The sequence below is a fragment of the Martes martes genome (assembly GCF_963455335.1).
Source record: "Martes martes genome assembly, chromosome: 1".
Classification (NCBI taxonomy): Eukaryota; Metazoa; Chordata; class Mammalia; order Carnivora; family Mustelidae; genus Martes; species Martes martes.
This window is the reverse complement of record NC_137888.1, coordinates 112,934,229-113,078,407: the sequence shown is the minus strand read 5'-3', so window position 1 is coordinate 113,078,407 and position 144,179 is coordinate 112,934,229. Positions and strand designations below refer to the sequence as shown.

The 144,179-nt window shown below is 43.9% G+C and overlaps 1 protein-coding gene across 1 annotated transcript; it reads left to right on the top strand.

Moving 5' to 3' along the window:
- Positions 1-25,704: 25,704 nt before the first annotated feature.
- On the top strand, positions 25,705-136,885 carry MB21D2 (Mab-21 domain containing 2; the record flags this gene model as incomplete). Its single annotated transcript, XM_080800924.1, has 2 exons — positions 25,705-25,915; positions 133,998-136,885. 2 exons carry the CDS (start codon positions 25,705-25,707, stop codon positions 135,260-135,262), a joined length of 1,476 nt encoding a protein of 491 aa, XP_080657050.1. The 3' UTR covers positions 135,263-136,885.
- Positions 136,886-144,179: the final 7,294 nt, after the last annotated feature.

The window sequence follows — 144,179 nt, the reverse complement described above, 5'->3', positions numbered from 1 at the left end:
TTTTCTTCTGATAACAGTGACTCTATATTAATAGCTAATAGTTCTTATGTGTTCACTATTTGCCATTGCAAATGCAACTTTATATGCTTTGCTTCATTTTAGTTCACTAAACATGCCTATGAGGTGTGGACATTTCTGGTATATGCATTTTAGGTATGAGAAAATTGGGTTTAAAGAAAGTAGTACCCAGTCCAGTAGAGCACAACTAGAAAGTCATGGAATCTGGATTCAAGGTCCCAGTATCAGTTCATATTTCTCTTAATTTTATTTTTTAGAAATTTACATAAATAAAATTGAGCTTTGGGGTATACAGCTCCATGAATGTTAGCACATGTATGGATTCACATCACCACCACCATAGTCGGTATATAGAAGAGTTCCATCACTCTAAAAAAGAGTTCCCTTATAGTATGCTTTTGTAGTCATACCCTCCTCCCATGCCAACCTCTGTGCTCACTGATCTGGTCTCTGTTACTGTAGTTTCATCTTCTTGAGAATGTGATATAAGTGGAATCATGCAGTATATTATGTTTTTCAAACTGGTTTCTTTCAATCAGTGTAATGCTGATCAGCTTCATCCCTGTCCTTCCTTCCATAATGTTGTTTATTATTGCTGGGTAGTTTTTCGTTTTATGGATGTATCGCATTTGCTTGTCCATTCACCTGTTGAAAAAAGTTTGCATTATTTTCAGTTATATGAGTAGATGATGAATAAGTGACCATATATACAGCTGCTATAAACATTCATCTATAGGTTTTTTGTTTGAATGTAAGTTTTCGTTTCTTTAGAGGAAACACTGAAGACTGGGTTGTCGACTCATAAGGTAAGTGTTTAATCTTATAAGAAACCGCCCAGCTATTTTCCAAAATGGCTTTATCACTTTCCCTTCTCTCCAGCAGTGCAAGAGCACTCTAGTTGCTCCACACCCTCGTCAGCATTTGATATTGTTAGCTGTTATTGTTGTTGTGTGCTGTTGTCCTCCTTGTTGTCCTTTGAGAGAGAGAGACTGTGTGCAAGAGGGCTTGGGGGGTGGGGGGTGGAAGGGCTCAAGGGTGAGGGAGAGAGAGAATCTTCCACTGGGTGTGGAGTCCCACACAGAGATCAACCTCACGACCCTGAGATCATGACCTGACACAAAATCAAGAGTCAGACACTTTGCTGACTGAGCCATCCAGGTACCCCATTAGTTGCTGCTAAAACTTTAAAATTTTAGCCATTCTAAGAAATTCATAGTGGTATCTCCTATTGCTTTAATTTGCATTTTCCTAGTGTATTCCTTTACGTGTTTATTTGCCATTTATATTTACTCTCAAGCAAGATGTCTGTTCAAGTTTCTTGCCCATTTTTTAAATTGAGTTGCTTTCTTACAACTGAGTTTTAAGAGTTCTTTATATATTCTAAGTACAGGTCCTTTGTCAGAAATATGATTCGCAAATATTGTAATAGAGTTAGCTGCTTGTCTTTCATTATCTCCATAGTGTGCAGAGAGGTTGTGGTTTTTTAAGATTTTTATTTATTTGTCAGAAAGAGAGAGCCAAAGAGCACAAGCAGCAGGCAGAGAGAGAAGCAGGATCCCTGCTGAGCAGGGAGCCGGATATGGAACTCAATCCCAGGACCCTGGGATCGTGATCTGAGCCAAAGGCAGATGCTTAACCGACTGAGCTGTCTAGGCACCCCATGTACAAAGAGTTTAAACCAAGACATGACACCAAAGATCTATTGGGCTCTCAGACAAACACGTGGGGACAGGGAAGTAGAATGAGGCTCCCCAGCCCTCATCGCCATGGAAAAATATCCCTTGCCCACATTAAACTTTTCTGTACACAAGCCAAGTTCAGGGCTTCAGTTCTCATAATTTGTATATCACCTCTCCTCACATGGACTCAGGGGACTGAGAAGGGAGAGGAGGTCACTCTCAGTCTCTTGCTGGACTGGTGGGGAGCCCCGAGTGGCAGACAGGAGCCTGCTATGTCATAGCTCCATGAAAAGTGGACACGTGCATCTGTCTGCAGGGAGAGTGAGTTGCTTCATGACAGCTACTTCTCCATGGTTTCCAGTCTTCATAAACAGTGAATTAAAGGAAATTGACTTAACATTGCAGTATAGAGAGTGAAAGTCTTACATGAAAGGATTTTCCAACTATGAGGAGTTATAAACCCTGTGTTGTATTTCTGATCAGAGGTATGTACAGAATCTCCAAGAGACTGTGTTCATTCTGTTTATTTAGACTCCACTTTGGGTAAATAACCACCTCTGGGGAAACATAAACATAGCACCTCTTCCCCATTACAGAGTAACAATTTCCAGCTCTGTCATCCCTTTATCATCAGTGTGTATATATAATTTTTATGGAGTTATAATCCATGTAATGCTTGCTTCCTAGTGTTCTGGTTTTTGCTTAACATTATTTCACATACATTTTTCCATGGAGCAGCAGAGTCTAAATATTTACCATTTTACAGAGTTACACAGTGTTACAGTAGAATAAGAATAGCTCACACTTACATAGTAATTACTGTATGTCAGGCAAGTGCTTTACCTATTTTTACTCATTTAATGTTTCTTCCCTACAACCCTCTGAGGTGGGTACCATCTGTCTTAGTCTGGCTTCAAAAGAAAGCAGAGCCTGAAGCAGAGGGTTCCACTCACTACTTTGTTCAGGGTGCCATCCCAAGGAAGCAGGGGTGAGGGAAGAGGGAAAGGAGGAGTCGACTTGAAGCTGTGTTATCAAGCTGGTTCCCACCAAGTGTGATCAATTGCCCTAGCTCCCAAGACCATCCTCTCATGAGACCATCCTGCCAAAAACCACATCAACTCCCTTGTGAACAGTCATACAGAAGGAGTAGGGAGGAACTGCTCCATGACAATCTTTATCCACACACTCTTCTGGGCTGGCACATGGCACACCACAGCATCAGCAGGGGAGCCTCAGGATTGAGGGTTTGAGGTGAGGTACTCCATAGTTTGCCTGCACAGTTACTGGCTTGATGATCAGGACCCACATTAACCCGGTGTGGCAGCAATGGCTGGAAGAGACAAGAGATGCTATTACTGCACTGGTTTTACAGATGAGACAGAGATGAAGTACCTGCCCTAAACCACTTAGCTAGTAACTGACGGAGACACATTTGAACCCAGAAAGACAGACTCTTAACAATTACGTTAAACCAGTCCTTTGATCTGGGGACATCTGCGTTGTTTTCAGGTTTTCAATGAAATGCTTCAGAGCATAACAAAGAGATTCCTGGACAGGAATCTCTTTTTTCTTTATTACTTTCTTTCTTTTGAAAAAAAGAGAGAAACTGTGGAGACAGGCAGAGGGAGAAGGAGAGAGAGAATCTCAAGCAGGCTCCACACCCAGCACAGAGCCTGACATAAGGCTCGATCCCATGGCCCTGACATCATGACATGAACTGAAATCAGGAATCAGACACATAACCAGCTGAGCCACACAGACGCCCCTGTACAGGAATCTTTGATTCTGACATGGCTCAAAAACTTGGAAAATCATTTCTGTATGAGTTTTGACTTGCTTGTGTGTTTTTGTAAGAGCTCAGACTACATAGTCTTAGAGCTCTCATATTTTGAATAACATTATCCTAAAAATTTTTGGAACAAATATTATTTGTTTTTTTAACTTACAATTCCTTGAAATGTAAACCCAGAAATTAGACCTACTAGATCATACAGTAGGACCATTTGTATGATTTGTGGTTGAAATTAACAATTGCCTTTGAAAATAATCTTACCAATTTCATGCATTTATCAGATCTTCAATGTGTGAGTGCACCTCTCTCCTTTCCTGATCACCATTAGATAAAATAAAATTATGTATAAAGCATTTAATTTTTGGTTGTTTGATAGATATGAAGTAGTGTCACAAAATTTTTTAAAAACATTTCTTTCCTGGGGTGCCTGGGTGGCTCAGTGGGTTAAAGCCTCTGCCTCCAGCTCAGGTCATGATCCCAGAGTCCTGGGATCAAGCCCTGCATTGGGCTCTCTGCTCAGCAGAGAGCCTGCTTCCCTTCCTCTCTCTGCCTACTTGTTATCTCTGTCAAATAAATAAATAAAAAATCTTAAAAAAAATAATTAAAATATTTCTTTCCTGACTAAGTAAGTCCAACATCTTTCCAAGTGTTTTTCATGTGATTTCCTCTTGTGCTACTTTTATTTTTAGCAAGTTATCTCCCCTCTCTGGGGGATCAGCTTTATCATGCCTCAAATGAACAGGTAAGCTGAGATCTCCAAGGCGGTTTTGAGCATTGAGACAGTACCTATAGGAGTTCTACCTCAATTCTCTAAATAGGTCAGTGAGAGTTTTACATCTTTTGAGTTTCTATGCATCTAGAAACAAGTAAGCATGCTCCTTGACCAGAGACTCCAAGAAATGCCTTGGTCAATAAAATTCTCTTCTTTTTGCATGGCTCATGTTTTAGTCCTTCCCAAAAGGAGGAGAGATGAACTTAAATGACCTGGTGGGGTTTCCCCTGCAATTTGAACAGTTTGTAATATTTTGTATAATGAGAACACACGTCAAATGTCTCTCCCAAGGCAGCGGTTATCTCAACTGGGGAACACGTCTTGTTGTCTTTCAAGGCTGGAGCTTCTGAAATGTTTGACAGATTTGTTCTGAATTCAGGTGACCTACTGATTCTAAGTTTTAATCTTTTAGCAGTTGAGATTAAAATGGCCAAACTGATGAAGTCATCATTGTCATTTCTGGACATTTAAAAGAAAGACGATAGCACTCTCAGACACTAGTTAGGGAGCAGATTACCATATTTCCATCTTGGACAGGGCAAGAAACAAAACAAAAGACAAAAAAAAAAAAAAAAAAAAACCAGGGACTGAATCTTGAGGATCTCTAGCCTCCTTTTCCCAAGCATTTTTCCACATTCCAAAAAGGAGAGGCCTCCCTCTCTTCACTTTTACTCCTATAAAAATCTGTCTTTAGAACCAAACTAGGAGGCAGGAGATACGGGTTCAAGCCCCATTCTGTTCTTGACACTCCTATGGTTTTTAGTAAGTTACTCTCTTGTTGAGTCCAAGTTTCTTCATCCATTCCCATCATTACAGTCCTTTTTACTAATTCTTCACAGGCTCCTCTAACTGGGGTGCAAGATGTCTGAGTTAGTAGCTGTGCCTTGTTTATTATCTCTATGCACCCTCAAAAGCTCTTTATGGAATTCGTCATAAGAGGGAGCCCTCTCCTCGTTAGTATACTAAATTTTTATGAATCTCTTCTTGTCCCTGAGGGTGACTACTTCTATCCCCTCTTTCCAAGGTTGCCCAGGTGGATGAGCTTCCTAGAGCTGCTGTAACAAATTACTATAAATATGATGGCTTAAAACAAAGGAAATGTGTTCTCTCATGCTACTGGGGGCAAGAAGTCCAGAATCAAGGTGTCTGCAGAACCATACTCTCTGAAAACTCCAGGGAAGGATAGACCTTTGCCTCTTCCTACCTTCTGATCATTGTTGACATCACTCCAATCTCTGCCTCTATCATCACATGGGCTTTGTCCCTCTCAGTGTGTGTCTTTCCATGTCTCCAAATCTCTCTTCTCCTTATAAGAGCACAAGTCATTGGATTTGGGGCTTAACCTAATCCAGTATTACCTCATCTTAACTTGATTACATCTGAAAAGACCTTGATTCCAAATAATGTTACCTTGACCGTTGATGTTCTAAGTGGATGTCAATTTCGAAGGAACAGTATTCAATCCAGCACACCAGGACATCTCCAGCCTTATTCCTCCCATCTTTGGACCTTATCTCCTGCCCTCATCATGAACAATCCTTCCCCCTGGAGTCATGATAATCTGCCTCACTGGAGTCATGATAATCATCTTCATTGTTCTCCTTGATAATAGGCCATCCCTCCTTCCATCCATTTTCCACAAGAGCTTCCTGTCAGGTTAATCTCATAAAAAAGAACAGCTCAGTTATCTTCACTTCCCTGTTCAAAACTTTTTTTTTTTTTAATTTTTTTGACAGACAGAGATCACAAGTAGGCAGAGGCAGGCAGAGAGAGAGGGAGAAGCAGGCTCCCTGCTGAGCAGAAAGCCCGACGTGGGGCTTGATCCCAGGACCCTGAGATCATGACCTAAGCCGAAGGCAGTGGCTTAACCCACTGAGCCACCAAGGCACCTCCTGTTCAAAAACTTTCGATGGCCCTTATTACCTATAGCATAAGAACGACATTTGGACCACACTTCCTTAGGAAGACATTCACAGACTTTCACACTGACTCTAGTTCACCTCTGCAGTCCTACACTTAAGACTGTGATTGTCTTTTCCCTCTATCATCTGTCTTTTTCTCCTCCATCATCATGTCCCTTCCTCCATCAGAAAGCCATTCTCCATCACCACATGTATTATTCCCACCACTCTTGAAAAGCTACATTGTTTCCAAAGTCTACCAAGAACCCCAGCCAATGCCCTGCTGAATGGTCACTCCTGCTCCAAACTCCCAGAATATTTTGTACTTCACTTGATACTTTTCATCCTTATGTTACCTGATCATGCTATGTCTCTTTTGACCAAAACATGAGCTCTTAAGAGCAGGATGTCTCCCCTCATTCCCCCAATTTCGGGTTCTTACGGAAAGATGGTTGGTATGTTTTGAAGAAAAGAAGGAAGGAAGAAAGGATTCTGAAGTAATGATCTTTAGAAGGTGCTTTTGGAGGTATGCAAATATTTTGCATTTCATTAATAGTCACGTTTATAAAAAAGTAAAAATACCACATTTACCCCAATTTCAAATTTTCATATTTGCAAAAATAGCTCCCTTCTTTATACTAAGCAAATGTTATTCATTTGGACTTACCAAGTAAATGTACACTAATAAAATGTGTTTCTGTCTTATAAGCAAGTTCTGGGTAAGATTTACAGAATTAAAGTATATGAAAACTACTATAGCAATGGAGTCACGTATTGCCCACGGCTGACGCAGTGTTTACATTTCCTCTTAGACTCTCTTAATCCCAGGAGCCATAATGGTGGTTGAGACTTTTTTTTTTATCTCATGCGTGAGATTAAAGGAGAGGGATTCTGTAAGGCCATGAAGCCGGACAGAAAGGTAATGGACTTCGGAGTCACAAAGACTGTGACAACTCTACCATTTATTAACTGTATGATTTGGGTGATATTACTTCTCAAAACCTGTTTCCTTCTCATTAAAATAAGTCTAACTCATGCGATTGTTGAGAAGATTAAATAATATGCCTACAATTAAAGGAATAACGTAGAAGAAATGAATGGCATCTACCTCATTACAAGGGTTAGCTCTGGTGAGAGGTTGGATTTTTGACTTGCCTAGTGAATTGCGGAGGTAATTTTAACAGCAGCTGAGAACACAGATGACTAGGGCCTTAACCTCTAAATTGCCCCAAGGGAGAGCTAGCTAATGAAAAGCCACAAGAGTGAATTATCTGCTGACTACACTCTTCGGTGGACATACGAAATTACTTTTGTATAGATATCCAGCTTGCTAATTATCTTTTAAAAATCAAATGAGAGCTCTTTCTAAAGTCCTGGTAGTGACCAGGAAAATAAAGTGAAAAAGAAGCATCAACTTTTACCCAAGAATGAAGAAAAACTCATTTGGAAATAAAATAAGTACTTGAGCACAGAGTGTTCGGTACGACTCTCTGGAATAGACAAAATATTTTCTTGACCGTGGTCCCCTTCCTGTAAGATCTGGGTGAAAACTAACATCAGAAGATGACTCTGAAAAATAGAAAAACCCACTTCCTGAATTCATTTGGATCTTTAAAAGGAAAACTGTGGCTGCCTTCTCTTGCTAGTTGGGTTTCAAATCGTCTTTCTCTTCTCTCATGAGGCTGCCCTTCTCTGTTCTCTGTTCTTTTATGGTTATTGGCATGCAGGGTTATAGGAACCAAGAGTGCTATATAGGGACGCTCTGGCTTTTCTGGGAAGGGTTCCTTCTAGGTTTGGTCTGTGAGTCCTGGGCTCTCCACCCACACAACTGGCATGTTCATGGCCAGTGTCGGGGAAAAGTATTCAGGCCCTCACAGGGCTTTTGGGAATCCTGCTCCCCCATGTGTATGTTTCTGGGCCTATTTCTCAGCCTTGGATCTTTTCATCTTCTTCGCCTTAGACCTCAAATAACTTAGCCTACTGTCTCTCTTTTTCTAGATGTTACCTTCACTTCCCACTCTATCACTTGCATATGACACCAAGGCTCTAACTTAAAAAGTTTTACTACCCATTAGAATAGGGAGCAGATAGCAGCTAACAGAAACCACACGGGGAAGATGGAAAGTTTCTAGTATCTTACCAAGTAGAGCAGAGTCCAGAGCCTGTGTCCAGTTTCTACCTCTTTGCTTTCCACCCTTTACCTTCATTATTCCAGCAAAGCTTTATTCTATTTTTACACAGGGCAATTCCCCTACCACATTTATACTCACACACACTCATTCATGTACACACACACACTCATTCATACACACCAGAAGCAATGAAGACAAAACAGATATTCCAGGCTCTTAAGAGTGTATATATACCTTTTGTCTCTGAAAATTCCACACTGGGCATCTCTGCACATTGTCCAGGAGTGAGTGACACAGGGCATACTCAGTGTGGTGGAGGCGTCAAGACTAAAAAATTAGGGATCAGATTGTTTGGGAGGACTGCATTCTGCTCACTTATACCCCGATCTCTTAATATCCTGCAAGGCCCATCATGCTTTGATTTTGAATCAAGCTGGCCCCTTCCTGCTGGTTCTTAAGCTGCCTGGCTTAGTGTCTGCGAGAAGCTTGTTTGTTGCTTTTCTTCCACCCACGAACTGCCAGAGGGCCCCCAAAGCCGCAGGCTGAACATGATATACCTTTCTGTCCATAAAATCTCAAAGATAAAGAATTTAAAATCCTATCTTAATATTAAAATCAACCCATGCATTTTGTGAACAGAGAAACAGTTCTTGTGTGTGGTTGAACAATATGTGATTACCAATATTCAGCCATTTTTGGCCTAAAAACTGGCAGCTGCATATAGTTTAACCTATGTATTTTAAAAGCCACAGAAATGGTTTTATAGGGGCTTGATCCCAGACCCAGAAATAAAACCTCTGTTTCCATAGACATGAGGGATATTTTTTATTAATTATTTTGATTAACATATAATGTATTATTTGCCCCAGGTCTGTGAATCGTGAGGTTTAAACATTTCACAGTACTCACCATATCATATACCCTCCCCAATGTCCATAACCCAACCACCCTTTCCTTACCCCGTTACCCTCACTTTGTTTTGTGATACTAAGAGTCTCTTATGGTTTGTCTCCCTCCCGATCCCACCTTGTTTCATTTTTTCCTTGCCTACCCCGGAAACTCCTGCCCTGCCTCTCAAATTCCTCATATCAAAGAGATAAAAGTTTGAAAAGGAGCCCTTTGCATAGTTTAATTTATTCAATGATATTTGGAATATTCAGTCATACTGGGAATAATTGGCTTTCATTCAGAAATGGCTATCTTTCGAACTAATTAGCACTGGATTCTGAGAGCAAAGGGGAAAATGATAGGTTTCACGTTTTGAATTCTTTCCAAAGCATCAGCTCCTTCAGAGTTCTTCAGTCTCTCCCAAACCAAAATCTTCCCCCCTTTTTTTTTCTTTCACAGATCTTAATCATTTAACCTATTCAGCTTCTCTGCTTTCCCCCAATCCTTCCTAGAGCCTAATAATTGATGAAACATACAAGAATCCAGATCCTGTGCTACATGTCTCCAGGTGGCTCACTGGCTCTCTCTGCTCCCTTCTGGAAGTGAGGCAAAGGTAAGATTTTCATAGATTACTGGGGTGAGCAGCTGCGCTGGGGAAAAAGAAATGTCTTTATTAAAAGTTGATGCAGTCGACTAAAAGAAATCTAGAAGGGGCGCCTGCGTGGCTCAGCAGGTTAAAGCCTCTGCCTTCGGCTCAGGTCGTGATCCCGGGATCCTAGGGTCCTAGGATCGAGCCCTGGGATCCTAGGGTCCTAGGATCAAGCCCTGGGATCCTAGGGTCCTAGGATCGAACCCCGCGTCGGGGCCTGTCTCCCCCTCTCTCTCTGCCTGCCTCTCTGCCTACTTGTGATCTGTCTGTCAAATAAATGAATAAAATCTTTAAAAAAAGAAAAAAAGAAGAAATCTAGAAACCCTCACATAATACTGAATTCCGTTTCATTCACATTTGCATTAAATTTTTAGTCATGTGACCAAGAATCTGTAACTCCTCTCTCTCAATCTCACCACCCTCTCTCTTTCTTGTGTAAACTGCAGGTATTTAACTGCATGAGATAAGCCCTTCTAGGTCTGGCGCTCGAAGATTGTACAATTTAAGGACATGCATCCAGGTTCATAAAGCTAAGAGTAATGTACAAATACATCAGATAATCTTCACCAACAAGGGACATCAGTCTTTGGTCATGGAGCCAACACTTGTATTTTTTTCACATTCTATTACATATTTGCCCCATGTGGCTGAGGTTTGTGTCATTTTCCCAAGATTATTGATCCGTAATATCCAACAAATGCAAAAGCAAGGAAAGTGTTAGAAGTGCTAATAAGAAAAGATACATGGTAATTAGGTAAGCAAGGAAGGGTGTATTTTAAATTTTTAAGTGGCATGATTCACTAGATTGCAGGGAAATTTCTAAAGACAAAGAGCTATTCATGAAGCAGGTGCAAGGATCTGTCTATACCTCTGCAATCAGCAATAATTTTTAAGAGCAAAAGAAAGTGATTGATGAACCAGAATACCATTTGAATGGACACCAGCTTTCACAAAAGTATGTTCATTCAGGAGGAGGCCATGAGTTTGTTAAAGAATTTAAAGGTGAACCATGATAACCTTGCTGATAGGACCTGTCACAAACTATGAAGAGTTTGTGGGGGTTTAAGGATCTCAGTGAAGAGGGAGTGAGTGTAGGCACTGTAACTACTAACAGATTCCCCCACCATACTTACAGATTGTCAATATGAAATATATTGGTTATTTTTGGAAAAGATGGAGAAAAGGTATATCTTTAAGAAGAAGTGAATAATACTTGGTTTTAAAACTTTGAAGGTCACATTCACAATTCTATGTGGTGGAAATGAGGATATGGACAATAAGATGAAACCATTCTGTATTTGTTAAGGTAAAACTCTCTCATTGACGTAATATAATAAAGGTATATTTCTCACTCCCGTAAGAATTCAATGTGGGTGATGCATGGCGGGGGATGGGGTTGACAGTTTATGTGCAGGAAGCCAGTAGCATTCTGTCTCATGGCCCTGTCCTCCTTCTGGTCCCAGGAGTCTCTCCATTGTCCTAAAAGGCAGAAAAAAGTGCTGTGCAGGAAGGCGCATCCACCTCTCACCATCCCACCCAGAAGGGACACATAATCACTTCCTCCCATTGGCAAGAATTAGCCAGATAGCTCCCACTTGAGATACAGGGGAGCAGGCGCAGGAAAAACAACCCCAGGCTGGGCATCACACCCTAACAGCAACCCTACGCTAGGAAAGAGTTTTTGGCGGAGGTCACCTGTCCCGCTCGGCCACACCTGCTCATCCCAGTTACGAACAAAAGGATTTGCAATGAACTTTTCAGAACCTAACCTATTTGCATATAGAAAAATAGAGAAACTTCTGTGGTATGTACTCTAAAATAAGAACCATGACTCATAGCACTGAATGCCTTCATTTTATGAAATGAATGAATAAAAGCAATTTTTAAAGGAACAAACTATAGTTTAAAGAAAGGAGAGGTGTTCTATTTTAGATTATAAATATTTTAAAGCCAAGCTTGGGTAATGTGTTCCTGTGTGTGTGTGTCTGTGTCCAGTATCTCTTGCTTTGAAAAATTACTTCACCCTCATTCTGCAAATGTCTTACTAATTGCAGCTAAAGGAGTTGGGGGGGACTGACCAGGGTCACCTCCCTTCCTCAGGGTTACATACCAGTCCCCAGCAACCAAACATTTTCATGCCTCTGAGCATAGTGAGTTTTCAGGGATAAGCACTCCTCCTAAGCCCGACCAATCAGAGCTCACTATGATACCTTTTATCTAGAGACTCTTTTTTCTAGAGCCATCATCTCTAAAACCTATAAGCCTGAGGCTACTGACAGCTATTTTGCGACTACATGGAGAGCCCAAGAATGAAGCCAATCAGAAAGTTGATGCCATTATTTGAATGCCTGGACAATAAGACCGAAGTCCACTATTCAAACTTTCTAGTTACATATGAGGCAATAAATTTTTCCATTTATACCTTTTTTTTTTGCTTAATTTGATTTATTTCTGATAATAAAACCTTCAAAATTAAAAGGGTCCTCACTAGGACACTTGGTTTGAATTTTTCATATCTTTTCATCATGTTTACTGTTCTGTTCTGAAACCTTTAATGGGCTCATTAATTGCCCACAACGCTAAATTAAAGCTCTTCTGCTTCTCTTTCAGAACCTTTCACCAAAAGGGTGCGCCTTAGAATGCCCAAGCATTTATTTCTTACATTGACATCTGGTTTCAGTCCATTTCTATCTTAACCTGTCTCGACTTCTAAAATTTTACATATGTTAGCAAGGTTCCCGTGGAAATTATTACTGCTTTGGGGGCTGGAACCAGGTCTCACAGACAAGGGTAGTCAACATCACTATCTATACCCCTCCCCCTTGCAACAGTTCAATTGTTAGCATGGTACAGAACCCATAAAACACTCAGCAAATACTTGTTGAATTACATTTCCATGGTGATATTTCTTTGGGAAGCAGACTTTTAATTTTGAACAGTCTACATTTTTTCCTTCTGAGAAGGGAAAAACTATCTAAGTAGAAAATTTAGGAAGTGAATTTACAGCTTGAAAAAGGTGCTGAATTGACCAAAGCTTTCTTGGAGGCCAGCATTAAGGTCACTTTTTTCTTTATTTCATTTTCAACACAGTTATAGCTCAGGTAGCAATTCAGACAGGGTTTCCCAGGAAGTGATCTAAGTGGTAGTCCCTTTTAAATGTGAAATGATCTTCACAGATCAGCTATCCCAAAGCTGTTAAATATCTGTTCTTCACTACTCCTGGCGTGCCATGGTGTCTAGTATTTGTTAAATGAATAAATGATCCCCTCCTTTCCTTGGGTTCTTTCCCCCAACCCCGGACATCATTTATTCCTGATAAATATTAGGAAAACATAAAATCGAGGTATAAAATCGTGGTATAATTCCCCATACCTTTAAGTATTTTTCTAGTTTTTATTCATATTCCATTTTTTCCCATGCCCTCCATAAAAACTTTGGAGCTAAAAAAGAAGAATAACATCCATTTTTCAGAGGATGAAACTGAGGCTCAGAGAGTCTAGGAAACCTAAAGGTCATACAGCTGACAAACAAGGTGTCAGCACCACCCAGTATCCTACCTACTACATCATCATGTGCTCTGGGAGGCTTATCAGGCAGACAGACCAGGGTGGTGGTCACGACCACAGACTTGGACTGAAGCAGACGTAGGTGAAAGTTCAGGTGTGTCACTTAGTACCATGTGACCTTGGACAAGTTACATGATTCAAACCTCAGTCTCCTACTCTGAAAATAGGAATCTTCCTTCAGCCTCCCACAGAGATGGTAAGGACTGAATGACCCAGTGGCTGAGACTTGACAAGTGTTCTGAAAACACTAGCTATTAAGGATAAAGCTGTCAGGGAAATGGAGAGCTACCCAGGTACATGGAGTGATTATTGCAGGTCTGAAAGCTGGACTTCAATCTCTCTTTAAATAGACTATATTGTCTATTGAATGTATTGTGAAGGACTAGGACTATGGGAAAGGCTCCTTCTTTGGGGAACATCAAGAGACGTTGCTGGCCTCCATAATACTATTCTTGAACTATTATCCCTGGGTGAACATGCGAGGGACCCCATCCGAGGAAACTCGGACTAAGATCACCCAAGGAGCGTGATGGCAGGATTAGGATCCCAGAGTGGAGAAGCTGTATCTCTGCTAATCCTGTGCCTCTGGAGATTTCCTATTCCCGTGGACGTTTCTTGCTGAGTCACTGGTTGCACATCCCCACAGAACTTTCTCCTTTAATGATCAGCTACACCTGCAGCTTTTCCCACCCTACTTTGTGTTGCGGGCACATCCTGGAAGGAAACAGATGCCTCACCCTGCTGATAATCGCCTGTGATTATAGGCAAAAGGAGCCTGAACCATCTGGAAGTGAATTTTGAGTTCTGCTATTCTTCAAGTCCCAATCCCAGCTGAAGGAAGCTGCTTTTCTACCTGCCTCCACCTGGCTTTAGGTCCTTTTGTGAGGCTCTGACTCTGCCCTGATGATGGTCTCTAAGATTGTCTTACTCTTTTAAGGGAAACTCTGCTCTCTACCTATCCAAAGGGATGTGACCTTATCCTGTATTGAGTAAAAAACAATACACTAAACCCATTACAATAGGTTAATACTCACTCTTGGAGGAGAAATTTTATTTAACAAAGACCATTAGTTAGTTGGTGTGATTACCGTTTATCTTCCCCAAGATGCTCCAGGTCTATCTCTCCACATCTGTCCCTCTGAAATACATACAGACACCTCCCTAGACACATGCCAGGAGTCATTCACGTGCTGCGGAGGACCAAACTCTGTCCTCCCTCTGATGTGTGTTCCAACAGTCTGCGAATCAATGGTCAGCCTATCCTACAGGGTTGTTGTAAAGATTGGTGTTAAAACTAGATAGTATAGAATAAATCTAAAGGATTCTGTAAAGTTGAAGTAAAGTTATGATTCTAAGCCTTCGGACACTTTCTAGACCCCCTCACCCTTGGAAATCATAGAAGAACATGACCACAAGACAAATATTCAGCCATCACTGAGGAAATTGAACTTTGATCCTCCCTGAGGAATTCATATATCTTTGAACTTCCACTTCTTGGTGATGTCCATCTACTTAATACCTCTGATCAATAACCTCATGTCTCCCCAGTCTCCCTTTTACTAGCCTCTTTGATAGTTTTAATTAAAGTAATGTACTTTATGGAGATATGAAACCAGGCACTTGCTGATGTCACTTCCTGGTTTGGGTCTTCAAGCTTCTCTTTCATAAAGTGGAAGTAGGAGGGACAGTGGGGGAAGGAGAGGTACAATTTGCTTCTGCTCAATTCACAGTGGTATGAAACAGAATAAAGACTTGTTTGGAAAGTGTCTGAAATCCTCTAATGCCTATAATTATCTTAATTTTTTAAAATGTTACATTAGACTCAAAGCTGAGCACATTTTTTTGAGAGCCATAAAACCATCAATTTGGGGAACAAACCCATGTATGCTTAATTCAGTAGTGGAAAACATGAATTCTTTTTTTTTTTTTAATTTCTTTTCAGTGTACCAGAATTCATTGTTTATGCACCACACGAAAACATGAATTCTTATATGGGCAAAATGATGATGGAGTTGAAAGCAGGGATGGGAAAGGTCAGTAGTGGAATAAGTCACAGCCCATGTATGACTTCTAGACCAACAGCTATTCCTTAAAAAGGGAGGAAGGGGCGTGGGGCGTGAAAACAAGATGACGGAGAAAAAATTGTAATTAGTGGTGTATACAAAGCACGCAATTGTGAAATAAAAGACGTAATGAATGACTTTTACTTTCTTGTGACCCTTGTAGCTCCTATGTATACTTTCTCCATGCATACCATTTCCCTGACCCTAGTAATTTAATTATAGTACCAAAAAAATCCCCAAGAAATATCCTCAACTGAGTGGTAAAAGCAGTAGAGTTTTAATTTTATGATATATAAAGCTCTGAGCATCTTGTTTGGGGCACTGAGACTTATAGGTGCGTTGAAAGTTAGGACCCAATAAATTTCTTCCATGTATCAAGGAATAAAATGACTTCTTTTAAAGGTAGTTAAACTGAAACAACAAAGATAAAGCATAGCCTCCTTTCTCAGGCACGGTAAACCTCATTTCTGAAGAGTCAACAGTATCTAGCTTCCAAAAGAAAATGGCATTGACTTGTATGTAAAGATTTTCTGTGTGACTTTGGAGGAGGCTCTTGATCTCTCTGTTTCATCAGCAAATATTTTAATATCTTGGAATGAGTACTTGAACAAGCACTGAGTAATCACTGGCTAAATAAAAGAGGTTTTGATGAACGTTTTATATTTCCAGCCCAACTGAACCACTCAGTGTTTCTATATACATCACACATTTTCCTGACTCTACACTTTTGCTTTTGCCATTTCTTCCACTAGGAATCCACCCTCCTGTGTTTCTTGGTCTAATTTTACCCATTCCTTAAGGACAAGGTCAACTGTCTTTTGTGTTTTCAGCTTTTCTTGATTTCATTACCTGCCAGTACTGTCTCTTCTTCCAAACCCTCACAGAGAGCTCTTGTTCTCTCCTCCATTATGGATCGGTAGAGCCTCAGACTTTAACGTATTTCCTTGAGTACATGCCTTATGCCCTTCCTTTAGAAGGCAGGCACTCAGTATGATTGGTCATAGAACTTAATTTGTAATAAGCACTTACTTAATGTTTGTTGGATAGATTATGTGACGGTTAGTTCTTTGTTGTTTTTTTTTTTTTTAAGATTTTATTTATTCATTTGACAGAGAGAGAGACCACAAATAGGCAGAGAGGCAGGCAGAGAGAGAGCAGGAGGCAGCTCCCTGCTAAGCAGAGAGCCCGATGCGGGGCTCGATCCCAGGACCCTGAGATCATGACCTGAGCCGAAGGCAGAGGCTTTAACCCACTGAGCCACCCAGGTGCCCCTGATGGTTAGTATTATGTTAGTTTTATGTGTCCCTTTGGTTAGGTTATGGTACCTAGTTATTTAATTTAGTGATTGATAATACTTAGTTATTTAATACTAATCTAGTATTGCTGAGAGAGTGTTTTGTAAATGTAGTTGACACCTACGCTTGAGCTTAATGTGGGTGGGCCTTAGCCAATCAGTTGAAAGATCTTACAAACAAAACCAGAGTTTCTGGAGGAAATTCTGCCTCAAGACTGCAGTATCAACTCCTGCTTGAGTTTCCAGTATGCCAACCCACCGTACAGATTTTGGATTTGCCTGCTTTGATTTGAGGCTTGTCAACCCTCCCAATTCCATGAGATGAGCCCTTTCCTTGCGTACTTCTCTTTATATACCTATATGAGATGAGTCCTTTCCTTGAGTACTTGTCTTCATATACGTATATGTTATTGGTTCTGTTTCTCCAGAGAACATTGACTGATAGAGATAGCACGATATATCCTGTTTATCATTTAAATGAAGGGACTTACTTGACCATAAGCTCCAGTAGGACATGAAACTTTCCTCTGTTCACTGTCGTATCCCAGTGCCTAGCACAGCGCCTGACACATAATAGAAGTTCAATAAATATTTGCTGAATAAATGAAGGAATAAAAAAGACAGCCTTCTGGAAAACACCACCGCAGGCTATTGACTAGGTTTGAACTTACCTTCACATACCTTGCCTCTTGTGCTGATGTGCATGGCAGAAAAAAATCCCAGTCCTTCCGCTCTGGGTGTTCCCATAGGCAAATCACTTCCATTCCCTGAACTTTATTATCTTCTTCATCTGTATGATTAGGATTTTGACCGGTAGAATTCTCAACTCCCCCCACCCCCTTCTTTGACATTTTTCATTTTGATGCATGACTATTACATCTTCAATGTTGCATCTTTTCTTTTGTCATCCGACACACTGGAATATTATTTACTGCGTGATAGTCATTTCTTTCATTATGAATCACACTATCATCAATTACCACCTGAGCTTTATAAAGTTGCTCTTTTACAGAGTACTTAAAGACAGTTTCAGCCTCCATTTCTAGGACTGGACTCCTTCCATATCTTAGTTGTAAGGCAATAAATAGACTCCCTAAGGTCTTTACCAGAACTGTAATTCCTTGTCCACAAGTGCTTTACAAGTCAGCTATAAAGACCCTTATATTCATTTATCCTGCACCTAGGTTTCAGATCTTCAAACCATTGCTTCTAATTTTAGGGCCAGGAAATTATTTTATAGCTGTTTTGCAGCCTGTTAGAAATGCTTCCTGCAGGGCTTTCTTTGGGTACCTTTTGTTTCCTCTCATCCTGTGGGGAAAAGGATTTCTGGAGTCTGAACGTACCTGCTGGGCCCTTGCTGGGCCCTAAGAACACAGAGGTCATATGTCTATGCCCTGGGGCCAAGCTGCTGAGTAAATTTCAGCTGCGAGTCTTGCTTCAACCCCCACCAGCAGAGAATAAGAGGCTATTAGCCAAGAGGTGCCAAGGAGGGGGGTCTCAATGCACTCACAGGTTCTCCTCTCCTCATTTTAGGCTAATTCTTTTGGAGCCAAGGTCCTAAAAGCAAAAAATTCTGGAACATCCTGTCATGGAATGTCAAACTGTGCAAGGGTAGACTGCAGAAAAATAAACAAATAAACAAAATGTACCAAGAAATTGTACCCAGCACAGGATTGCATTATTTGTCTTTTCATGTCAAAGTCACATTTCCAGAATATCACGCCTGGGTGATACCATATTCTATTCATTGACACTTGAGGAAAAGGAGTTTCAGAGATGAGGAGAGGTTTTTCCACTGATCAGGGAACTAACTAATGGGCGAGAGCCAGGCTACCATCAGTCTCTTGGCTTCCGTTCCACTGATTTTATCTAAATGTATCTATTCATAATGCATATCTATATACCCTGGTTCTCCCCCAAAATTTTATGAGGCAAATCATAATAAAATGCACATACTCACATCCCCAGGGCAGTTTAAATAGACATGAATCATTAGAAATTAAATAGAGAGAGGGGGCTGTGGGGTTTTCTGTCTTTCTTCCTTTTTTATGTATTTTTTCCTTTTCTCTCCTGTTTTCCCACTAGGCTATTTAGACACACTGGAGGATTTGAGGGTTTCTTTGGCATGTGTTTATTTTCAGAAACTACTAATAGAGAAAGCATAATTTGAAAGCAAGGTCCAGGAAGTGTACTTAGGGTTGTGTGTGATAATGTTGTCGGAGCTGGAAGAGTGTCAGTGCTCCCATCAGATGCCTTTTCTCCAGATTTTGCAACTTGAAATTTAAAATGAGCTTTGGACCACAGCTCAACCCACCAGGTCTTGGATCAGGAGAAATAATTCCTTCTATTCATGTACTGCACTGGGCATGGGGGAAAAGCCAAGCTTCTCAAATAAGCTTGTTATATATTGCAGGGTTTGGATAATTTTTTTTTTTCTACAAGCTTTAGAAAACAAAACAGGCATCACTACCATTCCCTGCTCAATTTTAGGTCTGCTCAGAGAGCCGGCTTCTATCATTATAAAATAAGTGTGTAAATAAATGTGTTAAAGGCAATACCTATTTTTTCTTTCCCATAAGAGCTTCTGGAATGGGGATTTGGGTGTGGGATGTGGGTGTGATGTCTGTGGCATGTCTATACCATGGGGTGGAAAAAATAGCCTGCTAGAATTGGACAGAAACAATGAAATATGAATTCATTTTAAGAAAAAGAAAGACACAATCCTCAATCTTGGGTCCTTATGTGAAAATGGACATAAAACACTTCGTGTGAAGAGTTCAGAACTCATGGTTCTGTTGTGAGGTGGATCCTTGAAGGAAAAGCATCCTCAGGTGTTATAGTAACTGACAAAAAGACATCCAGTCATAGCTTTTCAGGGCCAAAAGACACCTCAGTGGTCAGAGTCTAAGCTCCTGACCAACTCAGGAACCTGCTGTATCGTACTCTGACAAGTGGGTAACATGGCTCCAAATACCTCCCCTGATGGGGAGTTTACAAAGTCATAAGGCAGCATATTCTGGGCAGAGTGGCTCTCATTAGAAAATGCTTCTGTATCCTAAGCTGAAGCTTGTATTTCTGTAACGACCACACATTTTCCCCTTGTTCCACCTTCTATAGACATCCAGAAAAAAAAAATTAATTTTCCCTGTGATAGCCCTTCATTTGATCATTCGCAGCAAAACAAACCAAACATCTCCAGTCTACACTGACAAGGTATTGTGCTCCCCCCTTAGCCAGTGACCCCGTACCCAAGGTATATATAAGACAGGATTGATGTGGAAGGTGTGGGGCTGGGCTTTGGGGCAAGTTTAAGAGCTAGAAGAAGATAGAACAGTGTCCAGAGATTGGTAAAAGGGACACCACAGTTTCCCCAGAACAGCTAATGAGGTTAAAGCACTTGTAAAAAGAGGATTTCTAGAGCAATTAATCAGCTGCTTTTTCTTGCCTAATGTATGAGATCAAGCAGAGTGGGTTTCCCCAAAAGAAGGGAGAATTGAAAATTTTGACTTAATTTTTAAAAATTATCCTGTCAGAAAATTTATTGAACAAATGGCCTTTGCTCAGATTTTAAGGTAGAGAGAGAGGGGAATAAAATATTTTGTTTGCCATGATGAAACTTGAATGGAGCTTTGGGATCCGACCATGGAAGGAAATGCTGGGTAAAATGTAAGGCTCTCCAAGACTGAAGAGATTGCTGGTGTTTTTCCTGAATACTCAGATGATTGGTAACAATACAGTCTGAGGTTTGACACAAAGAACCTGAGTTTAGGGCTGCAACCAGCTACCAGCTTATTCATTTCCTCTTTCATTTATCAAACATTTATTGAACATTTACTATGTGCCAGCACCAGCGATAGGCACTAGAAATGCATCTGTGATCAAAATGGACTCAGCCAGCGCATACAAGCAGTGTATATTTTTGTGGAGGAGACAGACAAGTTATCAGGAGGGGACAACAGCGTTTGACAGAACCAGAGGCAGTGAGTGGCTGTAAGGAGCCCACAGGACCTAGACTTGGAGGTGTGCAGGTAGAAGAGGTTGCGGAAAAGCCATTTGCAGGAAATGACATCTAACCAGAGAGCTGAAGGATGACAATTACTAGCTGGTGGCCTCTCAGAAATCACCGTCTCCCCATCTCCCTGAGCCTCAGTTTCTTATCTCTAAAATTGGAATGAGAATAACAGTCCTGAGTCACCTGCTTTAGTGGGAGGTTGTGAGGCTCCACAAACAGATTTTTGTGATAAGTGCTCGGTTGAACTGTAAAGTGCTCTATCATTGTAGGAAATGACAATTGTTAATAATTGTTATCAGATATTGTGTTATCTCCATTCCTAGACTCTATTTTCTTTTCGCATGTACAGATCTGGCTCCTTGGGCACAGCAGAAGCAGAGAATAAAAGGACAGATTTGGGTGCAGAGATTTATACCGCGACAGTTTCTTTTTCGCTAGAGCCCCCAGGCCCTCAGGGCTACTGGGTACGGGGATGGTGGGGGGGAAGCGGAAGGTGGAACCAGGTGCATGGGTCAGAGAGGGAGCACCTCACTTAGGGTTCACCTTGTTAGAAAGAACAGTCTGAGTCAAATGGTTATCCACGCTGTTCTGGGGACCTCACTAACATGTCTGTGGCCCAGTCTCACCAGAGATAAAATTTCCCCAGCGGGGTTGCGTGCCCCTCAACAACTTTGTGAGATGCCCAGGAGATTCAGCGCAGCTGATCCCGATACTGGGCAAAAGCAGTTCCAAATGTCAGCAATTCCTGGTTGACTGAGATTTAACTTTAAAGAGCAAGGAGTTTGTTTTGCCCAGGAGTCAGTCTCCACTTCTTGCTTTATTAATTTTGGTCAAATTTTAGGGGATTTTCCATGCCCCCTCTGGTGGCCTGGAAACATATTAAATGTTTACTAAATTCAAAGTTCATTTGAGAAATAGAAACCACACCATCTCTAATCTTTGGGCAGGTCTGCTTTCCCTTTCTGTGCCCTAGTTCTCCTATCTGCAAAACGAAGATGGTGGATGGGATTTCTCCCCAAGTCCCTCCACCGTCAACATTCCAACATTCCGCATGTCTGTGATACTTGCCTCTTTTCCTGCTGCCTACAGTTTCAAATCTAAGAAGCTTGGGCCACTTCCATGTGTTAGACTTTTAATGAAAATCCAACAGCCCTAGAAGGCCAGATCTTGTAGCCTGGGCTGCTATTTAAATCTCTGTGAGACCAGAGCAACTTTGTTTAAAATTATATTTTGTTAATCCATCATGTGGATGTGGAGCTTGCTATTTTTAATACATGCGCTGAACAGCCCAGTTATTCAGGGCTGAGAGTTTGCCACAGAACTTAAGAGCTGAATTTAAAAGCAAACAGCCCCAGAGAAGCAATAAGAATGCTGCTTTCACAAGCTAATAAAACTCCGGAGTGGGAAAGTAGAGGGGCAAGTTTTACCTCTAAGTGGGACAGCAGCGTGGCAAGGCAGTGAGTTTCTTTGCTCAGTTTGATGCTGGAGGAATGACCCTCCTTAGTGCTTGTTTAGATGGCAGACTCCATTGACCTTTCCTGGGTCATTTGTCAACACTCTGGAATGTGCACTTTTGTTATAGAACTGGGACACTCTTTAATATCTTCTCGAAATTTCTCTCTCTCTCCCTCTCTCACTTCACTTTCCCCTTTATTTCCCTTCCTTCTTTTAGGGAAGGGAACATACATGGTGGGGGAGGGGAGGCATGAAAATAGAAGCATTTAATGAAATTCAAGCAGAAATACCTATATTTATAACAACTCTTCAGTGATTGTTGGGAAACCGTAGAAAGCTTACACTGAGACATGTAACTGTAGCAAAAATTACCTAAATGCTGATTTCCCAAACTTTGAGAGATGATATTAATTTGTCATTCATTCATTTATTTATTCATTCAAACATACTAATTAAGGTCATAAGATAGGCCAGGAACTGTATTAAATGCAGTGTTTACACTTTAAACTGTATTAAATGCAGTGTTTACAGTGTTTACAAAGCTTGCCCTTGAGGAGCTCATGAGTTTACTGGGGCCCAGAGATTAAAAATTCTCCCAAGAGCCCAATTCAGGAAATTATGAATCCTGATCTTCTTTCTTATTTTGCCAATTCGACAAGAGATATTTATACCATGTTATCAGAGTTCTATAAGATCATATAAAAGGTATTCGTTTTCTCTTCAGGACATCCTCTAACCATATAGGCTCATTAAAGGTCAGTGATTCATAGAATTCTGATCTGGCTCATGTAAAGTAGAACGGACAGTGCCAAAGAACAGAGAGACCATTTATTGACTCACTCATTCAAAACACCCAAGGCCCAGGGCTAAGACTCAATCAGAGCAGTTTCTGCTAGCAACCTGTTTTCTGTGAATAGAAGTATCACAAGAAAAGAAACAAGAAAAGAGTAATGCCTTGTTTATGCTTTTGGAAATTAATGAAGAACAAGTGTCTTGACTTTTTTGCTGGGATTATTTCAAACTGTTACCATGTAGGTTGGAGGTTGTTACTTGCATGGGTGCACTAGGATCTTTCCTATCTGTGGAATGACTGTACCTCAGTCAGCTGACGCACAGATGCCTACCATTGATCATGAGAGAAACACTGACAAATGGGAGCGGATCGATCTGTGCTTGAGTTCCAATCGTTCACACAGCTTATACCATTGCCCAGGTAATGGTAATAACCCTCTCAGATGAGAAGTCAGTCAGGGCAGCGTAGCAGACATGCAAAAGCCAGCATTTATTTGGGCATGCATCCTTTTTAATATTGAGTGGGTGAGCTTGTTTCAAGGAGAAGGAAACCAAAGGAAATTAACTGGTTCTGTCAAAGTTCTTCATTCATTACTCGATTCAATAAACTTTGAGGACTTCCCCACAGGGCTAAATGCCATAGGAAACATGAAGATGGATACGATGTAGTCCTTATCCTAAAGAATCTCATAGTTTGAAACGTGCATTAACAATGGTAAAGCAAGGTCAAAATTCATCAGTGTCACCTGAAAGTTTCTGAAAGGGTGCAGTGAAGGTCCTAAGGAGGGGACTTTGCCACCAGGTTGGGAAGGCGTCGGGGAAGGCTTTGGGGTGGGGTGGGGCGGGTATGGAATTGGCTTTGATGTAAGGTTGAGAAGAGAGTAAGGAGGGGAGAGAAATTCCAAGGTAATGTCAGTGGCCAGATCTGTGTTTTGTAAACATCACTCCTGGCAACAACATGGAGAACAGGTTGGAGAAGGGAAAGAATTAAGTTTAAAACAACAGTAGTAGCAGCTAGCATTTAATTAATTATGTCAGAAATTGACCCACTTTATTTCACGTAATCATTAAACAATTTCTGAACAGGAATTACCATCTCCATTTTATGGGGAAAGGCATAGCAGAACCTGGACTAACAAAACAGTTTGTGTTCTTGGCAGTGAGAACTCATAAGAAAATGAAAAAGCTCCTATCTGAATCGGGGACTGTGGAATAGAGAAGAGATGGATTTTAGAGAATTAGGAAGATAACTGGTTTCTAAGAACCAACAGGCCTTCTAAATGTTTGCCTCAGAAACATCATAAACACTAAAAACATCTGTAAGATCCTATTCTAAAAGGACCATGACTCAGATGGAAGCTACCGGGTCAGGTATGCATAACTCCATTGCAAGAAATCCTTTATCTTATCCCTGTCCATCCACCCAGATTCTGGCACTCTGCCTGGCAGATGGTGGGTGCTCAAATGGTATTTGTTGAATGAGAGAATTCTCACCTGGACATTCAACATTCATTGTGAACCTGGGGCAATTCATTCTGTTCCCCCATACCCCTCAACCACACTTCAGTTTTTCTAAAGAGCAGGCTGTGCCTCATTAACTCATTATATGCTAAGTTGAACAAGGTGTTATCCAGGAAAATTCATTACCTAGGGCAAAGATAGGGATATTGTAGTGCTTAATGGGAGTATCTATATGGCACGTGGTGGGCACTATTTTTTTTTTAAGATTTTATTTATTTATTTGACAGACAGAGATCACAGGTAGGCAGAGAGGCAGGCAGAGAGAGGGGGAAGCAGGCTCCCTGCTGAGCAGAGAGCCTGATGCGGGGCTCTATCCCAGGACCCTGGGACCATGACCCGAGCCAAAGGCAGAGGCTTTAACCCACTGAACCACCCAGGTGCCCCTGGGCACTATTTTTGATATGCTTAATTCTATCATGTTTGGCAATCTATGCAGAAAAGGTCAGAAGATTGGTTTCATATTTCTTAAGGCAGGTTCCTTCACCATCTGAGGCACTGGTAGTTTTTGAGATGGAAATGCTCCCGGTAGAGATGCCCTCGTTCAGAACACCGCCCTTAAAATCAGGCAGAGGAAGACTCCCGTCTCCTTGAATGAGCTTGGCAAGCCCTGCCCCCAAAGGGGGTGGAGGTTGAAAAAGAATACGTCCAGAACTCGCACGTCTGCCCGAGTACAGATTGGCAAGTGGCATAGGCGCGCAGACCTCTGTCATTTATTTATTTTTCTTTCCACTGGGTGCGCTGTCCCTTTAAATGGGGACGCTGGTGCTGGCTCCGTAACAGCGGAGCCGGCAGCTTGTTGATTTCAGAGCTGGTGAATTTCACATTGTTTCCACTTCACTTTCCTCGCTCGGAGGGAGGCTCCGGTAGGCTCTTCGACCGCTGTCGCCGCGGCCAGCTAGGGCCAGGGGAGGACAGGGACCTGCAGCATCCGGGCCGGTGTGGGGCCGCAGGGAAGGGTGTCGGGGCCACACACGCACCCTCGCTGCAGTCAGCTGCTGCCGAAGCCGGGACGCCCGGAGCGCACCGAGCCGGGACCGCCCGCCTAGACGCCCGCCCACGGGCCGGGGCCGCAGCCAGGGAGCCGGCGAGGGGAGGAGGCCCGGGGGGGCGGGGTGGGGGGCGGGGGTGGGTGCTGCTGCCGCCGCGGAGCTGCTACTCGGCGCGTTTTGCATGAAGATGGCGGCTCCCACCGCCAGCAAGGCAGCCTCCCTGGGCTGTAACAACAAGCCAACGTTCCCGGAGCTGGATTTCAGGTCAGGAGCTCGGGTGGAGGAATTGAACAAACTCATCCAAGAATTCACGAAGCACGACCAGCGGGAATACGACGACCAGAGAGCGCTGGAGATTCACACAGCCAAGGATTTCATCTTTTCCATGCTGGGTAAGGAGGAAAAAGGGGGAGGTGTGTGTGTATGTGTGTGTGATGGGAAGCGGGGTAGAGAACCCATTCCCCCTTCTCGTGCTCTCTTTCCTTCTTGGTTTCCTTCCCGGAGCCGGGTGCCTGTGGTAGAACCCATCCCTGTTCCGCCTCCCCTTCTTTCTCCGCCGCAAGCCGAGCTCCCTTCTTTAGTATACTTTGCGCCGGGTCCCCTTTTACCCCCGTTCGCTGGCTCTTTTGTTAATTTCTCACCGGCCGGGGGGCTTGTAAGCAGGTGAAGTGTTCCTGGTGAAACATCTCACTGTTGGAGGGAAGCCCCTGGAAGCAGCGCGGTTCAGGTGAGACCCCGAGGCGCCTTTCGATGCAGGGGTTTGGCTTCGGAGGTTCAGACCTGCGCCTTCCGATGAGCGCCGAGTCTCAGGTCCCGTCCTGAGCTTGGGGCGCGGAGACAGTTCGGGGCTCTGGCTCCGCGCCCGAGCGACAAGTTGCTTCTCTAGTCTTGCGGCGCGGCGCTGTCTTGCCAAGCCCCCGGTGACCAAACTTGTTGGGTGTTCCCTAGTAACCCGCTCAAGTAGGCTGGGCGCCCGGAGTTCGTGCAACTTTGATTTGCAAATCGACTTCCCTTTGAAGCGCTCGGAAGCATTTCCTGTGCTTTTCCAGGGCTCTTGCTGAGCTCGGAATTTCTGATTCCCAGCTTGAAAATGACCAGCCTGAGAGCTCGGACCCCAAGAAGCGCCGGGCTCCTCCTCTTTGTGTATTGTCCATGCGCCGGCCCGGCGAGGCGCCCTGAGTTTCGAACCCCGGAGACGCCGGGGGTGGGGATAGAATAACGCCGCCACTCCCACCCCCGAGCCCGGCACCTACAGGTCCTTCAACAGATTGTCGGATGGTGTGTAAAGGGAAATAATTAAGCAGACCTGGGGCCCAAACCCTTCCGCAAGTGTCTGTCCTTGGAATGATTGCTACTGGAGTGTAGAATGAGTGTCTGCTGCTGGGAGCCTCCCTCCCACGTAGCTTGCGGCTCCACTAGTGCAACCCTGGGGGCATGCAGTACGTGGCCTGACCGTTAACGTTGCGCAGAACTGGGATTCGAGTGTAGAGCTGTCCTAACACGCGGCTCTGTACCCTCTACAAATCCACCCTCAGCCAGTTTTCCAGGTCGTAGAAAATTTTTTTGAAAAAGGGCTTTGACCCCAGAGGAAGACAGAATTTTTTGCTTTCCTGCTACAGTTTACTTGGATTACAGCCGGCTGTTGGTCGTTGCTGGTTCTGTCATTAGGCTACCTTCTTTCCTCTGGGTTTTCTTCCTCCCCGAAGCCCAAGTCCAAGTCTCGGGTTTTACAGATTGATCGTTTGGGGGCCGGTAATAGTAATGCTTTGGGAAGTTGGAAAAAGTATGTGAAAACTTGGGGCTGGATTTTACCTTTTGCTCCACACTGCCCAAGTTGTCCTAAATTCTGTATGGGGTTGAAAAGCTCTCTTTTGAGCTACTCTGCCATTCAACCGTCTGTATGAATTAAATGTTTTGTTGTTGTTGTTGTTGTTGTTTAAACAACTCCCTAACCTGGTGGGAGTGAGCTTCCGGATCTGAAAACCGGTACAGTGATTGGCAGAAGGGTGGGGATACACAGAGAAGGCTCAGGGCAGTGATTTCAGTTGCTTAATCATGGCCTTCCTCTTTGACATAAATAATGGAAGTCTGCCATTGTGTTGTTACAGCCCCCTGCGCCAGTTCTGGTGTCTTCTGCTCTAGGTGGTTTTCTAGAGAAAGGTTCTGGGTCACCATCACACAGGATAATCATGCAACAGAAAATGGGAGGGGAGGGGAGGAGGAGTAAGTCTAAATACCCAGCTCATTAGGAACTTCTGTGCTAACCCCATGGCTGAGACACTGATTGAGCCAAACCTTCACCCACATATGAAGGGTGAATTATTCCAGGGTGCTTAATGTATACCTGTGTTTGATGTCACCAGAGGCATTGTGTTGACAGGTAAACTAAATTGCCTTCTATCCCTTTTTATCCGGTTGACCTTGTGAGAGAAGGCTTTCTTGACCCCCTGGGAATTTGATATTTCCACCTGCAGGAGAGAAAATTCAGGAGAGTGTCATTTAAGCCTTTTGCCCCTCTGGACACTAGAAGGCAGATGGCAAAATGTGCTTTGCCTGTGTGTGGTGCTGCATTCATTAGTGAGTTCCCTGCCTTCCTTTAATGAGGTGCTGGCTGCTCTAGACAAGTGAAGGTTTGGCGACAGCCAGGGTCCCGGTGTGGATTTACTTTTTCTAAAGCCGATTTTCGCTTGGCTTAAAAAACAAAATCTCTTTTTGTGCACTTTGTTTCACTTGCCACAGCCTTGAGTCTTTCATGAATATGCAAATGAGGTGTCTTAATGACCCTCAGCTTGTTAAGGTGTCACTGGGGTGGCACCAGGCCCTCATTTCTGGGAGGTTTTTGGGGGGCAGGGAGGCACAACTCATCTTGGCTTTGTTCTGCCTCTGTCTGAGCTGTGTGTACCTGAGGATTGTCTGCAGCTTAAAAACATTATCCCCTCGCATGGAGTGAAATGGTAGAGGCATTTGGTGGAAGCCCCTTTAATGGAGCTGTGAGTAACGCTAACTCTGTTTTCAGGCGGCTGGGGTGGTGGGGAGCAGCTGCTTTCTCTGTATGAAATTGTTAGTCTGGACCAAAGGCCCGTTCTCAGGCCCTTTTTTGTAGGGTCTACTTTGGAGGCAACTTTGTGCAGAAGAGTATAAAGTGGTGGTAGACAGTTGTCATCACCAGTGACCTGCCAGCCCCAAGAAAGTCCATTGTTCTATCAAAGCAGGGTTCTGGATAGGCTGTGGGTCTGAGGCTGTTGGTGGTCACTGCGGTCTCTGTGATCTGTCCTGACGTTCTGTGTTTGTACAGAGATTCTGATTCCTTTGAGGCGGGTGTTGGCTGGAAACATCTAGACTCACTCTTTATTTCTCTATACCTTGGTCTTTTAGGAGACTGATTGTTGTTATTATCTAGTTAATATTTGAGAGCCCAGATTGTGTGAGAGGCTGGCAGTGCATAATAAACACCATTTATCAAAATTCAGGGAAATTGCCAGAGTTCATTAATGTTTTAATAATATTTGGTATTTGCATAATGTCTCTGCCAGCTCTTTTGTTATCTTCATTCCCTTGCGAGGTTGGAGGGAGTCTGGTTGTGTCCCCATTGAACAGATGCACAACAGGGGCTAGGCAGAAACTAGAAGCCAGGAAGGAGACAAGCAGTCACTTACCCTATAGTCCAAATGGTAGATACCATGGCATAGTTATTAGGACAGCTCTTATTTACTGATTGCCTTCTTAGTGCCAAGAACTTTGCATGGTCTTAGAAGTAGGTATTACTTTCCCATTAAACAGATGAAGATATTGAAATTTCCTGGGGTTAAGGCCCTCACAGGGTCTCAGGGCTAATAAATCGTACAGATGTTGCTCAAACTCACAATACCCTGCCTCTCGGGCATGTTCCTCCTCTCCTGCTTGAGAAACTATTAAAAATAAATGCATTACATCCAGAGGATGGGCTTTGTTTAAAAAAAAAAAAAATGCTACCTCTTCTTTCAGGATTTTGTCTGATTTCGGCAATCAGTGTTAGAGTGATCCAGGCAGCATCTGAGCTGATTTCTGGAACAACCCGAGTTCAAGTATTTTATTCCATAATAAAAGCACTTGTTTGAATTTCTGGTTGAGAAAATGGTCATTCTAATAAAATGTGGAAATCTGTGGTTCTAGTCCTAGTCTGCCGCTTTGCTAGTTGTGTGGTTCTAGTTTTTCATCTATTAAACATGGGTAGCTTTGTAAACTGCAAAGGAATGTATACGTGATTTTATTATTTATTTAAAGAAATGGGCATTATTAGAAAATCTAGTGAATTTAGGCTGGGATTACTTCTGTAGGTTGGTATCAGAAAGAACTAGGGAGTACCACTAGAGGCAGCCTAAGAGAATATGGGCTCTGGCCATGGAAGTCATGGCTAATTCTACCTCGCACTGCCGTTTGTTAACCTCCTACCATGCTCTGGCCATTGTGCTAACCACTTTGCATAAATCCATCAATGTTTGTCATTTTCTTCCAAAAATTTGTGCAGATAAGTATTCTCATGCCTCTGCATTCAACAAATACTTACTGAATGTTATACTGGTGGCCGAACAGGATGCAGGGTCCCGAGGATAGCATAGTCAGCAGAAACTTGGAGAAATTCGTATAGGCCCTTGGAGACCCTTCCCTCTTCTCCTTTGCCTACAACTTCCCTGAAAGCAGTTTGCTGGCTTCTGTGACCATTTAGGTCCATAAATACATCTTAGCCACTTCAAAATCCTAGAGTGGGGTGCTTCTGAGAGTTGCTAGACCTACCGTATTTTTAAGCACTTTCTGTGTCTTCCGAGTAGACCATTTTGAGGCCCGGCCTTTCTCGTGTTTGAATGCCATTTTTCTATTAATGAATTTATCCAGCAATATTTATTGAGGGAATTTATTCTGTCATTGCCTCGTGGGCCTCCAAGTCTTGGTAAGCCCCTTAGAGTTCTAGTCACTAATGTGCTGTATCTGAATAACGGGCAAGAACATATTTGAAGGGTACTCCAGCACTGAAAGTATTATGCATCTAGGGCAGGGAGAGCCATCTGGATATTTATTTTTGCTGCTCATTCAGTTGGTCTCAATACTTCCTTGGTGGTTCTGGGCATTGTTGACCTTCGCCCTTGACAGAAGAGTCCTAGAACTGTTGATGATTCTGGGTCTTCCCACGATGCCTTGTTCTGCTGCCCATTGGGTAATGCATTGCTCGTGATTAGACTGGGCCCCCTTTTGCTTACATAGAAACATTAGATTCTCTCTTGTCAAGCTGAGAACTTGTCATTGAATATTAGCTCTTTAGACTCTCCTGCAGCTCTTTTTTTGTTTGTTTTTAAACAATTTGGAATCTCTGATCCCCTTTCAGACCTATTGAATCTGAATTCCGGGAGCTCCCTAAACTGTCTGATCAGCACTCTGATACCCTGTCCTGTGTTAGGCCTGGTGCTGCACATTTCCCATCCAACAGAACTGCTCCTTTATGCAACGAATATGATCCCAGTTGACATGGAGCCTAGGACCAGGCTGCTGAGCCTAACGAGTAGACATGCCTCCTAGTTCTTGGAAACAGAGTCCTTCCACCTGGGACCGAGGCAGGGAGGCATGGAGACTGCACCAGAGGTTGTTATAGGTCTTTACAACATTGTATCATTTAATTGTCACCATAACCCTTGGAAAAAGAATTACAGGGCAAAATTCAGGAACTTCCCAAGTGTACCAGCCGGGAAGTTGCAGAGCTAGGACTTAACCAGGGTCAGGCTGATGAAACCATTGCTTTTGACAAAGACACTCTGCTGTCAGGAGTGGAAGGAGACCTGGATTCTGGCCCCCACTCTTTGTGTTATTTGCTGTATGACTTTGGGCAGGTCACTTAGATTCTGAGCCTCAATTTCTGAATATGTAAGTTGGGGCAAATAATTGTAGCCATCTCATGTGTTCGGGTGCATTAAGCTCTAAATCTGAAAATCTCTGTGCGGGACAAACGAAGGACATGTCTGAGTTCTAGTACCAGCTCTGTTTTGTACTGTGTGGGATGTGCGTTGCCCAGAATAAGTCTCCTAGACTCTTTGGAACTTCTTTTTGCCCATTTTCCAATTATAGAAAATACAAAGAATAAAGCAAAATCATTCCATTTGAATCACTATTAATATTTTGACATGCATTTTTTTCCCTAGACATCTGTGTTTATACACACACGTAAACCCACTCATACTTACGTGCACACAGTTTTACATCATATGGATGCATGATTTCTCTTGGTAAATTTATCGATATGCTGTCATCTCCCACGCTTTAGAAAAAGGAGTTCTAATCTAAAACAAATGTTCTCCTAGCTTCTTTCATTCATCTCTTATTCCAAAAGAAGATACTGTTCCAGAACTTAGAGCACATAATCTGATTTAATAATTGATTTAATAATCTGATTTAATAATTGTTGAACCTTGACACTGTTGATTCGTGAGGGTTTTACCCACCTTCCAGGGCCATCTCCTAGCTGCATCTTTGTATGCTCTGGACTGCTAAAGAATCTACCCACACTTCCCATTTCCTTCCTTTGCGCCGACTATTTTCTCTATGAGAATTTCTTAACCTAGGTCTATGGCAATAATAACATGGACTGTGTGAACTTGAATGGGAAAAATGACAGCTTTATTTTTATTAATCCCTAACTGAAATATAGCACTTTTCTTCCATTATAAAAGAAGGTACTAAGTCATAGGAGTATTAGCAGTACCTATCTTTTTTCCGTTTCTTTCCACCAGAAATCAGATATTTTGAGTTCACATTATAATTCTTGCTGGTATCTCAAAAAGTTGTTTATTGCTGCTGTGAAATGATGGTGTCTCTTAGACTTGCTGCGAGATTTCATGTGAAGCGGTAGTAAAGAATCACTTGTATTCTATCACGAACGTACTTTTTAAATGTATGTTTCTGCTTTAATATTGATTTGCTTTAAAGTCCTGTGTACTTTTATCATTTTCATCTAAATATACTGTTCTTTTTGCAGAAGCCCATAGTCCTCACCAGCCTGTCAAGATAAACTCTGTCACAGAGACAGTTAAGCATTTTAGCTGCTAAGCAATGACACCTTACCTCTGGTTCCTTTGCCTTTTTCAGCTCCAACTCCAAGGCCATTCGACTCATGAAGTTTTCCTGTAACTCTCCAAGGAGAAAAAAAATCTACCTTGCTTCTGTGTTCTTCTAACACCTGCCCCCCCCCTTTTATAGCCCTTAGCACATTCTTCCCTGGGCTAGGTTAAAGAATCTAAGGCTTATTTATTTTTCCAGCACTCAGTGGGGTACACAGTCGGTGCTCACAGAGTGTTAAGTTCTTTGATTCACTCTGAAAGAGACTTTCTATCTGAAGCTTCTTATTTCAGCCTCAATTTCAGGAGTGAGCACTTTCTGACATTGTCTCTAAGAATTTTCCTTTCTGGAAAGCCATGCTAAATGGTCTTTTCTGGAGTCAAGAAAATTTTGATCCAGTCTTTTTATTTGGTAGTTTTTTCTCCATTCCAAGAATAATAACCTTAAGACTTATCATAGGGCTATTTAAGAAATGTGTCAACTGATTGCTGTAACTTTTTTTTTTTTTAAGATTTTATTTATTTGACAGAGAGAGAGAGAGATCACAAGTAGGCAGAGAGGCAGGCAGAGAGAGAGAGGGAGAAGCAGGCCTCCTGCTGAGCAGAGACACCCCCCCCCCCCGCCCCGATGAGGGGGTTCAGTCCCAGGACCCTGAGATCATGACCTGAGCGGAAAGCAGAGCCTTAACCCACTGAGCCACCCAGATTGCTGTAGCTTTTTGACCAACAACAGCAGACAGTGAGTTGTGGGAATGTCCCCTTTCCTGTAGATCCTGACTTTTCTTCCATAGCCAGTGGGGGTCCTTGTGGAACTCCTGCATGGAAGTTCCACATTTGGGGCTTTGTGAAATGCAGAGAGGGCATAAGTCATCTTTCCCATGAAGGCTTTTCATAGGCTTGTCAGGAAGCTTCCAAGTTTCCAGATGCCTACTCTGAAATCTGAATTCCAACAATACTTTACTATAGACCACTGTTCCTTGCCATCAGTAATAATGTTAGCTTTGTGCAGTGCTTTATGGATTATAATCATGTTCGCATTTGATGTGGAATGGTATTCTCTGGACAGGCCTTTCGGAAGTAGTGTAGGAACTATTAACCTCCATTCACAGGTGGGGGTGCTTGAGGCTCTGCGATGAGTTGGAGGTTGTGGAACAAGACTCAACCCAGATCTCCAGTGTCTTCTGCTACTGCGCGTGGTCTGCAAAGAGCCAGTGGGCTTTTCCACTGTTAGACATCTTCCATGCGTTGCCGAGCTGAATCTGGATTCCCAGACAAGGGCAAGGGTAGCAGTTTTCATTTCCCTCTGGGCTTTTCTGCTCCCCCCGTGGGCGGAGGATAGCTAGTGAGTGATGCTGGCTGAGATCGGGATGGGTAAGTACTTGCCCCATAGGTCTGCATTCTCCAGGTCTGATTGTTAGGCCTTGCCCAGCTGTTCTTAGGGTCTGTGATGGTGTTCACAATGGACCTGGGTGACGATTTGCCGCTGTGTGATCTCTTTAAGGACATTCGTAATTATGCTGTTATGTGAGGCCCTGTCTCTCGGAAAGAGGTACTTGGTTTTTTTGTCCACTTATGTGTCTTTTCATAAGTGCCCTCTGCACAAGATAAAGGGACAGATAACTAGGTACAGTGCTGCTATGAAAAAAGCTAGCATGGGGAGCTGTTGTTCAATTTATTTATTTTTCGTATTTTTCCCTCAGTGCAAGAAGACATGATTAGTATTGGTGAGTTGAGTCAGTAATGGGAGGTGGTATAAGTTTTGTTTTCGTTTCTGGTTCTCCCAACTAGCGTTTGTATAGCTACAATGTGTGTAGAATCGTATAAGCATCCATTCATGAGTTCATTCAACACAGTTGGGAGTGACTACTGTGTGCTCGTGTTCATTACTGCACTGTGTAAGTGCACAGAGTGCTGAATGAGAGAAGCAAGGTCACGGCCTCCACAGGACTCAGGTTCTCTGGGGGATTTCATAAGATTTCAGTATGCAAATAAGCAGGGACGTGCACTATTGAAGAAGCGCAGAAAGTTATGCTAGAGAGTGTGACTGGGTAGGCCGGAGTGAAGCAGAGACATTTGAAATGGGAAGATGAGAAGGAGCCAACCATCTGAAGCAAAGACTAAGTAAATTAGGAGTATTCTAGGTAGACAGAACATATACAGAGACCCTTAGGTGGGGGTAAATTTGCTGCTTAAATGATAGCAAGTCTGACTTGGCCCCTCCAAGGAGGAGTGGTCTGTGTGCAGATTCGGCTTGAGGTGGAGGGAATGGGCTGCCTACTTTGGACTATGGGGAACTCCCGCAGGTAGAGGTTTTCCAGGTGGAGCCACCCTTGGCTAGGTACTTGCTCACAGTGTTCAGGGATTAGGGGGAGGAGGACAATGTAGAAAGGCTGGATTACAGGTCTTCAAAAGGCCCTTTGTAGTCTTGTGATTCTCTGATTTCACCCTTGATAGCCCCAGGCTGGAAACAGTGAGTCCTATCTTAGATGATTTATGGGTCAAACGGCAGTTTTCATGGGATCCTAATAAGGCTTTACTTGTATCTCGTCCTGCATAGTCTACAAAATACTTCCAGATGCCTAATCTCATTTTGACTGCTCACAACAACCCTCTGAAGTAGGTGTTGTTTCTGCCTCTCATAGAGGAAGAAACCCAAGGTCCAAAGAAATTAAGTAACTCACAGTCACTGCAGGGTTGAGGTGGGATCCAACTCCAGCCCTCTGAGGCTCACCCAGGATTCTCTGTATTATGCTAATTCTAAGCACCTTCTCCCCTGCCCCCACCCCACTGCGTCCCAGGGTGTTGGAGGCAGTAGGATTTCTGGTTGGGAAAGAGGCTCCCACGGTCAGGAGGAGGAACCCAGCCAATAGACTGCAAGTCTGCACGTGCCTGGTCCCAATATTCAACATGTAAGCACTTTCTAGGCTGCTTCAAGATCACCCTTTTAGCAGCCACAGCTGTTCTTAATAGCAGCTGCTTGTGTGGATTGTGTTGTGATTAATAAAGGAAACTCAACAGTTTGTTCTTTCAACTGTGCCCTTGGTGTGCGCAGCCCCGCTCCCAGACGGGCTCTGTTTGGGATTCGGAACAACGCAGTCCTGCTTGTGCACCTTGCGGAAGGACCCCTCGCCCTGCTGTCAGAAGGGGCGGTCCCTCGAGATTAGGGCTGGTGAGCCGAAAGCCCACCAGGGACCGGGCAGTAAGGACAGGGAGTGCGGTGGGCCACTCGAGCAATGCCAGCTGGTCCTTGGTGTCCGAATCAGGGATGCCGTGGAGTGGGCGGTGCACTGGGGGATGCCATCACTCTCCCATCTTGTCTAAAGGGGGGGTGTTGTGCCTGGGAGCCCACCAGCCGTTCCTCACTGCTGTGCTTTATGGTGTACCAGCCTCCTGCTTCTTAAAGCAGACAGCCTGCCCCTTTCCCAGAGCTTCTCCTTCAGGAGGTCTGGGGTCCAGCCTGAGAATTTGCATTCCTGTTGAGTTTCCAGGGGATGCCCCGCTGCTGCTGGTCCAGAGCCCACACTCTTGAAGAACCACGGCTTAGGAGGCAGGGCTGATCTGACTTTATAAGTTTTAAGAGGCCCAGTAGATCTGGATTTTACACGAATTCATTACATGAATGTTTGATTTTTGAATATTACTAAAATATTAAAGGAATATCATATGGCTTAAAACTGGAGGTCATGTAGTATACTGAGGCTGCCGGTGTATCACCTCTGATCTGAATACTTTCAGAGAAATCCTTGTGCTGTCTGTTCTGGCAACGGAGGCCCAGGAAGGGACAGTAAGTAGTTCATCAAATAGTATACAGTTAGCTCGGGGTCAGAATCACCACTAGAACATGGGTGTTCTGTACACTAGCCAAATGTATGTGTGTGTATGTGTTAGTCCTAGCATCCTGTATATGCTAATATACCAAATAAATTTTCCCTTCGAATGGAAAACTGTCTGCATAACTTTGAAAATCATCACACTGAAATTAATTTTTTTTACCATGCTCCAGGCATAGTTCTAAATACTTCATACTTTACATATGTTGACTAAGTTAGTCCTAACCACACTCCTGTGAAGAAAGGTCATCTTCCTATTCTTATTTTCTGATGAGCATTCCAAAGCACAGAGAGGTTAGACAGTTACCCAGTGTCCCAGAGTTACTGGTAGAATGGGGATTTGAACCCTGGAGATCTAGTTTCAGGCAGAAAGCAGCAAATAATGATAAACTTTCTTTTGTATCTCATTAAACAAATGAACAAAAAACCCCTTCCTCCTGCAAAATGGAAATCACTGATGGAATATTAGTTTTAATTAATGCTGCTAGAAAACTTGGAAATTACCTGGCCCGAGTTCCTCCCTCCTCCATTTTTCAGAAGTGGAAACGAGGCCCAGAAAGGAGAGGGGACTTAAACATCGCGAATGCTGATTTTACTTTTGGGCAGAGTGGAGGTTAGGTAAGTGTCCAGCAAGTAATTGCTTCCTGAGAAAGGTGCTTGCCCCTGAGCACGGTCACTCGGTAGCCTCTGGTCCCCGGAAGGAAGGGTCCATCTGGGTTTGAAGGGAGGGCGAGTCACTGAAGAGGGGCTGTGCTTCAAGGTAGGGAACATTCCCTTGCATCATTTGCAGTTCTCTTAATTGCTATTAGAGGAAGGACGTTAAGTAAAGAACCTCATGGTCTGTTGTGTTTGCCTTTGTCTTTTGACAGTTCCTTGTCTCTTCCTGTCTGGTTTCTTTCCCGTGGAGTGTGTCCTTTTCTCACACCTGTGCTATTTCCACGGCTTTGAGCATTGTGATGAACGTTGTCCTCTCTGAACAGTCTGTATGTGTAGTAAGGGAGGGGCTGGCTCGGTGGACCCAGGACTCTAGGCCAGCCTGTGGTTGGGACGAGGGGAGGCTCCAGGGGCTAGGATGCCTTCTTGGGACCTAAAAGAGAACCACCACCACCGTTGCTCCCCACTGCTGGACTGAGGGCTCAGAGCCTTAGGAGGATTTAGAGAGTTGTAATAGGATTCAAAGAATTATAGAGGAGTTAAGCCAGTGGGGATCTTCCTCAGATCAATTCACCCACCCCAGCATTTTGCCGGTGGGGAAATTTAACCCTATGGTGGACAGTGACTTGCTCAAGGTCAGAGTAATGGTGGTGGGAAATATGCTCCCCGCTGTTGGCCAGCGATTGTTCCAAGTGCTTTAAAATCATTAACCCATTGAATCCTCACAGCGATCTTGTGATGAGGGAACCGTTACCATCCCTAGTTTCCTGATAAGGAAACTTGAGCAGTTAAGTCACTTGCTCAAGCTGGCAGTAGGGGCACCATTCCAAGCCAGGAGTTCTGCCTCTTCCACGCCTTGCACCTCTCCAGAAGTCAAGGAGCATTACTTTCCCAGGCTGTTTGTTGATGGCTGGCATAGAAGCATGGGGAGGCTGGAAGGAAGGGAAGACTGGGCAGGGTGGTGAAGATCGTGATCACGCTACCCTGCAGACTGGTGGCTCATACCGTTCTCTGGGTTCCTGGTCCAGAGTCTCGTCATTCCGCCATTTAGCCTTCCTTGGCAGCACTCATACTTGTGGTTTGTATTTATTGAAAGTCCTTTGTATCAAATCTCATCTTATCCCCAGTCTCCTCATTTTGAAAGAAGGAAGGTGTGTCCCAGCTAAGTGATTGACGTAAAGCTGTATAAAGGTCAACTGGGCCCTTGATATTCAGTAAATTAGGGCAGTTTTGTGAAGGCTTTTTCCTCTCTCTCTCCTGATTCCACCCCCCTCCCCGGTGGGTTTCGTTCCAGATTTAGAACATTTAATTAGGACATAGTTAATGTAGTCTATCGTTGTGGGGAGAATAGGGAGCAGATCTTTTTTTCGGCGAAAGGCAGATGCCATATGTGCTTTCGACAAAGTTACTTTGAAATAAAAATTTATACGTTGAATTTGGTTTTATGTGAACCAAAGCATCTGCCTCTTTAGTGTTGGGCTGTTCTTAAAAAGCGAGTAATTATTAATTAAGGTAAATAATAGCCCTGTCCAGTTCCCCTGCTCTGTCAGGGCAGATGTTTGTACATTGACTTGTCTTCAGCATCATGCTACAAAGCCAGTCATCGGGATGAAGCAACTTCTTGAGATCCTAGTGCTCATGCAGTTGGAATCCTCAGGGCAGCCTCATTCCCAGCCCACGGACTCATGGTTTTCCCACAACGAAGAATTGGTAGGAATGGAAGCATCCTGGTTTGGTGAACCCATCTGCACAATGCAGCAGCTCTTGGGAGAGGATTTTATCATCCCTAATTCTTGGGGAAGAGAGAACGGATGGTAAACGATTTTTCTCAGTATTTTTGTCATTCAAGACCAACCGACCCCTGTTCCTGTCTCCTGGATCCCATTCTCGCTGTGGACCGCCTCAGCTCTCCGCCCTAGAGATGATCCCCGCCCCCTTCGACTACAGTTTCTCCTTCTGAGACATCCTTGTGTGTGCTGTTTTTTCAGCGGAGATCTTGGAAGACCTCTACAACAAGTTCTCCGTGAGGCAGTAGAACTACCACGCGGAACAAACCTTCACATTGTTGACACGAGTTTTAGGACGAGATGGACGATGAAAAAAAACTATACAATTATGACCAAAGTCCGGAGGGATGAACCCAGACAAAGCAGAACCTGTTGCTGTGATTTGTCGTTCCCTCTCCAGTTTGGTGCGGTTGGCCATGCTCTCCTGAGCTCTCTTTCTGTGGCGTCTGTGGCAACATATTCTTCCTTGTGTTTGCCTTTTTCTCAGTTTTCCAGGTGAAGGACAGACTTGAATTCTTTTGTCCAGCCCTTGGTGACTGTTTCTGTCTCTTCTCCCTTTGCTGTCCCTGAGCTGTCTCTCGGTGCTATTTTTTTGTCAGCCCAGAACTCTTCACTGCCTCTTTGACAGTTCCACTTGGGTGACCCCAAGGTGCCACAAATTGAGTGTTCAAAGTGAATTTATGCTCCAGAGCAGCTCCTCCTCAGTCAGCCACACCACTATTCACCCAAGTGCCCACGACAGGAACTTGGCAGTCATCCTGAGCTCCCTGGCTCGTCCTCCTGTCCCAGAGCGGACAAGAAACGGAGGCCTGTCAATTCTGCCTCCTTCTTTAAGACCCCACTTCCTTCTCTCCATTCCCCTCATCGTCACCCTAGTGGGGGCCACTACCATCTGTTTCCTGGATTACTGCAGTAATCTGCTCACTGGGTTTTCTGTTTCCAGTCTTGCATCTTTTTAATCCATTGGCCATGCTGAGTCATCTTTTAAATATGCCAAAATCCCTCAGGGGCAGCCTATCATTCTTCACATGAAGTTCATAGTCCTGTTTCACAAGGCCTTTGGAGACCCCGCCGCTCCCATCTCTGGCTTCATCCCCTTCCAGTTCTACCATTTATCTCCTGTATACCCACTGTGAGGTGGGCCCTGTATGAGGCACTGACAACTGTTCTCTCTTGAAGTCCCAAACACTCTTGAGTGTGACAGGAAGGCCTCAGTGCCCTGTCTCCCGCGGCCTCTTTGGCCTCATCTCCTCAGATGTCCTCACTGACTTGGTTTCAATCACATTGGCCTTTCAGTTCTTGGGAAATGCCACATTGCCACCCACGGAGGCCCTTTGCTGGAATGCCCCACCCCTCCCACCACATGCCCACACAGGCTCACTGACTTCTGTTACCCGGAAGATCTCAGCACCATCAAATCATCTCTTCCTAGGGAGGCCTTTCAGGCCATCCCCGAATAAGCCAAATTCTCTTAAGCAGGCATTCTGCCTTCACAGGTGTCTTAGTTGCACTGGTCAGCTATGAATTTGTAATTATTCGTGACAGATGTCTGACTTTTCCCACTGCCATAAAAGCTTGATGATCGTTCCTGGGGTATCTGGTTTTGTTCCTCTTTTTTTGTTTGCCTGGAATGTGATTGTTCGAGGCATATTTGGGAGGGGCTCAGTAAGTATTGGTGGTGGTGTTTGTTCTTTTGCTTTCGTTCTGCAGTTAGGGGGGCATACAGTGCATGAGGAGTTCGTGACGGCCCCAAAGGTAGTGAGTTTTGAGAATATACCTTGGTGTGGTTAGGGGGCTTGTCTTCCTTCCTCCCCTTGTCTCCCACCTCTCTGCAGCATGTAGGCATGGAATTAAAAAAATGTGGACTTTAGAAATTACATAGTCTGGTCATTTCCAACCTTTTGTAAACATAAGGGTCTTTTTTTCTTTCCAGTGAAAAACATTACAAAGCTTTAAATGGTAGTGGTTATAGTTTTCCTGTCAGTTTGTTGGAGAAAAATGAGTAGTTATGGAAAGCTACAATGGATCTAGTTAACTATGCAAATTACCGTGAATTTTTTTGTAATCGTATCAACGTGTGTTTGAAAAATAGTAGTGTGTAGTAGGCATTAGAGCGAATGCTTGGTGGACACATGGATTTGTAGCACCCATAACTCCATGCTTCTGTGATCTCTCAGAACTAGCATCCGGTCTGGCTCCTTATTTTACATTTGCATCAGATTTAGAACTGGTTACCTTTGCGAGCTCAGTTTTTCAATGCACGTGTTTTTTGTTTTTTTGTTTTTTTTAGATTTTATTTATATATTTGACAGAGAGATGGAGAGCACAAGTAAGCAGAGCAGCAGGCAGAGGGAGAGAGAGAAGCAGGCTCTCTGCTGAGCAGGGAGCCCGATTTGGGGCTTGATCCCAGGACCCTGGAATCATGACCTGAGCCGAAGGCAGAGGCTTAACCAACTGAGCCACCCAGGCGCCCCTCTGCACATGTATTTAATTGGACTTAGTGTTTCTACAAATTTAGAGCAAACATTTAAAAAGCTGGGAGATTTTTCACAAAATCAGATTTCCAGCTTGAAAACTTAGAGGGCCTGGGCCCTATTTCCTATATGGCCTTTGTCACCAGGTACTGAGCAGTAAGTGCCTCCTTAGAAGTGCCACGCTTTCTTCTGTTTGTCATGGTGCTCTCTTCTCTCTACTGCTGTATATCAAGTGACCAGGAGGATGGGACCTAGAAACTTTGGACTTCAGCCCGAGGTGAAGAAGGCCTCCTGACCATCTCCATAGAGGCTTGTGATCAGGAAGAACCCTGGGCCTGGAGTTAGCAAACCTGGGTCCTTGTCCCGCTGCTGTTACTGACTAGCTTGCTGACCTTGAATAAGATAGGCGATCTCTCCAAGCCTCAGTCTGGTCGTCTGCAACCAACTTAATACCACCTGGACCCCGCAGAGTTGTGTGGTCTCTTGGTACAATGGGACATGTTTGCTGTTAACTCTCCCCATTTTCTCTTTCCTTGTGTCTGTCTCTCATGGAGGGATCTATCCTTTATTGTTGTACCTTGATGTTCGTTTTAGGAATACTAGAAGGGAGCTGTGGGTTCTCCCCTGCTTTCTCTCTCCAACCATTTTTTACCCCTGTCCTGTCTGGAGCAGCTCCGCTCCTTTCATCCCATGTCCTCTGCTCCTGCAGGGAAGGGAGGGGGTCCCATAGCCATAAGCAAGCTGCAGCAGTGACACACAAGACACCTCCGAGTTGAACTCCAAATAGCAAAGAATTAAATCATTGCATTATTGCCTGTTGAGATACTCTGTAATCAGCCAACTGTGGCATTGCTAACACCTGTAAAGCCCTAACAGGATACCAGGCTGGCATGGAGGATTTAGTTTTCAGTGACATTGTCCTTGTAGGCAAGATCTGTGGTTCTGTGGTAAATTGTACGGTTTGAGGGGTGCCTGCGTGGCTCAGTGGGTTAAAGCCTCTGCCTTCAGCTCAGGTCATGATCCCAGGGTCCTGGGATCGAGCCCCACATCGGGTTCTCTGCTCGGCAGATAGCCTGCGTCCCTCTCTCTCTCTGCCTGCCTCTCTGCCTGCTTGTGATCTCTGTCTGCCAAATACATAAATAAAATCTTTAAAAAAAAAAAAAAATTGTACGGTTTGAAAGGAAAATACTGGTGCTTTTGTCCTTCTGGATCTTCAAGGGACGGTAGGCCTCAATGCCACAGAAGAGGAAAGAAATAGGAGTGTCAGCCTCTGGGATTGCATGAAACAGGGTGACATGGGGGAAAGAAAAAATGTTGTCTTGGGAGTTGGGCAAACCTGAGTCTGTTACAGGATAGCTGTGTGACCTTGGGCAGACTATCCTTTCTGAGCCTGTTTCTTTGTTAATCAAACAGGGATAAAAGAACATGTTTCATCTTTTAATTTTATGCAGGCCTGCGCTGGAGATATTGCAGGTTCAGTTCTAGACTATTGTAATAAGGGGAGTATTACAGTAAAGCAAGTTAAATGAATTTTTTGGTTTCCCGCTGCATATAAAATTGTGTTGACACAATACTACAGTCGAAGTGTTTTAAACATTATGTCTAAAAAGTGCACACGCCTTAGTTAGAAAATACCTCATTGCTAAAAAATTATGCATCATCCAAGCTTTCAGCGAGTGGAAGTAACTGATCACACGTCATGGTAACAAAGATAGTGATGAGGAAAAAGTTTGAAATACGGCAAGAATTACCAAAATGGGACACAGACACAAAGTGAGCAGATGCTGTTGGAAACATGGCGCCCATGGGGTTGTCACAAACCTTCAACTTGTTATAAAACAAACAAACAAACCACAGTATGTGCGAAGTGCAATAAAGCACAATAGAATGTGTACCTGTACATGAAACTGTCCTTCTCATCCATTTTTTCCACTGAAAATCCTTCCCCCCCCCTCCTTTAAATAGGATTAGCGGGTCAGCCTGTAAACAGAGAAGTAACATAAATTTGTCTGAATAGAGATCTAGTGTGATTCTTTGTGCAAACGTTTGGGTTCTGCATTCTCTTGCCTAGGTAGAATGGAACTCCTAATGATTTTTTAAAGATTTGTAAATAAACCAGGGTAGATTTTCCAGGAAACCAAAAGAAATTTTTTCTTCCTTTAATAATTTCCCAGACATTCTTTTTTATTTTAAATATTCTTTTTTCCCCCAGCTTACTTTGTTTATTTATTTATTTGACAGAGAGAGAGAGGGAGAGAGAGAGAAAGAGAGATCACAAGTAGGCAGAGTGGTAGGCGAAGGCAGAGGGGGAAGCAGGCTCCCCACCATTCAGAGAGCCTCATGCGGGGCTAGATCCCAGGATCCTGGGATCATGACCTGAGCCAAAGGCAGATACTTAACTGGCTGAGCCACCCAGGAGCTCATTTTCCAGACGTTTCAGGAAAGGGTAGGATTGGCCAAACAGGATGCTCATTCCAGCCACTCTGTAAAGCCAGTGCACGGGGTCTTTGGGAAGGGAACTGAGGGCCCCCTCCCCCACCAATGCCACAGTGATGGGCTGCCTGGATTAAAGTAATTGAAATAAAGTGGAGATTTTAAATTCAAGATCCATAACGATTTTCACCCTGAAGAGAGGGAGAGGGACATATGTAGGGGAGACGTAACATGGAGATGAGTGGGATACATGCTCAGAGGTGCGGGAGAATGTAGCACGCACACTCAGAAGTCTGCATAGGAGTTTACGATTACACTAATACATCTGAGAATTTAGGGTGGTGCTAGAGGCTGGGTGCCTGCTAGTGAAATGAAGGAGGTGGGCCCTGCACCCGAAGTTAGGGTATTAAGAAGAGACTTCTGCTCCTCCAGGCTTCTTGAGAAGTGGGGGCCATGCAGAGGTCCTAGCAGATCCCACACTCACCTACCCACCACCCAGCCTCCAGGACTTGGTGACTGGTTTATTTTGTGAAGAGTGTTGGTGAACTTGGAGTTGATGATGAGTTGGATACCAGAAAGGATCCTGAAGAGACTGAGAAGAGCTTCCGGATGTTCTCTGAGATGTCAAAGAGGAGATTTCTTACCAGTATTCTTTCTTATTAATCTTACCTTTTTGTCTTATAATTGGGTGAGAAAAAGCTGGAAGGAAGTCTTTCCCTTGAGGAAGAGCTGTCCTGCGAAGTCGTCCTACCCCTCATCAAAATGCTCCCTCCTGGGCAGGGGAGGGAGGGATGGGGTGTTGGGTGGGCAGAGAAGATGGCCTCTTAAGGAATGGAGGGGCAGAGCTTCATCTCTGATTTCAGGAATAGAAGCTTTCAGGGATGGGAGCAGAAACTCTAGTAACTTCCTCAGAAAAGAAATGAGACTGAACATTATAGGTCATGGGCAACACGTTTGCAAGGTTCTGGTGGCTTTTAAATGTTCTTGGGTGTGTTGCTTCTTTACCTGTTTGTGTTTCAGCTGTTACGAGTGGTAGAGATCTCTGAGGTAAGAGATGCACTTGTCATCAGCGGGAGCCAGGTGGAGGGCTGGGCCTAAAGCTGGGGAGACCAGGCTCTACTCAAAAACCAGCTGGGATAGAAGAGCCGAGTGGGACCCTGAGGATGGGACAGCCTAGGCTGCCTCACAAGACTAGAAATTGCTAAGGATGCTTCCCAGGTATTTTAGGAGATGGGGGGTTGTCCTGTGATACCACAGGCATTTGAGACTTTGCTTACCTGCTTACTGTGTTATCTTTAGAAAGTCCCTGCCCATCTCCAGCGCTCACTTTCTCATCAATAAATGAGGAAATTGGGTTGCCTGAGTCTATGATTTTAGGATTCCGGAAGTGGAACCATCTTTCTCATTGAGACCAAAAACTTGCATCAGATAGCTATACTTTTGAGATTCCTGGGCTTAACGTGGAGGTTTGTTGGGGTAGTTGGTTTGGGGGTACTTATTTCTCCAGGGGATGTATGGAGAGTAGTTTCTGTTCTCATTGGAGGAAGTCATGGCGTCAAGTCCCAGGACTTAACGGGGAAGCCTGGATCCCCTCCTGTGGCCCCCTGAAGGGTGACTCCCTGAACTCTAGAGCAGTGTGGCCCCTGGTAGGGCTTGGTGACCTGGCCCCTGATGCTATTAGTGTTACAAAAGCTCGAGGCTGCGGGCTCGGTGCACTGAGTGCCGCGTGGAAGGCACAGAGAGGACAGTTTACACTGAAGGTGACAACCAGATGTCTTTGTGCAAATTAAGTAGGACACCAAATACAGACTTCATCTTTATCTTCTTTAAATACTTTCTGCTCATTTGCCAAGGTTCCAAGTAACACCATTTCAGAGATTCAGAGGTGTCTAACACAGTTCCCCCCCTCTGTACATAATTCTATGCCCATTGTGTGACTCCGTTAGAAACATTAGGGTAATTATAGAGCTACTTTCTGCTTTTCATTTGCTATAATACTAGCCCTCAGTCTGCCTGTACTGGCCATATTAATAAGTAACGACTGAAAATTAAAAAGAATTCAGCAGACTCCTAATTTAAGATTTTTCCAAGCCTTTCTCCCTCGTATTTACGTGCTACTCACTACAGGTGGGGAGGATGATCCATGGGGGTGTGCGCTTTGGGCTAGGAGTTCACAGACCCAGTTTCTGAGTGGGGGGGACACAAACTCGCAGTGGACGTGAGGGCCACAGAGCCTGTTGGGTGTGAGAGCACCTTGGAAGCTGATGACGGGTGGACAAATGCCAAGCGGTGGGGGACGCTCTTTAGCACAGTTCCTCAAGTGTGAGCAACAAGGGGGCTGCCACTTTGTCCTGGGCTTCTGGGCAGTCTTCCATGTGTGTTTTGTGAATTGAAATTTTATACTTAATATTCGGGCTAATAGTTGTTATATTGGCTGGATACATCCTCACATACACAGTACCTGTAACCCCAAAACTCTGAGGTAAGTGGGGTTTTTTTTTTTAAACAGCCCATCGTGGAGTTCAGGGGCAGATGGGTTATGTCACAGGCCTAAAATCAGATTCAACTGCTCGAAAAAACTTTGCTAAACTTTTGGACGGTGTTCACAGCCTTTGGAGCTTTTCTTTTCTCATTTGTCACATTGTCACATTTGACCTTGGAAGGGCTTCCATCGCCTCTGTAACAATAATAACAGCTGAGGTTTATTGCATTATTACGTGCCTCAGCCAGCACATCTTACAGATGAGGAAAGTGAGGCCCAGGGACATGAAGAGCTTGCCGGAGGTCACACAGCTAGCGTGGCCGGCCCAGCTGAGCCATTTCTGTACTTCTGGGAATAAAAGCATGCCTACAAGCCTTGACTGGATCATTGGTACCAGGCCCTGTGTTGAGTAATGCCCATTCAGAATCTGATCTGGTGGTCCGCTCCCCACGGAGGAGACCCTGGGCTGTGTTCTGCCGGTGGGAAACTCCTCTCATCCTTGCTCACCTCACCACCCGTTGGCAACATCTCCCTTTTACTTTGCTTTTCCTGACCTGGAAATGTCACCTCTTCACGAGGCATCTCCTCCTCATCCACACGGTACATGTCATCCGTCTGCAGTCTGAATTTGGTTTGTAGACCTCTCACACGTGGCCCTGATTGTCTTAAATACAAATACGAAATTTAGTTACATCTAAAAATTCAGGTGACTATGGAGGGGCGCCTGGGTGGCTCAGTGGGTCAAGGCTTCTGCCTTCGGCTCAGGTCGTGGTCTCAGGGGCCTGGGATCGAGCCCCGAGTCGGGCTGCTTAGCGGGGAGCCTGCTTCCCTCTCTGCCTGCTTGTGATCTCCTTCTGTCAAATAAATAAAATCTTTAAAAAGGAAAAAAAAAGAGCGAAGTTAACAAAAAAATAAATAAATAAATAAAATAAAAATTCAGGTGACTATGGAAAAAAAAATTAGGGGCACCTGGGTGACTCAGTGGGTTAAGCCCCTGCCTTCGGCTCAGGTCATGATCTCAGGGTCCTGGGATCTAGTCCCGCATTGGGCTCTCTGCTCAGCGGGGAGACTGCTTCCCTCCCCCACCCCCACCCCCGCCTGCCTCTCTGCCTACTTGTGATCTGTCTCTGTCAAACAAATAAATAAAATCTTTAAAAAAAAAAAACAAAACTGTGGCAGTATGGGATTTTCTTATCTACCTGCCAACATCAGAAAACTCCCTCTAGCCTGGAAAGGGACTCCACTTTTTCCTCCCTATCTCCTTTCTCCGCCCCCCATGTAACTGTGGTACCTAGGAGTGTATACTTTACATAAGATAGGAAAGCAAATAAAGTTGGGCCTAGAGAAGAAAATAGGAAGTGTATGCTGAATCGAATTAAAAAGTTGGTGGCTTAAGAAATAGTCTTAGTTTGGTAAGAGAATATTTGCTCTTTGCGAGCTGACTTGCTTTCATGATACTTTTTGGGCAGATGGGCATATTAGGCTTAATCTATTATTTAAGGAAGGAGAGCCTCTATCCCTCTGCTTGAAGGTTTATGACTCATCAAAAGCTAAAAGATGTACTTAGACCTACTTTTGATAAAATTACTTTTATTGGACTAGTCAGCATTTGGGAATATGAGGAAACTATTTTCTTTAAAACAAATCGCAGACTTGATGAGTTAAATGAGATAATGTATGGGAAAGTGGTTTGTATGTTATTGAATATTCAGCCAATAAGTTATTGGAGATGTTTGGGAGCCTTAGCATCATTTCAGGCTTATGACAGACATTTAAATCTTTGCTCTCCACCACTCTGTACCTTGCTTGACAAACCACTTACCCTCTCTGAGCCTTTTTTGTAGGTATATTAAAAAAAAAAAAAAAAAAAACCAAGTAGCTTATGTTATCTCCCAGTACCCAGGACAGTGCCTGGCATAGAGAAGGTGCTCAATATTTATGCTGGATAAATGATTAAATAAAGAAGTAGATAGGGGGATTTTTGCGACCTTACTGAGCTAATGCACATAAAACATCAAGCAGAGAGGCAGCATATGTTAGCGTGCAGTTTTCAGTTTAGACTGTTTTCTAAACCTTTCTCCTGGACATGGGTTAGGGGACGATCTTTGTTCTTGGATGAAAGGGACAGAGGGCTGGCAGGTGTGTGGCACGCAGGTGACGGGAAGCCACGGAGCCCTAAGCTGTGTGTGGGACGCTGGATGGACAGAAGCAGACTCATACAAATGGCGAGCTGCTCTGCTCTGATCGCTGGCCTTTCTCATCCGGATCTTGCTACAGGCAGACAATTAGGCAGGGGCAGTGTGAGTTCAGACGCATGGAATTCTGGACCGAGAGATTAAACTACTAGAAATAACAGGTCAGATCTAGAAGGGCCCTTGGCAGTCCATCAGGCTCATCACTTCCTTGTTCCTAATGCTATGTAGAGATGTAAGGGCAAAGAACGAGGACCCTGGAGTTGCTCAGTCCTCGGTCTGAATCCCTGGGTTGCCTTTTCCCATCCGACTGTCGGCGGGAGTCTTAACTTCCTTGACCCTCATCACCTTACCTACTTATTGGAGGTAAAACGGTCCACTGAAATCATCTGAGCAGGGGGCTTCCAGAGGAGCTTAAGACAAGTGAGAAGATGGTGTGTTCGTATGCCCAGTAAGTCTCTAGTTTCGTCTTTTGCTCAGTGGTGGTCCTGTTGTTTGAGATAAGGTGTTAAGAATTGACGAAAATTATCTCTAAAAATGCAAGAACTTTGAGCACGTTTCCCCCACTCAAGACAATCTTTGCGTTTTTATTAATATTTTAAAATCCCCATTCTTTCTTCTCTCTCTCCACTGCTCTGCCTAGATGTGATATTTAGAGACTTCTGAGAGGTATGTGCATCCTGTATCAGTAACCGCCCGCCAGGGCTATGAGGGTGGCCATTAGGACTTCATGCCATAGCCTCACACCATATATCATTTTTGCTGAAATCCACTTGTTCCAAAGGTTTTTACAAGATGGCACAATCACTTGGCTTCACAGCTTTCCAAATGTGCGAGTTTGTGCCCTTGCAGTCAGGAAGAGGCATGATATGCCAACTGTTAACTTTATAGGTAAGGTGTGTTGTTTTTAACTATTGCCTACAAAACACACTGCGTCAGACTTTTTCAATACCCAGAAAACCATCATGCAGGAGGCTCAGGTTTACCTTTTGTCATGCTGGGCCAGCAGGCATTAAAAGCTAAGCCTGCCACCCTCTAAAACCCAGGCTTTCTTTAAAGGACAAGTATAAGCTCTTTGTTTATCTAGTGTCTTGAATTTTCAAGGTTCTCTCGAATCAGGATTCCTCAAAGTCTCGAGAGTTGAAAACACTAGGAAAATTCTCCATTCTTTTATTTCTGATGGGAATTTCCCTTGGCGAGTGTGATCTGTGAAAATAAAGTACACAGTGATGAGGCTTTGTGCTTGTGTGCACATAACTGTACCGTTAACCAAGCTGCCTTTGTGTGTTTGATCGTCCTACATCTCCTGTGATGGAGGCAGGAACATTCTTTAGTTACTTATTCCAAGGAGTTGTTTTTCCAGAAGCACCAAACATGTCAAGAAAAGGTTGCTCTTGTTTTTGTTGTGTTCTGGGAAGAAAGAAAAGTGAAAAGAACCGTTTTCCTGACTAGCTGTAGTTTCAGAAATCCCATTAGACATTTCTTGTATCTTAAAATCCACTCTTCACAGAAAAGACATTTCTGAAGTCACACTTCAGATTATTTGGGTTTCTTACTGGCCGAGCAGCATTTTTATTATTTTATGAAACTGAGTGATGACTCTCTGACTGTGGGTGATTAGGATCCAATGTCTTTTTAGAGGAGGTTTTTAGACTGGATTTAATCTTACAAATGGTAGAGTGATTTCTTGTGTGGGGGATAACTTTTACCATAATGTTTTACTGTTACGTTGTTCATTTTATTTTTTAGATTTTTATTTATTCATTAGAGAGCGAGAACGAGCTGGAAGAGGGGCAGATGGAGAGGTTGAAGCAGGCTCCCTGCTGAGTGTGGAGCCCGAGGTGGGGCTCGAGCCAAGGACCCTGGGATCATGACCTGAGCTGAAGGCAGGTGGTTAACCCACTGAGCCACCCAGGTGCCCCTGACACATTGTACATTTTGCAAAGAATCCACAAAATACTTTTCAAGTTCTGGTAGTCTGGGTGCCTAGTTTTTGTTTCTCTCTTCATTTTGGGGGTGACAGTTTTGGCTAACTCTTGAGCCACCCTGGAACAAGGCTCCAGAAACTGTTTTTTGGTGTGTTTTTCTTACCATCCTGTGATCCACTGTAGGGCTAGATGGGGCCTGGCCTGGCAGGGATCTTGTAGTTTCTCTGCAGGCTGCAGTCTCAAGGAGATGTTTCTAGGACCACAAACTCTGAAAAAGAATAACACTTGTGGGGCGCCTGGGTGGCTCAGTGGGCTAAAGCCTCTGCCTTCGGCTCGGGTCATGATCCCAGGGTCCTGGGATCGAGCCCCACATCGGGCTCTCTGCTGCATAGCAGGGATCCTGCTTCCTCCTCTCTCTCTGCCTGCCTCTCTGCCTACTTGTGATCTCTGTCTGTCAAATAAATAAATAAAATCTTTAAAAAAAAAAAAAAAAAAAAAAAAAAAAGAATAACACTTGTTAGGTAAAAATTAGGTATTAAGTGTGAAGTGAGAGATTCAGAGCCAAGAAACCTCTTGGAATAGCCAGTTCATTGAATTTTCTTCTCCAGGGAGCTTCAGCAGTCTGGGCCTCTGCATTCCAGCCATTCCAAGCTACTCACTGGTTTCTATTCTTACATGATTCTGTGGCTTCTTCCCTGGCTTCATTTGTATTTCTCTTTCGTGGATTCTAAGCACCAGTATTTTAAGGACCAGCCTGAAAGCCATCTTAGAGAAGACCTCCTTAATTCTTTTTTTTTTTTTTTTAAGATTTTATTTATTTGACAGAGAAATTGTGTGAGAGGGAGCACAAGCCAAAGGAGCAGCAGGCAGAGGGAGAGGAAGCAGGCACCCATGGAGCAAGGAGCCCTATGTGGCGCTCGATCCCAAGACCCTGGGATCGTGACCTGAGCCGAAGGCAGGCGCTTAACCGACTGAGCCACGCAGGTGCCCCTCACCTTAATCCTTTTGTGCAGGATTCTGCCAACTCTGAACGGAATTAGTGTGTGCGTGTGTGTTTGCGTGTGTTGAGCAGATCCATAAACTGTATTTTAATTATTCTGCTGTCGATTTTTCCACTGGGTTTGTGATAGGCGGGACCATGTGGGTTTTTCCCCTTCCCTTCTCTGTAGCTGGTCCCTGTCCTGCCTGTGCAAACACGGAGGGAGGGGGCGTGGTCTGAGCTGTTCCTCTAGACTTTGGAGAGATTGGACCCGGAGTTCACAGGACAGAGGGCTAAGTGCCTTCTCCTTTATATCACTCCTTGCTGAGAGAAGCAAGAATTAACACTTTAGGAAACATATTTGCAAAGAGGGGAGGGATTTAGAAGCTTTTATAATTAGATTTCAAAAGACAATGAGTGAAGACAAAGCATTTTAAGTGACATAATTCATATAAACTGCTTAGTGCTTGCCTCGCACTTAGCAAGCTCTCAACAAATGGGAACCCTACGATCCTATGGGAATGGCTTAATCATGTATCATACCAGCTAAAGGAGGGAATCCTCAATTATAATCCCTGCCCTCTGGGCATGCCTAGTCTAACAGATAATAGAGCAGTCTTTGAGGACAGACTTTGGTCACGTTCGCTGAGGACCATAAAACATTAGAGGAACTAACAGTATTTTGTGGACAAGATTTTTTATGAGTAGAAATTTTTTTGTTGTTGTTCTTCAGAGATTTGATGGTTGTTTAGGAATGTTCATGCTTAAATGAATTTTATTTCTTTATCAGATGGAATTTACTAGAGTTTCCAAGGTACTATTTTGCTCTCTTAACCTTCTTACAGTTTGTTAATGATTCTCAAGTCTTGCCTTGGCTTCTGAACTTTGACATCTAGACATGGTTGGGGTTTTTGGTTTTGTTTTTTTTTAAAGATTTTATTTATTTATTTGACAGAGATCACAAGTAGGCAGAGAGGCAGGCAGAGAGAGAGGAGGAAGCAGACTCCTCACCGAGCAGAGAGCCCGATGTGGGGCTCGATCCCAACTTTAGCAGAAGGCAGAGGCTTTAACCCACTGAGCCACCCGGTGCCGCATTTTATTTTGTTTTGTTTTGGTTTAGTCATTACTTGAAGATTCAGGAACAAATCTATCAGGGCAGTAATCTTTCATTGTTACTTAATGAGCTTACAGGTCCAGGACTGGCGGTGAAGAAAACCTACCTGATTGCTTGGATTCTTCTGTTTTTATATACTGTCCTCTGTTTTGGTGGTTACCACCGAGTGAACAGCGATGCCTGGTCCTGGGGTGCAGAAGGGTGGGAAGACCTCTCTCCAGAACATGGCAGTGTTGGTGCCCTTCTCAACCCCAGAGAAGCAATGTCAAGAACGCTTAGCTGGCTTCTCCCCTTGCAAAGGCTTGCTTGCTGCTGGGACGTCCACCATTGCCTTGCTCCTCAATATGTGACCCATGGACCTGAGGCAGCACCTAGGGCTTGTGAGAAATGCAGCATTTCAGCCCCCACCCTGCAGCTGAACAGAACACGCATTTTTAACAAGGTCCCAAGGCAAATGATACGCACATTCAAGTTTGAGAAGCACATTCAAGTTTGAGAAGCACCGTTCATAGAGACAATGGCAGATGAAGCAGGTCTCAGAACTGTTAGCCTTTGAAACAAATGCTGCTTTTTCTTTCTGCTTAAAATAACTTGTTAATGAAATGAAATACGTTTTGGTTCGGGTAAACCTTCATTTAAGACTTTTTATTTTATTTTGGAGAACCTCAAATACACAGAAGTAGGGAGACTAGTAGAATGAACCCCCATTTACCTGTCACCTACCTTTAATGGCTATCAACCCAACTCATTTTCTCAACTTCACCCCACCCCAGATTATTTGAAAGCAAATCACAGCCATATAATTTATCCACAAATACTTCTTTTTCCCTTTTTAAAATTTGTGGTATAATATACATAACATAAAACTTAACCATCTTAACATTTTGAAGTGCAAGTTCAATGGTGTTAAGTACATTCACATTTTTGTGCAACCAAGCTGGAGAACTCTTTTCATCATGCAGAACTGAAACTCTATGAACATTAAATATCTTTTTCCTTCCTAACATAACCACAGTACCATCACACCTGAAAAAAAGTTACATTAATTTCTTAACAGCATCCAGTCCCCAATCAGTGTTCCAAGTCCCCACATTATAGTTTAGCCTAAAGAATTCAAGGCATTCAAGGCACCTGGGTGGCTCAGTGGGTTAAGCCTCTGCTTTCTGCTCAGGTCATGATCTCAGAGTCTTGGGATGGAGCCATGCCTTGGGCTCTCTATTCAGCAGGGAGCCTGCTTCCCCGCCACCCGCCTCTCTGCCTACTTGTGATATCTGTCAAATAAATAAATAAAATCTTAAAAAAAGAAAAAGAATCAAGGCATTTGGTTGCGCATCTTCTCTCTGTAAAGCTGGTGGCCTTGTTTGTTCAGTGAAGAATCTAGAGACAGTGGTGGGAGTGGACCTTGTTCTTTCCCACCTAGTAGCCAGGATTTTGTCTGAAGCTTTTGTAATTTCCAATACTCAGAAATCGAGAGTTTTTCAGGTTAAAAGAGCATGGACTTTTGATTAAGAAGAGCAAAGTCTGTGTCACTTATTGCTTCTTAGAACTGGGCAAAATATTTACTCTTTCAGGATTTTCAAGTCACAAGATTTCTATGAAAATTGAATTAAATTGCAATACCGTATAGCCATTAGAATGAATGAACTAGAGTCATATTACCCGTGTGGATAATTCTCAAAAACAGTTTAGAAAAGCAGGTTGCAGAATGATTTGTACAGCCTGACACCATTTATTTAGTGTTAAACAAAAACCAATACTATAAATTGTTTGTGATTACACACATGCAGTAAAGCATAAAAACATGCCTCAGAATGACAGCTGCACATTTCAGGATAGCAATCCCCTCCCTCAATGAACGGGAGAGTAGCATAGAATAACTGTATCTGTAGATTTTTTTTATTATCCAAAAATCTGAAGGAAGTATGGTGAAATGTCCAGATTTGCAAAAGCTGCCTGATGGGTATCTGTGGCATTATTTCTGTTACGTATGTTTGGATATACTGCAAAAGAAAGACATTTTAAAAACTGGCCAGTTTATGTGCAAATATTTTGTAGACTCAGGAACTCAAAGATGTTATTACGTAGGTCTTATTTATATTCTCAGCTCATCACAAAAATTTGAAGCTGAAAAAAAAATTTGATGCTGGGTACAAAAATTATAAAAATGATTTAACTGGTGGGGCTCCTGGTGGTGTTAAAGATGTCCAAAAAAGGGGAGCCTGGGTGACTCAGTGGGTTAAAGCCTCTTTCTTCGGCTTAGGTCATGATCCCAGGGTCCTGGGATCAAGTCCCACATCCGGCTCTCTGCTCAGTGGGGAGCGTGCTTCCCTTTCTCTCTTTCTGCCTGCCTCTCTGCCTACTTGTGATCTCTGTCAAATAAATAAATAAAATCTTTAGAAAAAAAAAAAGATGTCAAAAAAAATTAAGAAGAGCCACTTGTGAAGAGTGTGGGGTCGTTCAGAATTTCAGCCCTTCTTCTGTGCCCTGCCCATTTCATCTATGTGGATTCTGGTGAAGGACAGAAGCGTTGTAACAGTGGACCAGAGCCATTGTTTATTTTATTGGAATGTAGAGCTCTGCTGCTTCCAAGGAAGGTTCAAGGTGGCAGAGTACCAGCTCCCCTGTGGCTGGGTAGCCACGAAAGCATCTTGTGGCCACAGAGTGTGCTCTTTGCCCTCAGTTCCCTTTGCTGCTGTCCCATCTGTAGACAGCACGACTTCAAGTCCCGGGAGTCCTCTGAGTCCTGGGAGTCCTGGGGTGGTTTCAAAGAGCTGTGAGAAAGGGGCTTCTTGGAGGACTGTGGGTTTTGAATCACCTTTTCCTTACATCCGGGTTTTCCTGCTGTGCGGATGGAGCCCACTGATCAGTGGTCTCATCATAATAATCCTGCCTAGAGGGTATGATAAAGGGCACACATTTGATGTTTATTCATGAGTGTAGACCGGAAACCATTCATCGGGGATGCTCTTTCTGGCCATGGGGAAGATTTGGGCTTTTAAACCAAAGTAGATGTGCTGGGGGTGGGGAGCAGACATGTTAATTAAGCCCCATTGACAAGAATGATGGAATATGTCATGCCAAGAGCTTCAGTAATGTGCTACTTATTCACGTTGTCTAGCATCAAGATCCCTTAGTTGTGGTTGTTTTATTGTTCATCATTAAATGGAGCCTACAACTGTAGTCACATCTGGTACCTGAAGACAGCCCGGAGGTCTGCCTCTAGTCTAATGTAACCCTTGCTACTGTGATTTTATTTCCCTCACAGACCGATTTTTGTCCCTTTAATCATATTTATTGCTCTTATCTCAACTCTCAAATATCTCTAATCTCCCAGAAACATATATAATTATCTTTTAAGGGTCTGAATCGTGCCAGATGTAGCAGAAGAATGGCTTCCTGGCTCTCGGACAACACTAAATCATTTTGTATCAGGTCTTCCCGCTTAGAGTGGGAGCAACATTCTGTCCTTTTCTCGCCAGGATTCATGCATTTGTCCTCTCCTTCAGGTGTTTATCAGATGCTTCTTGAGCGTCTCTTCTGTGTAGGGAGCTCTGGTGGATGCTGTCAGGGAGACGGAGTCCCAGGAAGGGGGAAATGGACACCTAGATCTGCGCGCTAAGAGAGATTTCTTGAAGCAACCTCTGAATTTTTGTTTGACTGTGGTAAGGATGGAGCAGTTGCTGGGCTTGAAACACACCTGTGTACCTCTGTTAGCCTGGTCCTCCTTGCACTGTGGTCCTTCGCTTCCATTTTCAGTTGCAGATAGTTAATAGGGAGTGAAGGTGAGTGCAAAATTGCGGAATGATTGTGTCTGAAAGGTGGAGACGTCGGGGGGATGACTGATTTAAAGTACAAACTAGCAACTACAGAAATGCAGTGCAATTCCACGTTAACATCATTGTATGTATACAGGATGGACACTGACTTTGAAAGGTAAGGGGTTGTCTCGTTGGATATACCTGATATGTTCCTATATCAAGGACTTTGGGCTTGGCTTTTCCTGTGTGTGAAACCGTGTCCCTGTGAATCGAAGTGGTGTTGAGTCACGGCTAGCCCCTTTGCTATGACAGACACAACCCAGCCAACTGACCAAGCCTGAGAAATTACTAGAACTGATTTTTTTTTTTTTTTTTTTTTTTAAAGCAAATGGAACTTTCCTATCTGGGTGTCCTTTAAGGACATGCCTCTAATGGAGAATGGAGGTATCTGGAATGGAAGTGAATTTAACTCTTCCTAGTCTGGGAACTATTTAAAGATCATATACCCTTGTAGCTGGAGCTGGTGTTCAGAGAGAAGTGACTTTTCCTAGAATTACAGTCGCGTCCTGGGGACTGAGATTTCAGTCTGCGACTCTCCCCGCTGGACTATAGGAGAGATACACTTACTAAGCAGTGTTTTAAGGTAACTTCGAATGGTTTCCTTTCCCCCCTTCTTTTATGGAATGGTTGAAAATTTACCTCACTGACAATAAATACCAAACGTAGCTGTGAACCCGAACTAGAGGCCGTCTCTCTCATTTTCCGCACTTTGGTATCTCTTTATATGTATATCCTCTACTGCTCTTTCCAACCTAAAATATAAATGTTTATGTACATGTTTTGCTTCCATGCTAGGCTAGAAACTAGATCGTTTCTTCTGTATTTCTCTTGTCAATGTATAATTTTTGTTAGGGTTGTAAACATGACTCCCATACAAATGTAAATGAGTACATGTCAAAGAAATACTTGACTCATGAATGAGGGAACCAACAGGAAGTTAAAGCTGGTTCAAAGAGCCTTTGAGGAACTGTGTTGTTGGAGGCACTGACGACTATTGAAGTGAGATTGCTAGGTTAGATCTGAAACTGGTTAATACCCTACAGGGCAATAAAACAATAACATTTGCGGCTCTCGTTTCCACCTATCAGAAGTCATATGGCTCTGTAGTGGGGAAAAAAATTTGCAAGTTCACCTGTAACTTCACAAAGTCTGAACCCATATTGATTAAAAAGCAAATCAAACACAGGTGCAACTCCTAGAGAATAAAATAATCCTTGAGTGCACCCGGCAGATAATACTCTAGTACAGGATTCAACATACATCCCGCCTTCCTTTTGCCTTATTTCCAGGCATTGCATCATGTTTTCTCACATCTTCATTGTGGTTGCCCTTAGCCAAGGAGTGTGTGGATTCCTTCATTTCTTCTTTTGTTTAATAATTACTGAATGTCCGTTTTGTGCCAGGGAGTACGTAGCCACTGAGATATCTGTAACTGAATGAGTCAGATGACCCTTGCTCTCCTGGAGCTCAGAGGCTGTTCCATTCACATCCTATAAGGGAGGCAGGGAGTTCTTTCCAGGAATCAGTTTTATTGTGGGGGATGCAGTGGAAATCATCTTTTTTTGGTTCCCCATCGCTTTTGGGTTTCAGTGCTTACAAGGCTAGTTTAAAATGCCAGTATCACCAAGAATGACAACCAGAGCCAGGACTTTTTGGGGTAAGAGCGGACAAATATCCATGCCACCTCTTTTTGTTTGTGTGGCATTTATACCTTTCTAGTGATAAAATTTTTGCCTTCTGATGTGAAGGGCTCCCCTGTGGCCTGTCCCGCCACTTCTCTCCAGAGACCTCCCTCTTTTTGCCTCCACAGGTACAGATGTGCTTCTAACTGGTTAGACCAGTTTGTGACATAAATTTAAGCAACTTCTGGAGCAGCAAGGACGTGACTGCTTTTCCCCAGAAGGGTTTAGGTAACCGATGGCTCAAATTTCATGGCTGTCAGTACAGTTTTCTTACAGCATGCATATATATATATATATATATGCATTTATTTAGGATATTTGGGGTGTTTGCCAGTTTAATCTAATTCTTCCTTTCAAAAAATAGTGGGGGCGGGTGTGGCTGACTTTTGTCTTAGAACCATAGAAGATGGAGTTGCAAGGAGCCTCAGAGAGCTTTCTGGCTTGCCCCTTTCCCAGCTAACACCGGGAAATAAAAAACAGAGAAGCCGGATATTAATTAACCTTTGTTCTCGTGATGAGTCACAGCTAGATCTGAAGCTTTTGTTTAGTTTTGGGTTCCTTCTTTTATAGTGGTGGTTCCCATCTGCATTTTTTGGTAGCATTTAAGTCTTCCAGAAAGAATGTGTTTCTTTTGAGTTTGGGTCTTTGTATTGGTTTACAAAGATAGATGCTAGATGCTTGCTGTTGTTTGTTTGTTGTTGTTTTTTTTAAGATTTTATTTATTTATTTGAGAGAGAGAAGGTGGGGGCAGAGGGAGAGGGAGAGAAACTCAAACTCTGTGCTAAGCTTGGAGCCGGAAAGGAGGCTCTGTTTCACAACCCTGAGATCATGATCTGAGCCAAAACCAAGATCCGGATGCCTAACTAACCGAGGCACGCAGGCACCCTGATGCGAGATGCTTGTTAAAGAAAATTCAATTAATACTTCAAGATATCAGGAAGAAAGCAAAAATCCTCCAAAATCATGGCCTCCAGCAATAATTTTACTGAACATCTTTGGGAACTTCCTTCCATGCAGTCCTTTCAGTATTTATATCTATATTTATATTTGCCTTTAGATATAGATGTGTATCTCTTTTTCTAATCTTCAGTAAATGGGAAGAGCATCATTTTCTTGCAGGTGTTTCTTCTTTAACTTGAAAGATGATACTCAACTTATTTTAAGTACACACGGAAGTATTTTCCTCTTGGATTGTATGTTACTCGTATTAATGCATCTCTAGGAATGGAACTTACACATTTACTGTTGTTACTTAATCATAAATGTAAGGATAGGTTATGTCTTCGGAAGCAGCGGGTGGGCTAGCTGTCGAGATGCACCACGCAGTTTCCCTTGGAGGGAAGGGCTTGTTGACAGCTGGGGGGAGGGCAGCATGCAGACAGCCTGTGCTAGCTGTCAGCTCCGCGGGAGTCCCCTTTGGCTGTGGCTGCACAGAGCTGCTCGCCCTAGGCCAGGCGCTCCCTGGGGCATCTGCATCTGGTGACGTCTGGTGACATCTGGCACTACGGGATATGAAGGCTCCCTGGATACCAAAAGGCCCCGCTGAGAAGCTGAAGCCGTCTGGTTGCTTTCCTGTTCCACCTCTGCCTCTGCCCAGTCTCCTTCCTCTTCCTCCCTTTGCAAGGGTTGATCCTTAATAAATACCTTGAACTCCAAACTTCATCTTACCTTCTGCTTCTGGAGAACTCAGCCTGGGGCACTGGGTCTTTTTTTTTTTTTTTTTTTAAGATTTTATTCATTCATTTGAGAGAGAGAGAACACAAGCAGGGGGAGAGGCATAGGGAGGAGAAGCCGACTCCCTGCTGAGCTGGGAGCCAGATGTGGGACTCTATCCCAGGACCTAGAGATCATGACCTGAGCCAAAGGCAGACATACAACCATCTGAGCCATGCAGGCACCCCTGCTGCTGGGATGTCCTCCTGGGAGCTGGTGGAATCCTGGGGCGCTCAGGATGTCCGGATCCATCCATCCCTCCTCTCAGTGAGCTCACAGTCTCCTTCGCTGCCCCTCATCAGAGGTGTGGGGTTGGAAGAATTTGGCCTAAGGCAGGGGCTAAAGCTGACAGCTCTGTGGTTTTAAGGAAAGTTCTAAAGACTTTCTTGCTAATGGTATTTGTACAATAAAAATCTGTTTTAGTTGTTTATGATATTAAACAGTTGAAGATTTATCTGCTTGGGAGAAATTTCTCTGGAACCACTGAAAGTTCCTGCCTAAGAGTTGATGAAGATTTTTTCCCCTCCAGTAGCTACCCCCTTCTTTGGCCTTCCCCACTTCAGACCTGCTGCAGGATGAATGGTGTCCTCTCCAGAAGATCCCTGTTTGCACAACCTCTCCGATCATGCTTTTATTTCCAGCAGATCTTATAGTCTCACTAATCAGCTGGAAAGAAATACGTTGATGGAAGGTGCAGGAAGCAGAGTGCCTTTTTGAGGCCTAAGGAGGTTTGTTCCAGTTACGTACAGCCTGTGCTCAAAATGCTGAGTCACCTTGGTTAGTGCTCAGAGCTGTGATGGATGGACCCTGCCTCTCTCTCTCCTCAAGGTCCCTGTGGAGACCTTTGATTCAAGGCTATTTGTGCTGGTGGAATCTGGCCCAAGGAGAGCCATGTGTACTCGGAGGCCTCTCACAATCTCCCATCTCTGAGAGAGTCATGGTTGCTCTCCCCTAATCTCCAAGACTGAGTGTATTTTGCCTTTAACCTCTAGCCTTAGCCCGACCTGCTATGTGCATTTCAGAATCCGTGTATATTTTAAGGAGATAAGAAGGCCTGCAGAAGGTTTGGCCATTGCTTCTTTAGCACCTTTTCCTGTCTTTTTCTGGGGTGGGGGAATGGAGGTGATCCTTTAGAATTTTGCTGACACCAGGGGTCCTGCTCTTTTTCAGCACCACGTGCCCCCGCACCACCCCGCCCCATGATCAGCACGTACGTTAGCCGGGACTGTAGGAGGAATTGGGACTCTTGCAGTAAGGTCTGCAAGTCATAGTTCATATGAATGCAGAAATTCAAAAGCCTCGCTTGATTTAATGGATGCTTTTTAAAGCTATAAAAAAAGTTAGTTTTTCATGAAAGGGCAAACTAGACCAGAAGACGCTGCTGAATAAATCTTTATTCTATAGATGGTAATAAGTAAAGACCTGATATCAAAGAACTTAAGCTTTTTATTTCTTGTCCAATTTTCTCTGTGGGGGGAAAAGGTCTATAAAACCACTCATCTGTGTCCACCTTTTTAATAACTTAGTCATGCTTTTGAATTTGCCTGGGGGAAGAGAACTCATAAGTAGATAATACACCATGGAGTCAACAAAGCCATTTAAAGTCATTTCGTTCACTTTTCATTTTGGGTGCTGGGAGGTGGGAAGAAGGGGAGGTACAGCTTAAAGGCAAAATTTTGTTAGGGATAGTGGCTATCTATCTCGTGTCTTCTTCCTCCCCTCATGTTCTCTCCCAGTGGTTTGGTTTTTTTTTTTCCCCCTCCTTTTCCAACAATAGGTTTGCATGAAAGGAAGGTTGTGATTTACTTAGGAACCCCAAATTCCCAACAGGTGGTATCTTTGGCCCTTCTAAGTTTTGACAATAAAATACTCATCCAAATTTAGACATGGAAGCTTCTGGAGAGAAAGACATGCAAAACATGCATCTGACTGGAAAACCTGCCTGTGAACTTACCAGACCCTCAGCCCCTTCCTCTGAGTAGCCGGTATCACTCAGTGGTTACTTATTCTTGTTAATAAAGCTGTATTGGGGGGCGCCTAGGTGGCTCAGGCAGTTGTGTCTGCCTTCACGATTCCAGAGTCTTGGGATCGAGTCCCGCATCAGTCTCCCTGCTCGGTGGGGAGCGTGCTTCTCCGTATCCTCCCTGATCCTGTTTTCTCTCGCTGTCTCTGTCTCTTTCTCTCCCAAATAAATAAATAAAATATTTAAAAAATATATATGCATTGGTTAGGAGTTTGAACAAGATTCCTTGAGCAGACATTTGAGTACAGATGAATGTTATAAAATATATATGTACAATATGGACCTACAGATAAACAGTGTATGTTTGAGTCATTACGGTGAACAGGATAGACCATGGGACGATGTCTGTGAAGCCCTGTGGGAGGTCAGCGAGATTAACTCCTCCTTGAGCGGCTCTGACATGAGTGGCCAGGGAAGCTTCATGGATGAGTTTATATTTGAAATGGGCAGAGCTTAGAGTAGAGAAGTGGGAATGGTGTGAATTAAGTTTCGGATATTGGGAAAGTGCATGCATGACCTCTTTGGTGGAGGTAACCGGTCTGAAACGGTTCTCAGTACTCAGGATGATGGTCCTATTTTTTTCAATTATGATGCACGTTGTTATGGGTGCTCTTTTAAAGATGAGCTTGGAATCATGTGGAATGATTTGAAAGTAATACAGTTTAAATACAAAATAATAGATATGGTAATCTCTGGAATTCATTCCATCTCCTTAGTTAGAAAACTAAGAAGATACAGGCGTGCAGCTAAGGTGTTAGTGGAATCCCCGGGTCGTGTCTAGCACACATCTTGTGCAGTACATGGCGCTGGGCTTGCTTACAGAAGAAAAATTGATGGGTTTTCATCCCTCCCTTCCTCCTTCTTCCTCCTTGCTTCTCTCTCTCTCTCTCTCTCTCTTTCTCTTTCCTACATTCATCCACAAACGTATATTAATGATCGTGGGCAGAGATTGTTCTAGATCCCAGAAATAAATGCCAAGGAAACCACTGCCCCCAGGTTTCCCTCGGAAAACAGACTGTTACAGTTCTGAATAGGAAGTATCAGGTGCTATGACAACACGTACAGGAGAAGCACCTACCCCGGGTTGGTGCCCTAAGAGAGCTTCTGGAGACAGCTGGAGCCTGAAGGGCCAGTGGGAAGAAGCAGGCCAAGGAGGAAGAAAGAAGGGGAAAGGAAGAACATTTTAACTAGAGGGCAAATTCTTCAAAAGCCACTGAGCCCAAGGAAAACTCGGCCCTCCCAGGAGCCACAAGTAGTTCAGTGTGAGTGATGGTGGGAGCGAATGGAGGAAGTGGCCAGAAGCAAGGCTTCAGGGTAAATAGAGGCTAAAGAATGAAGAGCCTTGTGCACCTGCCTTACTGTAGAACATTATCCTCAGGAGAACGCAGTTGCTATTGATGGGCTTTAAGCAGGGAAATGGAAGGCACTTCCAGAAGAGCCCTGTCGCACAGGGCTGGGCAGGGGCCCGACAGACTAAAGGAAGGCAGATAGGTAGGAATGTGTTGCAGTAGTCCAGGAGTGAGCTGATGGGAGCTCGGACTGGAGTGGGAGCAGCAGTTATGGAGAAAACAGGGCATGTTTTCCAGAATGATTAGAAGGTACACTTGTTCACGTGAGTGTTGTCGATGTGGGCGGTAAAGAAGGGGCAGAAATCCAAGATGATGGCTCGGTTGCTGTCTTGGGCACAAGACCGTATCCTGGAGCATTCACAGAAGAGTGCAGAAAGCAAAAGGAAACGGCTCACCACCGGTCCCATTGAGGTGGCCGTCCCTGGAAAACATCCAGGGATGATACGGACGTTCCATCTTTGCTGTCGGCTGGCCTGGCCCTGGTGGTGGTCGGTGCAGCGTGTCAGAACTATAGTCTTACTCATGAGGAAAGTAGAGCCCAGAGAGGTGGTGCAGCCTGCTTAGGGTCACACAGCTGCTTACAGGTTAACCCAGGTCTAACAGCTGAGTCTCCACATTTGCCTAGGTGTGTTTCCATTCCTGTTGTTGGCTCAGTAGCCTGTGGAAAACATGTAGAGATATATTTATGTAATCATGTTGTCCCTTGCTTGAGAAGAACTGCTGATAGTAAAAATGTGGGCCATAAATCCACGTGGGGACTGTGCCCCATTTGCATCTCATTTGGTTCCATCTGCCCTGTCTTAACACAATTATGGCAACTTTGTTAGGCAACTAGTTGCTTAATACAGTGGAAAGTCTTAATTACTCTTTAATAGCTATGTACAGAGGGAAAGTCGACCTTAATGTTTAATCATTTGGTTGTCTCTTGAAAAAGTTTATTTTGGTATTCCATTTGTGTACTCATAAAATATATAAATGCATATTTGCTCCATTTCCATTTTCATTCCAGATTTCAGTGGCACAAAAATATTTTCTTTTCGAAGTATTATTGCTATATAAACATGGCAAATTTAATGAAAAATTAAAAATTAAAAATCCACCCACAGTCTTTTCATAACAACAACAACAAAATTCAAGCTTTATGTTCTTCCACTATCTCTCCACATCCATATGGTAATTCTAATTTACATTCATTTTTCTAACTGTTTTCTCCCACCAAATATTTTGCCGTATTGTTTGCTCGTTTGTTCGTTCATTCATCCATTTGGCAAACATCTAAGTGTCTTCTAGATGCATGGTATTAAGGGTTATAGTAGTCTGTCCTTACAAAGCTAACATTTGGAAAATAGAGGAACGGTTGGGTGGGTAATATATTCATAGGTAACAGGTAAGACCTAACAGGAAAAAATTGCAATTGATTTAATAATCATGTTAATCAAATAAACACGTTTTTATGTTGTAGATGTAATAGAACTACTTTTCTTGTTTTTTATCATTGTTTTTATCGTTGTATCAGTCAGGGTCTCTGGAGGAAATGGGTGACGCACCCAAGTTAGGGTAAATGGAGGAGGATTCCATATAGGGACATTGACACCAGGATGGGGCAGTGTGCCACAGTGCTAGGGACTTTAAACCCGTGTTCACCTAAAGGGCCAGAGGAGGAGGCATTTTGAAAGTAAACATTTTACAAGTACCTTCAGTGTGTTAGGTAGGTGCTGTGCTCAGTGCTGACCAGAAGGACAGTGATGTACTGGCGGGGGGTCTTCTGCCTCCAGAGAGTGAAGAGCAGGACAGGCAGAGGTGGGCTCACAGGAAGATGCAGGAAGGAGACCATGTGGTTTCTCCAGCTTTGAAACTGGCTAAATGGAGGGGGTGGGAGGAAGGGCAGGTGGGAAGACTGGGTTGAGCTCAGTTGAGCTCTTAGCCAAAGCTTTTCTGTTTGCGGCTCTGGGTGGGTTCTCGTTGGGGAGGGGAATGAACAGGGAGGGCTTAGTTATATATGGACCGGGAGGCCTCTTCCCCTTCACCGTGGTGTCATACAAATATCAGCACTCTCTTGTGTGTTGTGACACAATGACAGTTGGGAAGTATCAAGTACTATCTTTGGGTTATCAAGTACTGTCATTCTAGAAATTCTCCCTGTACTGTTTAAAGCTATACACTAGAGCACTGGTGACATTACTCAACTTAAATGTAATCATAACGGTAGTAGTTGTGTGTACAGTGGCCTTCCCATTGTCCACGTTGGAGGCTGATGGAGCCGAGGGAAGGGTTTCATTTTGGAGAGTGTCCGGGTTGAAGCACGTGATAAGCACTTCCCTCCCTGATGGAGGTATACGACAAGGAGCAGGGGGGCATGCTTACGAGGGTTGTGTGTCTTCTAAACTTGTGAATTTTGCATTGGGTGCTTTGCTAAGCATCACCAATTTGGGGAACTGTTGGCTTTGGGGAGCTAATGAGTCAGTTATGCTGAACCTCCTAAGGGAAAAGGGAGTAACGGTCAGAATCCAGTAGCATCTTTAGGGCTGTAACTCTGTGTGTGTGTGTGTTTTCTGTGTCTCTGAATGAAACCTTGGCTGTGGCTCCTGTTTTCAAAGACACAGTGTAGGGTCTTTACTGCTGTTAAGTTATTGATTATCCATTGTCTTGTTCTATTTTGCTCTCCCGATGGAGGCAGAGAAGCTTGTCCAGAGATGAGCGTAGGGGGAACCTGGAAACTGATTCTGCTCCTTAATTTCAGCCATCCCTTACCCATAATTCTTTCTCAGTATTGAAATGTTCAGCCATAAAGTCAAAGCTTTGCCGCTTTTGATCCTGGGGCCCCCTGGGCTCCCCTTGACCTTGGGTTATCTTTTGGTTTGTTTGTCTGTCTCTCTTTACCTCATATTGTAAAGTACCTCAGATCCTTTTTGGAAACAGGTGGGACTTTACTCAGTTATTGGCTAATACATGAGTAAATTGTGTTCCTTTGTCTAAGTCTAAACAGTCAGGAAGCTAGGCAAGAATTATTTCCAGGGGCGCCTGAGTGGCTCAGTGGATTAAGCCTTTGCCTTCGGCTCAGGTCACGATCTCGGGGTCCTGGGATCGAGCCCCACATCGGGCTCTCTGCTCAGCGGGGAGCCTGCTTCCCCCTGTCTCTCTGACTACTTGTGATCTCTGTCTGTCTGTCTGTCTGTCTCTCTCTCTCTCTGCACCAAATAAATAAATAAAATCTTTAAAAAAATAAATAAATAAATAAAAGAATTATTTCCATACCTCAGTTTTATGAGAGACAAACTTGGATCATGAGTATTTAAAAAAAAAAAAAAGTGAAATGTCTAGGAAATGATTAAGTCAGCTCTACCTTAATCTGTCACAGTGTTGGATTATTTTTCTTTATACTTCAGCATCCTGTACTATCTCTGTTCAGTACCCAAAGGTATTTCTAGTTATTGAAGTAGAGGGTCTCCTTAATTGTTCTCCCCACCGACACTTTTGTCCCTATCCTGTCACTCCTGTTTGAAGCTTTCCTGTGGCTCCCATTATCATCAGATTGAAAGTCATCCCGTCCACACTGTCCGCTCTCTTCACTCTGGGTTTCCTTTGAGGTCCTTTGGCCTGACTCACTCACTCTGGACTTGAGACCTTGGAACGTACTTTCTCTGGCTTCTCCCCTTCGTATTCTTCAGCCCATAGGTGAGGCTGGCTAGGTTTGTTCATCATACTCCCATCTGTACCTGTACTTACTATCCCTTATAAAGCATCAGTCCTCCTTTATAGAAGATAGTCCCCACGAGGACAGATGCTGCATCGTTCTCGTTTACTGCCAGGTCCCCTGCTTTCTGCTCGGTGCCTGGCAAACAGTGCACACTCAAGAAAGATTTGTTGAAAAAAATGAAATGAGTCCTTGACAGTAGTCAAGTTTTGTTGACATTAGTAAGTTGTATTTGGCAAGTACTATCAACTTGTAGATAACTATCATTTTTAACCAATTATGGCCTTCCTTTTCCAATAAGCTTAGATATCTTCAATCTGCACATAATGGCAACTTTTCATGCCAGGTGACGGTTGGCACAGAGCGGGCGGGCAGAAGGTGGATTGTGTGTGCAAGTGATTGGCTCGGCCCCTGGCTTCATGAACATGCTCACGGTCCGTGGGAAGTGAAGCTTTACAATACAAAACGTTCACTTGCAAACTGTCTCCTTGGATGGCTTCATCATAACCTCTGAACATGGCAGAGCACACGTCTTTATCCTCACCTTACAGCTAAGAGACCTTCCTAGCAACACCCAAGCTGGGTGTGGTTGAGCAGTTGTACTGGGCATTGGGTCTGAGGATGGAGCTGACGTCGGGCCACATTGACTGGAAGGAGAGCAGTACAGGATTCCAGTGGCCGCCGGAGACCATTCTCAGCTCAGATGTATATTTGCCTTAAACAAAGCATGTGATGAGTGGTTATCTGTTACAGCACGGGTTTGCGTATTTAAGTACCAGGGTCGCGTCACCGAAATGCCCAGATGATCTGGTGGGCTTCCCCGCCGTGCTCAAGATGCTTTAAATGTTCTGGTTTATTTACCCGTTTTACAGATGAGAAGGTGAGAGTCAGAGGGTGTCATTAAGCAGGAAGACTCAGCTGGGGACGGGAGTCGGGATTCAGGCCCGGATTTCCTGGTTTGCGTCAGGGAGGTTCTCTCCGTGCACTGAGCGCGAGGGGCAGCCTTGAATGCGTGGCTTAGGGATCACCGTGTCTGAGCCGTCCTGGACCAAGATTGTCGCTATTTGGTTGTGTAATTTATTCCATGATGATGATGATTAGCTTTCTTCAGCGAGCCATTCTGATAAATTGCAGGCCCTTGCTGCAGTCAAGCATCATCCATCCAAGTACGATTGCTGTACAATTTATTTTCCTCTGGGAATTGCTCCACATGCCTCCGATATAATGTGAAGGCTGCAGCCGCCTCGCTGCCTGCTGCTCAGTTCCCCTCCCTAGTTCAGCCGATTGTCGAGCGCACTGGTGGCTGCCCAGAGAGCAGGGGTCTTCTCCATTATTCATGATGTTAGTGTCGGGTTGCCGGCTTTGGCCTGGGCAGACTGGAACGGGCTCGTTGACGGCAGCGGGTGCAGCTGCTTCCTGCGGAACTGGCGCAAGCTGAGGTCAAGGGCTGCCGGGGATACGGGCTTTGCAGAGCAGAGGTCTCACCAGGGTAATTGGCAGTCTTCGCTCTCCCGTGGCACAGCCGGAAACTCAACTGCGGTTCGAGCGTGGCTAAGGTCCGCCAGGACTGTGTGATTCTTGATGGTGCTGGAGCTTCGTTCGAGTGATGGGGGAGACAGGATGGTTAGAGCCTCAGACCCCAGCCAGAGCCAGCTTTTTAGATTCTGGACTGTTCCATTCCCCATGTCTGTCTGTCTCCACCACCCAATCCCGCCACATTATTCCTCCTCCTCCTCCTCTTATTTCATTACTAAATACAGTATATTTATTTTAGCAACTAGTCTGTGGCCTACTGAATCCTTTAGTGTTTTATTTGATGGACATCTTTTTGGTTAGTAGCCTGGTCCCCAAACTTTTACTGACCCCATTTCACGCTGTGCTTTCCATGGTGGTTCCCTTAGCTAGCCACTATTGCCAATCTGCTCGGCTGCCTCAATCCTTCACCACTCTATTGTGGCCACTGCCACAGCACGGAAAAGCTGCGGCTACCGAATCCTAGGGACATTAGGATCTTTCCTTCCCTGGAAATAGCTCAGTCCCATCTTTTCATTTTAAAAACCAGAGAAATGGAGCCCTGATGTGTTTAAAAATTTTGCCTGTGGGTCCTCCCATCATCAGTCTTCCTTACTGACTTCTTTCTTTGCCACTGATGACTGGCGTGGTATGGCAGACAGCAAGGGCCAGTGATAGCTCTGTCTCTGTTAGCTGGTAGTTCAGCATTGCAGCAGCAAAGTGGGGTCAGAAAACACAACAGGGGGCGCCTGGGTGGCCCAGCAGGTTAAAGCCTCTGCCTTCGGCTCTGGTCATGATCCCGGGGTCCTGGGATCAAGCCCCGCATCGGGCTCTCTGCTCAGCAGGGAGCCTGCTTCCTCCTCTCTCTGCCTGTCTCTCTGCCTACTTGTGATCTCTGTCAAATTAAATAAATAAAAATCTTTAAAAAAAAAAAAAAAAGAAAACACAACAGACTTGCTTCAGCAGAATATGCATTTTTGGTGACCTGTGTCATTGAAAAGTCCAGGACAGCTGGCTACATGAGAAGAGTCAAATGTTGCCCCGGGTCCAAATCAGGCCTTGTGTCTTTCCTTGTTGTGGCTGTTTCCCATTGCATTGACTCCGTTTTCTTTTTCCACCTGCCTTTTATCTATTTGAAGCCCAGGGCGTAAGTGCAGGAGATGGGGTAGGCAAAGCTCTGCCTCTTCTCCAGCCTTCTTGGCACCCAGTCCTACTGGCCTCTGAATTTGGCTGTCATAGGGAGTACAGAGGAAGAAGTGGAGGCCACTGAGATGCATGAAGGTCACAGAGTTGTTGGAGCTGGGAGGGCTTTTCAGGTCCCTGTCTCAGTTACTGATTGCTGCATAACAACCACCCCCCAAACCTAGTAGCTTAAAACAACAACTTACTATATTTGATGAATCTGTGAATCAGGAATTCAGGCAGGGCATCCAGAAGATGACTTATAATTGCTCTCTGGTTTCTGTACCTCAGCTGGGAGCTGGCCAGACATTTCTCTCCCTTGCTTCTTCTAGTCTCCCCCACACCCCCAGGCTTCCTATGTGACTAGTGTGGCCTTCCTCACAGCAGGACAGCCTCAGGGTAAGTCAGACATTTGGCATGGACAATCAGGGATCCGAGAGAGAATGCTCCAAGAGACAGGAAGGGGAAGCTGCTAGCTTCTTAAGGCCTGGGCCAGAAGATCTATGAAGCATCACTTCCGTGATATTCGGTTGACCTGGCAGTTGGAGAGCCCACCTAGATTCCTGGGGAAGAGGACCTCTTCTAGTCCCAGATGGAATTACCTGAAGCCCCCAGAGAAGCTGTGATTGACCTAATTTTTCAGAGCCCTCCTCTCAGAAATAAAATGAAAACCAACAACAACTGAGGAAAAAGTCCATACCCTCTCCAGCCAGAACACCCGCACTCACCATCTTTTGCCACCTTTTTTTGTGCTGTCTCTGTGGGCCTGGGTATCTAGCTTCTCCTCTGCAAGTAAGACACTCCCAGCAGGCTGCTTGTCTGAGCGGCCTCTTCTCTCCTCATCCAGTGCTCCTCCTGCTCCCTAGTGTGATTTCTGCATGAAATCATTTGTTTCAAAACTTAATCATGTCAATGTGGTCTGACTTTATTGTCTCCCTCCAGCCTGTGGCTGTGCCCCATGTGGTGTGTGTACATAAACTCTGGGAGATGAGAGGGAAGGGGATACAACACTAGTCTAGAACGTGGTTGTGTATGGGGGTTTCAGCAGTTTCTCAGGAAACCAATGAACTCCCCTCTTCTAAGGATGGGTGATTTCTTCCATTTTGGAGAAATCTTGTACCTGGTGTGAGGACGTACTGTTCTTTATAGCCTTATGTTTCGTGTGATCACCCAGAATACCTCCAAAGCAGGCGCTGTCTTCATGGAAATAGAAGATAATTACGTTAGTTTAGAATTTATTTACAATCTGGGACACCTGGCAAAGATTCTGGTTGTGAATCCCATGTGATGTGTGTGTGTACATATGCATGCACCCCTGCACTCAGAGATACCCCGTGTCCTTAACTTTGTAGATAGTTTTCTAGTTTTCAATGACACAAAGAAATCCCCCAAACACATATTGCGCTCAGGGGTAGATTATTTGAATGTAAGCAACCCTGATTGTTTCCTTGCATTCATTTCCTTAATCAGCTATAATCAGAAGATGCAATCTACTGGATGTTCTTTTTGTTTTTCATTTCTTTTTTTAAGATTTTATTTATTTATTAGACAGAAATCACAAGTAGGCAGAGAGGCAGTCAGAGAGAGGGGGAAGCACGGTCCCTGCTGAGCAGAGAGCCCGATACGGGGCTCGATTCCAGGACCCTGGGATCATGACCTGAGCCGAAGGCAGAGGCTTAGTCCACTGAGCCACCCAGGAACCCCTTTTTTGTTTTTTAATCCTCACAAAGGGAAGGGACTGGGCCAACTGTGTTTTCGGTTCTTCGGGAAAAGTGTGGCTCCTGCTTATACTTGTACTTGATAGTTTCAATCCATATTTAAAGTTTGCAGTTGCATTCTCCACCTGAGCATTGGGAGAAGTTCTGAGCCCTGGAGATAAACAGTTAGCTTCATAGAATGATACTTAGGGAAAGTTCATGGGGCACAAGGGTCTCTCGCTCAGTTCTTAGTTTCTGATTAACTGATTTCATTGTCACCCTTGGTGTCAGCCACTCCTAGGCCCTTACATTTTTAAAGGGGCCATATCTAGTGTTACACTGGACAGAGAGGTCATATACTGGATGGTGGGCGGGGTCAGGAGGAGTTAGAGGACTCTAGGCCAGGTCTGCTCCCTGGGTGCCATCCCAGCTGCATACATCCCACAGCTTCGCTCCCTGTGTCACCCCTCAGCTCATTTCTTAAGACCCCAGATTCCAAGCTGTGGGTGTTTTGAGCCTGTGCAGGAAATGCCTCCTCTTGTAGGAAAGTAGGATTTGCTCTCTTTGCCCTTCCAGTGAACTCTTTGTTCATGTCTTCAAGTAATTGCCACTTACTCCCTCTGACTCCCTTTCTCCATATAGAACAGAATCCCAGAAGCCTGTTACACGCTACATAAGAAGAGTACACAAGACCTCGAAGGCAGTGGTGTCCTAAAGTCGGGGAACTGAGATCTAATCTGGGTCAGCCTCTGACTTGCAGTTCACGTAACCCTGGGCCACCCCCTGGCCCCACCCACGCTGCCAGCTCCCTCGGCTGCTGTAGGAATAAAACCTAGTGACATACGAGAGTGCTCTGGAAGGGGGGAAGCACTATATGCAAGAGGTTATATAATTATGTTCTGAGAACGCTCCCAGCTGTCAAGTATGACACACTGACATCCTCTCCTGGTCCTCCACTGTTGGGAAGCAGCTGTCAGCTTCATTTCTGCCGCTCCCTTCTCCATATGCCAGAGCGAGGAGAAGTGAATGGATTAAAACTCTGTTGGGGTGGGGGGACCATCTGATGTGTCTTCTGTCTAGCTTTTCATCAGTGAGTATTTTAAGTTTTGATATTCCCACTGAAGCTGTAAGGGGGAGTATAGATCCAGTGTTGGGGAAGGCATGGCGGGGTCAAACAGGAAAATGACATGGTGCTCTGGATATCCGTGTAGGACCTGAAGAGGACCCTTCAAAACCGGAGCTGGAGTTGTCCTACCACCCATGACGTTTCCCAGACTAGTTTGTGTGCCATTGGAGATGCTTCTTCGTAGATCTTGAGTTTCATTCCGTGTCCTTCCTCATACCCTACATCTACCCGTATCTGGGGCTTAGGTCAAGGCCCTTGAACATGGGTTGTCATGTCCGGCAAGTGCTTCCATCTTGGTCACCAGAATACAAACTTTAAAGATCCAGTGCAGCTATAACCTTTGCAGAAAGCGTTCCCTGATTCCCACTGTCACAGATGACCATTATGTCTTTTCCTTACCTCTCTGTAAATGCCTCGGTTACAGCACCCATCACTGATGTGAAGACATCTGCCAGGTTATGGTGGAAAGTGGACAGTGAGCTTTTTGAAGGCAGGAATCATGTCACCTGTCCCTGTCCTCAAGGCTTAGCAGAATTTTTGCCACATATTAAGGATTCAGCAGATTTTTAATAAGTACGTGAGTGAATTGAAAAGAAAAATAGCAAAATTGGTTTCTTAACATTCTTTCTGATTCAAGAATTAATGTTAGTGCCCCATCCAAATTCCGACTTGGAAGGCAACTCTCCTAAGACTGGGACAGAACACATTGGATGGCTGAAAACAGACTTCCTCCCTCACAGCTCTGGAAGGCCAAAAGTCTGACACCAAGTTGCTGGCAGGGCTGTGCTCCCTCTGAAGGCTCCAAAGAGGCCTTCCTTGCCTCTTCCAAGCTGCTGGTGCTCGCCTGTGAACCTTGGCCTTCACTGTCTTCTAGCTGCATTACTTCTGTGTCTGCCTCTGTCTTAACACATCTGCCTCCCCTCCGTGCATGCCTGTGTCCACATCTCCCTCTTCTTTAAAGGATGCCAGGCACTGGATTTAGGGCCCACCCTAATTCAGGAAGACGTCCACTTGAATACATCTGCAAAAACCCTATTTCCACATAAGGTCATGTTCACAGGTGAGGGGATTGGGGAGTCAGGACTGAGCAATTCAACCACAACAGCACTTGGAGCTTCTATCACAGAATCTTGACTCCTTAGCTCCCCGGCCTCCCCTCCCAGCGACTGTCTGGCTTCTGCTTCAACATCTGGGGAGTTACTTCCTTCAGGGGCAGATTTTCTGTATAGAGGTGGCAGTGTTCGGGGAGTTTTTCCTCTAATGGGGCCCAACTCTACCTGCCTGCCATCCCCATCACTCTGCAGTTGGGGTGAATATGGCATATACTCTTACTTCCTGGAGGGGGAGGAAAGGGCACTTTCAGCTCTTGGAGATGGTGCTCTTGCCCTCCAAGGGTTTCCCTCTTGAAATTCTCCGTTTCTGTCACTCTTCATCCAGGTTGTAGTTTTATTACCAAGCTTCCTGTTTGTCAGGTGGCGGTGAAACTAGATGAGAATCTTCCAGGTGTGACACGAGCCCAGATCAAAGCCAACACATCTGCTTCCAGGGAATCCACCTCTGTTCATGTAGCTTCAGGCACACTGTCTTGGCAGCCAACATGACCCTTGAAACATCGACTTTTGGTCGTACGTGATGCTGCTAAGCCCTGTTCCTCCCATTTCACATCTCGAGTCCACGAGTAGGACCTGGCCTTTGAGGAATTTTGCTTTTCTCTGCTGCACTTGGCCTATTGTGCTGGCCCTTAGCCCCCAGCCTTTTAAAACAGCTATATCACAGAGTTGTCAGGGCACATGGGATGATGATGGATCACACTGCAGGAGGGTACAGGGAGGGACCGTCACTGGAAATGGGTCTGTGTTAGAGGCCACCGTGCCGCTTCTCCATCCCCAGGCAGCTGACCAGCACAGAACCTAGTTATGATTTGGCACTAACTGTAAAAAAGGGATCAGGATTTCCACCTGTCACTCTAGGCTCCTTCATACCATTGGATGGGGTCGGGGGGGGGTTCTCCTCTGGTACTTGGGTACCAGTTGGATACAAGTAGACTCTGGTGGTCCTGACCCTTTCTCTTGGAATGAATTTGCATTTACATTGAGTGAATTAGAATAAATGAATACCATAGATGGTCAAAACCAGAAAGGACTTGGCACTGTTCACCCAAAGGCACTATAGGGTCTGGATTAAGTACATGAGCCTGGATCAGGCAGATTTGCACTCCCGGTTTATTTGTGATTTTGGAAAATATGACTTTGTAAAAATAGGATTAATAATAGTATCCACTGAGAGGGATGTTATAATTAAATGAGATAATAGGATCCAAATAATTTTCGCTAAGCTGCTGTCAGTAAGGGAAACTGAGGCCCAAAGAAGTCAAATGATTTCTCTAAGGTCGCTCAGTGTATGCCACCGCAAACCAGGCTCTTCGGTCTAAACCTCTCCAGCACTTCAGAAATCATCCGTCTGCCTATCTGCTTTTGTTCGGAGAATAAAGAAAGGGAAATGAAATTGGTTCTTAATGCCTCCCTCAACCAGAACGTGGATGGAGTTCCTCTGTAGCCTCTTCGGGTGTATTTCAGATGTGTCTGGATTACCAGCGGACGACAGATGCCCTCTGGGACAGGGACAGAAGTGAAGAAGTTGCCCCAGACCTGGGTAATGTCACCCACTTCTGCTGGCCGGCCCTGGCAGCAATCTGTGCATGCCCAGCAACTACCAGCATCCTGAGGCCATGTTCTCTCTGTTTTCCATATGCAGTGTGGACTGTATTTTCTTTCAGTTTCCCGTGAATTGGTGCATTGTGCCAGATTTCCTAAATTACCACAATCAGTATTCTACTGCCTTGATTTTTTATGCATGCTAATAGCTTTTCTCCTTTTGAAATGTACTTGTTTCCCAGATCAGTTTTTGCAACATTAAAATAAATGAATGAATGAATGAATGAATGAATGAATGAAAAAAAGAAAAGGCCCTCTCTATATCATCATGAATTTCTGCCTGGAATTTTGTGGTGTGAATCTAGATGGGGGTACAGAAACCATTGCTCTGCAGGGCTGGAGAGACCCTGGATGACCCAGACTGAGTGAAGAGGGAGGTGGGGTTTGGGCTCAGAAAACCACTTGTCCTTGTGCACAATGGCTTGAAGGCCTGTGCTGTCTTTGCTGGCTTTCAGGAGTCCTGGCCCCTCTCTCCCATCAGCTGGATTGCTAAACTCTTTACAGGGCTTTGTGCTTTGGGAGCCACCAGAGTAGCCTCCTGAGTTGGGTGATAGCCTTCTGCCCTTATTCATACAGGATTATCTGTATACATTTTACCGGAGGCATGGGGCTTCAGTCTTCATAATCTCTGCTTTAGTTTTCTTTGTACATCTTGCATTTCAGACAGAGGAACCCCTCACTGGTCTTACACTCTTCCCTCTGCCTATGATGTCTGCTCTGGCCCCTCACTTCCCATCAGTGTCTCGTTTTTTCTGAATACCATCCATCACTTAAAAATGAGATCAGTGTTGGGGCACCTGGGTGACTCAGTGGGTTAAAGCCTCTGCCTTTGGCTCAGGTCATGATCTTAGGGTCCTGGGATCGAGCCCCGCATCGGGCTCTCTGCTCAGCAGGGAGCCTGCTTCTCCCTCCCCCTCTGCCTGCCTCTCTGCCTGCCTCTATGTCTACTTGTAATCTCTCTCTCTCTCTTTCAAATAAATAAATTAAAAATCTTGGAAAAAAAAATGAGATCAGTGTTGTCTGCTTCATAAAGCTGCCTCTGATTTCTGTTTTTTTCATTGATATTTTCATTGCTTTCAGTAAACATTTTATTAAATATCTCATAAGTGCTGTGCTCTGTGCTATGGCTGCAGCACTGAAGAAACAGAAAAAGATCACTGTCTGTGGCCTTCCCATTCTATTTCAGAAGAAAGAGATAGAGAATATGTGTATACACGATGTCAGATGGCAAAGTGGGGATGGGGAGGTCATCTGGAGTGGCATGGTCCAGGAGCGAGACCGTCCTGCCAAGGCCGTATTTGAATCGGGATCTGAAGCTCAAAGTACTGTCTTCCTCCTCTGACTGTCCTCCCTCTGCCTTCCTCGGATGTGGATGGGACTGTGTTGGAAGCTGTGCACACACTTGCCAGTGCTGCCTGGCATTTTGTCTTTGGTGCTTCTGAAGTGATTTTGGAACCTTTATTGCTGACTTGGCTTATTACGCTGCCATTCCAAGTGAACTGGAAGCAGGACGTAGTCTATTGTGTCCTATTGTTCAAGGAGGCGCCAGGGAATCCCTCTGGGTCCGTGGTCTTTAGTGATGGTGCTGTTGCTCTGTAAGCCCAGCACACAAGAGCCCCTTCCAAAGGCTTCATTTTCTCAACCTTAAAATAAGGCAGTTGAGTATCTGACCCCTCGGCACGCTCCCAGTTCTGAGGTCCCTCCACTTGATACTGTGAAATTCTAGTTCAGGTCGCATGGTGTGCAGGATGCTTGGCTGACGATGCCAGCTCACGGACTGCCCCACTGCCTGTGGTGCGGTCTGTGCCCTGTAGGGAGCACCTCCTGCATCCTAGGAGAGCATCCTCTCCAGCGGGATCGGGAGCACCCGCGTGACAAGCCTGGGAACATAGCTTGTCCCCTTTATAATGCAGAGTGGTGGGCTCTGTGTTCAGGGTTAGTTAATTAATAGCTCCATGCATCTCTCTGTCCATTATTTATTGAGTGTCTGGAGGGGCCAGTCAGCCCGGTGATAGATACTGGAAATACCTTGCCCATGAGTCCCCTAGAAGTTCATAACATGTCAGATGAATAATAGCATTTGTAATGCACTTTGTTCTTTTCCTGGTGCTTTCACTTCTGCTATCCTGCTAATCCTCAAACACCCCTGTGATTGAGGCAGAACTTATGAAGTTATCTTTTGGGCCCTTTAAATTATAAGAATGCAAATATATGACTTGGCAAAGAGAGACCACACACAAGAGCAATCAGTTTCAATTGTGCCAGTGGCCTGGAGTCTGGAGTCCGACCATGAGACAGTGTCCTTAGGGGCAGGAGGTGGGGATGGAGACATAGGCTCGTTCGTTCCTTTGGTCTCGGGTCCCATGAGGCTTTTATGGTATAGCTATGAAATCATGTGGTCCCTACTTTTGGGGTGATTTTAGGGATTTCCAGAGCTGCTTTTAACATACGTGATTTTTGCCTTACCCATTGATTTGGGAACCGGGTTCGGAACCGGGTTCCTGGTGTAAAAATTCCCGCTTTTTCCCACATCACAGATGAGGAAATGGTCTTGGAGGGAGGAGTGTTCCTCCTGTCTCTGCATAGGAGGCAGAGTGAGAATTAAGCATATGCCTTCCTCACCTGCAACCAGGGCTTCTTCCTCGTGAGCCTCATTTTTGTCATTCCACGGGGTTCACATAACTGTGGACTGGTGATGCCTCCAGGGAGAGGAGCTTGTCCAGGAGCTGGCAGGACGTTCATGTTGGACGGATAATAAGAGAGTGGTTTCCTTTGAGTCTTGGGCGGCTCTGGACTGCCTTGGGCTACTTCTGGCTGGGGTTGGGGATGCCTGTTTGGAAATCTATAGCTGCTTCTCCTCTGGCAACTAATGAATTCTGACTGACTTTGAATGCTCCCCCGACCCAGCCGCAGTTCTTTAAAGCCCGTCTTCCACATGGAATTGGCAGGTGCATTTAATTGTTCGGGAGCCAGATAAAAATGCTTTGTTCTTTGTTCCTGCATTATGCCATTTCAGAATATCTCTGCTGCCACAAATTGCTGAGGCTGTTCAATTTGGGCCTTAAATTGGCTCTCTCTGAGCAGATCTTTCAATTTATATTCCAAGGCCTGTTCTTTTTGATTACGCATTCAGGGTATCCGTTAGGTTTCTTAATCTATTTATTCATATTTATTTTTGCTTTTCTCTTCCCCTTTTAAATCTCCTCTACGGTGAAAAACATGAGTTGTGGGAAATGCAGGTATTTCTTTTTCTTGTCTGGCCACCGACGCTTATGATTCTTAATAATTTTTTTTTAGCTTAGTATTTTTCTTTATGCCTTAGGATGGGGTTCATGATGATGATAACAATGATTATCATGATTAAAGTGTTTCCTTTTTAAGTCTGTTCCTGCACTTAGATCTCGAGGAGGCTGCAGGTTATCAGGGAACAAGAGAGACGCCCAGGAAACCGTGTTCCAAAGTTCATAAAACATGCCAAGTGCAACTCCAGGCGCTGGGGTAGAGCTGTGGGAGAGAGAATCTGGGTCTCTGTGCTCACGGTGCCGAGAGTCTGGATTCCTCTGTATTTCCTCATTTTTCCTGCGGGGGAGGCATCGTGAATCTCATTCACCTGTGAGGAACTGAGACTCACAGTGCTGACAGCAGCTGTCTGAGCTCACGCAGAAAGAATTGAGGGTGGCTTTCAGCCCCAAGTGTGGAGGCCCTGGTGCTAGTGGTAGAGCCTGTGCTCAAGGAGGATATTGGTATTCCAACTTGACCTCTAATCGGGTGCAGTGGGGCCAGCCCTTCCCAAGTGTAGTTGGAGTCTCTCCTCATTTCCTCTCGTCTGAGTGCTGGAAACATTACAGTATGTAGACCCCCGGTGCTCCCTTTTTCTTGCTTTACGACTTCTCTGATCTTCCAGTGTCTATGCATGAAATGGAAGGGCTTGGAGAAGAAGGAGGGAGGGAGGATGGAGAGACTAATATTCAAGGGAATGGGTTCTGGCATCGACAGACCTAGTCCCGACACAGACACATGTAGAAAATATTTAGCATGGTGCATAATAAATATTTGCAGGCTTTATTTTTCTATCGTGGTTACAGTTTGAGGTGAACTGAAATTTGGTTGAGTGTCAAATGATAAAAATCACATGGCTTTAAATGCTAGCTTAGTGTGAAAAACTAGCTGTTATGGAAGTGCCCCGTAAAGAAAGGAAGGCTGACTTCCAACAAGGTCATCGTGGACTGGAGGGGCTGTGGGAAGGCATAGGGCCATGGACTGTAGTGGCCTGAATGGGAAGAAGAGCTTGGAGGGCTGACACGGCCGGTGGGATGACTGGGCTTAAAGTCCAGGCTAAGGAACTGAGGCCTCGTTCACTCGTTCATTCATTCTTTCATTTATGATGTTGGGGTATGCGGAGGTTGGAGCAGAGTCAGTATGCTAAACTGCGTCAAAGGCGATTAAAACAGTCTCAGTGGGAGAGAGATGATGAGGGCGGGACTCACGGGCAGTGATGATGGGGAAGAAAAGTAGCTGAGAGAAATCAAAGGTGGTAAGATGGTTTAAAAGCACTTTGAAGGGTCTGGATTTCTGGGTGGTCATCAAAGTAGCAATAGGCAAACCCAGGCTAATGTGGAAATGTAGTGAAGAGTGCTACAGGCAGAGAATCAGGGGCGTGGTGATTAAAGTGACCCGGCAAAGACTGTGCAGAGGGCCTGTGGTGGGGACCGAGTTCTGAAGATTCTAAGACTCGGTTTGAGCATTTTCTGGACAACTGGGCTTCACCTGCTTCTTTAGCTGTCTCCTGAATTATGTCAGCCACAGTGGTGCATTTTCTTTTGTTCCAATTATTTTAAATTTTCTATGTTTACAGCCTTTGGATTCTAGGAAATGACAAAAGATTTTTTTTTTCCCTCTCCATCAGAAAATGAAGAGACCGTATCCTCTTCTTATTTGAAGTGATCCTTTACTTCCTCTTCTGTTTTTCCCTTCATTAAAAATTTCTAAGAAAACAACCTTAGGACATCTCTGTGGAACAGGTTGCAAGGACGGTTCAGCTGAGTGCTAGAAAACACTTAAGAACTCTTTACTGCCTGCTTGCTCAGGCAAAGAAACCGTTGCTTTGAAATATGGGCCTGTTTCCTATGGTGTTCCGTCTCCTTATGAGCGTCCTTTCTAGTTCATTTATTTTTGTAGCCATTACACAGATTAAAAAGAGGCCGTAAATCCTGCTGCATGTTGGAAACCGGTGCTGTGCGGCCCGATCGCCATCTCTGGTCAGGTGCTCAGACGGAAGGGTGCGACAGGCTCCCCTTCCCCTCTCTCTCCTCCTGAACTGGTCTGTCCAAGTTCTGCTGTTTGATCATTTCCCCTGTTGGCAGAACCTGCCTCTGACCCTCAGCCACAGTGAATGAGTGTGTGCTTGTGTGCTGGCCCTACTCCAGATGCCTGGGGGACAAAACTTTGCCTAAGTTGGCCAATCATTCCTCGCAGCTGCTTGGTTGTTCTAATCTTTGTTGATATTTCCTAGAAAATTTTGGCTCCACATTTGTCATTGGTTACTTAGTTTCTCTGACATTTAGCTTGTCTTTCTGTTGGGGACTGTCGGGGATTCAGTGATGAGACTAAGATACAGTCCTGGAAATAGCTCTGGAGGAGAAAGAAGAGGAATGATATGGTTTTTTCTTAAAGTGTTGTGGTTCAGGGCGCCTGGGTGGCTCAGGGATTGAAACCTCTGCCTTCAGCTCAGGTCATGATCTCAGGGTCCTGGGATCGAGCCCCGCTTCAGGCTCTCTGTTCGGCGGGGAGCCTGCTTCCTCCTCTCTCTCTGCCTGCCTCTCTGCCTACTTGTGATCTCTGTCTGTCAAATAAATAAATTTTTTTAAAAAAGTGTTGTGATTTTAGGGGCACCTGGGTGGCTCAGTGGGTTGGGCCTCTGCCTTCAGCTCAGGTCATGATCCCGGGGTCCTGGGATCGAGCCCCACATCGGGCTCTCTGCTCAGCGGGGAGCCGGCTTCCCCCTTTCTCTGCCTCCCTTGTCAAATAAATAAATAAAATCTTAAAAAAAAAAAAAGTGTTGTGGTTTTAGTATGCTTACAAAATTGTGCAGGGATCACCACGATCTAACTGCAGAACACTTCCATCACCTCAGGAGCAAAGCCCATACCCACTAGCAGTCGCTTTCCCTCCCTCCTTCCCGACATCCACTGGCATTCACTAATCTACTTCCTGAATCTAGGGTTTTGCTTATTCCAGACATTCCACATAAACGGAATTATGTCATACATGGCCTTTCGTGTCTGGCTTCTTTCACTTAACGTAATGGTTTCAAAGTTCAACCATGGTGTAGGCCGTAGTAATGCTTCATTACTTTTTGTAGCCAAATAATATTCCATTGTGTGGATAATCACATTTTTTATGAGAGTAATATCTTGAGTAGTATCTTTGAATGTTTTCTATCCTCATTGTTCCATGAGCTTTATTTTTTAATTTTTTTTTTTAGATATTTTTTAAGGATTTTATTTATTTGAGAGAGAGACAGAGAGAGCCCAAGCAGAGGGAGGAGCAGAGGGAGAGAGAGAAACAGACTCTCCACTGATCAGGGAGCCCGTTGTGGGACTCGATCCCAGGACCCTGAGATCACAACCTGAGCCAAAGGCAGATGCTTAACGGACTGAGCCACTGGGGGCCCCCAAGCTGTATCTTTTTAAATTCATGTATCTTCCCATCAAACCTACTTGGTAACCATGATTATAATCACCATGTTATACCAAAGGAAGCAGGCAGAGATAGGCCACACAGCCAGTACTTGGCCCCGTAGGCTTGATGTGACTACAGTCATGCGTTCTTACCCAGCACACAATCTATGCCCCTTCCCCACCACCTTACAAATTAGAGAACATAAGAAATATTTAAAAATGATTATGAACATGGGAGAAAGTTACGCAGGGCTCTGCTGTGAGGGTGAGTAGCTCAGAGTTGGGGGTGGCCTGTGGTGTGAGGTGGTGATGTAATGTGGGTTTTGCTCAGAACCATTCCTGCACGCCCTTTGGATTATGGCACACAGTGGATTGAGGCCTGCAAAAGTGTTTAGGGCACATGGGGGTGGGGTGGAGCTCTCATTCACTGCCAGGTTTGGTCCCACTGACATAGGCGGTGGGTGGGGCTGAGCCCGAGGCCAGAAGTTTTCAGACAGTCTGTGCACCTGGGTGGGGCTGGGCAGGCAGGAACTCAAGAGCAAGCAGCTCTTTTTTGCTGGAATGTAGAGGAGGACATGCAGGGCAAAGGGTCACATGCAGCTTATCATCTGTGTGACTCGTGTGGGAATGAAGGAGAGAGAACCATGGGTGGGTACCAGAGAGCCTGGAACATGCGGTTAAAGAGTCCGTGCAGTGAGGGGCCTTGAGGGGCGTGGAAACCTGCAGCAGTGCCATACTGGCTTCTTGAGCAGTGTCTGTCTTACCCAAGTCCATCCAGATTTCTGGTACTCTGCTGGAGCTTCTGTCCAGCACCTGGCTGGGGGACACTATCCATGTCCCTTCCGATGACATTATAGAGTGCACATCTGGGAGATGGGAACCTCCAGACCTAGTCTTTGCTTTAGTGGAGCCCTTCCATGTTGTCCTGTGATAGAATACTTCTGTCCCTGGCAATTCAGTTATTCATTCAACAAATATTGGAGGCCCTACTGTCTGCCCAGATACATTCAAGGCCCTTGAGACACACATTGAACAAAATGGATAAGGACTCCTTCTCTCTTGGAACTCAGACATTCTGTGGGGGGAGGCAGACTATAACAATTGACATGATAACACATTGTCATTTTGTTTTTATTTAATACATTAAGTGTTCTTAAACGAAGAGTAAAGGGGATGGGAGGAGGTCTCAGTGTTAAATAGAATAAGAGGGCGATGTTGAAACAAAAACTTGCAGATGGTTAAAGATGAGCAGTGGGAACATCAGAGGACGTCTTCCACCCAGGGGAGAATTGGAAGATGTTCACAGAATGGTGGGGAGGTGAGTACAGCAAGTGTGAGTGTGGATGGAAAGAAGTAGGGGCAAAGTTTATCAGCCCTCTGCCCCTGGGAGGACTCCGGCTTTCCCTCTGAACGAAAAATAGCATTTCAGGACTGAACGGAGGAGTGACACATTGGCACACAAGCTTTAAAATCACCCCCCTGGCTGCAGCAGTGAGAATCTTATAATGGTATTGAATCTGTGATATGCTAAGTGCACTTCTTTGAGTAGACAGATTAACTACTCAAAAAAATTAAAAATCATGCCTGTGGTGGGTACAGAGCCTGGGGAATTCTGGAGTCCTCTGTTAGACCTTCAGGGGCCTTCCAAATACATTTCTTTTCATGCCTGTCATCAGACAGAGCCTCCAGGCGGGAAGTGCCTACTTTCTCACGCAGAAGTTTGCCACACCTTGGTCATGGTGTATGTGCTTTCCTGCTGCTGGCTGTCTATGAGTGGTCTCTGGATTTTATTTGCTATAGTAAGACTCAGCAATAAGTACTAAATCATTTATATACATTAAGCATATACTTTAAGAAATACAGATATAGCCTGGGTGGCTCAGTCGTTAAGTGTCTGCCTTCTGCTCAGGTCATGATCCCAGGACCCTAGGATCCCAGCCCTGCTCTGGGCTCCCTCCTGCTTCCTCTAACCCTCCCCGTTCTCGTGCTTTCTCTCTCTCTCTCAAATAAATAAATAAAATCTTTTTTAAAAAAAGAAATACAGATATATGCATATAGCACGTAGCCCCTGGAAACTGATGTATTAAATAGCTATAGGTTGATTTATTCCATTTCACAAGGTTTTCTCCAGATTAGAAATATGCATGCAAAAGTGTACTTTTAGTCTGCAGAATACTAGGTCTTTTACGCAATCCCCATTTACTCCATTGGGAGTAGGAAATAGATCAGACAGTAGTCACATTATCTCCTCCATGAATGGACACCCTCTTAGAGAATAAATGTAAAAAAGTACTGATGTCATTTATTTGTCTGGCTTCATGTGGGGCCTTCTCAGGGCCAGAATTTTTCAAAGATGACTCCAGTATTTGAAATTCATGTTACATTTGTTGTACTGCTTTCTCCCCTCCCCATTAGAGATTTGTGGGATAGCTCCTTGGCAAAATGTCAATGCAAATGTTTGTAGAGGTGGGCGAATGAATTAAAAAGCAGAGTAGGCATTTAACTGGCAGACTGAAGGGAAAATGTCAGTTTCTGTGGGTTAAGCAGGATCTTTGCAGCATATTTAGCACTTGACTTCTTCCAAATTTGTCTACATGAAATAACCTCTCTGTTTTCACACAGGAAATATTTGAATAACTTTGAAATATGTGTGTAATGCTGGGTATGTGACCAGATGGAAGAGCATTTCTTGGCCGATAAGTGTAAACAAGCTGCCACTAATGTTACAGCTGTAGATATAAATACACTTTGGTTGGTCATATTTTATTTTTGAGAGTGTTCAGGACTTGGAAGCAAAGCCCAAATGGAGTTTCTATTTGAATTTTGTTGACGGAGCTTTCATTTGTGTCCATTTCACCTGCCCTTATTGGCTGGAATGTATTATCCCAACGTCAAATGAATACAGGTGTTTACATTTTCCAGAGTGTGTCCAAATTATCATTTTCATCGCTGGTTCCCTGGGGCAAGTGCTCTGCAAACAGCTTTCAGATATTGTAGTTAAAGAAAATTGTCGGCTGAGTGGGTAGGTTACTGAGTTTGCAGAGAGTATGGGCAACTGGTCTGCTGTGTTGAATTGGGAGATGCTGGTCCTGCAAGAACTTTGATTGTGGGGTGTTATGGGGAATAATGGTATTACAACCTATCACCATTGTTACAACCTAAAAACGAAGGAAGGTAAAATCACTGCTCTGCATCAGGAATGGTCCTGTCACATACTGTCTTCCTTAATTCATCTCTTAGGTGGATTGATCGTATTCCTAATTTATAATGAGGAAAATTAGTCTTTGAGAGACACTAGTCCCAAGATCCCTAGAAAGTCAGTGACAGGGCCAGGATTTGGGCCTAGTTCTAATCTACTCAAAAGCCCGTGTTCTTTTTACTGTCTTGGTTATCTCCAGGGAAGCAGCAAGGTCATGTTTGTTAAGCACACCCCAAAAGATTTTGTCTGATAGATCTTATGTTTCTTTTTTTTTTTTTTAAGATTTTATTTATTTATTTGTCAGAGAGAGAGAGAGAGAGAGCAAGCACAGGCAGAGTGGCAGGCAGAGGCAGAGGGAGAAGCAGGCTCCCTGCTGAGCAAGGAGCCTGATGTGAGATCATGACCCGAGCCAAAGGCAGCCTCTTAACCAACTGAGCCACCCAGGCATCCCAGATCTTATGTTTCTTAATCTCTAGATAGTTAATGAAGAACCCATGACTTTACCTGATTATGACTTTATTTTCAACGCTTAATCAGCTAAACAATGTTGGTGTTCAGAGACCCATCATCTAGATCTTGTTCTGAGAAATAATTGTGTGATTATCTTGGGGACAAATAAATCCTTAGGTTTCTTCCAGCTCTGTGACCCCAAGACCATGAAGGCTCCTTCTAGGGTATTTCTAGAGTGTCTGCCTCAATGTGGTGGTAAGTCTTCTCCAACTGAGCTGTAATTGTTACCTCCAAATAAAAGGGTTCAGGGAACCCTGAAACCAGATCACCTGGGGGCTCATAAATTAATTGGCATTTAATAAAAATGTTTGCAAGAATCAGGGTGCCCATGCACACACTTGCCTATGCTTGTACCGCACTCTTGCATCTTGACACAGGTATGATGGAAAAGCAACACTAGTTAAGTCCGGAATAAGACTCAGACTAAAAGGTCGTGATATGTGGAGCAGGAATGATAGGTGGTCCCTGGCTTTGTTATTTTAGGGAGCTCTTTCCAGCAGTGTCTCAGTGCAACTTGGTCACGTGATGGCTGTTTCTCTGATTTTAAAGGAAATTGCCTGGCCTTCTGGTTCAGGGTATTTCTGGTGTGTTTCTAGTAGAAAGAGATTTATCTGTCTGGGGTCCCGAATCTCAGAGTTCCATCAGAGGTAATGCTGTGGGTGGATGGGAGGGGGATCAGTGGTGTGGATTTATGTGTGTGCACGTGAGTACATTGGTGTGGTTTGTCATATGGCAGGGTTGGGGCAGGGGAGAAGGAGCAGCGTACCAGGTAATTAGATATAAAAATAAAATGGAAGGGACACCTGAGTGGCTCAGTCAGTTAAGCATCTGCCTTCAGCTCGGGTCGTGATCTCAGGGTCCTGGAATCGAGTCCCGCATCTGGTACCTTGCTCGGCAGGGAGCCTGCTTCTCCCTTTGCCTGCTCTGCCTGTTCTGCCTGCAGCATTCCGAGCTTCTGCTCTCTCTCTGACAAATAAATAAATAAAATATTAAAAAAATAAAATGGAACAAAAGAAAAGCCAAAACAGCCTACGTTATAGGATTATGGTGAAAATTTACTGAAATAATACATATGAAGTGCTCTCAGTCTGGCATCCAGTAAGTACTCAATAGATACTGTTTTTTAGGTTTTTGCTATTGCTTCCATTACTGTTATTATATGTTTATCAAATGTGCATGGGAGAAAGACTTCTGAATTACTAAGATATGCTGTTTTATAACTTGATAGAGTTAGATGATGATTGCTGTGATTATGGTATAAGCCAGACAGTTGAAGGGTGTATCCAATGAGGTCTTTATAATGATTTGGCTGAAGGCATTATTTTAGACAATAAAGCAAATGTGGACTCTTGGGTGCCACTTGTTCGACGTCTGTGGTGGAGAGGGCAAAGTGAGTAACCAGGGCGAAATTTGAACCTTCCCGAGAGGCCTTTGTGGCGGGCAGGGGGAATGGCAAAGGTGACCAACCTGGCAGGGTTGAAAAACACTAACATGCTGAGATGTGAATTATGGGCTGAGGAGGCCAAGACTTTCCTCACCTTTGTGACCCTTCTGTCTTGTGATGGAAACTTATGACTGGAGTGTAGCGGAGGATATCCGCCACATCAGGGGATGGAGAGGAAGTGTGCCCTAAATGGCAGTCGTGGTCATAGACACAAGATGGTCTCCACCACAAGGATCCCCAGTGACTTGGTGATGAGAGCCTTTCCGGAGGGCAAGGCCACTTGCCTGAGTTAGGAGTGGTACATTGTTCTTCCTGTGGCTCCTAACTGATGAAAGTAGTTGGAGTCTCTTTTTCCCTGGCTCTTAATTACAAAAGGAGAAAACCTTACTCAGGAAATTAGGTCGTCCTGCCATCCTCTCACACTCTTTAGGCTTCTTCATCACTTACTCTGCAACTTTTGAGCTTCCCAAGGAAGTGGAACAATGAATACATGTGTTTCTTTTAATTTTGAATCCGATTTACTTAGCAGCCAAGTCTGCAGTGAGTGGAGGATCACACTCGTTCAGGAGGCTGTTAATCACCAACTGTACACGTTCCAAGTGGGAACTGATGGGCCAGAGCTCTGGTCATGTTGACGTTCCTTTGGAGGAAATAAGAAGAGAGGCTGCCAGCCGCCTGGTTGAGAGACGGGAGGCTTAGAAGTGGACTTTCTCCCGAAGATTAAAGAGAGGAGGCTCTTTGCTTCTTCAGGTTTCTCTTTTTCAAGCAAAATGTGTGCATAAATGGTGTCCTTGTGAAGGAGCAGGCTGGAATCAGGCCGTGGGAGTTAATGCGAGGAGGGGGTCGTGTTGAGGGGAAGGGTATCGAAGCATCTCTCCTTCTGGAGTTCCCAACCTGTTGGAGTTTGGGAGCCCTGTCATGGGGATGTCTGAAGCCTCCACCTAGTTTCTCTCAGTGGGTTTTGTTGGCTCCATTTGCCAGCGGAGAGAACGGACAGGAGAGACCCGCTTGTAAACAGCAGTGCGTGGTGCCATTTTGTTGACCTCCCTCCCCTGTGTTTTTGGATTGCATTTGAAGCTTTGGTGTCACGGTAGCTATGTGGCATCACCTGCTAATTCACCTGTCAGTCAGTGAGAGGAAAGGAAAGGGGAAGGTGAGGAGGGCTGCAGAGAGAATAATTGTCTAAACTGATTCCCTCCTGAAAGGTTGAAAGTGGTATAAAAACTAACTTGAACATCGATGGCCATTGTGCCTCCAGTCCCCATCACTGCAGAGGCAAGGACACGGAAAATGAGAGGGCCTGGCTCCACTGTTGTGTCTCCTCGGGCTGGCTGGGTCGGGGAGGGACCCCTTCAGATGGTTTGGGTGTGAGTTTCTGGCCAAGGGAGGCTGAACTAGAAGGATAGGATTGAACAGATATCAAACCCTGGACCCTAAGAGCATATTTCATAATCAGCAGATGAAGTAAGCATGGTATGAAAGGAGCCAGGAGAACAGAGCTCTGGTCCCAGTCTGGCAGTCTGGATTCCGTCTGCACATGGGGAGCAAGTTCCAGAAGTCTCCTTATCTGCTGTGCTTGGAGGCGGGCCTGGGCCGAGGTTGCTTAAAAGCCTGGGCTGAGGACTGTGTAGGCACCTCTCTCTCTCCTGTCATCTTCTTGACAGGTGGACAAGGAAGGTGGTATTTATTTCTCATTTGCTGATGGGGAAACCAAGGCTCAGGGAAGGAAAATAACCTGCATTTTACGGAGCTGGGAAGTGGCAGGCCCAGGGTGGGACAACAGGTGTGACATTTCAGTGCCCAGAGCACTTTCTTCCCTCACCAGCTCTAGTTTGTATGTACGGACAGACACACTTCCTTTGGCAGATTCCAATGTTACCCAAATAGAGATATGTTTATAGTTCTGTCAATTTAACAAATCAATTTTCCTGAGCAAATGTCCCTGCTTCGATTGCTTTTGAACTGAAAAGGACACATCTCTGTTGTGCGCACACAGTGCGGTGTTGCAGAGCTGGTCCCTGAGCTGGGATGACAGTCCTGCTTTGTCACAGTGGGCTGAGAGGCACGGGTTCCTTGCTCCGGGCTCTCGGCACCTTCCCTCCCTGGGAAGCTGATCAGCATTCTTCTCCAACAGGCCAGAGTCAGAAAGGAGCTTGCTTTCAGTATTTTGTCTTTTGTAGTGCCCCTGAAAGGACTGGCTAAGTGGCAGACAGCCCTCTAGCAAGCTACAGGTGTGGCCGGTCGAGCCACATTTTGGCCATGGCTGAATCACGTTACTCACGCAATAAAGCATCTGTGTCCCACCCCCGCCATTGTCTGTGAGGTAAGCCTCAAACTTCTCTTGGAATTCCAAGCCTCTGCGGCGAGGCTGGAGCCTCCCTGGTCTCCCCGGGATCTCCGTCTCAGGCCAACAGAGAGCCAGCCTTCCAGGCTTGCTGAGTGGCCTTTGCCACTGCCCCCTGTCAGGACACTCGCTGCCCTTTGGATGTCACCTGCTCCACTAAGTCTGCTTCACCTTCCACCTCGATGGTCAGCCTTTGGTTAGTCTGCTGTAATGATTTGCTGTCTCTACTGGGCTGCCCCAGTCCCTGCTGCCCTCAGCTCACATACAGATCCCTGTCCCACAGGACCTTGCAGACTGCTGGGTGTGTCGTTAGGTGCTCAGCGTTTGTTGACTTGAAGGACTCAGGTTTTGTTTCTGCATGGGATCAATAAATCTCAGAGCACAGTGCATTCATTGGAGACTCTTTGGAACAATCTTCCTTCGTCTTCTTGCTCCTTTCCACCACAGGATTGAGTGAAACAGAGTATGGGGCTGGGAGTTAGAGAAACCAGGATGCTAGTTCTTTTTTTTTTTTTTTTTTTTAAGATTTCATTTATCTATTTATTTATCTGAGAGAGGAAGAGAGAGCATAAGCAGGGGGAGTGGCAGAGGGAAAGGGAGAAGCAGGTTCCCTGCTGAGCAGGGAGCCCAACATGGGGCTCTATCCGAGGACCCTGAGATCATGACCTGAGCTGAAGGCAGACCCTTAACCTACTGAGCCACCCAGGTGCTCCCAGGATGCTAGTTCTGATCTACTCACCAGCCTTTATGACCTGAGCCAGGGCAACCTCAGTTTCCCCAGCTGGGAGTTGAGTATGAGCCCAGTGACCCTCTATGCACGCTGGGGACTGTTAGAGATCAGAGACTGGACTCTGGGCCCTAGTCTTGTGCATCTGGGTATGCTTTTTCCACCCCGATGGCTTCCTTGCCTCTAGTCCTATAAGATTCTGTGTGCCTTAGAGCAGGGCCCTTTTGTCTGTTTCACTAGAATGGTCCTAATTGCACATCCAACATGAGCAGCAGCTTCAAAAGCCTCCAACCAGTTGGAAAGCATCCACTTCCCTGAGACCCCAGAGATCCCACAATCTAAAAGTCCTTTGAATCTGCATTGGCATCTTGCTGATTTTTCTCCTGTTACATAGGATGATCGGACAAGATGGATAATACCAATATTGTTTCTCAGTTCCTCCTTGGACCTGCCACTGTTGTGAAGGATTGTTTTTGAATTTCCTGTGTATCACTCCCACAGTGGGTCCTCTTTTATTAGTATTTGACTTTAATCTATTAAAGATAACAGCGTAATTTGGAGTCAGTTCTTGAGGTTGAGATGATTTAAGAGAAAACAAATCTTACCCATTTACTCTAATTCTGTGTCTATAATGTCTGCGATATTTATGGCATTAATTTTGTAGGCAATGTATTGTATAGCGAAACAGCATGTTATATACAGGAATGGTGGTGCTTTGAAGTATGTGTCCCGTGGTAGCTTTGTCCTCAGGCGTGTAACTAAATATGAACACAGATTCAGTGACCGAGTGAGTATTCACAAACCTCAGGCTCTGGCAAAGTGGGAGGCCAGTGTGGACATGCTAGACCATGTTCACGACGTACCTCTCGTTCATCTCTTCTCTCCGTTCTTACGTCAGCCGTACTCCGGGGCTGCTCTTTAGTTCTTCCTCTGGGTCATTACAGAAGGATTCCGTTTGACTCTCTGGTTGCACATAGCTAATCCATCTTGTACGTGCCCACCAGTCAGATCTCCCAGTCCTGGTTACTGCCTACTCATCCCCTCACTCAAGGATCCTCTCTTGCTCCCCATTATCTGAGTGAGAAGACGACCCTTGGGCCTGGTGTCCAAGGTCCCCTCCATGTTACCTGATGACCTTGTCTGATACCTCCCTGCCCCTCTGTCTGATTCACTCACGTGAATGACAGGTGGCAGCCTGTTGCCACCACCCACCTCTCACAAACTCATCCTCCCTTCAACGCCTACTTCTGGGACGGAGAACTCCCAGCCTTCAGGGATTTGTTCCTCTTCCAAACCTTGTAGCTCTTGTTTGGCCTAATGTACAGGTTACTTACTGCTGTGTAACAGATGACGCCACAATTTAAAACAACAAATGGTCGTGTTAGGTCAAGAATCCGGAAGTGGCTTAGGTGTATGGTTGTACCTCAGGATTTCTTGGGAGCGTGTAGTCGGACTGTCAGTCAGAACTGCAGCATTCTGAAGTTGTGGCTGGCATGGAGGATCCACTTCTAGGCTCACTCAAGGGGCTCTTGTCAGGAGACCTCAGTCCTTCTCCACTTGGTCCTTACCGTAGGGGTGCTCAATGACACGGCAACTGGCTTATCCAAAGCAAGCAATGAGAGAGAGAGACAGAGAAACAGACAGACGAAGATGGAAGCTGTAATGCCTTTTATAACCTCATCTTGGAAGGAAAAACCATCACTTCTGTGGGGCACACTGACCAACTGTGGAAGATGACCCCTCGAAAAGGGGACTAGCAGAGGGCGAGGTCATTGGGGGCCACCCTGGAGGTTGACGACTGCACCTGCCTTGGCTTTCTGTATGTATATATTGCCTTTCCAGCTAGCCTGGGGACTGTTAGAGATCAGAGACTGGACTCATTCACTGTTGTTGCTTCCATACTTCCAAGTGCTTTTTCGTGGAGATACTTATTTTATCTTCATGATAACCTGTTGGGCTTTTTAAAAACTAATTTGTTAAAACATGTGCAGGAAACTAAGGCCCAGAGGGATTAATGTAAGTCAATCAGCTACTATGTGACAGTTTGTGAATTCACTCCTAGGTCTTCCTGATCTAAAACTTACGTTTTTTGCATTTTACAAATAATTTACTGATTTCGACTTCTGTAAAATATTGGCTACAACCTGCTTCCTGCCTATCAGCTTTGGTGATAATTAAAAGGAACAACTTGGTGGCACCCAGTGATGCAGGGAAGTATTTCTTCTATAAAGCAGTTCCAAGACAGGAAGAGTTTCTAAGACGTTGTCCTAATCAACTGAAACCTCATCTTCTGTGCTTTCATTTATTCAGCAACTATTTAATCACAGCCCCTGGTTTATCTGACTGTTGTACTGAGCAGGGAAGCTTAAGAGGCCCATATGAGTGCCATGTTTCAAGAGGTTTTTCACACTTGCTCCTGGCTCGGGGCGGGGCAGGAGGGGGTGCTAGGGGCGGGAAGGGGGTGGGGACAGGTCTCATCCGGTATCTTCCACCGCAAGACATTGCCTTTCACAAAACCTTACTCATCTGCTTCAAACAGAATGAGAACAGACTCTAGGTTCTCTAGGTTTGGTGGGCTGGAGCCATAATTTAAGCTGGAATATCTCCTGATAAATTGTCCTAGATACTGTGACTCCGTTCACAGGGAGGTGGGTGCGATGGGGGGGGGGGGAAACAGGAAGGAAAGAAAAGAAAAAAGCGAAAAAGGAAGAGGAAAGTCCTTGCTGTACCCTCGAACACAAAGTTCTGGTGGTTGAATTAAAGGAGCTTTGATTTTCTTTTTCATTTTGAACAAAACTCTGGCCCCCAGAGTTGACTTTCAAAGTGTGGAATGAGTACAAGTGTTTCTAATTTCAGTCATTCTTCCTTTATTCTCTGCAGAAAGGGGAACATGGCAGGTGGTTTTCGAAAACTTGAACCCTTCAGAGTTTTTGTGTTCCCTCTCATGATCATCTTTTAAGTCCCTAGGGGGCATTTAGACTTATTCTGGTAATGCTCCTTTGGATTTTTGACTTACTGGCTAAAGGTACTTTTATTTTTTTTCCTATAATGTTCTTGATTTAGGTATGTCCTCCACTCCTTAGGCCTAGAAAAGTTTTCAGTATTGTTTTTCAAGCTCTTTTCTTATCTCTGCATAGGTATGCTTTCCTTTTTTTATTCCCCTCCCACCCCCATCACGGCCATGGGGTGGTTTAAATATTACATGTCTCACCACACTGAGTTTTCCCAAAACTGTGGAATTTCTTCGATCTCTTTAAAGAGTCTGAAAACACAGGGGAGGAGGAGGGGATGAGAAAGGGATTTGAAGAAGAATTGGGAATGAGCTTTCTCAGGTACTTTCGTATTCCTAGGTGGTTATAAGTGGTTTTCCAGGGAGACTGACATTTTCTTGAGCGGAGTACTCAGGAGTCAAATTCTTTTCTCAGGAGCTCTGAGAAAGTTCCCGTTCTGATGACAGTAGAGTTCTGTGTCACTATTTTGTTTTCAGGTCTGCCGGGATCTCTATCTATATGCAAATAATACTTAAATATTTATGTGGAGACATACCCTCAAGTGCCAAGTATTTCTAGAAACGTCCGAATGTGTTTGCAGTTCCTTCTCACTCTCACCCCTGACATAAATGGGCATTTCAGTATTCAGGGGAGCAACTATAAATCCTTGAGAGAAGTTACCTGGTCAGGTAGCTTTGGTCAGTTGAGGTACATTTTATGGGGCCTACACAGACACAATTCCTAGGAACGCCACAGGTAAGACTTGCCCACCAGAAAGAAAACACAGTTTGGAGTAGCAAGATGAGTGTCCCTTTTGGTAAGATTTCCTTAGCACCCAAAGGGCTGCTTTGCCCCTAGAAGGAAGAGTACGTGAATCCAGAGAGTAGACACAACAGGAATGAAGATGACCTGGTATGTTGGTCTCAGTACCTTCTAATATGTATACCTTCATGTATAATAAACATGCCAGCAGGCATTGTTATGTGTATGCAAGCACTTAGCTGTTTGTCCCGCACTGTCATGGGTCTTACCTTCGTTGGCTTCACAGAATCCCTGCCCCCAGCTCCACTCCCTCACCACCATGAAGCACTAAGTCCTGTTCGTTTTGTAAAGAGAGACGCTAGTAGTAGCTCAGCAGCTAAATGATGTACCTAGCTCCAGCTGGGGAAGTAGAATTTCAAACCCAAGCCTTTTTTATTCCCCAAGAACCCAAGCCTTTTTGACTTCTCATTTAGTACACTTACCTGTCTCTGTCCCTAAGCTAACTGTGCATTCACTAGCTTGACTTCATACACGGAGAGTAATGTTTTCCGTTCTATTACTGCTGCTTTCTTCCACCTCTGCTCCCATATTTCATGAGGTCAAGACCAGAGATCCTTTTGTATTTCTAGCTTCTGTTCAATGCTCAGAATATGACAGACATTGGAAATCATGGTGGTTTAAACTATGTCCACAAATTCTTTGACTGTCCCTTCAAAAGATGGAGCCTGTTCTCCTGGGATGTGGGTTGGACTTAGCGACCCATTTCTAACAAGGAGAAAAAAAGTGAAAATGGCCATGCGTATCTTCAGAGATTAGATCATAAAAGGCACTGTGGCTTCCTCCTGCTCTTTCTGCTGGACCGCTTACTCTGAGAGAAGTTAGCTGCCTTGTCACAAGGACACATAGGAAGTCCTATGTAGAGTCCCATGTGGTGATAAACTGAGGCCCCTGGTCAACAACTTGGAAATGGATTACTTAGCCCCAATTAGGCCTTCAGTTAATTACTTAATGACAGCCTCACAGAGGACCCTAAGTTAGAAATAGCCAGCCCTACTATGCCCAAAGTCCTACTGTACAGACACTGAAAGATAAGGAAAGCATGGTTTAAGTTTTGGGTGTTCTGTTATGTAATCGTGCACAAACTAATATGGAAACTAATGGACATTCACCCCAAGAGCTCCAGGCTCATGATGTTTCTGGTCGTTAATGTTAGTGACTCAGTGATACAAACTGTGATTTATACACACCAGCTAGTCCTCTGTTGTTTTCTTTTAACTTTGAAAAAGTGCACAGCAGTTTCGAGGGTTTCCCAAATTTTATAATCACCTGGGGATCATTTAAAAGCCCACAACCTAACTCAATGAAATAGAACATCCTAAGGATGGGGTTTGGAATTTATGTTTTGTTTTGTTTTATTTTTTAAATGGAGATGATTCAGATGCAGACAGCCTCCCCTTGTCCAAGGGGTATTGTTTGAGAACCACTGGACTGGAATGCTTTTCTCCGTATTTTAGTCCTGATCATCAAGGTTTGTTATGGATAATTGCGTCGAGTTCTCTTGCAGGGCCTTATCTTAGAGTCTTCCGCCGGTAGGGGAGCGTGTCTCCGAATGAAGAATCATTGTCAGATCTGCAGGTTGATCCCCACCCCCCGGCCGAAGCTCCGTCTTATGCTTGGCATGGAGCCCACGTCAGACCAGGGTTGGGGAATGGCCTGTCCAGTCACTCCATGGGACCAAGAGTGAGAACAGAGACAGGTCCCAGGGTAAATGTTGAATCTAATGCCTGAGATTAGTCTCAAAATCAGGAGTGTGTATGTTTGAGCATCTCCTCATGTATACGGACTTCAGACCTTTCCTTCGAGAAAGGAAGGAGCGCAGAGGAGACCTGGTCGCTATGGTGAGCACTCTCTGGGGCGAAACTTGTTGGCCTTCTGAAATGAAGGAAGAAGTCCTAATCCCATTGTCTGGTCACTAGATGCCAACAGAGTTGTGGCACAAACAGGGCATATTCTGAAGGTATGTTTTTTCTTCAGTGAAATATTCTAATCCTAATATAAAATCAGTTGTTCATCCAATGTGGATGCTCCTGGGTCCAGGAGCCCTAGGGGAGCATAGGGCTCTGCCTTGTGATGTACAGGCCTTTGCCACAATGGTGGAGATGAAGCTGGGCCTGGATTCTGCACCTGCGTATTCCTACGGATGACAGCTGAGGAGAAATGATGCAGAGAACATCTAGTGTACGAAAATGTGAATTTTGGCTGAGATCCTAAATATGACTCCAATCCTCAAAAAACAAACAAACAAAAGAGACAAATAAAATTAGTTCTTCAAACATTATTACTGTGCCCTGGGTGTCGTTTCTGTGATGTATACCGTCTGGATGTGTATGCCAAGTGTCAATATTTGTTGTCTCATCTGCATTTTTCAAAGGGAGAGTGTACCTATTTCCCCTGTGAGCTCTGGTCGAAAATCCCTCCTGGCACTCAGTGTGTGGCTTTGGAAAAGTCCTTTCCTGCTCTACATCTCAAGTCTTTTCATTGAAGAAGGGAGAGATGTAGACAGATGATCCAAGTTCTCATCTGAACAGGTGAATCAGTTCAGCATCATCGCAGTTGACTAGGGCAGCTCTTATAAGATATCGCAGGCTGGGTGGCTTAAACAACAGATTTATTTTCTCTCGTTCCTCGAGGCTGGAAATCCAAGATCAAGGTGTCAGCAGGTTTAACTGAGACCTCGCTCCCTGTCTTGCAGATGGCTTTCTTCTCTCTGTATCCTCACTTGGCTTTTCCTCCGCGTACGTGGGTTCTCTATGTCTTGTCATGTGTTGAATTTCCTTCTCTTACAAGAACACCAGTCAGATCGGTTTGGGGCCTACCCTAGTGGCCTCATTTTAACTTAATTTCTTTAAAGGCTCCATCTTTAAATACAGTCACAGTTGGAGTCCCTGGGGAGTGAGAGCTTCAAAATAATGAGTTGGGAGGGGCACAGTTCAGCCCATAACAAGCATCCAGATTACCTTCACAGTTACTAGAGAAGTGCTGGCTGGGGGTAGGTGGGGCCCCCTTTGGTATCTATAGCAGAGGTAGGACAGACAGAGAAAACCCCCTTAAGATATCTGGTCCTTTCCCGGCTTTTCCAGAAGCAAGTTCTGAGATTATCTCTGTATGTCAGAAGAGTCAAAGTCACAGAATGCTATCAGTAAAAAGGATCTTCAAGTAATGCCCCTATTTAACATTAGAGGAGGTGGAGGGGTAGAGAGGGATTGTACTATGTTTATAATTAGGTCTCTTGATTTATAATCCAATTACTTCTGCTGGAAGACAAATCAGAGTACGTAACCATAGTTTCTGTCCTCAGTGGTGCTTCCCTCCAGTACCTCTGAGACACCCCAAATTAGGAGTGGTATGACATTTTTCCAAGCTCCAAGGAGGAGAGGATATAATGGTACTTCACAGGGATGTGCTAAGAACATTCCAAAAATAGTGACATTCTGTAATCAAAAGCTTTTTGTCCAGGAGAGGGCTTTTTTCAACACTTTCTTCTTGGTCTCCTGAGCGGGGCAGGTCTCTCACCATGAGATCTAGGATCAAGGGTGGTAAATCTGTAAAATGGCAGAGTCTTGTTATATTTAAACCGGTGAAGAAGAGCGAGAAACAAGTAACAGAAGTGATCCACCGAATTTTTTAGCTTAATTTTGGGGTCAGGACTGGGAACAATTTCTGACATCAAATACTTTTAGAATCCAGCAGACTGTTGAAATGTTTTAAGAAATTACATCAAATTGTTATTATTTCTTTCTGGAATCCATAAGTGGCTTGGGAATCAGAGATGTGACCTGGCACCTTCTCTGGGTTAAGTGGGATAAAATTTGCAAATACCATTTTATACTTTTAGGATTTTTTTTCTTTTTTAAAGATCATGGGTAAATCAAATAAGAATAATCCTGTCAAGTATCTGTATCTGTGATAGAAACCAATCATTTACCTAATTGAACAGACATTTCCATTTGTTCTGTGAAAGAAATTCTGTGAGCCTCCCATTGGCAGTCCCCATTTGTCTTACTCCCATGATAAAATAATATATCCTTGTTAACCTACTGAGAGAAAGGCTGCCAGCTTTTCCCAGAGTCTGAAACAGGGACAACTGTGTTTAAGCACTGGCCACCTATTATTTATAAAGTGAATCATCTGAATGCAAAAATAGAGATATCTTTTAGTATTGTACAAGAATGATTTGCCACTTTTAATGTATGTCTGCTGTTTATGAGACACAATATTTGCACCACAGACCCACTCCCTGTTTTCAGAGGGTTCCAAAAATATTTATTCATTCAACGAATACTTAGAGATGCTTCCTGTGCAGGGCACTATTGACAGAGCAGCCAACAGCTGCCACAGAGACCTGCTCCTGCTCTCAGGGAGTTTTTATTTTAGGGAGGCCTTCGTAAGATAATTTCACTTTTTGAAAGTAAAACTGCAAGTTAGGCTAAATTTCCCGAAAGAAAGGAACGTGATTCTAGGACCTCCAGGAGCAGGTGTCCAAGGGGCCTGCCCCAGGCTGGAAGGCTTCCCTGGGAACTCACTGTAGGGTGAGAAATGGTGGGTAAGGGGGAGGCTCAGCTGGGACGCCTGAGTGGCAAGGGTCACACAGGGCAGGACGACGAATGGGAATCCACAAGTAGGGAAGGAAAGGAACGAATTTGGATTTTTGTGTGACTTCGGGGAAAAATCACTTTACTTCTTTGGGCCGCATGTCCTTATTTGCATCAATTAGAGAATCTGAGGGACCTCAGAATCCCTAAACTAGATTGTCTTATTTACACAAATTGCCCAAGTGCCTACTGTGTACCAGATAATCTGATTGGTCCTGACATGCAAAGTGAAGTTAACTGGAATCAGGGACCTGAAGCGGCTCGACCCAGCCACAGAGACAGATGAGGCAGCCGATTGTGGTGCTGTGTTGTGAGTGTCATGGGAAGACACGTGACAGCGGGATTAGCCCTGGTGGGAGAATGGCAACCTGGTAAAAAGACCTTTCCCCAGAAAGCAGGACGATGTCAGCCTTGGCAGCCAGCACGGTATGAAACAATCCATGAAGGCTGGAAACAGTCACTGGGACCTTACTCAGTAACATTACTCTGTACTCTAAAGTATTTATAATGTAGGCCTGTCCTTTTGGGATTCTGCATGCACCCCAATTTCCAAGGGTGGCTATGGAAATCCTTGCCCCTAATCTCCTTGCTGCGGGAGGCTGGGGAAGAGGAAACAGTTCTCGGGCTCTGGCTTGGTTGCCCATCTGTCAGAAAATGCCCTTTACACAGCGGGGTTCTAGCCACTTAATTATTGTTCGTGGGATATTTCGAAGTTCAGGTCAAGGATAAATTTCTGTTGCAGAACTGAAGGCACACAAGTAAGATGTTTAAAAATGAAGTGCAAGGGGTGTTTTGTTTTGTTTCAAAGGGGGTTTTGGGGGGTCTTGTTTCATTTTGTCTTTGTAGGGAAGGATCTTACTGGCTTTTCTGTGCTTCCCTAGTTGGGTCAGATTGTCAGAATATTCTGTTATCCACCAGAGAAAGACAAGAAGAGCTTTTTTAGAGATGCTCTAAAATTATTTGGTTTATTCTCTTAAGTATTTGGCTTGAACAGGAAATAGAGTCTCTTTGCCAAGACACAGTTAGCGTTCCTGCGGTGGTGTTGGAAACTGGGTTGTGGTCGCTTAGTCTAAATGTGATGAGGAACAGAACAAAACTAACAGGATCAGTTGTAAAATGTGTTCCCTTTCCTACTGTCCAAAAGGTCTTGAAGGTCTTGAAAGAAAAAAGACCTGAGTATATACATCACCATTAAAACACAGGACAAAGCTGAAACCTCACAAGAAGTTTTTGTCTAACAGCAACTGGACTTTTGTTTGCCTTTTTTTTTTTTTTTGGACCAAGGTATAGAACTATTGTTAATATTGTTCTTGTTTGGGGTCATGAATTTTAGGTGAAAGATCCCTGGAAGTCTAAGCAAAAAAGGGGGAAAGGGTTGCCTAGCAACTTACATTGACTGATAAAAAAGAAAGCAGGTCAGCCTGTCAGGAGATCTGTGCTTTAATATATGTATTACACCGATTTTTATACTGTAAACATTGAAGCATAGAAGTTTCCATAGCTTCCATAAGTTTTCCAGCCAATGGCAAACTCTCCTTGGTGAGACAGCTCTTTTACGTGGACCTTCGGTAAAATCTTATACTTTGTTGAAGGTATTTCTTATATGGGGACATAGCTAAGGCAGTCCAGGTTTGCAGTTTTCTATTATGATTTGATACAAGAAGAAAATAACAGTAACTGGACGGATATCACCCTGTTTCCACTGGGGTTTGAAAATCTGTGTGTTCATAAGAACAGCCTGGGGCCCTTGTTAAAATATGGATTCTATGCTCCTCCAGATTTGCTGAATCAAAGTGTCTTGCTAAGGACTCGGGTGTGTATTTAACAAATGCACCAGGTGATTTCTTATATTCAAGCAAATTTAGGGAGCATGGCCACAAATGGTTTTCCTTGACTTTTTCCTTCTCGGGTGGGCTTTGTAACAGTCATTTTGAGCATCAACGGTGATAAGAGCCTGAGGCAAGAGAGGGGTCGAAGCCCAGCAGAGCCTGTTTAATTAGCTGGTCTGGAACCTTAATGTCACTCCCCTTCTTCGAGCTACGATGCTTTGGGAAGCTGCCTGTCGGCCCCTCCAGGAGCCTCGTCATCTGTAACACCCTAGATCCTGAGAATATCTTCCTGTGGTAGGCAAAACAAGTATACTGTATTTCATCCATTTTACGTCTCTAAAATCCATATGCGTTTTAGAAATGATGATGTAGGAATTTGGTGGCACTTTTTTTTTGGTCTTAGGGATATAAAATATATAAAATAACAGTGCATCTTTCTAGTCAAAGGTGTCAAAGGTCTGATAAACTGTAGTTGCTCCTTTTCCAGAGGAGGTACCTGAGGCACCAAGAAGGTAATGTGACCTTGGAGATCCACCACATCCCAGCTGGGGGAGCCCAGGTGCAGACCCAGCACTCTGTCCTTTCATGGTTGTTAATGGTCAAGTAACCAGCTGGGATGTACATTCATCTGCCAGCTTGACTGGGGCCGCAGGGTTCCACATACAGGTGAACTCACTCACGTGGCCAGTTGGTGCCAGTATGGGAGGGGGGCCTCAGTTCATCTCTATGAGTTCTTTAGAGTGCCCACAATGTAGTGACCAGCTTCCCCCAGAGCAGATGATCCAAGGGCCCAAGGTGAGAAAATGTTAAGTGCCTTTTATGATCCCACTTCCCAAGTTGCGTGTTGTTGACACTTACACGTTCAGGTTGCCACACGGACCTGACTCTGTTTGAGGGGTCTGCACAAGGGCACAGATATCAGAAAGTGAGGCTCACTGGGGACTGGCTGTTGCCTTCACACCACACTCCTTTTCCAATATCATGCTGTCCTGATCAGCTTGGCCCTCTCGTATTCTTAGGTCAGGTTCTCAAGTGGAATGAATGAAAACTCTATGGGATTTATGTCCCATTCTGGCACTTCAGAAATTTTAATGTGCCTACAAATTCCCTGGGCCTCTTGCTAAAACACAGACTCTGATCCAGTAGGTTTAAAGGCAGCCTGAGAGTCTGCATTCTGACCAGCTCCCCTATAACCTTGCTTCTGGCTCTCCTCCTTTCATTTTGTCTGAGAGGCAGATGGTTTAGTTAATAGGGGAACCAGCCTGTTTCACTATATTGGTGGAGGGAAGGAGAGGTACGAAACCGATGTGAGCCCCTGCATTATTAGGTAGACAGCTCACTGCAGCTGTGAGCTTCTTCCCTGTGAAGGTCAGGTTTCAGACAGCAACAGCTGGGTGCTCAAAATGGTGAAGTAATTAGCTTGCGGGGGGTTGGGGTGGGATGGAACATAAACAGTGCTTGAAATGAAACGTGTCAATGCATTATTCAGAGCTCAGATGCCCGTCGGTGGCTTCCTCATCCTCCTTTCTCACCTCTCCCTTCTCCCTCTTATGCACACACGTGAGCACTCAGGAAACCTCTAGACCCACAATGTATTTCCCTGAATAAACTGAAAATCAGAGCTGAAATCCCCTAAGTGCTCCCACTTTAAGCTGCTTTGCTGTGATCTGGAATGCTGGTCCTGGCACTCTGCCTTTCTTCTTGCCCAAGGCAAACCTTTTGCCCGGTGTCTTTCTACACTTCGGTTAAGAGGAGCTTATTAGACTGTAAGCTCCAAGGGAGGAGCTGTGTCTTTTTTTTTGCTCATCTCTATGTCATACCACGCACATATGCATACATTATAAGTGAACACGGGGTGAATAGACCATACTAACATGTAAGGGGGACCTTGAAACTTGCGTTGGAACACGGGACCTCCATCTTCACATATCTAGTGGTCTCTGGGGTCCTTGGGAAGGGGATCAAGTGTATCACCTACCACTCCCCCATCAGCCATGCCAGTCTATAACTGTAGAAGCTGAAAATTGCTGTTCCTGCGTACTTACTATGCTCCAAGCATGTATACCATTAATCCTCCAGCGACCTGAGAGGAAGGTAATGATCACGCCCAGTTTGCAAAGAGGAAACCAAGCCTGTGAGGTTTCTTTATACAGCTAGCAGGTGGTAGTTGTGAAGTCTGTCTCCAAATTATGGTGATTTCAACCTAGGGCTGTTACTTGGTGCCCACCATCGCAGAGTAAGATGTCCAGAGGAGACAACAGAATGGCAGGCTATCAAAGCCGGAAGGGCTGTCAACACTGAGTTTGTGTACTTAGTCTGCACCTGCCCTTGGTGCTGTGGGGGGTACTGAGAATTCACACACGAATGGGATGTGGGTAGACATCGCAGTCATTAGCTGAGGCTGCCCATGAAATACCAACCAGACCATACGTGGCTGGTGGGAATGCCACATGGTACAACTACTTTGGGAGACAGCATGACACTTTGTAAGAAAGTTAAACACATTCACTTAACAAATGGGACAGCTACCACACTCCTGTTTCTGTGAGAGAAATGGAAGGTATGTCCACAAAAAAGACCTGTACACAGATGTTTGCAACACTTTTGTTCATAGTAGCAAAAACAGAAACAACCCAAGTGTGTGTCATCTGTTGAGTGGATGAACAAAGCCTCATATCCATGCAATGGATGGCAATAAGAAGGAGCAAGCTATTGATCTGATGGATTCAGTGATACAGATGAATCTTAAAAGTGTCACACTAAGTGAGAGAAGCCAGCCATGAAAGGCTACATGCCTTGTCATTTATGTACGGGTTAGGAAATGGCAAAACTGTAGGGACAGAAGTCAGGTCAGAAACTCCTGGGACCCGGGAAGAGAATCGACTGCAAATGGGCATGAGGAAATGGGGGTCGGAGGGAGAGTGATGGAAATTTTCTGTGTCTTAATTGTGGCTGTAGTTACAAAACTGTAAACCTTTGTCAAACTCATCAAGCTGTATCAAGGGGATAAATTTTATTGCCTATAAGTTATACTTCCATAAACGCGGTATCAACCAGTCCACACCTGCCATTTTCCAGATGGGAACACTTGGCCCAGATGAGGAAATGACTTGCTAAGTAGACGTGCTTTGGGCATACAGGTTTCTGGTTTCTCACCCCAGCCCTCAGGCTGAAGTGAGCTGGAACCTTGGCCTCCTGTCATAGACCACAGCATGTTCAAGAGAGATCGGGAGTGCTAATCCCCAGCGCTCAGTGCAGCACCGAGGGTGACTTTTAAAAACTCACCCTCTACTGTGAGGCTCATCGGGCTGTTGGCCTGCAGTTTGGCTGGAGGGCTCCTAATTAGAAAAAAAAAAAAAAGTAAATTGCATTTAGCCAGAATCCAAGAATATATAACTCCAATAATAAACCTCTGTGTACATATTCCATTCCACTTTTTTGGAAAAGGGGGAAAGTGGCAAAACAGGATGTTAATGTATTTGGAATCATGCCTTGTAGGACATCACCACCCAATCAGTCCAGAAAGAACAAAATATCCTGGAGATTTACACCAACATCTTGTTGCAGAAAGCAGGTGCACTTTGGAGTGAAGCCAGTCCTGATTTTAGTTCCTAAATCTTTTCCTTTCTAACGTCGTGTCCTTGGGTAGCCACTTAACTTCTCTGCCTGCAGGATAGTGACCATAATTCCTACTTCACAGGGTTTTTACGATGTGTAAATCAGAGATTGGGAAATAGAATTCCAGGCCTGGGTGTGATAGACTTCTCTAGTACATTCATCACTGGGCCATGTGCTTTACATAAATTATCTGAACCCTTAACAGCCACGATCCCCATTGTGGAGATGATCAGCCGACGGTAGATAATCTGCCAGCAATTATACCACCTGGCCAGAACCACTGGGCTGTGTGCAGATTGCACTGAGTGATGGCGGGTCTGAGTTGAGCCCTGTTTATAAAATAACTGGGTCGGGAGATTGGGAAGAGTGAAATTCTGCTTCTTAGTTTGAAAGAAAGTATTGTTGTTGTTGTTCTTGTTGTTGTTGTTAGAAAGCGTTGTCGTCGTCGTTATTATTATTTCCTTTTTAAGAAAGAATAGGAAAACAAGGCCAAAATGAGGGCCCTGAGTGTCAAACTCCCACTTGAAGAGAAGGTGTCCTCCCTGGTCTCATCTTCACTTGGCCTCCTCTCTTTGTCCAGGAAAAATACCCCAGCAACCCAGGAGACCTTATGCTAGTTAGGGCCCAGCTCAAACCAGAGAGCCAAGGAGACTTTCCATCTGCCCCTCCGCAGGGTGACCCTCTGCGGACATTCTCAGGACTCGCAAACCCTGCCTGCCTTCTGAGAGTCAGAGGCTGGCTCAAGACTAACTGAATAGGGTTGATTTTATTAAACTTGTTTGTTTTTCTTCTTTGATAGCTGGGGTAATATACCAAGTAAGCTTTCCATCTTCATTTAGAAATATTTCTCAGTCTGTCACACAGCAAGTATCAGCATAGATTTACAAAACATCAACTAGTTTTAATCACCTAAGACAACTAGCAAAATACCAACTGGCAAACTTACCAAAGACTATAGAATTGGATGTTGAGATTCCTCCGTTATGTGCTTCATGTGCCTGGACTCGGTTGTCCTCTTTTAACTATTGTCTTCCAGTGTGACGTGGCCAGTTAGACATACGCATCCTAGTACATCCTGTCAAGAATGGTGTACCGTTTTCATGTCATGGATATTATACACAATGGGCATCATTTGAGCTGAAAGTAACCATACAAGGTTCCAACAGATAGAGAATATGATCAATGTTAAATCTGTACGTGGGGTGAAAAGCACAAGATATTTGAGGTACCATAGATTTCTCTATTCCCCAGGAGAGAATTGTCTTCTTAAAAGGTTAGGAGCCTGAGGACCAGAAAAGCTATTATCAAGGCTGGTGGTCAAAGTGGGAGACTCTGAAGACAGAATCCCAACACCAGCCCAGAGTTGTTTCCACTAGCCCACACCACATCCCCTTTGTGTTGGTTATTTAATAAATTCATTTCACAACCCGTAGAGCACAGTAGGAAACAATGCAATTACTGAACCATAGGAACACAGCTGCCAACATCTTGTTGATTCAGAATTGTCCAAACACTTCCATGTGGGGGCGGGATTGATGCAATTTGCTGGTTCAACAGTTGACATTGATAAATTGGAGTTTCATTTCCTCAGCCTTCTGTTGGAGGTGCTAATGAGCATTGAAAGGACGGAGAAACACAGGAGGGAGACAAGGGAGAATCTTGCCTGATCTACATACTAAGTAATTGAGCCTGCGTGATGGAGAGTTGACACCGCTTGGTAGTAGGTGGACTCGCTGAAGGCACTAATAAAGGCCAAATAAAATTAGCACCATGAATATTTTTTTAATTATTTAAGTTCTACTTGCAGATTGTGTGGGCTGGTCTCCTCATTCATTAGAGAGAATGTTTGCTTTTCCTAATATTCTTTTGCATGTTTCCTGAAATATTCTTTTCTCTTTCATGGGGCACACTGCCAAGATTCCTTGGCTTCTGGAAAATGAGGGGGTTGGACCAGATGATCTCTGAGGTCCCTTCCACGCTCCATTTTTTTACTTCCTTGGCAAGAGAATCTGCCCGAAATGAATTGCATTCCTCTACACACACATTTATCCAGGCCTCTGTTTTCCCATTCATTTTCTTCTTCATTCAAAAAGCATTCGGGATGCTTACGATGTGCCAGTTACAGTGCGAGGAACTGGTAAAGTGGGAAGGGGGCCAGGCCACCACTAGGCCCCTTCTCGCAGGAGTTTATATTGTAATGGGGAGACAGATAAGTAAGTAGAGCAGGTCAGGGACATCCTGGGGTTGCACACAGCAGTATCCAAGCACACAGGAGGGTCCCTAAGCTGGACATCTTCGTGGAAAGCTGTTCGGAGCGTGTAATATCTTAAGCTGCCCCTTGAAATAAGGTGAAGGTTGGGAGGAAGAAATGTTTGGATGGACTTTCTTCTGAGTCCCTCCCAGGACTTTGTGAGCATCTTTTCTGTATGTGGCTTCTAGAAGGGGATTTTGAGAATGTCCTAAAACACCGGCAAGGCATGATGTGGAAACACAAAGTAGGGAGAAAAAGGAATGATTTTTTGGAGCAGAGACGGCAAAAGTTAACAAAATGCTGATGCTTTTAAAAGGTTAAAAATTATAAGTGACAGTCTTAAAAATATTTATTTCATAGTTCCCTCCTTAAAGGTAGTCTGTGTACTACAATTAAGTTCAATCACATCTTTACAAACTTCAACTATTTTAGTCCAATTGTTAGAGCTGAAAATCCTTTATATGTTGTTTCTTCTCATTTTATACACAAGGCAATTAATGCACAGAAAAGTTCATTGTTTCTTTTTCCCAGAATTCAGATAGTTTAATAGCAGAAGTAGCTCTAGAAATCACCCCACATAACCAGACCACCTTCTTTTGTCATAGGTTAACTCAAGATATTATCTTGTCTAGAAAGTTTTCTCCCATACACTATTCTTTCCCACTTGGCTAACAAACTCCAACTGTAAACCTTCCCTCATAGTTTTTGCCAAATTATTTGAAGTCTTATTACACCTCCTGACATTCTTTAGTAATTTATTTTTTCATCTTTAATCCAACAGATCTCCACTGGACTTTTATACCGAGGGCCTTAGGTACTGGGGTACATTGTTCTTGCACTGGGCAAGCTTGTGGTCTGAGGACAGGTGGATGACATGGTTTCGTAGGATGAACTCTTAAGTTCTTCCTTTGGGATTCAAGTCCCTCAGTGATCTTACCTATTCTTACTGTCCAGGATTCTCTTGATGAAGCTGGGTGTTTTGCCAACATAAAACATTGCTACTTTTACTCCCAGAGTTCCCACAGAAACAAATTCCTACTAAATATATGTCAGCAGAGAGAGGAGGTACGGTGATTTTTGTCTTTTTTGCACCAAAGATCATCATGTCTGTGGGATACCCTTCTAGTAGAAATGTTTGTTATTATTTCCATTATTTTTATATTTTCTCATCCTTTTACTCTATTAATTTATTCAAAACCAGAAATCAATTTGAATAAAATAGGTTGGCATGAGTCCTGGACTTTCCAAACTAACCTTTTACATATATGAATTTGTATATCTTGAAGTCCAAGCCAGCCATGAATAATCTTTTTCCTTCTCTTCATCTCTGAGTCAGAAGAGTAGATTTATCTTGGAGAAATGCATTTTGTTAAGCTGTGAGTAGATGCAGCTAGGCGTTCTCCAGCTGCAAGTCATTTGAGATTATCAGACATTTATTTACTCAGTGTTTTTAAAGCCAATTGGATCTATTTTTTTATGGCATTAATTAATATTAGAGCTGTTCTAACCAGAATTTCTTTGCAGGTAATATTGATTTTCTTTATTTTAAATGTGCTTGGTTAAGGCCACCTATAAATAAACCAGAGCTCAGAATATTCAGTGTGAAAATAATATGCATAAAAATGCAGATTTAACTTTGAACGACTACTAGTTTATAAATGTGTCAAAAATCTATCATATTATATTATCATATTCTATCATCTCTGTTTAGTAGAAAGTATAGACGTCGAACGTCAGCTGATTGTTGGCATTAGTATGTTGTCCAGGCTGTCATGAAAGGATTTATATTTGTACAGTTACAGCCCATTTCACCACTTCTGTATGGTGGTGCCTGACTCTTAAACCAGGACAGCAGAGCACAGGTTGAAGAATTCGGAAACCTTCATCTAGATACTCACTAGCTTTGTGAGTTTCCTTTACTCGCCATGCCTGTTGGGCATTCAGTTTTCATGGATGCCGGATGAAGTGGTTAGACTAGAAGTTCTCAGGACCCATGCACTTTGGAGACGGATGAATGTGAGTGGTAGAGCATTTCCGTCATGCACACAGAGAAGGAAAAGCCCTGGACAATGACTGGGAGAGTCACCAGCTCAGTAAGAGTGGCCAGGCTCTTTCAGCTGGCTTGGAGCTCCACATCCCTTTGGACGTCATGCTGTCCTCACGGCCACCCTGGGAACACCTCCCTGGGGTGGCCCTTTACTGTTTACAAAGCCTGGTCATTTGCATTTGCTCCTGTGTCTGTTAGGATAACTTCTAGTGGGTATTTGAAAGTGTGAGAGTAGGGGCGCCTGAGTGGCTCAGCGGGTTAAATCCTCTGCCTTCGGCTCAGGTCATGATCCCAGGGTCCTGGGATCGAGCCCCACATCGGGCTCTCTGCTCAGCAGGGAGCCTGCTTCCTCCCCTCTCTCTGCCTGCCTCTCTGTCTACTTGTGATTTCTGTCAAATAAATTAAAAAAAAAAAAATCTTTAAAAAAAAAGAAAGTGTGAGAGTAGTGAAGTCACTTGGCAAAGGCCCATTTTGATAGTCCCACCATGCAATCAAAATTAGGGTCCTGTATACTTATTCCATTGAGTCTTATTTTGGGGAGAAACCAGTGATTAAAGTGAAGCAGTAGAAGGCACTCTCCAGGGTTCTTCCTTTTCTCACCTACATTTAGAAACAACTTCTACTGAGAATGAAGAATTTAGGGGCACCCAGGTGGCTCAGTAGATTAAGGATCTGCCTTTGGCTCAGGTCATGATCTGGGAGTTCCAGGATTGAGCCCTGCATCAGGCTCCCTGCTCAGTGGGGAGTCTGCTTCTCCCTCTGCCCTTCAACCCGCCCGTGCTCGCTCGCTCTCTCTCAATCTCGCTCTTGCTTTCAAATAAATAAATAAATAAATAAATAAAATCTTAAAAAAAAAAAAAAAAAGAATGAAGAATTTAAGCAGATTCTCCACTCCCTATTTTCCTTTGGATTAATACCATCAAGCTTGTTTGGGGCATGTGTAATTAGCATCTTTTGGCTTACTACTAGTGATGTCTCTTGGTAGCCTCACATTTAACAATATGATAGGTATGTATTCATTTGTTTAGAATCAAATTACGTATTTTATTGTTTTTCAAGATTTTATTTATTTGAGAGAGAAAGAGAGTGGGAGAGAAAGAATGAGCAGACAGCAAAGGAAGAGGGAGAAGCAGATGCCCTGCTGAGTAGGGAGCCTGATGTGGGGCTCGATCCCAGGATGCTAGGATCATGACCTGAGCTAAAAGCAGACACCTAACTGACTGAGCCATCCACGCATCCCTCAAATTATGTATTTTATATAAAAAATCCCAAGTAGCGCCTAGGTGCATGAGTGCCATGTTAACTCCATTTGCAGCCAGACTATAATTCTAGTCTGACCAGCTTGTGTTTGAGGAGCTGGAGTCCATTCTGCAGGGAGGGAGAGGGAAAGAAGGGAGCAGTTTGGAAATTGACAAGAGTCATCTCCCAGGCACCCGCAGTTGCAGCCTCTCTCTCTTAACTTCTGTCCTCCATGCCTCCCAGCACTCTGATGTCCCACCATGGTACGTTGTTAGTCGACAGATGGCTCTGTCCCCTCTGAAACAGAACTCCCATTTGGACAGGGCATGGTCTCCATGGCAGTGAGAAGGTCGTACTCTGATTGAACATGTTTATACTTAGGAGTACAGGGTAATTTGAGCCTTAACTCCCAAGAAGCATTATTCCGTTGTCTTTTTGTAATTGTGAAAATGAACCTAACTGGTAGAATTTCCAGCAAGAGGAGAGGGAAAAGACAGAAAATTTTGGCCTGGAAGTCTGTCTCCTGGTTCAATTTTCCTTGTCTGCCCCTAGCTTTTCCAGTTTCTTTCATTTCTGGACCCTCTAGTGTTTGAAAGCTTGGGTTATTCAGCCCTCTTCCAGGCAGTGGTAGAGGGTGTGTTATGAGGATGAGCTGGAGGAATGGAGAAGGCAGATGGGGACAGTCGTTACCACTTACCCCTGTGACGTCTATAAGTCAGTTTTGTCTTTTAAGTCCCGTACCTGAGTTCAAGGATCAGATCCACAGACTATGAAACTTTGGGCCATTATTTAACGTCAGAGCGTCCATTTCTTCACACTAGCCGGGGACGTTACAAAAATTAATACAGAAACAACCTTTGGCCCGAAGAAGATGCTCAGTAAATGGGTTATGTTATTAGGAGGCCCCGGGTGGTTAGAGGCCTGAGCAACACCTGGAAGGAAGCCCCCATCAGAGATTTCAGATAAGTGATTTGTTATTTCAGATGTTGCTATTTGAAGGGTGCCTAATGTCAGAGACCCCTCTGATTGTTTTAAACCGATTTCGGGGAACAGAAAACGGGTGGTGAAGCCGTGTGTCATGCAGGTAGCCTAGAGGTAGTACCTCCAGATGTGTGCAGATGAGGCCAGCTAGACTGCTCCTGAGAGAGGCGGCTGAGAAGCCCCGGGCAGGATGCTGGAGGAGGGCTCTCGCCTAGCCTGAGCAGCCCCTGGGACCACACGCTTGCTTCGGCAGGCCTTCATCGCCTCTCTGAGGCGAGAATCAACACCAAAGAGAAGGTGCCAGATCATTCATTGCCCAGAGTCTGTCTGTAAATGTGGCACCTGCTGTTTTCTCTCTGATTGCTCTAAAGAGACTTCCGCACATGTCTTTTCCCTGCAACACCCTCACCTCTAGACTTCGAAAGGACTTTGGAATGGTCTGAAATTACTTCTTGTGTTGTTCAGAGTTGTTATTTCCGGCAAATTAAAGATGTACTCTGTTCCATTCTGCGTGTAAGTTATATCAGCACTCAGTATGTCTTCGTTTCCTTTTTGTTTCCATGTGTTCCCCAGTACGCATGAGTTGGAGAGAAATCATCTGTCTGGAGGGTCTGTGTTTGCCTCTTTGCAGACCCAGGAGCCGTGTGCTTACCACCTGCTCGCTCTGCCTTGCTACAGACTCACTGTTCCTACAGCTCTGCTTTCCCTCCACTTGGGCACACAGCACCCTTTCTCTGTCTGGGCTCCCAAGAGTCCAAAAAAGCAGTGAAGACCATCTGGTCTGACCACCTCACTTGGTCGTGCAGGCGTGGGCTGGAAAGTAGAGAGGACCCCTGATGCGCCTCCGGAGCGTCAGGTGTCCGGGTTCACACTCGGAATTCTTTGGGGATCCCCGGCTTCTCTGACCCCCCCCCAATTGCTGTGAGGCTGGAGGATCCGTTCTGCATGCTGCCTGTGCTTCTCCAAGCCCCTGACCTGCCTTACAGGGTCTGCAAAGGGGTGGGTAGAAATAGTCAAATGAGCGAGTAAAGTTGGCAAAAAGTGAAGTCTTTTTAGACAGCTTTAGAATGATTAGAGCAGGGAATTGGGAGGCCCCCCCCCCCCAAACAGCGTTCTGTATAGAGTAGATCTTTTGTAAGCACTGATTTATTTTTCTGCTGAAGGCCAGCCTCAGGCAGAATTGGGGACTAGCCAGCTGGATGTGATGCAGGGGTTTTCAAACCTTCTTTCCCTCTCTGTTAAAGCTGCAGTACTCTTACTTCAAATAGAGGCCAGCAGAGGAAGCCTGATATGTAAAACAGATAGAAGATGGTTGAAGAGGGGCCGGGAGGCCCAGGTTCTGCCCTTGGGGTACAAGGGGCTTCCTTACCCTTCTCACCTACTCTAGCCTCCAGTCCTTTAGGACTCCACGGGAGGCCTGCTCCGCATCCCCACCCCTGCTCAGTTTGGAAGCTACCATTGCCGTGAACTGCCAGTGAACTTTGCAAGTCAGGCAACCCTGTGTTGGTCACTGTTGGCAAATCCTTTAACCACAGAGCCTGATTTTTCTTTTCTTGTAAATTGAGTTATAAAGCTTCAGACTGAAGGACTTTTTTCATGTAAATATTGAGATAACAAATAATCAACTTGGTTCTTAGCAGATACACTGTACTGTAAGTGTGGATTCCCACCTCTCTTTTTATCTTTTTTGTTTGTTTTCCTTCCCATTGTCTATGCCGCTTTCCCTTCCATGTCCCCTCCTCCTTCAGAAGCCCAGAGGCCTCTGGCACCAGCACTCTGCCAGACACGCTCAGCTCTCCAGGAAAACTGAGTCACTTGTACTGTAGTGGCTGCTTGGGACAGCTTTGTCGTCCCCAAGAGCTTTTCCTTTGGCATTTCTGGATTCTAGCAGAACAGCTCCATTCCTGCCTCTCTGAGTTTTCGTTCCTTGAGAGCTGGCCTAGTAACTGACATGCAAAGGAATTGTATTGAGGGACTTGGTAATGGTTCCTTATTTACAAACAGCAGTCTGACTTCTGTCCATGGTTGAGTACTAGTCTAGACATTTATATAGCAGTGCAGTTACAGAATAAGGAGGATTCCTTAAAATCCTCGCGTGCTGCCAAATTGCCTTCCAAGAGTGACAGGGCTTGTGTGCCGATCACTCGAGACCTATTTGACTTTGTAACCAAGGTGTTCAGAAGAGCAACAGCAATACTGAAAAATAAATATCACTCCAGTATAGGACTTTATCTTGAAAAAAAAAAGGTTGAAGGCTTGACAAAGAGCATTTTAGAAAAAAAAAAAAAAAAGAATAAATTTGTTGAATTTTGGAGACAAAGATAGAATGCCCTTAAAATCATGGATAATAATAATCAAAAGAAAAGCATTTCCATGACAGATCACACTCCAGTCTGAGTGAAGGGGAATGTGAGCATCATTTTCTCTGCAGGATGGCTGCATTCTGCTGTGTTCGAGCATGTTTTGTTTAGTGGCTATTCCTTGGTTGTACAAAATATTAACATTCTTGGAAAATGGTGTATGAACCTAACACTACTTTCATTGTGCGGACATAATGCCAGTGCTGTACAAGCTAGTTCATGTTACAGTGATGCATTCTGTATCCAGACAGACTGTTCAAGGGCTCGGTAGCCTCACCCCTGGGCAGTGAGCTCAGGGACAGAGGTGATGAGTAAGGCTCCATAGCCCTGTCCTCAAGATCTACCTCATGATCTTGTGTGAGACAGGGAGATGAATGAACTCAGAGAGCTGTAATACCCGTCATACCATAAATCTTGTGAAATTTCCTATCAGGTGAATCAAAGGCTCTGGAAAGAGAGGAGAGAATATGTCTGGGGGTGGGGGGCAAGGAGGCAAAAGCTTGTGGGAGTAGAATTGGCAGGATTTCACCAGGTGAAGACAGAGGGCAAAAAGAAGAGAATGAGCAGAGGCTTGGGAGCCAGGAAGCATAGGACATATTTGGGGGACTGGTATTGTTTGGGGATTTCACTTCGGCGCTGGAGCTGGTGAGGAACATAAGGAAACAGTAGGACAAGGTTGAAATAGAGGTTGGCCTCTGAATGTCGGAGGCCTTGAGAGGGATGGGAGCACCATCAAAGAATTTTGAGCAGGTATGAATGATGGACTTAGAGCTCTCCTGTCAGAAGGTCCTTTTGGCAGGTTATGCTGGGTGTAGGATCCCATTAAGAGGTATTACAGTAGTCCCTGTGAGAGATGTGAGGGCCTGAGCTGCACAGTGACAATGGATGCTGACCCACGGTGGCAGTGGGACATACGGGGAGGGCATGATACAAGACATCTTACAGCAGAATCTCAAGCGTTGATCTACTGAGTGGATGGATGGTCTAGGGCTTTAGTACCTCTCCAGTGATGATGTTTACTATATCATAATGATAACTAGTGTGGAGCCTAATTCTGCGATGTTGGAGAGCTCGTGCTGAGAGCTGGCAGGGGCTGGGGTGCACCTGGGTTCTGTGACGGGTTAATACTGAAGTGTGGGCAAAGCGTGTGTTTTGGGTTACCACTGGGCGATCTATGCCAGCTCTGGGAGGGGCCATGATGTTCCCTATTTTGAGACCTGCCCGGAGCCCCAGTCCCTGCTCATGTTCTGGCCACAGAACCACACATTTTTAAATTTTGTAAGACCTTAGAAATCATCTTTAAATCCCTTGCTGTATGGAACACTAGGGCCCAGAAAGGTCAAGTGTGTATCCAGAGTAGGTCAGAGGCTAACCCTGGAATAGAACCTAGGACTGTCACTCACTAATTTTTAGAAAACCTCTGAAGTAATGGCTGTGTGTTAGCATTTTCCAGAGAAACGGAACCGATAGAAGATAAGAGGAGATTTATTATGAGCAATTGGCTCATACATTCATGAAGGCTGAAAAGCCCCACTACCTGTTGCCTACAAGCTGGAGGCCTAGGAAAGATGGTGGTGTGATTTGGCAATTTGCTCTGAAGGCCTGAGAATGAGGGGGAGTCTATGATGTAAATCCTAGTTTGAGGATGGGAAAAGATGAGAGCTTGAGCAGTGGGGCAGAAAAAGGGGCAAATTCCTCTTTCCTCCACTTTTTTTTTTTTTTTTTTTTTGGTCTTTACCCGCCCACACTGGAAAAGGCAATCTACTTAGCCCAGTTCAAATGCTAATCTCATCTAGAAACACCCTCAGGGGCACACACACACAAACACTCAACCAGAAATCTGGGCATTCCCTGATGATCTCTGGTTGACACAAAAGCGGATTTGCTACCCTGTGCTTTTTGGAATTGTTGATCATGGTACTTTGTTCTTACAGAGTATTTTCTAACTTTTCAAAGTTTTAATTTACCTGTTTCTTTTCTGACCTTCATTTGACCTCAGTGGTAAACAAGCATTGTTCCTTTCACAGGTGAGCAAATGAAGGCATGACAGCAAATGACCTTCCCCATTCCATGGGGAATTAATTAATGGAAGATCCACAACTAGAGCCTAGGTTTCTTACCATGCATCCCTTCTCTTTCCCACAGTTGGATTATAAATTCTGTGGCTGTGCTAAACCACTGGTTCTCAAAGTGTGGTCCTGGACCAACAGCTTCAGAATCACTTGGGAGCTTCCTCGAAAAGCAAATTCTTGAACCCTGCACCAGAGCAATGAAGTAGGAACCCTGGGGGCCAAGGTCCAGAAATCTATGTCTTAATAATTTCTCCAGATGATTCTCCATGGTAGTCAGAAAACCACTATGGTGGGCACCTGGTGGCTCAGTGGGTTAAGCCTCTGCGTTTGGCTCAGGTCCTGATCTCAGAATCCTGGGATTGAGCCCCACATCTGGCTCCCTGCTCAGGGGGAAGCCTGCTTCTCCCTCTCCCCCTGCCTGCCGCTCCCCCTGCTTGTTCTCTCTCTCTCTCTCCCTCTCTCTGCATGTGTGTCTAATAAATAATTTAAAAGAAAAAAGAAAGAAAGAAAACCACCGTGGTAACAAGACAGAATATATTTGGCATCTGTGATTTCACTACCTTCTGCTTGTATATCAAAGTCAGCAGAGAACAGGAGGGATGGTATTAAGTTAAAACTGACCATAAAAATTAGTACATCTGTCTTTTTCTCTTCCATTTCCTACCCACCCCACCCCCCAGTCCCTTCCTCTGTCATCCTATCAACCAAGAACACTGTGGTAACTTTTCATTTAAAGTGTCTTCTGTTCCTTACAAAGCTGCCAGAGTTTGTCATGAGCTTTCATTCATTCAACCCGCATTACTTGACACTTACAAAGCACGGGGAAACTAAAATCAAAAGAAAAGAACAAGGAGGGAGGGAGATTGTTGAATAGATAAATACTGTTACATTTCTTTTAAAAAAGTCACATGCTCAGTTAAGACCAGTGTTCTTTACTGACTTAGAGAAGTGTGAAGCAGATGCTATTTTAAAGAGAACATTCCAGGGGTACCTGGTGCCTCAGTGGGCTAAAGCCTCTGCCTTCCGCTCAGGCTCAGGTCATGATCTCAGGGTCCTGGGATGGAGCCCCACAATCCGGCTCCCTGCTCAGCAGGGAGCCTGCTTCCTCCTCTCTCTCTGCCTACTTGTGATCTGTCTGTCAAATAAATAAATAAAATCTTTAAAAAAAAAGAAAATTCCATTTTCTCAACATCTGCAAATTTCTGGAAAATGTATTGAAATCTTTTTGAAACTTTTTCTCCACCAAGCCTTATAATAGTCTTGTGAAAGAGGTGGTAGTATCCTCATTTAAAAAAAAAAAAAAAAGGTGAAGAAACTAAAGTTTCAGAAAGTCAAATAACTTCCCCGAATGTCACATAACTAATAAATCATGAAGGAAGTGTTCACATTCAAGCTTTTCTGTATCCTAAATTCATAAGTTCCCTGTCACATCATTCACATTATCTCTTAGGCATCTTTCTTTTCTGTGTGCCTTTTTCATCCCAAAGCTAAGGAATTTTGTCAGTGAATGTGTGACATCCCACCACTTGAACAGGCTTGCTGCAAACAGCATGTGGGCATTTCGGATTCATCACTTGACTAGTACTGTTCTGAAACCCAAATCCATTTTATGACTCACTTTGAAAGCATCTCAGTAAAATCAAGTGTGAATTAAAAATTATTTCCAATCTATCCAATCTTCAGGCCTTTTTCTTTTTATTTTTTTCATTGGAATCAGTCCAACTGTTCAAAAAAAAAAAAAAAAAAAGTGAAAGAAACTTAGGAATGCCCGACCTCTAGTGGAAACACTGCAAACTTCCTGTGGTTTTGCTGGAGGGCTTCTCCAGACTACCTCCTCCCCATGTTTAAAATGGAATTCTGGAATTTCTGACCTGAAAGCTGCTCTCATGATAAGACTTGCGTTTGTGCACACAGATCATTTTTGTCACTACCTTAAAAATGGGGTTTCTGTATCTCAAATTCACACTATACTTGGCTTTGAGTCTTTTAATGACCTTTCTCAAGCACACACCATCTCTTAAAAAGAATTCTTCTTATTTAGTCTTTTCCCCACTTATCTATAAATCCTAATCCGACTGGATTTTTTGGAAGGGCCACTGTATGAATATGAGTGTCTGTATTGAATCCATTGTGTCTCAGTTTGCCTTCGGGACAGTCGATAGCTTTGGAAACTGTACACTTCTATTCAAACTGTGTAATCTTTGGTTTCGGGAACTGAGCTGTAATTGTGCCCATCACCACAGGTCTTACTGCTTGGCTGCCAAGTCGGCCCCACAGCTGATACTCACTGACCCACATATGTACTCCCAAGTGAGGAGAGGCATGTGCCAAGAGCCCTCAAGGATTCTCGGTTGATTACACAATTGCTTTGTCCAAGTTTAAGATTAAAGTAGAGGACCAAAATCAGCCACTATCTCATGGGTGGAGAGAGAGAGAGGATGTGAAAAAAGAAACTGGAAGAAATCTAGCCCAAAAAGCCCAGATCTTTTTCATTCAAAGCAAAATGAACAAGTGGGAGATTGCAGGTGTTAATGAATCCCCCAGACATGAGGAATGAGAGATGTCCACTGTTTCCTGAATCTCAAATACTGTCATGTTTCCAAAAGTTTCATCAAAGTTGTGTCTTTCTTGATTTGGAGAACAGGTAACCTCAGCTCTTAAGGATTTTAGAGAATTACTGGGACAACAAACCCCCTCCTCTGCCTTGACAGTTTTGTCTTTCCTGAATCCATGCAATTAAACCGTTTGCTTTGAAATTGAGGGACGGAGCAGACAGTCTCAATTTTTTAAAAGCATTTCAATATTGCTCGCTTAAAACACATATGTATCCTTGGAGATTATGTATCAGTCCCGAGTGGGTTCTGGGGACCCATATTTTCCACAAACTCCTGGTTAGAGATCTACTTGTGGAGTGGAGAGAGCCCTGGATTGAGGATAAGGACTTGAGATTCATTCCTAGCACCTGTGGCAGGTGTCATGCTGTGTCACTTTGGCCTTTTGGGCTTCGGCAACCTGCTCTATCCCATGACAGTATATAACCTTGAAAGTCCATTCTGGTTCTAGTCATCGGTGATCCATTCATACAGCTAAAACTTTGTCTCCAGGAGTCCAAGAGTTACTGAAATGGCAACCAATTCAAACAATAATCTTTAACACTACAAAGTTAAAAAAAAAAACAAAATCCTCTTATTTCTCCCTTAATAGCCACCCTGTTAGTTCACAATGGCTAGAATATTGAATCGCCCTTTTCAGCCCCACACCACTGACTCTTGCTCCATTTTTTGATTGTTGGATAACAAGTAGAAGTAGGAGAAAAAAGCTATCTCCCCAAATATCACTTTCCCACTTCATCATTAAGAGATTCACTTTTTGACTTTCTCTTTGACTTTCCCTTCTTTATTGTGTGGGCACTGATTTAAAAACACTGAAACAATTTGACCCTCTTTCAAATTATCTACTCATGCTTTTAAACTGCAAATTTCAACCTCCGCACAAGGCTTTGACTGGTTGTTTTTTAAGTCTGGCTTCTTTTGATGTGAACGTTTTCAAGCTCAAACAATAAAGTATGTCTTTACCCAGATACTGAAAGTAATTATCAGGTAGACAATTGTGGCTCTGAAGTAGATTCTGCTCCTTATGAGTCTGTCACACTGTCAGTACTTTTATTCTGTGTCTGTTTTGCTTGGAAATATTCTTCCTTAAATTACAGGTATGGGTGTAGTTATACTAATCCAGACTTTGGTGTGGAACATTCTGGTTTTATATAACGGGAAAACTTTTAAGACTTATTAACGGAGTTATTTTTTCAAATAGCAGATTTTTAGGATGTTGCTACTTTGTTGCTTGGAAACTTGATTGAGGGTATTAATATTTGAAATAAGATTTATTTAAATGAAGATAAAGGCAATGTAGGCAAGGGGTCATCACTATTAATGTATTAGGCATTACAGCAACAAGCCATATGGAAAATCGATTAATAACTATTGACTTGGCACTTAAAGATTAGTTATCTCCTAAGAATGATCTAAGTTTATTTTGCTGGTAGATAAAGAAAGAGGGCATGTTATCAATAACCCAGCCAGTATAGGCATAACCAAGACCTCTAGGCTTATGGTATGTAGACAGCCCCTAACAGAGCAGGCTTTACATTTTGAAACCTCTCTTGACCTTCCTGCCCAACCTGCAGCAAACCAATTAGTAACCTGGTAAGGAATCCAAATGACACTACTTCCCTTTCTTTAAGATTATTGAGGGTGGTGAGACGAGCTTTTCATCTAATTTAGGCCAGAGAACCATGGAGATATTTTGTGCAATTATATTTACCGGTCACTTAGCCGCCAAGAGCCTCAGTTCCCATGTCTGCGCAATGAGAACTCGAATGCTTTTCCCAGAATGATTGCTGGGAAAAAAAATGAGAAAAAGACGGGCCATTCTCTGGAAGTTGCAAAACGTACATGCGTAAGGTACACATAGTGTAAATCAGTATTTGTTTTGATTTTATCAATTGAAGGCGGGTTCAAAAATCAGTTTCCTTTTTATTAATAACCTGTTCTTAAACCTTTTAGTGTACTTACTTATTTGTAGAATAAGCGTATAATACCATTTTCAGAAAGAGGAGGGCCTTAACCTCATAACATCAAGGACTATTTCCTCTACCTTCTCTGTACCCCTTATTCCTGCCGCCTGAAACTGTATTCAGTGGAGCTGTGCTTTGCAAGCCTGTACCTTGCAGCAAGGTCTTCAGTATACTTTGCGAGAGTCAGTTGTCCATCACGTTGCCTGCTGAGACAAAGCATCTTTTTACTCTTGGCTGAACCTAGATGGAGCCTGTGAGCTCTTGAATTACCAACAGATTTTCTCCGGGAAACCAAAAGGCAAAGGTACGAGTCCCTGGGTGGTATCTTGAATTAAGCTCCCCCCCTCTCCCCGGTAGGTTGCTTGTAATACAGTCTTATCAAATCTTCCCCCCTTGCTAAAGCCTGTTTTTGAATTTTTGGAGGATGGGTCCCAGCGGGCTATGCTTGGTAGATGAATAGGGTATGGGCGCCATCTCCTGGCAGTTATTAGAAATTGCTTGGTAAGACAATCCATTTATTTATGGAGTTTTTTCTTGCTCATCAAAAGAAAAATCCACTATTCTCATTTTTTAAAAAGCAGTCATTAGACTTTGATCTTAGAGCACACTGTAATTACACAGTAGCTTTTCTTCTAATCTCTGGCTATGATTGTTGGCTAAAAACTGGTGCTTTGGAAAATGTCCTCGACTTAAATTATTCTTGGAGAATGAGAGATGCCTTTGTGTAAATACAACATAGTGAGTTTATTTATGGCCAGCTCATTAACAGGGTCCTAGCTTCCCCCTTCCATCTCTTCTGCGGATGTGATAAAGGATTCCTTTGCTTGCAGATAGAGTGGCTCCGGAGTCTTTCATTGTGTCTAGAAATGACAATGTCAAATTGACTCTATCAGTCTAAGCATAACACCCTGGCAGTTTTCATCCTGGAAGATTCTTATAAACTCCGTCTTTAGTCTCTACCATCTCTTCATTCATTCAAGTGGCATCTGTTGAATTTCTGTTGTGTTAGCTTAGGAAATACACAGGTCTTCAGGTGGAGGGATGCCAACAGGCCAACAAATAATTGATAAATGGTCCAAGCCCTGCACTAAAGAAAGCGTGGAGAAAGGTCATTGAACGGAGAGACTCAGTATGTCATTTGCAATTTTTTCCATACAACTTAGAGGAACAGAGGCAGAATAATCCCAGGTGGAGGCTGAAAGAGAAGGTTATTTTGGTTTGTGAATTTGGTTTGACCTTTTCCATATGAATAAGGCTGATGCACTTGAACAAAGCTCCATTCTGAAGATTGGTTCCTGCAGTAAACTGGGAAGCCAGGCTTTTCCCCCTCAAACCTTACTCCCCATTATTTTCTTTGTAGTTTGAGGAAAAAAGGCCTATTTCAAAGTAACATATAAATTTTCATCTCTCCAGAGGTTTCCAGAATTAGAAGAGGTTTTAGTATTTCCTTTGGGAAATGAGAATTGGAGTATCAACAGAGCAGTAAATGAATAGGCAGGGTACGAACTGCAAATGCAGTAGAAAACAGGCTTGTCGAGTGAAGAAAGGTGATGAACTCTGAGAGTTATGCTCAGATGCAATTTTATAAGCCACGTATCCTAGACCTATACCTTGATTGTGGGAAAGAACAAGGAATTATCATTGGCTTATGCTTCTGTTCTTATGGACACATCTGACGTGTTATGATTTCACCCAGAATTATCAGAGATGAGCCTGTCTAGCACTGCTGCACACGCACGCACGCACGCACGCACGCACACTCGCACGCACACACACACAACTCCAGAAACAAGAACTGCCTCAGTATAGTACGGAGAAGCACAGGCAAGGGAATAGAGCCTTTGTAACAGAGCAGAGAGAAAAGCCAATAAAGTGTTTGTTATTGAGCTAATGAGCAGATTGATCTTGTGAGACTCTCTGAGAAGTTGTATAGAACCCATTTTAGAGTTGTCCCAGCAGGTATGGGGAAGCTGGGACATTTATTTACTCATGGATTCCTGGCGTCCAGTGGGTGAGGACGGCCACCAGGGGGGTGTCCATCCTTGTGCGTTAAGTCCCAGGTACTTCCTGGTCATGCCAGAGTTGATCTGGCGCTCAGGCAAAGGAGAAGACTGCCTGGCCTGGAGGAGGGAAGCTGCCAGCTTGCAGGAAACTGCCTCCCACAGATGAGAGAGCGGGGCAGGGTGTCGGCAGTGTCTGCTGCCCGCGTGCGCATGAGCATGCATGCCACACACTCGTATATTCAGACGTTTCAGAAGAGAGGTAAAATGAAGTGAAGTCAGTAAAAGTAAGGAATTTTTATTAATTTTATTTAGATAGGAAAACGGGTGGTTGCAGTTTTAAAAAGGTCTTTGGGGCACCTGGGTGGCTCAGTGGGTTAAAAGCCTCTGCCTTCAGCTCAGGTCGTGATCCCAGGGTCCTGGGATCGAGCCCCACATTGGGCTCTCTGCTCCGAGGGGAGCCTGCTTCCTCCCCTCTCTCTGCCTGCCTCTGCCTACTTGTGATCTCTGTCAAATAAATAAAATCTTCCAAAATTTAAAAAAAAAAAAAAAAGGTCTTTGGCAGTTAGTCCTGAAGTGTTTATGGGTGAAATGGTATGGGACTTACTTTAAAATATGACAGGGAAGGGGCGCCTGGGTGGCTCAGTGGGTTAAAAGCCTCTGCCTTCAGCTCCGGTCATGCTCTCAGGGTCCTGGGATCGAGCCTCACATCGGGCTCTCTGCTCAGCAGGGACCCTGCTTCCCTCTCTGCCTGCCTCTCTGCCTACTTGTGATCTCTCTCTGTCAAATAAATAAAATCTTAAGAAAAAAAAAATATGACAGGGAAAAAAAAAGTGGGCATAAGTGGAACAGTGATGGCAACCATAATTGTTGAAGCTGGGTGTTGGCAAATGATGATTTTAAAATCCTTTAGAGGGGCCTTCTTTATATACATTGGGATCATTTTGAGGTAACGTAGCAACTCTAAGTATGCAGTATAGACCACAACCCTAAAGTCCAGTTTTAAGCCACAGTGTTGTATTTTCTTTTTCTTTTTTTTTTTTTTTTTAAGATTTCTTTATTTATTTGACAGAGAGAGAGGGATCACAAGTAGGCAGAGAGGCAGGTGGGGGCGGGAGGGGTGGGGAAGCAGGATCCCTGCTGAGCAGAGAGCCCAATGCTGCGGGGCTTGATTCCAGGACCCTGGATCATGACCTGAGCTGAAGGCAGAGGCTTAACCCACTGAGCCGCCCAGGCGCCCCCAGTGTTGTATTTTCTTAGGCTGCTGGGTCACAAGCAAGATATCATTTAGGCTCAGGGATACCAGAGGGTTTGTGGTGTTTGTTTTTTTGGTAGGGGAGGGGGCTGTGTTTAGAGAAGGCACAGAATTCCTCATGTTTCTTTCCCCCTGGCTCTCAGTGTGTCTGAGCTTAGTTTTACACAGAGAAGAGGGGTGACTCCTATAGATACTGTGTCAGAGGAGAAAGATTTTCCTACTTCAGAACTCAGAGCTTATGGCTTTGTGGTTGTGATTTCCTTTGGTCATGACGCTCTCAGCGACTATCAATCGGGCTCCCCAACCTAGTCATAGAAATTTAGGGGATTTGACTTTAAAATGAAGGCTTCCTGTTAGATTAAAATATGTAGGTTGGACTATGCATCTAAATAGGTTGAAATGTTCTCAGAGTTTGTCCTGGGGTCCTCAAAGAATGCCATGGATGTTGTTGTGATGAAAACACTTGTGGGATACTCTCTGAAGATGGTCTAAGAGTTAAAGTGTGCAACACATACACGTGCGTGCACATGTAGCTAGGTGTCACAGCACTGGATAGCTTTTTTGTTTTTTTTTTAGTCACTTTTAATCATGCCTTTCCTATGATCCATGACCCACTTTGCTCATATAACTCATTCCTCAGGGATGGCTAAAATCAGCTATTCATCTGCTTTGGAAATCATTTCATTCCAAAATAGAATCCATTTTATTTTTAGATAGAGAAATAAGCTTCCACTATTTCCTGTAGTGTCGTACATGGCAATTTTAAAGGCTTGAAAATATTAAATTGTTTGTTCTCTTAGAAGAGCACTCTTAGTGGTGGAAAGGAGCATAGGATAATGAAAAGAATATGGAATCAACTTGAATTTGGATCCCAGCTGGATTGTCATGACCACGAACAACTTATTTGACTGTTATTTATCCTCATTTTCTTGTCTGTAAAATGGGGCCAATATTATGTACTTGAAGATGCCAAGAGCATTGGATGAGATAACAGATAAAACATTCTGCCTAGAGGCCGCTGGGTGGCTTAGTGGGTTAAAGCCTCTGCCTTCGGCTCAGGTCATGATCTCAGGGTCCTGAGATCGAGCCCTGCATTAGGGTCTCTGCTCAGCAGGGAACCTGCTTCCTCCTCTCTCTCTGCCTGCCTCTCTGCCTACTTGTGATCTGTCTGTCAAATAAATAAATAAAATCTATGCATCGTAGAGCTGATTCTCAGAGAGCCGTGCTTTGAAAATGTGCTCTATAAAGTCAGTCCTTCCATTGCCCGTATGTGTTATTGCTAGTACTGTGCTCTCCCCTTTTAACACTGGCAGAGGTCAGAGGATGTGATCACAGCTGGGCTACAGGTTAAAAACAGATGAATAAACTCGGCATCGAGCATGATATACACCTTGGATTTGTTCCAGCCACTGTTTCTGGGACCCCCGTGGCATGGCCACAGGTGGCTTCAGGACTCTGTCATTGTCTGTCCTTAGTAGTAGCTTCCTCACATGTTTGTATTTTTGGTCTCTTGCTCCTCCCCCCAATATTCTGATTGATCATCCGTTGGGACAGGAAATGCCCACTTTCCACTGGCAGCATTGTGAGAAAACTCTAAGACGGGTCTTTCACTGACATATGAGACAGAATATTTCTTTCTCTTTGTCTTCTGCTTCCTGCAATCCCACAGGTAAAGTCCATTTCTTTACCAGGGCAACTCATCAAATATTTGAAGGCAGATCCCGTGGCCTTCTCGAATGTTCTATTCTTCAGGCTTAATGATATGCCCTCCTCTTCCTCTTCTGTGTTTTGGCTAGGACCTTTATTTGTTTCCTTAAGTGTTACCATCTCAGCTTATAATTATATGTTCATTAGTGTATGATTATTTGATCAGTGTGAGAGCTGTTCACACGGCTTATCAAATATTTCTGGCTCCCTACCTTCCCAGCCAGAGGTAGAATTGCACTTTCTCCCCTAAGGTGAGTGAGACCATGTGACTAGTTTGGGCCAGTGATTTATGAATGAAAATGATACCGGTGTCATTTTTAGGCCGGAAATGAAAATTACCTGCTGAAAAGAGATTCTCCAGGGCTTGCTTTCTCTGCTCTAGAGTAACCGTGATGTTCTAGATAAGGCTTCCTCTATCCACATGGGTCCTGGATTAAGAAAAGAAGAGCCCCCCAGCCAACACCTGATGGTCACAAAGCCTGAATGAAAGAAGACTTTATTGCTTTCTGCCACTGAGGCTTTAACTTTGTTACTCAACATTAACTACCTCTCTCCTGACTGATACAGTTATATCAGGCTTTCTCGCTCCATGAAAAGCATTATGCAGTGAAGGCTGTGTGTTTCTCTTCACCAGCTAGCATAGCTCTGGCTCAGAAGAGACACTAAGACTGTGTTCTGCATGCATGAATAAATTAAACCTGAGTTTTGAATCCCATTGCCATCGTTTCTGCCAGTTCCTGAACTTGGCTTACTTCATCATTTCTCTTCTAAAATGTAGACAGCACTCTCCTCCAATCCAACCCAGCTTTCCAGTTTCAGAGAAATTCAGTGGTTTTCATAGCATAGACGTCCTCAGAGGGAAAAGGAGTGCAAACCACCCCCATCTGGGATCACAGGCAGAGGCTAGGGGGCTACAGCTGACTTGATTCTGAACGTCATCTCAAGCTTATTGCTTCTTTTACAGTTCAGGAGAAAGGTGATATGGTCATCATTGAGGCGTCTCCGTGTCCGTAGATAGCCATTTAATACCATATTGGCATTACACTTGCTTTCTACTGGCTGTTGTCTTTCTCTCCAAGGATGAGCCTTCTAAAGTGAAGACTCCTTGTAAATTGACAATACGTAGTTTTCAGGCCCCGTTGCAGCTGTGGGAAGCTGGCAGGTGGGACTAGTAAGATGTCCCTTTGGGTTTTGCCATTAAGTTCTGATTGGCAGAAACCATGAGTTTTTAAACTACCTTAAGAACTAGAAGAAAAAAAGGCAAGACTTAGGAGATAGGGAAAATATATTGATAATGTGTGTTGTATGGGGGGGGGTGTGTGCGCGTGCGTGTGTGTGCATGTGCTTAGAACCCTCTCTTTATTGGCTGCCAAGTAGGTATCAGAGCACGTGCTGAGTAATTTAGTGTGCAATTTCTTGTCTTATCCCTGTGACCACCCCACTAAAATTCGTTGTCATTCCCCAACTTCATTCCCCAGCGGAGTCCCAGAGTGGGTTAATTATGTTGGTCATGGGTGGATCAGACTTGAATCCAGGCCTAACTCATGCTCATTATGTTCAAAATAGCTTAGTAGACTTTGACAAATCTCACCAAGTTTTAGAACTTTAATTTTTTAAAAAGAAAATAATGAAAAATTAAGCTTTTTTTTCACTCTGACTTTTGAATTATTACTAAGTGATCTTATAGATATGTGCTGACAGTATTTCATATTATATTGTGTGGCAAATTCTGTGATCTCCAAGATAATGGTTATTGGGGCACTGGAGTCGATGGAAACCATTGGTACACTCAACAAGCAGTTGCCTTCTGATCCCAAGATCTGTGTTAGTCACTGCGGATGGATGAGCGACTGTGACAGTATCTTCCATTTGCTGAGCTCCTGTGCCAATTAGTGTGTCGAACGCTTTCTATTGTTACCCTATTCAGGAGGGAAAACAACCTATGAGCAGGGCCCACTATTCAATATGCGTAGAAAGTGTTAATGTAAGAATTCAGATCGAGGCCCTCCATGGGGGCCTGTAGGTTATTTATTCTGCAGGGCACTCCTTCAGAAGGAACAAGAAAGGGCCGGAATCCACCTGCCCTTTACTTGCCAAACTGCGGGCCATGCCACACGATGGCACTCATCAGAGGAAGCCTCTGTAGGCTAGCAGCAGCCTGAGTGCAGCTAGGGGAGAGAATACTCTGTTTGTTTCACTTCCTCTAACATGTTTTGTACACCTTGCCTGTGCTAGAGGCTGTAAACAGGTTTAGTTAACTCTTCAGAATGAGTCTGTGGAATAAGGTGTTGTTTGCTCTTCCAGTTTTATAGGTGGTGGAGAAAGGGAGGAACATGTGGGGGAAATGAGCGAAGTAGCTACCATGTGCTTCGGCATTTCATACCAACTCCAAGTGGGCGGTTTTATGGTTTGTTTGTTCGTTTGTTTTAAATATATTATGAATTGGAAGCTCAAAGGTTAAATAACTTATCTGCCTTACTTTACGACAAGGCCAGATTTAAACCCAAGCCTGTATTACTCCAATGCTCTTGCACGCATATCTGGATAGAAACAAGGAAGGAGCAAGCAAGAGAAACCATCTTTTGAAGAGTCATCTTTTGAATCAGACCTGTGACTATATGTATTTGGTCGATAGATCATTACCAGGGGTACCTGGGTGACTCATTTAGTTAAGTGGCTGCCTTTGGCTCAGGCTCAGGTCATGATCTCAGCCTCCTGGAAATGAAGCCCCGCATCAGGCTCCCTGCTCAGCGGGGAGTCTGCCTTTTCCTCTCCCTCTGCCCCTTACCCCTGTTTGTGTGCTCTCTCTCCCTCTCTGTCAAATAAATAGATATTAAAAAAAAAAAAAGTGGGTCATTACCATACATGAGTTAATCAGTTTTCTAAAAGATTTAGATAATGTTACATGCAGTTGTCTCAGAAATTATGCTAAATAAAATGGGCTCTTTGCCTTAAGATTATTGCTGAAACTATTAATATTAATGATCACTCAGCAGGTTATTGAAAAAGCTGAGAACTTTGTCGGAGTCTTCCTTCTCTATTTCCTGTGTCTTACAGTCAATTTATTTTAGAATACTAATAGCTTCTTGCAAGACAGATAAGGTCTGTTCTCCTTATGATAACTGTGGATGCTCAGACCTGTGCTGCTGCTTGTCCAAGGTCACTCCACAGCTTTGACCAATGAAAGCACAAAGATGACACTTTGCCTTGAGACCCCCTGCTGGTTCCCTTTCAGACCGTTCTACATTTATGCCAAGTTCGGTTGTTGTCTTTTTTTTTTTTTTTTAAGATTTTTATTTATTTATTTGACAGAGAGACACAGCGAGCCAGGGAACACAAGCAGGGGGAGTGGGAGAGGGAGAAGCAGGCTTCCCGCCAAGCAGGGAGCCCGATGCGGGGCTCGATCCCAGGACCCTGGGATCATGACCTGAGCCAAAGGCAGACGCCCAACGACTGAGCCACCCAGGCGCCCCTCAGTTGTTGTCTTAAGGAAAGCAGTAGGTATATGCCATTCTGACCTTCGCAACGATTGTAGGAATAAGACAATGGTGTTAATCTCTCACGAGGGCAGTGTGACCATGAATGAGTTAGTTCTCCTTTCTGAACCTCAGATTTTTCATCTGCAAGGTATATATGATTGTCTGGGGAAAATACTAAAATCTTCCCCAAATAGGGGTCATTAAAAAATCCCATTGATTTGGTGCCTTTCTTAGAAGGTGGCCATGCCTCCTTCTCAGGATGTCAATAAGCTTGACAAAAATATTTATTTCTTTGAAGTATAAATTGATTTTTATAGGAAGGTTTTATATTATTTATTAACAACCAATAGACTGTTCCCCAAGGAAATGTATCAGAATCACAGAAGCACTTTGTCAGCATCGTTCCACCCCGTTCCCTTCCTACTATTGAGTCACCGCTATAGTAAGGCACTGTCATTAGTGTGCCACATGAGTTTGGGTGGAAAAGATAACATTTTTTAATGAAAAGAATATTGTCAAGATACTTCGGTCTTTTTTAATCTACATAAAAATCTTTGATGTACATAGTCAAAGATACAGAGACAAGATTTATCTAATTCTGTAGCCTTAATAATGAGACATAAACATTTTAGCTCTTTGACCTATCTCCGCACCCCCAACATAGGTGACAGCTTTGTTTTGTTTTGTGTTTTTACGGAATCTGCACAAGTACCAATTTCCTGTGTCTACTTAATATTTATTAAATTACCTCCCCCACATACCTCCTGGAGAGAAGCTGTGAGTCTGGAAACCATACCTGATTCATGTGTGCTTAACAATCTGGCATTATGGGCTTGAGTGATGGCAGCTTGTAATTTGAATTTGGTTGGATGTGATAAAGTTTTGTTCACTAGAACATAAGGGTGTCAGGACCAGAGTTCCATTTTTCACTTGATATTCTAAAGATAATCAGCAAAGGACTAAGTGGATGACTTGGAAGTCGTTCCTTAAACTTGACACCACAATGTAAACAGAACCCAAGTCCCTCTGTCCCCTGCACCAGGGGAGGGACAATCACTGAGCCATGGAGTGTGCAGCTAGGAATGGGTCTCTTCAAGAGGCAGCCAGATGAGGAGGTTGGGGGGCAAGCCTTAAATCCACCTCTCCAGGGAGGAGGGGAGATGGGGGAGAGTCCAGGATTTTTTTTTTTTTTAAGATTTTATTTATTTAATCGACAGAGAGATCACAAGTAGGCAGAGAGGCAGGCAGAGAGAGAGGGGGAAGCAGGCTCCCCACTGAGCAGAAAGCTGGATGCGGGGCTCAATCCCAGGACCCGAGCTGAAGACAGAGGCTTAGCCCCCTGAGCCACTTCAGGCACCAGGATTTCTAAAGACAAGTGGAGAAGGCGCTGGGTAAAGGGGAGAGGAGCTAGGGTGACTCAAGAGGGGACAGAGGAAGTTACTGAGCAGGGGAGTATTAACTTCTTTTCTTTGCACTGAAAGAGGAGGCCAGGGGTCCTGACTGGTCTGGTTGGCTTTTTGATGAAATCTTGAGTCTCTGCAAAACAATGAAACTAACACTTGGTTATCACGGTATCAGGCAAGAATATTAGGCTACAGAAACATGGTGGCAGACAGCATTCCTGAGAATAAGCAGATTTGGGTAAAAGAGTTGCCGCCTGGCTTAGATGCCCGGTTAACTCTTTAGTTACCGGTTCCACCAGTAATATTAAGGTCTTCTTAAGTAGAAACTACTAAATAAAGCAAAATCAAAGAATCCATTACAGGAAGGGAGACTGGGAGGCAGTTTTGTGTTTTTAAGAGCAAACATATGCCCTTGCTTCCATGAAGAAGAAGAGACCCACCAGGGGAAGAAGCCATTTCTCGGGCTAACAAGGTCATTGTTATGTGTGATTCTTCCTTTTGTTCTCACTCACGGTTTTGGATAAATTGCTAATCGCTAAATAGCCAGTCACTTGATCTCACCCTCCTGTAATTACACAGAAATCCTTGGATCTGTTCTGAAAAGGCACTTGTTGGAACTGGTGCCTGTGTTCGGAGTATATGGTTGAATTTTTTTCTCTCCTCTGCCTTTTTCCCTCCAGCCCGTGGCTGTGTTTTAGTTGCGTGGCAACCCATCTGCCATGATAGCTGATGTCAGCTCATTTTCATTTAAACTTAGCCCAGAAAAGTTTTTCAAGAAGGGCATTTGAGTAGAATGCTGGGCAGGCTCTGGTGTGTGTTACCAAATCGTTGGTGAAACTGCAGACTAATGGGCTTTGGCGGCCTAAATGTAAATGTGGGTGTCACAGGGGATTAGCTTCCAGAAATACGTGGCCTTGGGGACTTTCTTTCTAACTTTTAGGAGCTTAGCAAAGAGCCTCAGTAATATTTTCTTTGCTCCGAAACTTCTTTCTGTCCTTTAAAGGAAGGAGTAAGAGTCCAAAATTAACCGAACTCCTGATAATGGAATTTAGCCACATACTTTCATGACTCCCGAAAGCAGGGACGACATTTTAACTAGGTGCAAAAGCCACATCTGGGAGGAAAAAGAATATTTTATTACCAGCAGGAGTGTTCTAGTGTATAGGCTAACGAGTGAAAAACATGTTAAAACTTTTTTAATCCAGTAGAGGGCAGAAGGGAGTTTTAGCTTTTCTTACGACTATTCAAACCAAAATTGACAGTCCAAGGCAAAATTCAGCAGCATGTTTGTAAATAAATTCTACCCAGCCTGTTAATGCACAACTTATTCTGGTTGTCTAGACAAGTTCTTGCTAGTATGCTCAGAACCAGTTTGATCCTGTCTAGGACAAAAAAGAATGTACAGAGTTTTGAATCATGGATACCTAAGAGGGAACAGTGGTTTGGTATCCAAATTATAATACCACTTCTAATTTATTCAGCTCTTACTTACTAATCATAACACATTTCAACATGGTTCCTATGTGTATTTATGGCACCAAGTGCTAGAATTTAAAAATATTTGAATGAATGATGAATAAATTATTTCATTATCAAACGTTTATCTTTGAAAGTAACTACCTGCCTGTGAACTTATAACATAGTGGAAATGATTTTCCCAACCAACCCTGGATTCTGAGAAACAAATCTTATCTGTTCATGGCTATAGCTAAAACTCGGATGGTCAGATTTGTTACATCGTAAAGATGAGGTGAATACTGAAACATGACAGTTGAGAAATGAATCTTGGTTTTGGTGTTTACCATAACTTTCAATCCTTGGTTACTAAATTTGGTTTTTGAAAACCTTTTAAAAGGAAGACAAATTTTCCATGCTGACTTACAGCGAAGGCTGTTTTTGCTGGGTTAGAATATAGTGTCTTAGATTGCGTTCCTCAAGAAGCAGCCCTTCGAATGGAGTTAGGATATTTATTTATTTATTTTAGAAGATTTATTTATTTATTTGAGAGAGAGAGAGAATGCGCCCCCCCGCCCCATGCATGAGTTGGGGGGTGGGGCAGGCAGAGAGAGAAGGAAAGAGAATCTCAGACTCCGGGCTCCAACCTACAACCCATGAGATCGTGACCTGAGCCGAAATCAAGAGTTGGGCACTCAACTGACTGAGCCACCCAAGTGCCCTAGGATATTTATCATGAAGCCCCTCTAGGATCAGCCACTGTGGTAGAAAGTAGGGACCCAAAGCAGGATCAGGCAGAGGGAGAAGTCTAGTTTCTTTACAGGCCACAACCCCCCTGGGAACTCTGGATTTGAATAATTCTTTAGAGTATCCTAAATCAGGGCATTCTCACATTGATGTTGTACCCCCTACCATCACCCCAGACACAGGACATCACTTTGGTTGAGCTGGCTCTTTGCAGCTAGTCCTTAAGGGATTACGCTGACAGATTCCCAGCAGCTGAGACAGGAAGTCCTTTACTGGAAAGGGATCTGGGTGGCACAGCACATGGTGTGTGAGAAACAGCCTCAAAAGTCCAGTACGCTGGATTCTCTATCTGACTAGTTGTGGATTCTCTCTCTCTCTCTTTTTTTTTTTTTAAGATTTTATTTATTTATTTGACAGAGAGAGAGAGATCACAAGTAGGCAGAGAGGCAGAAACAGAGAGGGAAGCAGGCTCCCTGCTGAGCAGAGAGCCCCATGCGGGACTCAAGCCCAGGACCCTAAGACCATGACCTGAGCCGAAGGCAGAGGCTTAACCCATTGAGCCACCCAGGCACCCTAATTGTGGATTCTTTAAAGTTGGATAACTTTTTGATTGCTTTAAGACAAAAGTGATAACTTGCTGTATGTCTGTCTATCTATATGTAAGGAAATGGTACTAAGTATGAGTTTTTCATGGTTCATATGGTTTGGAAAACAGGCTTTGAAAGAATGAAAAGAGCATTTTTATTTCTTTTTTTTTTTGAGCATTTTTATTTCATTTGAGTATTAAATTCTGAAATAAAATGGTAGCACAAACACACATACAAGGCTTATTGATTTGCACTGGAGTTGTCCTATGAATAATAAACTATGTTGATTAAAAGTAATTTCAGTGAATAAGGGAATTTTAGTTTGTGATAGTTCTTTGTAATCTTTGGAGAAAAGATTAAATTAAGTCACAGAGAGAGCTGGCAGGGAGGGGACATTTGTACATCAACGGATCAGTCATTTACATTTAGTCTAATTATTTCAGCTCTTCATGGGGAAGTCCCATTAATTCCATCCGTTTCTTCCTTTGCCATCCAGTCACAGCTCTGGCTGTATGATACTGGTTGCAGAGCCCAATGCATGCCTAATACAGATTTGAGACATGGTCCGCACTCTTAGAGAGCTCACATTAACATCCAAAAATTACATTTTTTATGTCACCACCAGTCTTACCAGAAAACTATACCATTTGGGAAGATATTAAGCTCCTGGTGCAAGAGATGAGTTTTCTTAAAATTCAGCTTTTTTTTTTTTTTTTGAAATCTCCAGTTTTGTTTTGTTTTTCCCCCCATTGGCAATAAATATTTTAGTTGTTTTTGCAAAGAGAGGCTAACTTTGTTCATTTTTTAATGAAAATGTCTACCAGATACCCAAGTCTGGATGCCCATAGTTGATCGGTTGTTCTTTAAAGTAAAAATGGTCTTCCATGAACAGAGCCGCTAACTTAGCCCATAGCTCCAACACAGGCACTTTTCTTGAAGACAGCTCTTGTATTTCAGTATGAGGCAGAAGTGCTCTATGGTCACTTGCCATTTTGTTGCACATAACATTAGAAAGGTAGCTCTAGAGTTGGGATTTAAGAAAAATTAACCCATTTTTCTTTTCCATGAGGGATTTTTCTCCAGTGCAGCTGAACTTTTTTTTTTTTTTTTTTTAATGCTGGTACATGTCAGCAGTAAAGAGTCCAGTGATTGCCATTGTGGTTTGGTGCCACTGTCTTCACAAATGCCTAGCACTGTGACCCGCCATTTGCTTTTGTCCCATCAAGAGTCAGTTCAAGTGTCAAGACAGTAAACAAGGCAAATAATGTGTTAGCATTATTATGGGGAGAGTTGTGACCTCACTACCCCCTCGCAGTGTCTCACATTCAGTGTCCATAGCCCACACTGAGAATCCCTGGGATAGAGGAGGGTTTAAGCAGGAAGAACCTAGGGGTGGGAGGCTGCATGGGCGAGAGATAGAAGAGCCTGGCTTTATATGATGGCAGCAGAGATGGAGAACAGGGAAGGAATGAGAAATGCCACAGGGGTTATACAGATAAAATCTGGCAGTAGAAGCCAACAAAGACTCAAAGCTTACTGAGGTGTTCAGCCTGAGTGACCTAATGGATGGCAATGCCACTAACCAAGGTGATGACTGGGGGAAGAAGAGCCCCAGTTTATGATTGAAAAAGATACTGCTGGGGCACCTGGGTGGCTCAGTGCATTAAAGCCTCTGCCTTCGGCTCGGGTCGTCATCTCAGGGTCCTGGGATCAAGCCCCGCGTTGGGCTCTCTACTCAGCAGGGAGCCTGCTCCCCCTCCTCTCTCTCTGCCTACTTGTGGTCTCTGTCTGTCAAATAAATAATTAAAATCTTTAAAAAAAATAAAAATTTTTTAAAAAATAAAAAAAAAATAAAAAAGATATTGCTCTTGCCACAAGAGGAAAATGAATGGTAATTCTCCCACTTGGTAAAGGACACATTCTGTCACTGATGAGCAAGAACAAAGTATGCTGCTGGCTGGGCCCATACAACAGGCCAAGATCTGATTTTGTACTTCTAACAAACAGTGGGTCTTAGAAACTCAGCGTGTTCTGTGCTAATGCAAAGGACTCTGGTGTCTGTGTTTCCTTTAATAGTGTTTTCTTTTTCTGTTTCTAGGAATGGTGCAAAAGTTGGACCAAAAACTTCCAGTGGCCAATGAGTACCTGTTGCTCTCTGGGGGAGTCCGGGAAGGCGTGGTGGACCTGGACTTAGATGAGCTTAACGTGTATGCCCGAGGGACAGACTATGATATGGACTTCACTCTTCTGGTGCCAGCCCTTAAGCTACATGACCGTAATCAGCCTGTGACACTCGATATGCGCCACTCAGCCCTGTGCCACTCTTGGCTGAGCCTCCGGCTCTTTGATGAGGGGACAATCAGTAAGTGGAAAGACTGCTGCACCATCGTGGATCATATCAATGGTGCCACCAATTACTTCTTCTCCCCAACCAAAGTGGCCGACTGGTTCTATGACTCCATCAGCATTGTCCTGTCAGAGATCCAGAAGAAACCCCAGCGAGGGATGCCCAAGGTGGAGAAGGTAGAAAAGAATGGGACCATCATCTCCATCATCCTGGGCGTGGGGAGCAGTCGCATGTTGTATGATATTGTCCCCGTGGTATCTTTCAAAGGCTGGCCCGCGGTGGCCCAGAGCTGGCTCATGGAGAACCACTTTTGGGATGGGAAGATCACCGAGGAAGAGGTCATCAGTGGGTTTTACTTGGTGCCTGCTTGCTCCTACAAGGGCAAGAAGGACAATGAGTGGCGGCTGTCCTTCGCCAGGAGCGAGGTACAGCTGAAGAAATGCATCTCTGGTAGCCTCATGCAGGCTTACCAGGCCTGCAAAGCCATCATCATTAAACTCCTGTCCCGGCCCAAGGCTATCAGCCCCTATCACCTGCGGAGCATGATGCTCTGGGCCTGTGACAGACTTCCTGCCAACTACTTGGCCCAAGAAGACTATGCAGCCCACTTTTTGCTGGGCCTCATTGATGACCTACAACACTGTCTGGTCAACAAGATGTGCCCCAATTATTTCATCCCTCAGTGCAACATGCTGGAGCACCTGTCGGAGGAGACCGTCATGCTCCACGCGCGGAAGCTCTCCTCCGTGCGCTCAGACCCGGCCGAGCACCTGCGCACTGCCATCGAGCACGTCAAGGCGGCCAACCGGCTGACACTGGAGCTGCAGAGGCGGGGGAGCACCACCAGCATCCCCTCCCCGCAGTCCGACGGAGGGGACCCCAACCAGCCCGATGACCGTTTGGCCAAAAAACTGCAGCAGCTGGTGACTGAGAACCCGGGGAAGTCCATCTCTGTCTTTATTAACCCTGATGATGTCACGAGGCCCCATTTCAGAATCGATGATAAATTTTTCTGAGCATTCTGCTGCCTTTTTTCTTTTTTCTTTTTTTTTTTTTCTTTTTTTCTTTTCCCGGGTTCTAAAACTCTCATAATGTGTAGTGTGGTTTGTGATGCTGACTTGCTGTTTTTTACATATCCAGCCTAGATTGGATCTGTTAAGAACACGTTTTAAGTTTCCTGGTTCTGCAGGACGGTGCAGGCTCTGAAACAGTATATTACTATTTCATACTCTGCCTCTGATTTGGTTGTTTACTCTTTGTAGTTATTGTCACATTGTTTTTGGTTCAGGTTTGTTTTTGGGTTTTTTGTTTGTTTGTTTTTTTAAGGAGAACTTGAGCCATAGATGAAATGCCCATGAATTCTCTTGCTTTTTACTGTTTCATGCTTTGTGTAAATTTGTTAATGAGGATAGGGCAACAGATCTCTTTCTGATGCTTCAGGATACTATTTTTTGTGTGTCTTTTTTTTTTTAATTTTTATTTTTCTCAATGAACTTTCATCACTACAGATATTTGAGAATCATCTGAACCTGGAAACTACCTGGTATATTAGCTGGATTTATTTCTTTTGACCAGTGACCAGAGCAGTTTCCCTCTTTCCACCAAACAACATAGACTTTGAAAGTGATAATTCTACCAGTTGTGTTTTGGAGCAACTTCATTGAATGTAATTGTCCTCAGATCAGAACTTTGGATGGTTTGGAGGCTGTGTTTGACAACTCTCCAAACAGAATTAAGGTTTCCAAATGGTAGTTTTAGCGTGTGTAATTATTTGAAGCCTTATTTAAACCCTATTAAAGAACATACCATTATAATTGTTATTTGCACTAATGAAATCTTGGCCGTTGTCAGAGTTTCCAATGTATGTGTTTCAATATAAATTGACATCCGCTGTTGAAATGCTATCATTTTTTTAGCCCATTTTTCTCAATCAATAGAATGATTCTTTGCATTTGTTTCGTTCTTCTTTAATTATGGGGTCCTATTTTGCCCTCTTTGATATTCCTGGTTCCTGTCTCACTGAGAGAGGTTTGCAAAGCTTTACACCTGCTGAGTGACCATCCAAAGCCAGAGAAAATATATACTTGATAGAGTAGTTGTCTTTGTATGTACTGCTTTGGGGGTTATAGAGGTAAGCTTTTTTTTTTGTAAAGTCTCTTTGCTTCTACTGGGAATTGTGGGGAAAACTGGCTGAAAGAATTTATAATCCCCAAACAGAAGATAGCATGCCTATTCAAAAGCAGGTGTTTCTATAGAGCAGGAACAAGGACATATCTGTGGATGGTAGCTTCGTGTGGAGGTGTCTTATCTTCATGAATGAAATCGTTTGCCATGTTTAGGTGACACAAGGCATTGACTCCTTGTTCTGGTCTGGACTCATGGCAAACTGTGGTGTTTGAGAGGTCAGGGGCCCTGCTGATGTCTCAAAGGATGACCATGATATCTACTATTGGAAAGGTCAAGCAGCATTTTGGATTTGATCTCGAATGTCCAGACTCACAGGTTGGATTTTGGCTAATTGAAATCCGGCATATGCGGTCTTGGGTTTTTGCATGGGAATTAATGTAATGCTTATAACTGAAAATGAAGTCATTCAACCATCTTAAGTCAAACACAAAATAATAAAAGAAACATACTGGCCTTGGAATTTTGTTGTTGTTGCTGTTATTAGTTTGTGGCCCAGAAACTATTTTCTTATTAGTGAAACCAATAATCATTTTCAGTAAATACAATGCTGGGTTTGCTGTTGTCTTTCAGTAGCATCCAGTATTATTTGTAGTGAACCTCCAGTATTCCTTTGTCCATTTCCCCAGTTTTCCTCCTAGTATCTACCTATCCTCCACATGATCTATGTCCTTCTCATGAAATGACTCCATTCCCAGAGACGTGGTATGAACTGATTGACATAACCATTTCCTTAGCCACAGTGATTAGCTAGGGATTCATCATATAACGTGAGCTGTTCCTATCAGGGACGTGCTCAGGATTCTGGCTTGGAACACTGGGGAAGACGCAGGCCTCTGGATGTGGAAGACGAAGCACTTGGCCTCTGTCACCCTGAGATCTATCTTGACTGGAGCCAGCGTGAGGATGAAACTGACATTGTGTGATACTACGGAGAGAAGAGAAGGAAAACCATGAGCCATCAGACACTGCCATACCCCTCCTTTCCCCCGCCACCACACACTGAATCTTCTTATTAAATGAGTCAACATTTAGTTCTTTTAGCCAGTTTAAATTTGGTTCAACTCATCAAAATATTTAAACTGACATACCAAACTATTTCAGTTGCTGTGTGTCTCTTTTCTTTCTGTGGATAGGTATCAGGAATGTCTATATAATTTATCTAAACACTGGTTTATGCTATCTGATTTAATTAAGTCCAAAGAGTATCACAGCCTCTGTAACTAATAAATATGCATCTGGTAGAGACTGTTAAAATTTATTATACTTTGACCATTATGTTACGCTTCCTTGATTAAAAGAAATTGTTATTAACCACTAAAGTAGCAAGCATATTCAAAGGCATTGGTTCCTTTTAATGTCCCTATAAACTGCCATAACTGTGCTTTGAATTGGCCTTCAAATACAATTAGCAACATCTACAATATTTTAGATGCTGTGTTTGCAGACACAATTTCACTCCAGGTATGATAAAAACCTAGTTTCAGTGATCCTTTTGGCATGTTTTTCTTTTTGCTATGTCTAGTCCTAGTAAGAACACTTTTCTCCAAGGTATTGGCTAAACATCATTAAAAAAAAAAAAGTCCAGTTTTTTTTTTTTTAATTAGAAAGGGGAGGGGCAGAGGGAGAGTGACAGATCATGACCTGAGCCAAAATCAAGGGTCAGACGCTTAACCCACTGAGCCACCCAAGTTCCCCCATGAGATCTAGTAATTTTAAAACTTAAATATTTTTTAGTTTCTGGAATTTTCCATCAGCACCATACATCTAGGACTCAGGTCAGACATTGTTGAAGAATGGATAGAAATGGAATGTAGTCAGGTACCTTTCTTGTCTGAAACTTAGTAAATCATTGAATTACTAACCCACTCTCCTTCTGAAGCCCAGAAGATTGGTTAAGATCACTGCTGTTTCAAGTACAATAGAAAATGCCTTAAGACGAGTCATAACTTCAACATAGCTTATAACTGATTTTTTTTGGTTGTGGGAATTTGCAAGCTGAAACTCAATAGTATTTTAATTCCCTAATGAGATCTGGTTTCACATATTCCAGAAGTAGGTTATATTCTAATCTTTGTCTTTCTCATTTGAAAATGGAAGATCCAAACATGCAAGTAAGGGTTGGTGTCAGAGTGGAAGGAGCCAATTAGGATCAGAGATTATAAAAATAATACCCCTGAAATTACTATACAGAATTATTTCGGAGAAAGGAGTGGCAGGTACATGTGGCTAATTTTACTTTCAGGTGGAATGTGAGGAAGCAGTGGGGAGGCTCCTGGGGCTAGTTGAAGAGAGTTGAGCTCCGAGTGACTTCTGTACCACCCCCTTATGCACACTCACACACAGGCACACAGGCTTGCCTTCACTCCATCGACTGGAAATTTCTCTAGACTATTTTGTAACACTTCCAGGGAGGATTGAGCCCATTGGCTGGTCACAGCTAAGTGTTGATTATTTTGGATCAGATCATTACCTTGCTGAGAAAAATTTCCTGACTTGGAGTTCTGCCTTGGAAGAGATTGCTGGGAAGGAAAAGGAAGCTGGCGCTTAGCAGCAGCTGTGGAATCCTGGGGTTAGGTGGCTTCCTACTGCCTCAAATCTCTGTGCTGGGCTTTGGGGAAATACCTGAACTTCCCACCTGATTTGCTCTCCTCCAAAACCTCTTCCCTTGAGTCATCCAAGGGGTGACTGCCCAGCCGGTCATTCTTAGGGGTCAGGGAAAGTCTTTTATTTCATACTTTCCATCCCATATTCTGATCCAGAGGATGAAACCTTTTTACCATTAAATGGAGCACTAATGGGGCACCTGGGTGGCTCAGAGGGTTAAGCCTCTGCCTTCGGCTCGGGTAATGATCCCGGGGTCCTGGGATCGAGTCCCGCATGGGGCTCTCTGCTCAGCAGGGAGCCTGCATCCCTCTCTCTCTCTGCCTGCTTCTCTGCCTACTTGTGATTTCTGTCTGTCAAATAAATAAAATCTTTAAAAAAAAAAATGGAGCACTAATGACTACATATACTCAAGGAAGGATGGGCATCATTTCTGTTACTGTTACTTTATTAATATCACGTAAATAATGTGTGTTTTTTTAATAATGTGTATTTTTTTAACCAATTGAATCAATGTAATTAGTGCTCCTCTATGAGAAAATTAGTTTTAGGAATGTGTGTAGTTTCAATAGGTAAACAAAGAACATATGATCTACGTTGTTTACGTATTTGCCATTGGAAAATTATTTGCAACATGTCTAAAATTCTACCTTCTGTTAATTAGCTGGAAAAGTATACTTTTTATTTTTTTAAGAAAACATACATTATATAGAGTAGAAATCAAGGTTGCAATAATTTAACTACAATAATTGTGTTTCTCTATGCCCATATAATAGCATTCATACCCTATTAACAGTACATTCAAAAGCATTATTGTTCATAAAGTGCACCATTTGCTGTATGGCACTAAAGTTTTAGACTACCATAGCATGACCCTGGTTGTCTAAGTTTGGGTTGACAGTTTTCAATCCACAATTGGGTCCCAACATTCATCAAACATCAGGGAGACCACATACCTGTGTGGTTTAGAATAATGGAGAAATTTGAGAGAAGTCAATTTATCCCCATATAAAAGTGCTGTTGTGCAACCATCTTCAAAGACATATTTACCCTTAGGGCACATGAGTGGCTCAGTTAAGTATCCAACTCTTGATTTTGGCTCAGGTCATGATCTTGGGGTTGTGGGATCAAGCCCCATGTCCAGCTCAGCTCAGAATCAGCTTAGATTCTCTCTCTCCCCCGCCCCTCTGCCCTCTTCACTCCCCCTACATACTCCCTCTCAAAAAAAAAAATATATATATATATGTATATATATAGATATATATATATATATATCTATATATATATATATATATATATTCCCTTAATATAGCAGCTGAGATGAGGATGTTTTATTTCCAGACCACTTTCCCCCTCTTCAGGATGAGTGGACTCTTACTGTGACTTTGGTAAGGGTGGACACATTCACACATTTTTCATATACAATCTTCTCCATCAACTAATCACAGAAGCTAAAGGGTAGTAAGTGTGGGTTTAGCTTAAACTCTGATTTTACATCCTTTGACTTTATATCTTTATCTGTAAAATGCAGAACTGGGTAGCTGTTCTCTTCCTTTCTGGGTTTCTCGATCCAAGATTGCCTTTGTTTCCGAAATAATCTCAATTTTGGATTGGCAGATCCATCTGTTTACACACCTGGCATATTCATTTTGGCAGAATATTATTTTTAAGAATCTTGTCAACCGTACCCACATATATAGTAGGGCACAGCAAACATGTATCAGGTACTTTCCAGTACAGATGTTCTTGCTAGGTGCTTTGTACTCATGAACCTATTTAAGTTTCTAAACATCTAAGGAACCCAAGACTTGGAAATCAGACCACTTGTTCCAAGTTTCGTAGATAATTGAGTGGTAGGGCAGAGCCAGGATTTGAACCCATTTGTCTTTTTCTAAAATTAAGAAATTTCTCTAATTCCCCCTGCCTTTCATATGAGAGTCTATCATTTAGGATAAATTCCATTATGTTCATTTATAGAGGACCAGCCTTTAGATAAAAGGTAAGCCTTAAATAACAGAACCTGGAGCAAACTTTCCTTTAGAGCTTTTTATGAGCAGAATAAACAGATTATTTAGAGAAAGTTAATTTTCTGTCACCAGCAAATCCTGGTAGAAGAGAGATAATCACTTTTGGGGAAGTTTCTGAACAAGTGAGGTAGGGAATGAACAAATGTCCCTACCACCATTTGCATTCCTGAGCTCACAGCTGGGCAGTGGAAGAACTGTTACTAGTAGCAAAATACTACTCTTTTTTCCCCCCCAAGACGCAGGGAGAGAGGTATTGTCTTCAAAAAGAAAAAAAAAATGAAGTCAGGAATTTAGTTATATTTAAAAATTAGCTACAAGTGACAACTGACAACTTTAATGAATCTGTCAGCTGGCATTGAGAAGAAAAAAGATATGTGTAAGTAGACCATCTTGTACTTTTAAAACTATTTCTGTAATTTAGGGTTTTTGTAATATGATGGTGTTTATAAAAATTTCTGGGCGTTTGCTAGAACTTCAGTTGATGAAACACAACAAAATCTCACCACTTACATTTTATAAATCAATACACTAACCATTTACATTTATAAATCTTTTCATAGTAACCAAACTCTTAAACCAGCTTTTATAGGCTATCACCAAATTAGAGACTGGAAATGATTTTAAGGATGACTTCAGTGGTGGACCCAAGGGACAAGATGGCATTTTCTGGTTATAACAATCGCGACATAAACGTTTGTTTCCGATTCTTGTTTCTTCCAGCCTCAACGTGGGCTGTGCTTCATAGACTGAAGCAAGTGTCGGTCATGGTGAGCCAAGCTCTTCCTTATTCATGGGACTAAGTAAACGCAAAGAAGTCTTCCATTTCACATGATAATAAAATGAGGTATATCTGATCTTTCGAGGTGATTGGCAGCTACTTTCTATAATGCTTACTGAAATTCCCCGAATGACTGTCCTCTGAAGAGGACTCTGGTGAAGCAAGAACTTAGTGAAGCAAGTGAAGCAAGATTTAGAGGGTGGGAAGGATCAGGCTGAGACAAATGGCACCAACAATGAGGACGCCAGACCAAGAGCTGAACCTCCTAGATTCACTCGAACATTTGCTGTGTGACTCTGGGCAAACGCTGTCCCTACTCTGGCTCTTCTTATTTGTAAATTGAGGAGTGAGATCTGTGACTTCTAAGGATACCTCCTTCTGTGAAGAGCTGTTGGCTATGGAAGAAAAAAAAAAAACAAACACAAAGACAGAAGCTGGACAACAGGGAAGATTAGCCAATGACAGTTTGTGACGGGTAAATGGGATCAGCAATGGGATGAGCTGAGGTAGACGGAAAGGGCAGAGAGTGCTCAGATAGGCGAGACTGATGATAGGACATTCTTTTGGTTATTCCCTTCTCCCTTCTGCTCTCTAGGATGACATCATTGTTCTGAGAGCTCCCCAGGGCCCGTCTCACATTCATAGGTACAGACCCCTTTGGGTCCTCCACGCAGTTCTGTTTATGGCATTTTATAAAGCTATTGCTGACAGAAGGATTTTCCTGGGAAGTTGAAACCTTTTTTGACTCTCAGATCACTAAATATAGCTCAAGCGTTGACCTGAGGTAACTCACACATCAGTTTTGTCTTCAGGTGTTTGATAAAAAAGTTCTGAGAGAAAGGAAGATATTTGGTGGTTCATGTGCGAAGGAGGTAAGTCTAGATTGGGTAAATAGTCTGTGTAAAGTAGATCTCTACCTATCGCGTGGTCACCTCATGATAAAAACGTCTGGGGTAATGTCTCCAGGATAACCCTGTGACTCTGACAGGATCGAGCATGACTCCAGCCAGCGGTATCCTTCCTTGCTCTCATATTGACCTTCCAGTCATTCTGTAGGGGTTTTTTTAAGCTGATAGTGTGGAGAAGGATCATAGCAAAGTAAAACAAGGAATAGAACAAAACAACATTATCCAAGAATGGTTTCGTCATCTTCACCATGAAGGTCCTAGCCTGGAAATTCTCTGAACTTTGGCATTGCCTGTCTATTTCCTCTATGTTCTATGCCCAGACTCAACCCTCTTTATATTGTTTTTAACAATGGCTATGTAGGATATAAAATTCCCTGTTTTCTACCTCCCACCTTTAAATATCTCATAATCTTTTGATAAACACAGAAACCTCATGCTTCAATCTTTTCTTGTAAGATCCGTAGACACCCCCTTTTCACTTTTCTATTATTCATTAGAGAATGACTATCTTCTAAGTATTCCCACCAGCCAGCCAAAAATATTTTGACAAGCTTTCTCTGAGGTTTGTATTATGAAAATTACAGGTATGGGGGGGGTGTTAAAAATAAATTTAGAGACAGTGCTTTTTCAAACTACACATTCTCCTAATTCCAAAATACCATTATGCAACAACCCTCTTTCATTAAGAATCATATCTCTACATAGAAGGGTAAGTGGATGTTGAAGGAGTTTCCTAAATTTCTTCTGCTTTAATTAACCTCATCGAAGAACCTGTCTTAATTGGGGGGAAGATGATTCACAAAGAAATATCTCTATAGCCCAGTTAATCCATGTGTTTTGTTTAAGTATTGAATTCCTGCTGTGAAGAGAAGTTGGTGGGGAGAACACTAGCCCTAGATGATCAGATATAAACAATAGAGTTCCTAACCACCCCTCCTCCCCCCCACACATTAATATAGTGTGGTATTAGGTTAATTCAACAAAATAGGAACTTTTGCTCTACACCTGCCTCTCAGGGTACCTAATGAATGAATGTGGCTTTAACTAGCGACCTAGCACTACCTAGCTATGTGACTTTATTTTGGTTACTTTTTCTCCCTACTTCAGTTTTGTCTATTGGTATTTGAGTGCAATTTGCATTGGTTTTTCAATGCTGACCTTAGGAGACACCGCAATGTGCTGCTGGTGGTTGGGCTCCAGATTCCTCACCTTTAAAACATCTCTATTCTTATCTGCCTCATATGTTAGAATTTTCCATGAGAAAGTATTTATAGAAAAAGTGTCACCATCTTAATGAATAGTAAAAAGTGCGTGATAAGATTATCTCTAAATGTCCTTCTAGATCTCTGAAGAATCACAGTAGTTCTAGAAAGCAGATATTAGACCAATGCATTGGGGAGTGAAGGAAGAGCAGATAACACCTCAACAGTTA